Below are 144,179 nucleotides of genomic sequence, written 5' to 3' on the forward strand. Positions count from 1 at the left end.
TTATCCATCTTTTATTGGGTGTTATAGCACAATTTGAAAATAGAATTATTGAAAAAACTGTGCATTTTTTTTGGCAATTCCACTCTTAAATTGGTCCTGAAAATGCCGCCCTTACCCATGCAAAATTCACATTGTGTCAGGTCAAATTCAAGTTAAGCCCACCCAAATTGCACGGATGCATCCATAGTATCAATATAAATGCATGATAGTACAAATAAAAGGAATGTAAATTCCGATACATTTTTACCTTGGTAATGCACATAAAACAAAATAAAGCAAAAGCATAAACAATAATAAGATCAGAATTTAGTCAATTTACAATTAGATAATTTTACCAGTACAAATAATGAAACTTCACTACAAACAAACCAGGCCTAAAGACAAAAAAAGGGATCTTACCAGTCACCGGCTACCACGTGTAAAGCTTGTTAAACGTGGTTCTTGTTCTTAAAATGCCCTTATGTTTGCTCGTGACATATCAGACTAAAGTGCACATTAAAGGGATGCTGTAAGGCTGGACAAGGCCAGAATGGTCAAATTTGTAAAAAGTCTAAAAGACGAGCCCATCAGGCACCGGATTTACACAAAAAAACGGTTGAGCCGGGCTAAGCAAGTCGTACAGCGACCAGCCGACTTAGTAGTAGGTTACTGATGTTTGAATTTAATCGACTCAAACTGCTGATTGAAAGTTTGGAACAAACAAACAAGACCGGTCCTTTTCTCCGGTCGACGCTAATTAGTTCTCCTTTCCTAATCGTCGCCACTCACCACTCGATATCCGGATGTCCGTTTCAACTTTCAATTCAAACTTTAATTATACTCAAAATCTTTCCCATCCAAACAGGGCAAGTTTGGAAAGAATTTTGTAAATTTTAAATCCTATCCATGAATTTTTAAATTCAAACATTGGTATATGAAAAATGCAAAATACTCCTCAAACTGAATTTGAGAAAGTCACAAATAAAGTTTTAAATAAAGATCAAAATTTTGATAAAATGTCATACAACAAATGCAGTATCTTTTAGGTCCTGAAACACCTATTTGACCCCTCTTTTTTCAATAAAAATATTAAAAACTATCTAAAATCCAATTTTTGAAAAAAAAAACTAACAAAAAATAAAAAAAAAGTACACTATTTTTAGTTCAGATAACACAGAGTTGTATTGATACCCTGATTTTAAATATCAAATATAAGCCCATTTGCTGAATGGAATGTATTTTCCTGTATCTTTAGCTGTTTTTATTTTTTTCAGCTATTTTTCAAATCTAATTCAGAGGGATCATTATAAGGCGTATTGTCTATCCCTGGAACATGTCAAACCCCAAAATAGTTGCTATAAGGACATATTGGAGGCTCAATTAATTATGTTATAAAGTTTTGATTCTTGGAACAAGATGCCAATTAACTATTGATAAGATCTTCTGCTAGTTGTAACAAAGATTTGGGATCAAATTCCATCATTACCAAAATTAGGGGTTTGAATTTGGGTTGGTGATGGGATATCCTGCCCCGTAGAGGCAAATAATTATAATAATGATCATAAAAATAAAAATATGAACAGGATTTAACTCGATACCGTACTCTATATATACCGTTACAAATTGTAAAATCTCAAAACCTTCCCTACCCTAAAATTCATTTTCCAACCAAAAAACCAAAGGCGAGTGGGAATTGCCATCCCTGTCCAAATGTTTTTACAGCTTTTTTAATCATTCAAACTTCCCCATTAATGCACTGTATAACTTCTTGATTTCCAACTACGTACAGACATGGATATAATAATAAGATATGATGTTATCTTGATCTTGTGATATAATAATTCCTTGCACATTCTTTGCTTACGTATAAAAATACACCGAATCAAGTTCTTAGCTTAATATCCCCCCAAGCTAACACTGAGATAATGGAGCTTATTATAATGGGAAAATGAAAGAGCATATTATAGTAGCCCTAATTTATTTATTTATTTGCTTGGAGAGCCCTAATTTATTATATATTTGGATTTTGGACCGAAAGGACATTGCGCTTTTGTTTCTACTGTTCCCTAAAATCAAGACCACAGTAAGGGTTGTCGGTTCTATCGGTTGGACCTAACAAAGTAAAATTACGTAATTATCCCTAGTCTTCTTCTAATACTAGCAAACGCCGGGCAGCAGTACACAATCACAACTACTCTAAATAATATCACGTGCCTCAGGTTCGAAGTTACCCTTCACTTAGTATTGAAAATAGTAAGAGACTCAGATAGAGAAAGAGAGATGCAGAGAAAGGTCCTTTTCTTGTACGAGAGGTAACGTACACGTGTCGACTTACAGTGGTTCGAAAAGGGTCTGGCTTCAGAAAACAGATGGATCGGTGGCAAAAGATGGAGGAGTTCTTTACAACGTAGCATCATGGTGGTCGGTTCTCGTGAAAATAAAGAAGTAAAAAAAGGTTTAAATGCGAATCGATTTATTCTAATAAGCTGTAATTAAACTAGATCAACTATGATTAACAAAATAATTAATAGGAATAATTTGTACGTTTAACTGGCAGTGGGGAGTGTATTGGAATTTTTAATTTTGTTGTTATTTGGAGTTCGGGATTTGGAGCTGGAGCGGGAACCGCAGATGCTTCCTTTAGACGACGGATCTGGGTACTGGATTAGATAAAAATTACTGGCACGTCAAAATTGAATACCTGAAGTGAAAACTTTGCCACGTGTCAATTGAGGAATGATTAAATGAAATGTGGGTCAGATGGATTTAGAGTAAGAGATTCCCAACCCCGTACTCATCAGCATCAGTCATCATACATGGAGACATCCGCTGCCGAGGGGATCGCGTTATTCATGAAGTTATGAAAAGCCCTCAGGGATTCATAAATTGCACGTAACACCATCTACATCTAGTTCCATGGGACGAAAATACCCTCGAATCAATGACTGATGCCGATCCCCAACAACCTCGAGAAAAAGTAAAATAAAAAGATAAGTTCAATAACTGCAGAGGCAAGACAGAGGCAGGCGTGTCTGCAAAGCAAATTATAACGTCTAATGACGACTTTGTCCTTATGACTTTCCAATATTCGCATGCGTTTGTTGATTTGTAGAATTTGTGCAGACTGCAGAAAAGGTTTTCAATTTGCTTATAAGCTTACGAGGGTTGCTGTAGATTTGTTGGGCTTTTTATATGCCAATTGTACAGTGATGGGACCATAATTAGTGTCCAATAAAAGTCTGACACGTGGACAAATTGATGAGCAGGTATGAAAACGACCATACAAACTACGGCCTGGAGCAACGAAAGAGCGGACCATCTCGTTGGTAATGAAGGTAATTAAAAGGGTATTTTGGTCATCGCAACATTTACGACGGAACTACAAAGTGACAAAACGACGAAGTCGGCAATTGTCGGCCGATGAACCGGGAGATAAAAGCGGGGAAATTCTAATCTGCAATTCAAAAATTTTCTTACATCAATAATTAAATAAAAACAACTTCATCTCGCCATTCAAAGATAGTAGAATCTCTTAAAAAATTAAAACAAAATCTATAGTATATCACATTTGCTCGTTTATTTTGCTTAATTATCTTTATTATTTCTTCTGTCCATATTGAAAAAACGAAAATTAGTAGTATTGCATCTCCTCCCCTCGCCATTCTCTCATTTGAGTCATTTCCATTGCTGCGTCAAATCGGTCGCTCAGAAACCGCAAGCGGAAACCCTAGTCCCCAATTCCAATATCACAAGCGATGAGATGAGATGAAATCATTGTTCTTCGTATTTCTTCTATTGATCTCCATGAATTATCACCATGAAACCTCCTTGGAGAGATGTTTTTTGTCCGGTAAGGTTCCCTGTCGAAAGCTCAGATTCTCTTGCCTCTCCTCTGAAGATTTTCTTTTCGTGCTCTCTTTTCGTTGTAAACATATATATCTTCATTTTAAACTCGGATTTCATGGGGAAAATCTTGATTTTGTATTAGGAGTTTTTTCTCTCATTTGTTCTCTTTTTACTAAATATGAGCTTCTCACTTTCATTCCGTTTAAATTTCAGTATTTAATTGTATTTCCGTCTCTTTTTGCAAACGAGATCTCAGCTGGCTATAGCGTTTGCCATTCCTTTTCTTCGCTTTTTGTGATTTGGTCCAACATGTTTAGCCAGTGCTCAAATCAAAATGAATACCTTCGTTTTGAATGTGCTGTATTTCACCGTACAAATGCAAGGCAATTGTCGAAATGCTGTGTCAAGCGCGAACTCTTGTGCCTCATCTCTTTGCTAACTTTCTGCTTTACTTCTTTTTTCACTCTTGTGCCTTACGAGAGAGAGGGCGGGCGGGCGGGTTGGGATTATGTGCTACTTCTTTTGTTATTAATGCGTTATCTCTTACTCTGCTTCATCATCAGGAAAGCGGACTTTTAGTCCATTAGATTGATTAATTCGATTTATAATCCAGCAACCTTATGTTAATTATTGCCGATTTGTTCTTGATTCATCATTGAGTAATTGGTGGAAGTGTGTATTCCTTTTTCTACTCACTAACTAAAAAAATTGCTTCCTAATTTGCAGTTATAAACCTGTGCAAGTATTGTTGATTGGGAATTATGGACGTTGCTGAGGTTGAAGAAAGTCTTTTTGTGGCCAACGATGCCAAGGTATCACCACTTATGTACTCTCATAAGTGCCGAAGGGGTTGCAGCTCCTCAGCATTTCCTTTTTCCTGTTTTCTCTTCCTTTTTTCATCTGCTCGCTCATCCTGTTTTAGGAATGTTAAAGAATCCTTTGAAATCTCTGGGTTTACATTGAGGTGCTAGTCATTATACTTTGGGCATCGATGCTTAGATTTACTTATTGATCCTCGCCAGTAATTTTTTTTTTTTTTTATTTTCAATAAGTGAAGGAGGCATTCTATGGACGTTTGACCATTACCCACCATTATTACTTTATTGCTGCCCTCATTTCATTTCTTAACTAACTTCTTTTAATATTAGTACCTGATGAACTATTTAAATATTGTTATACATTACTAAATATCATATCACTTCCAAGTCAATGAGGTAAGTGCCATATAATAGTTGTAATGATTATTAATAATGGCCAGTATGTTGGGTGGTTTTGCCAAAACCAACATCTAAATGCTTACTAATACTGTAATGACTGTGCTTATAAAATTAGGGCAAACTTTATGGTGCATGAGCTGCACTTTAAAGCAAAAAACTCAAACCAGTAATAAAGCGATATTGTTACAGTTGAATCCTTAACATTGTTGAAGTCTTCAATGGTAAGTACACCTTGTGAAACATAAAGCAATGAAAAGTGAATAGACTGTGACATCTTTAACATGATTAGTTGAATTTCGTATTTAATTTACAGCAAATATTTGAAATGCACCATAGCTGGACTCTTAAAAACTAGGTTTGTCAAATTTGAATTTTGGACTCGCTACCATTCTGGCTTCCAAAATATGCCATTTTACATTTCCATGAGTTTAGGTGGCTGATAAACAAGTTTCTGTTTCCACTTGCAGTTACATGGAGAGATGTGTAAAATACTTTCTTCAGTTCTTTGTAAAGTGTTGGGAATTTTTCCACTCTTAGAAGCTGCACGACCAAGGAGCAAGTCGGGTATACAGGCATTATGTTCACTTCATATAGCACTTGAGAAGGCCAAGAATCTTCTTAGTCATTGTTCAGATAGTAGTAAACTATACTTGGTACAATTGCTTCCCCTGTTGATAATTTATTATATTGTAGTTACTTATTCCATACCATAGCATGGCCAATATTTACTAATTGTTCTCTTATAAAAGGTTATTACTTATTAGGTTTACCAATGATTGCTTTTGTCCCAAATTGTTGCCGATTGAGTTCAAAGTTTCCTAATAAAGGTTTTGATTGCTTTACTAGCATGCTTGTGTTCGTGGCAAGAAAATCTGTTTCAGTTTTGATGTCTTTTGCCGCATTTATTTGACAGTATGAACCTTAAACATTTCAATTTTTAATGGTATGCCTCCGAGGTTTCAAACAAATGCCAACCCCCCTCACTTTTATCCTAATCCTTTAACATCCCTTATCAAATCATTCAGCTGTTAACCTTGTCAGAGTGGGGGGAAATATTGAGAGTGAAAAAACGTCCCCTGGTACAAAGAGAGATTGAGATATACTCTTTGCAACAGTTGATTATGTAGTGGTTGGAGAAGACAACCCATATGTCTGCCACAGTAAACAAGAGTAGTTCTACCATTGTTGCCGGTAGTTGGGACACTCATTTTCCTTTGACTTAGGAAGAAATCAGAGCCTTTGGTGAAGAGAACATAGAGTTGGTAAAACCTTAAATTAAAGGTAAACCATAATGGGCATATGAGTCAACTTAATTTAAATTCAAATTAAATTGGGGAATCATTGTTCTTTTAACCAAAATTTAATTCATGTATGATCACATGCCAATGACAACTAGTGGTAGGCTAACCCAGATGTGGTTTAGGCTTGTCATATGCGCCAATGGGGAAGATTAGAGTTCTACCAGAAAGGTCACCATCTTCTTTCCCTTTAAGAAAACAGGTTGGATAGTTGGGATCCAAGACATGAATGGTTGTTAAATTTAGTTCTATTTCTTCCTTCTAGATTTAACATGCTAGACTTCACATGTGTTCTATGAGGTTGCATATTTATTTATCTATAGGAACAAGGTCAACTGAGGAACATATTTCTGTGGCTTTTCAACTAATTTTAGATCATTATGAAACTTTTCTAATCATTGATGTTTCTTTCTCATTGTGTAGGCTATAACTGGTGATTCTGTTCTTGTAAAATTTGAGAAAGCAAGGTGTTCCCTTGAGGATAGTCTTAGGCGTGTTGAAGACATTGTTCCACAAGCAATTGGTTGTCAGGTATATTATTCAATTTCTTTGTCTTTGTAATTTCCTTTGAATTGTGGCTGTGTTGTGTTTATTACTCTGTTTGACATTCTACTTGGTGTCAACTTTTTGATTGCCCAAGTAATATTAATCCATCTCCAATTTGAACTTTGAATTTTAGCAACTTGTAGCAAGGGTTTTATTGGGTGATTTAAGTTGACAATATTATACTGAATCCCTTTGTTGAACTACTGAACTAAAGGATCTACAAACTGCATGAATTTCTAAATGCAAATATTGAGGGAAATTTTGATGATAGCTTCCACAGATTATACTCCATTTGGTAACACTTCCCAGCATATGGATCATGAAGAGCAAAAAACATTTATTTGTATTGGCTGGTGATCTGCCACCTACTAAATTGGAATTGGCAATCGGAAATGGTGGCATAATATTAGCATGATCTGTTGATGTTTGAACTGGATCCATTTGGTTCAAGTACCTCTCTGCTGCTGCAAGCAAAAATACTGTACTTATTCTTTGCTGTACTACTGTAAATTTTCATGTAGACATAAACAATGAGTTGGTGGAAATATGCACTCTGGTTCAGGTTCTTGTCCTTTTGTTTGACATACAAATAAACTCAACCTAAGTGTCAAGTTAACCTGGTTGGTTAGTTTATTTACAAGCCCTATTGCTTAGATTATAACCCAAAAGGATAAGTGTAAAGCCTAAGACTGGAGGAGCCCAATGAGTGTCCAAGGTGAGGGCTGGTTTCAATGTTTTCATGCTGGGTTAGGGCTGGCCAAGCCTGGCCCTAATGTTCACCCTTACTTAGGTGGGTTTTAGTTTTCTTCTGGGATTACCTTATCCTCCATGATAAGAGTACAGCTTTTCAATTCTGGATATTTGAAATCCTTGTAATATATAGCAAACGACTAGCAGCTTTGATCTCCCCAATGGTTCTGGCTCAATTTCCTTTTAATTATTCTGATCTTCCAACAGGATTATGACCTTCTGTTGCAACATGTCAATTGCAGATTTCAGAGATTGTAACTGAACTTCGGGGGACGGTGTTTTCACTTGATGCATCAGAGAAGCAAGTTGGTGATGAAGTGATTGCCTTACTCCAGCAGGAAAGAAAATTTAACAGCAATTACAATGACAATAATGAGCTTGAAACCTTTCACCAAGCTGCCTCAAAGCTTGGAATTACTTCTTCAAGAGCAGCTCTGACAGAGAGAAGAGCTCTGAAGAAGCTGATTGAAAGAGCTCGTGCCGAGGAAGACAGGCGGAAGGAATCCATTGTGGCTTACCTTTTACACCTCATGAGGAAATATTCAAAGTTATTCAGAAGTGAATTCTCAGATGACAATGATTCACAAGGATCAGCACCTTGCTCTCCAACTGTCCAGGGTTCCTTTGAGGATGGTAGTGGACATGGAGGGAATAGTCATGCCTTTGATCGACAGCTCTCTAAATTGAGTTCTTTCAGTTTCAAGACAAATGGTCGGAAGTCTGGGCAAATGCCTGTACCTCCCGAGGAGTTGAGATGTCCAATTTCATTGCAGCTCATGTATGATCCAGTCATAATCGCATCTGGACAGACCTATGAGAGGATCTGCATTGAGAAATGGTTCAGTGATGGACATAGCACCTGCCCAAAGACTCAGCAGCAGCTCTCTCATCTTTGTCTAACACCAAATTACTGTGTCAAGGGTCTTGTTACTAGTTGGTGTGAACACAATGGAGTCCCTATTCCTGATGGGCCTCCAGAATCTCTTGATTTAAACTACTGGAGGCTTGCATTATCTGAGTGTGAATCAACTAATTCTAGATCCATGGAGAGTGTTGACTCCTGTAAGTTGAAGGGAATCAAGGTAGTGCCTGTTGAGGAGAATGGGATTGTTGAGGAAAGAAATGAGATTGAAAATATTCCTGGCCTGGAAGAAAACTCGGAACTGGACCTATTTCAGATGTATGAAAACTTCTTGACTGTCTTGTATGAAGGAAATAACCTAAGGAGGCAATGCAAAGTAGTGGAACAGATACGACACTTGCTGAAGGATGATGAAGAGGCCAGAATATTTATGGGGGCCAATGGGTTTGTTGAGGCCCTTGTTCGGTTTTTGGGGTTGGCTGTTCATGAGCGTAATGAGAAAGCTGTGGAAACTGGAGTTATGGCACTTTTCAACCTTGCTGTTAACAATAACAGGTTTGCACTTGTTCAATAGTTTTCTTGCTTTATTCAAATATCTACTTTGGCCCTTATCCATCTCACTACATATATACACACACAACTGAATGGCAATTGTGAACTGCACCATATCACAGTGAAATAGTTGTGTGTTTTCTTTGATGTTCTCCTTATCATTTTGCTTCCTGGTACATATACTCTGTTTTGATGGATTTTAACTGTAAAACGTATTGAAAAATTGGGATTTTTAGTTATTCCTCTCCCCTCCCCTACTCCTAGTAACTTGTTCTATCATGATAGAGATGTATCTGCTTTGGCTGTTAAGATGGACATGATTTCTTGATTAATTACAAGAAGTTGAGAACCAAAGTAATTAAAAAACTAGTCTAGGAATACTTGCTTCATTGGATGCCACATGGACATCTTTTCATGATGGTAGTACTGGAATGCTTCTGATAATTTTGGCTTGGCAGCAGTGTAAGATAAGCACTTATAATTAACATTGGATATGACTCTAAATAGAATGGATTGGTAAAACAGGATTCATGTAGCCAACCCCGTATTCTTGGGATAAGGCATGGGTGATGATGATGACATTTTTTATTCATCCTTTTCCATTTTTTGCGTCTTCAGTTTCTTTTTTATCTCTTGGAAATTCTGAACCTAGTTTAAAAGAAAAATCTGGGAATCTTGGTAACAATTTTGAAATTATTGAATGTAATTTATATTTCCATTATCATAGATTTTCTCTAATATAAGCTAGGCAAGATACTGTTTTGTGGTGATGTCATTTGGAGCTTTTCAGTCAAATTTCCAATACTATAAAAACTATACCAATTGATTATTTTCTTCCATGTCTTGCAGGAACAAGGAAATGATGTTATCTGCAGGAGTAATTCCACTGTTGGAGGAAATGATCCTTATGTCCAAATCTGATGAACCAGCAACGGCTCTCTATCTGAACCTCTCTTGCCTGGAGGAAGCCAAGACAATTATTGGTTCAAGCCAAGCTGTTCCCTTCTTAGTTGGCCTCCTACAAGCTGATTCTGAACCCCAATGCAAGCTAGATGCCCTCCATGCCCTCTACAACCTCTCCACTCACCTCTCAAATATCCCCTTTCTCCTCTCAGCTGGCATCCTCGAAGGGCTTCAGAATCTCCTCACAGATCCCACTGACCATGCATGGACTGAAAAATCCATTGCTATACTTACAAATCTAGCATCAAATAGATCAGCAAAGAAGGAAATTATATCAACGTCAGGTCTTATCAGTGGGCTTGCGGCCATTTTGGACATGGGTGAGCCCATTGAGCAGGAGCAAGCCGTTTCATGCCTTCTAATTTTATGTAATGGAAGTGAGAAATGTAGTGAACTAGTTCTTCGAGAAGGGGTGATACCTGCATTAGTGTCGATATCAACGAATGGAACTGCTAGAGGGAAAGAAAAGTCACAGAAGCTGCTAATGCTCTTCCGGGAGCAGCGACAGAGAGAAGCATCACCTGTTCAGACACAGCCGCAGCCTGATGGTAATGGTGTAACCCCGCCTGCTCCAGAGTCAAAGCCACTATATAAATCAACATCGAAGAGGATGGGGAGGGCTTTGTCGTCCATATGGAAGAACAAGAGCTTTTCGATCTACCAGTGCTAAAACTCTTGTTATGTTTCGGCCAGCCATGTATATTTCTGTTGTATCTCTTTCTCCTTTCATTCTTCCTTCTCTTTCCTTTGTCTTTTTTCTGTTATCCCACGGGCATTATTTATTTCTTTGCCTGCAAAGAAAGAAGGAAAAAAAATGTACAGGCCAATCTTTGAAGTTTTGTTTTACTTTTCATTAGGTACTTGTACGATGTCGTAACTTTTTGATCCTTGCGTCAGCTGAATACATCGTAGCTTTAGCAATGCATGTTTGTCGAGCACTCCTTGTTTCTAACATCGTTTTATAAGTCTCATCTAATAAGTTACTTGACAACTACTTAAACCTTCCCCTTATACTGTAAGAGTGCAAGTTGGGTACTAATTCAAGAAATTAACTGGGTTTGTGGGCTGGGTTCATTCAAATGTCAACCCGAGCCCGCCCAATTGCGCTTTGCCTGCATAATTCTCCCCGTCTCAACCATAGAAAGTAACCACGGCACCACGCACCTTAAGGGTGCAAATCGGGGCCCTCTTTAGCATTTTACACTAGGGGTGCAACTTAGGCGGGCCCAGCCCGAGCCCAAATCGGCTCAATTTGGAATTTTACACTGATTGGGCTTGGATTTTTGGTCCTCGGGCTGGGCTCAGGCCTAGCCCTTAGGTAGCCTGAACCCTGCCCAAATATGTATATATATATATATATGTAATTTTAGAGTGAGTTTATTGACCAACCCAAGCCTGGCTTGGGCCCGAGCCCAACCCAAGTACATCAAATTACGGGGTGGGTTGGGCTTGGGTTGGGAAAATTGGGCTTGACCTCGGGATCGGGCCTTAAGCCCAAATTTTAGGGTCAGGCCTGGGTTGACCATAAACCCAGTCCAACCCGCCCGACTTGCACCCCTTATTTTACACTACATCTGGCTCAGGTTGGGCCCATTCAAAATTTTGACAAAAGGGACACCTAAACATCGTCCAAGTTGTCTTCCATTCGTTAGTTTGATAATAGAAACTTAGAAAGTAATGACTTCTTACTCTAAGGCATTGTTTGTTTTTTAAGAAGTCAATTATTTTTCAGTTAAGTCCATGTTTGAGAGTGCTTATTCAAAATAAGTGCTTATTTGTGCCATTAAGCACCTATTGGTATTTGGGAAATAAACCTGAAACAAGTGTTTATTTTTTAAACCTAAATTTCTAGCTTTTTTTAAGTGTTTATACAATAAGCACCTATTCAACATTTTTCTTCCAAAATTATCCCTAGTTGAATTTTTAAAAGTGCTTTCAAACGGTATATTTTGAAAAATTGAAAGAAAATGAAGGACAAAATAGTCACAAATGCTTACTTAAGTGCTTATTAGAGAAAAGGACTACCAAATGCCCAATATAAAATAAGCACTTGAAAAAGTTGGGTGCCAAATGCAAATAAGTGCTTATTTGAATAAGCACTTGTTTTAAAACATTTATTCAATAAGCACTTATTTTAAACTTAAACACTCCCAAACATGACCTAAATGTATTTAAAAACACTTACCCAGATAAGTGTGTATTTACCTATGCTCTTTTGAACAAAAAAGTGTTTCGCTAAGTAAGTTAAAGTGTAAAACAATGATCCTTTTTATCCATAGAATGTCATTATTATGAGGCGCAATTTCATCCCATTACATTTTCTCAACTTTTTCCCTAAGTGGCAAAGTTACTTAACTACAACTATAAGATCTTTATTCCCAGAAAATGTAACTTACCATGGGATTCACAGGATGGAATTGTTGGTCGAGAGGAACTATAGTTCTATTGACCAATTTTCTCCATTCCATTTACCAAAAAATGAATGGAGCTTAAATGTTATAATTATTTTTCCCTCTTCCCCCAATTGCAGAGAGAAAGTGACAACAAACGACCACAGCCCTTAGTTTGGTATTAAGAATAATTAAAATTAGAGGTGCTCACGGTCTAGAAAATCATAAACAATGGGCCTTTCTTCTAAACCGAACTAGTCTTTTAGTTTTTGAAAAATCATAAACCGAAATTGAATTGAAACCAGTTGGTTAACTGGTTCGTCATATTTTTTGGATTAGTTTAATCAGTTCGGTTTGATTTTTTGGTTTTTGACAAACACCCTTAATTAAAACAATATTCATTAAAATATTCCCCAAAATTTAAGAAAAGTTAGATTTATTTAGTATGCATATACGTATATCAATTTTTGGTGTGGACTGGTTGACCAATCCAAGTTCCGAGCCCAACCCAAGTGAATCAAATTTTAGTGTGAATTAGGTTTAGGTTAAATAGTTTAGCCTTGACCTTAGCCCTATGCCAGGCTTGGGCTTTAAAGATGGATTGACCTTAAACGGTTTAGACCATTTTTCACCCCTAATTATAAACAAACAGGGTGTTTGGTTCTATTTACGTTTATTAATGGTGCCACATAGGCGCCATCGCAGCATTTTCTCTCTCTTGCTCTTTTGCATACATCGAAAATGTAAAAGGTGAACTTTGGTTTATGTGCATACCAGCCGTTTGTAAAAGTTATCTTTTGAAACTTTCACAAACGGCCAGACGTTTATTCACTGTTACGCTAAAGTAGCGCCTAATTGTCATAAATGGCTGCAATTATTGTATTTCTCAGTTTTACCAACAAATAAAATACAAACGTTTATTCAGTAAATATAAACGGAACCAAAGACATTGAAATATTAGTTGTACCCTATCAAGAATGTAAGAGGGTTCTAAGGATGATAATTTTTAGCCCAGTCCGGCTTAAAATAAGCTCTTTTGTCTGGATATTGTTTTGACTATTAACTATATATAGGTAATTAAGAAAAGACTTCACAAAGCCCGTCTAGCTCAGTCGGTAGAGCGCAAGGCTCTTAACCTTGTGGTCGTGGGTTCGAGCCCCACGGTGGGCGTAACTTTTTTGATAAATTGATAACTGAACTACTGAAGTTCAAACGTTTTTTTTCCCTTTCAGCTGCCCAAACCCGCGAACCCGATTCAACCCAGCCCGAAAAAATAGGGCTAGGGTCTCGTATTGAACTACTTAGATTTGAGAGTGACCCAACACTGAAAAAACTGGATTGGGTCATGGGTCAACCCGTTGACCTAATTGTTAGATTTAATTGGAACTATTTATGTATTATAGAAGTTTCCATTCTTTAAACTTTACTATTTAGTCTTTATTCTTTCAATTGTTAAATGTTTAATTTTTTTTTATATTTAGAATTTTAATATTAATTTCTTTAATTTTAACATTTTTCATGTATTTATTATTTATTTTTGAAATGTTAATTATTTTTAAGATGATCCAAATTGATCCATGGATCAAACCTAACCCAAACATTTAAGGTTAGGGTCTACCCAACCCAAATTTCAATCCGACCCAAAATCAACCCAAAGTGTATTGACCGAATCCGAACCCGCCCCACCAAACCCAATTGCCAGGTCTACCCGTAGCGATGTAAGTGTAATCATCGCATCAACCAACCCTGACCAACAAGCGTACCTGATTAGCAAACTAGGAATAGAGCAGAACTGAATCAACTGATTAGTGTTTAGTAGTTGGGATAGCCTCATTCCCACATAGGGCAAGGACTCGAGAGAAGATGAAGCAGGATATTATAAATAGAGATAGAGCGGAGGTTTCAAATTATACTTACCTGCACGAGGTCGACGTCGACGTCGACGGGTGATGAAGAAGGCCCATGGCCTAGGTTAGTGGCCTCTATTGCACTTGGGATGAGCGCTCGACTAAGATCTTCCCAAGCGGTGGACTCTACGTCATAATTTGTGATAGTTGGGGCACGCATTCGCGCGGCCTTCCAGTTTTCAGTTCAGAATGTCTTCATTTTGGTTGTGCAGTGGCAATTATCCTGTCTGATCTCCGAGCTTTCTTTCAGGTTTATTAATCATTTCTTCTTCCTCTTAATTCTCAATTGCCATACCAATGGTCGAATGTGGGGATCAAGAAAATTCAATCCGGCCGCAAACAACGGTAGCCCACCGATCATCTCCGGGAACTTGCCTGCCCTGATATCGAATTTCCTAAAAGCTGAAACTTTGGTTGTCCACGAAGTAGAGGTCAATATTTGGAGGGAGCCTCTGTTATCTGAGAAAGAGAGAGGAGGAGCCTGGTTCACGTCGGGGAGGAGAATCTACATTTATCAGAATTCGCCTTCTCCGGCCGAAAATTGGTGTGGTGGACCTTTGATTCAATGGTTGGGTGCGAAAAAACTGCTGCTCCTCTTAGAAGGGAGGAAATGCTCCTTTTTCATGGTAGGATCCGGCCTGTTTCTCATGAATTCGTAGAGCTTTGCCACGTGTTGACTACTCTCCACTCACTTGTCTTTTTCATGAATTTGTTTGTTGGTCTTGTTTGACTTCACACTCACTTTCGTCCCTTCTTTTCATATACTGTTGCAACGGTGAATGATGAAACCACGTCACTCATGAAGAGTTTTGAGATTTTATCCCTACCAACGAGTCACTACAAACAATGCCTCCAAGTCCAACCATCCAACGTTATCTATCTCCGGTCATCTCAAATATGATATCTTCGTACCGCATTCGTACATCCTGCGAGTGGGAATTTGGTATGACCGTGTCATGTGAGAGTAACAGAACGAGTCACATCCGAGTCGAGAATCTTTCAACTCAGCATCAAAATTGATCCTCCCGCGACAAACAGCGCCATTTCGCGCCGGAAAACAGAAGGAATCCGATTCTTCAGCTCTTAGCTTTTGCACCACTTCCACCATTACTCAGAAGGATTCCATGGGTTCTCTTATTGCGTTTCGACTGAGACACATGGACAGGTAAGCTTCAATTCGGGGTCTAGGGCTCATAAATATGATTACCTCTCGAATTTCCTCCTCTTCTTCTTATTTTTTATTTAATTTGGGCAACGAGGAGAGAAAACTTTTTAGGGCTAAGGACTGCATAGATATGGTGGTACATACTATAGTTTTCTGAACCATGTCGAGTCTGGTTGCTTCCTTTGGTAACAATCCTCCTCAACTTCGAACGATTCGTATGTTAGATTTCGTTTTTCTTCTCTTTATTTTCCGTTTTTCCCCAATCCATCGGATGTAGAAGTAGTTACTTTCTTAATGTTGTTCGAAATGAATCCTTTTCCTCCCTCCCTGGTACAGTCGGGAGACGTTGATCACAAGCAGCATATGTTGTTACTTCATTCATTGGAAGGATGTTTCTTGCTGAGTCTGTTTCCTTTCAGATACGTTTCTTGCAATTGCTGTATTTCTGTTCTGATCACGAATATGCTGGTTCTTTTTTATGTTGTTTTCATTCTCTAAAATTATAGTTCTCATTTTTGTTTTCTCCGTTCTTTGGTTTGGAGGTTTCTATTTGAGATCCAATTTATCAGTTATCTGTATGGATTCTGGCCTAGGTTCGTTAGTTCCTCTTCTCGTGAGTTTTTTTCGTTTTTTCTTTTCTTTTATCCTTTTAGCTGTTAAGGAATATATGTTCTGAATATATTTGTCGACTGGTTCCTTTGAAAATTGGATTTGAATGAAATTAGAGCTATAAATTCTCATGGCTGGTTTCTACAATATTTTGATGTACTTCAGGAAATAGTTTGTAATTCTGGCGTTTTGTTTGTTTGTAAGTTGGGTTGGGCATCTTTTTCAATATCTCCTGCCTGTGTTATATTCTAATTGTTTTTCTTTTCTATTTATTATGAAGATTGTTTGGTATTGGTTTTTCTTCTCAGAAGATTATTTCATTTTCTGATAACCAGCCAATAGAAACAAGTATTGATGGTCCTCTGAGCTTCAATGAACTAATGCCATGTTCTGTTTTCCAGTGTGAGAACTATCAATTTTGTATTCCCCTAATTGAACAGCATATGAATCAAATCAACCCCATATAAAATTGCGAAGCTACAAGGATCTAGATCTCTCATTTTCTCAACTAACAACATAGGGAAAACAGGGAAGATCATCATCATCATTCAAAACTTATCCCAATTATATGGGTCGGCCGGAAATCCGGTGTATCTATAATATTCAATGTGGAGAAGGTTTTTATACCATAGTAAATCTTATGTTCAGTTACTAAAAAGATATGCCTAGTGAACTTTCCTTGGAGACCCATGCTTCAATCAGGACCCTCCATTTGATCAGTTAGAAATTTACCCCTACTTACCTTGGCATCTGCCAGCTTCTTAATGCTTTCCCACCAGCAAATAGGCTATATTAATAAGGGATAATGCCAATTTAATACATATAATTTTGGCATATCATAATTCAGTTATACTAATAGATCTGAGTTGCTTAATTGTTGTTCTATTTGTTTCACTAAACCTTTACTTTTCTATCCTAAAGTTGAAGGTTGTTTCTGAACCTTTGCCTTGTAATTGTGGGTTGATATGCTGCCAGGTATACCGGGGGATGGAAGATGTCTGTTCCGTTCAGTGGCTCATGGAGCTTGCTTGAGAGCAGGAAAGCCATCTCCAAGTGAGAATCATCAGAAGGAATTAGCAGATGAACTCAGGGCTAAGGTTTGCAGTGAAATCTTTTTTTTTTCAATTCTCATTTGGTAGAACTATAGCCACAGCAGTGCAGTTTGTAAACTGTCTAATGTGTAGCCATCTGCTGTTTGTCAGTGTAAGAAAAAGGAAAAGAACCCATTGCATTGATGCGGAGCTTGGAGTTTTTTATTTGCAGTTGATTGGTAATAAAATGCTTATTAGGAGGGAAAATATATATAGAAAATTATGGCAGGTCAAGAATGCATCTGATTGACCAAAACAACAGATATGACACCAAAAGGATAAGACTCTTTGTATAACAGTTACATATCCATTCATTGATAGGGGAAATATTACTACTTGCAGTATTAACTAGTCAGTCAATACCTGTAATGGAATCACCTAGGACAACTAAGCATGAGCTAGGTTGACTATTGACTGATATCTTACAACTCAACCCGGAGGTAAACTTGGTTTTTTGGGTGATGGTATGGTTAGGTTGAAGAAAGAAAAGAATTTTTTTTTTTTTTTTTTTTTTGGGGGGGGGGGGAGGGGATTGGGTTGACTTACAACCACTGTCATCTCTGTTGCCATTGCTGTGGATGTTGCCATCTCCGAGCCTCTAAGTTCCAATTAAGCTACTGATTCTGTGGGGCTGGAATAAAATGATAAATTAGTGAAAACTGTTTTCCTTAAACCATTAATGTGTTGGAACTTGGAAACACAAAGAGCATAACTTGTTCCTTTTCCTATAACAAATTAAAGAAATTAGGAGATTGCATGCATTTCTAACCAACTCGCCTTCCATGAAACATGTGACCTAATTGATCAAATGGACAAGGCTTTTAAGAATTTGGCATTGTTTGAAGTCTGCCTACCATTATTTTTTATTTTTTTATTTTCTTTCCACCAGAAAAGCTTTTTTAATTTTCAATCTATGGCCTGTTCATTCAGTTAGTTCTATGTGTGAATTATAAATTGAGCCCACAATTCTATGAACATGGATATGGTCTTAGTTGTTTCTTTACGTTTTTGAGCTGTTCATTGCTCCAAATTTGATTATTGTTATTAATGTTGAATGAACTTCATTTTCTTTTGACCTTTCTTCTGGTTAAATTTCAACTGACTGACAGGTTGTAGATGAATTCATTAAAAGACGTGCAGACACTGAATGGTCAGTTTTCTTCCATGAGCCTTGATGCTAATTCTCGTGAAGCTCTATTTAGCACTTCTACAGTATCTCTGGAAGTAACTTTTATATATTTACAGGTTTCTTGAAGATGATTTTGATACATATGTTGCACAGATGAGACAGCCTCACATTTGGGGAGGAGAACCTGAGCTCCTCATGTCCTCCCACGTGCTACAGTATGCCATAATTCTTCAATCTCAACTTCTTTCTCCATTGCCAGGTTTTTATTCTTCTGAAGGGTCACACTTCGGCATCCCTGTCTAATGCAAATCATTCTTGATGTGCATCGTTGTAGTATATGTGGCTTCCTACACAAGCAATCTTGACATTCAATTGATGCACTACCTCGAGTAGTTCTTTGCTCAAATTTTTGTTGTTCATGATCATAATCATCCAGCCAATAGATAAAACATTTGAAGGTCCAAAACCATACAGCTGACAGCTGGTCAATGTACCGGGTTTAATGGAAATCAATGTTTCTAAGTTAAAGGTGCTTCTCACTGTTTAAACCATCTTGGGAGGGGTGGGGATTTTGATGGGCACATGGCAGGAAGCTTTTTATCAGGCTAGGATACATTCAACTGCCCAGTACATTTTGTAGCTTCTTTGAATTGATATTATTCATATACAAATTTTCTGGTTGGCATACAATTTTTTATTGCAGGATGCCCATTACTGTTTATTTTCGGGATAGGAATTCAGGTAACCTCAAAATTATAGCAGAATATGGTCAAGAGTATGGCAAGGAGAACCCCATCCGTGTCCTTTATCATGGTTATGGACACTACGATGTTTTGCAGGGCTCTTCTGGTGAACAAGTTAAGATGTAAGATTTCAATAAACCTTATCAGTATGCCTTCTGCAAGGTTAGAGCTGTCAATGGGTTGGTTCTACCCGATAGAACCAAACCAACCGAACTGATTACATCAGTTCTGATTCTGTGGTTTGTGTCCCAATTAATAATTGGATCAGGACTGGTTCTAACCATTCCAAGCCAATTATATAGTTAATAATATATATATATATATATATATATATATATATATATATGTGTGTGTATGTATATATTCTCCTGATTTTCTTATAATTTTTGTTATATTTTGTCTAAAAGGTAAATTTCATAGAAAATAAAATAATTTTGGTTAAAAAACTTGGTTTATTAACACAAACAGTTTATTATTTACTGCCATTCTTATTAAGATTATTTATCACCAATGAAGTTCCAAGTTGTTATTATCATAGGTAATTATAGATGTCAAGGATAATCAAGTCAGACCCGATTATCCTGATTAATAACTGGTCCAGTTCTGGGTCTATATTATAGAACCAATTAATAATTCGTTGAGGACCAGACCCTACACATTGACAGCTCTATGCAAGGTAAGTTTGAAGGCAACAGAAACATACGAATGCTGCATATATGTGTAGTATGTTTTTGCCTTGAAACGTTGGAGGGAAGTTGGGACTTCGGGTGTGAGAAAGCCAAGTTTTCTGATTATATATGCATACCTGTATTTGGGAAGTGGTGCCGTTGTATTGTATCATGATAATGAAGTAAAAGAGGGGGTTGCTTTTAAGTTGAAGCCTTATATCATATTTGTACTTGTAGCACATATTACAATAATCTTATCAGGCTATGGACATTCTTGGTAGAATGTGCAGACTGCAGAGGGTATGATCCTTCTGTCTAGCCATGCCATTAGATTTTCAGAACTTGGCATGCATCCACAGCACTTGCATTTCTTAATCCATAAGATTCAGACCTTAGATTTCCCCCATTTTGAGTGTATGACAGATTATTAAAAGCTTAGTAGAAAATGTTACTTAGGTCTTATAATGTATTTGTTCGGGTATTGGCAGGTACAAGAAAAGGTAGAACGTTGGCTTCAAGAAGAAAAGAAATGCTAGAAGGGATGGCTGCCAGCTAATCTTTTCAGACTTTAGTGTCTTCAACTATGTACTTATGGAAATCTTTATGTAATAAATGTTAATCCTGCTTGTGTTCTTAATAAAAGTTTATAACTTATTAGCAATTCCTAATTCTTTTCACAATAACTGGTTATGTTAGGTTTGACATTATTTCTTTATCTAATTGCTTTTATTGTGCAAATAAATTGGATTGAATTAGATATAATCATATAAGTAAATTCAAAATTGATTTGATTAGATTTGAATTGAATCTTATCCATTGAATTTATTATATGTGGATTGCAATCGAATGTTAATGCATTAAACTAAAAATAATGAAAATATCATAATATCATATATTATTGATTAATAAAGGGGTTCAACTATGAAACTGGAAAGACGTGATGCCAGAAAATAACCATTAACCAATCAATCGGTGGTATTTATAGAATTTCACATGGGTTTTGATTAGTCAAAGTTCGACTATAATATATTTCTGGCAGACTGGCACCATACATTTACCCTCAATAAAATGAACAAAAAATTTGATCGCAGATCATGGTCAAAGTTTTGTGATGCAAAATTTGTACTGCCAACCGGTGCAAATAAGACATTTAAGTAGAAATTGATGGCAATTCATGGTTACGAAAATCAACCAGATGCAAAACTTGTATCTGGTTCAGATTTGCACTGCAAAAGGAGGCATAGTTTCAAATATATTTTTAACCTTTGCAGTGAAGTTTTGTCCAGAAGAAAAGAGAAACCAGTTTGTGAGAGATAAAAGGAAGCTCATTCTATATCCATTGCATTTGCTTTGAAATCATTAAAAATTTTCATATATTTTTTCATTGAAATCATCCTCGAACGGAATTTTTAGGTGGATAGCTTCTCAGCTTTATGACATTACAAGGAAATAAGCTTGAAACTGAATAAACAAAGGTGAAAATTGGTACATTGGGCTAGTCTACCTAAACTTTTAAAATATGTCAATTTAGTCCCTGCCATTAGCAGTCCATCAGTTACCTCTATCATGTGATGACATGTGCGACTTCTTCCTCAAGAATCAAATATTGAATCAAAACAATAATGAACAATCCCATATGTGACACTGTTCATCATCATCTCCTAAGAGATGGACATTTGTATAGTTGATAAAGAAAATTAGATGACATTCAAAGGGCATTTGTGTCTTTTCACATGCTATTTAATGGCAATTAACGGTTCTTGTACTAAATTGGCTCATTTTGAAAGTTTAGATACTGAATTGGCACGTTTTAAGCCCAAAGTATAGGGTACTAATCTTCAATTTTCCCTAATAAACAAAAAAAAAAAAAAAAAAAAACAAAGGGAAATCTGTTGTTTAAGACTCACTGTTTTGATTCTCTTGAATTGCTATTTGCTAATAAATCAAAGCGTCACTCTTGTTTATGGGGCCACAGGACAAAGTGCGTTCTAGGCTTCTAGCTTTGGAGGCTCCCTCAATTTCAAGTTTTAACTCCAGGATCGTTCACTGTTATGATTCCTTTGAACTGCTAATAAACCAAAGCGTCGCTCTTGTTTATGGGGCCACAGGACGAAGTGCGTTCTAGCTTTGGAGGGCCCCTCCCTCAATTTCAAGTTTTAACTCCATGATCGTTCATGCACTTCCGTTTGTATTTTGCATTTCAGAAAGGTTACGGATACTTCTCTACTTTTCACATCGACAAAATACAAGATGTAGTTTTTGCTATCAAATAACACCATCCGGAGGAAAAAAAGATTAAATGCTATTCTAGTATTCTATTAGTATGATGAAGCATGAACAGAAGAGAAAGTTGAAAAAACTATCGGAGACATGTAACCGCCCAACTTGCTAAAATTTCAAAAGCCAATGAAGCACATTTTTTCAATTTCGATCAAAGGCAACATATACAAGGTACTCATTAGAAAATAATCCAGCAGATGTTCAGGAACTTTGCTCATAAATCCAATCTAGAAACTCAGAAAAATGATGAATCAGCTATAGTAGCTTCCAATAGAAAAAGTGCAAGTACCAATCAATACAGCTATGTTGACAAAAATTTCTACCTAAATTATGAAACTTTATCACAAACTCATTCTTCAGCCTCACCTTTCGACTTTTTCTTCTTCTTTTTCTTGATTTCACTTGCACTTGAGATATCTTTTGTTTCTTCATCTTTGCTCTTCTTCTTGATTGTTCCATCCTGATTTGATTCAAACCCATTTAAACCATCCAAAATTTCCGGAGCCTGAGCATTATCTTGCTCCTGTGCTAGCTTACGCTTCTTCTTCTTTTTCTTTTCTGTTTCTGGTGAAGCATCCCCATTTGCAACAGCCATTGCCTCATCCACCACCATGGCCTCACCATCCACAGTGGTCTCACTTTTAGATTTCTTCTTGCTTTTCTTTATAGAAACTTCAACAGTTCCATTTTCCTTATCCATCTTCTCACCATCTGCAAATATACTTGCAGTCAGGATAATGAAGTATCAACAAGAAATATTCAAGGAAATGAACTTATGAAAGATGATTTAGGTTCCAACAATAATTAAAATTTAAAAAAAAAAATACCAGTTGTTACCAAGAGTATAAACAACAAATACTATCCACAAAAGGGCAATGACAGAAGTGGTGAGATGCATGTCGACCACATTAAGGTTTCCACCTAATGGTGATTGCCAAACAACAGTCTAGCAAGCCAATGGTCTAATCTGTCCCCCCTTTTGGGTGATCAAACTAAAATGCAGTTGGTCAGGAAAGACCAAAGCATCATTTATCAAAAAAAAGAAAGACCAAAGCATCGGTCTATTGTCTATTGGACAGAAAAGCTATAATCAGACCATCACTCAATCTAAAACATTAAAAATTATTTTCTTGAGAAAGGTAAGTAATAAATTGTAAAAATCCCTGTATAACAAGTTACTGTACATGGTGAAGATACAAGGCTATTCACTTTACATTATGGAATCAGATGATGGCTGTTTACAAAAAGTGTCTTGAAAAGTGTTGGTATTTCTTCCCCTAAACATCTTGTGTCTCACCAACCAGGAGAACACCTTCCCCATAATTCTATTAGTTACAACTTCTGTACTTTGTTGTCAAAATCCTGGTGTTCCTTCCACAAGGACCAACACTGCTGCAGGAATTACTCCACATTCTACTTTCCTATGCTTACCCATGCCTCTCAAAGATTGTTCAAACCAATCACTATGACTAGGAGGCACCCTTCCATTACCCACTCCACCCCCAATGCAGTGCAAAGCATATCATGAATGCATAATTCTCTCAAATCATCATTCCATCTGAAGTTTGCATCCAATTCATTTTATGCATTAGCACTCCAATACATTCACCATCTTCTGACATACTCACCTTTGGTTTGAGTACTTTCAATAGCTGCTTTCATCACATCAACATTTTTGCGAGGTGCAACCCCCTTATCATAAAAGTCCAGCCTCTCTTCAACCTGTTCGCGGAGTTTCTCCCCAAAAATATTAGTGTTCATCTCTGTATGCACACGAACATAAATGGGTTATCAAAAACACCATAGATCTATCCAAAAAAGCATATCCATTAAAAAAAAAACACGGAGAACAGAAACAAAGTGGTTATTTCTCAAACAATGAGGAAAAGTTACCTGAAAAACAATCAATACGAGATGCAATAGAACACTTATTTGCAAGATAACGAGCCATGCGGCCCTTGTTCCTTGCAGATGCACGACCAATAAAAGATGAATGAAAGATCAGACCATACTTTGGGGTGTTTCCTCGGGTTTTCAGTGCTCTGAGACAAAATTGAAAATGGGAAGTAAGAACGTAAAAATTTAACAGGTGAATCATTTGCAATAAATGAGACTGGCAGACAGGAATAGTTTGTAATTTCTATTTGAGAGATGGCACAAATGATATTACCCAAACTTTTGGGGTTTAACAAGGTGGTAGGAAAGTACAAGCATGCAGTAAGAGGAGACACAGGTGGTGTTAGGTTGGCAAAAGCCAGCCTAAGCTAAGAGCTACTGGATGTCTAGCATCTTTGTACATAATCCATTCTTTTCCGTCTTAATAAAATTCTATTACAAATAAAAAATAAGGCAAAATACAGTTTTTGGATAAATCATGCGATAAACTCTAACGTTAAGCTGCCATGGAATTCTACCAAATACAGAGAAACTAAGTCCATGGTTCCAATGCAATTACTGATTGAATAACACTGTGAGATATGGAAACAAAAAAATCTGGCACTCTTTTGTTTCCAACATTGACAGCTGCTACTGTAGAGGATTGGTCATATTATTAAGGACACAGCATTCTCTATTGGGAATAAGTAAAGGCACTAATAGGATACCTGAAGAGTGCTTTCTCAGCACCTAGTATCTGAAGTGTAGAAGAAGGGCACTTGGCCAAATTTGTGAGACTGCCAGCATGGGAAATTAAACGGGCCCCAACAATTTCACCAATCAGAGAAGTCAAATTTGGTGCAATGTCATTCATTTTAGTCACCAGATACTCATAGAGCTTCTTCCTGTACTCAGACAGATCCATAACCCTCTGGGCAAATTGCTGGACATTAATCAAGTCGATTGGGGATAAATCCTGTCCTGCAAAAATTTAAAAACACATGATGAATAGAGAATGAGATGTGGCCTTACTATATAAAATAATGTCTATTTACCCATTGATGCTTTGGCTGCTTCAACAATCTCCTTTGCTTTGTCTTCATCCCCTAGTATCTCAGCTAAGCCTGGGATTTTGTCTTCAGACAATTCTGATTTGTCCTCTACAAATTTTGCAACTTTGGCATAAAGATAGTTGTCATTGACAATCTTCACTAATTCAGGAAAATGCCATGAGTACCACTCTCTGCACAACGGGGTGAATAAAAGATTTAAATAAAGAAAATAACAAATTTAACTTTTTATCCCAAGAAAAATAGAAGCAGAAAACAGGCAGACAAGGCATAAGCTTTAATATGGAAATTAATATTTTCAATATCTTCCAAGTCAGACATCACTTTTATTTGAATTTACTAGGAATGCTCACAATATATTACATAAGAGAACTACAATGTTCTGGGGAATATGCCAAAGAAAAGGACAAATAAAATCTAGTTTGTCCTAATAGCAAACCATGAACTGGTGATAATGTCATTTGAAATATTAGCCAATGATGGTGCAAAAAAAAATAAAAAAAAAACTTGATATATTAAAACAAAAGTAACTCGTTACAATTCTAAGAAAAAAATTTGCAACAAAGAAGGATAACAAACCTGACTCGCATGGAAAAGGAGTTGATATCCTTATCAAGAGTATCAAGAAGGAAGATGGCCTGAATAACCATATTGTCAACCCTGTTCACATTGAACTTGACCTTTGCCCTGCTGTAACTGTGTCCCAAACCAAGTTGGGCCTTTTCCAAGTCACCAGGCTGCACAAATAGAATGTGTCTAGAAATATCAGAAAGTGGAATAATTCAGAAAACATAACACAATTTGTAATGAAGTAAAGGGAGAAAGTCCTAGAGCACGTCAAACCTTAAGGTCCTTGATAAACCTGTCAAAGTGCAACCGGACACTACGAAGAAGTTCAAGAACAAACTCATTACTTTGGCAAGGAATTTTAGTTATTTCAGAAATATGTGACCCAATCTTCGGTTCTGCAACTCCTAGTTTGAATTTAGCCTTTTTACCCTCCTTAATTTTTGGGAGATTGAGCTCTAAGAAGTTTCTTAGCTCATCGGTCATAAGTCCTGAAAAACCCAACAAAAAACAAACCAGAAAACATCATAATTCTTTCAATAGGTAGCCAAGCTTATTGAAAGAAAGAGGGAAGGAATAACGTATGCACAAGGTACATAGAAATTAAATACACGAAATCAAACAAACAACTGTCTCATTAACAAACCATCGACATCATAATTTCATGCAATTAATACCTAATAAACATCTTAATTTCCAAAAAAAAACGATAATCATCTCTCATATAATATAGCCCAGAATGAGAACAAATTAATGAAATATAAGTCAGACCCAAATTTTTTCGGTTTATTACTTTTATGATCGAGATTGAGCTCATTGAGCTATCAGATTAGTCTCAGTGCTAAGTTATTTGAAATCAAAGATGTCAAACAGAACAGAAAGTTAGAAAGATGGGCTTCTAAGTTCCAACCAATACGTTAGTATGTTTTCAAAAATTCAAAAAGGTTGACCAAAAGAAAAACATGATGATTTGGAACCAAGCATTTCAAGGAAAATTTGGGACAATACGCGGAAATGTAATAAAAAACGAATTATGGTTGAGCATTGTATGTTATTGATGATCGTGATTGAACATTGTGCAACTCATAAACACTAACTTAAACCATATATGTGTGCGCGATGTCGAAAGCATGCAATAACCATAAACCATGTCAACCTGAACCAACAGAATTATAGTTGTATTTGACCTTCAACCCACCCATCCCCCAAAACAAAAGAAAAGGAAGAAAGAAAGAAAGATGAAAGAAAATGACAAATTTAAAGACATGAAGTCATATATAAGAAGCTGAGCAATAACAAGAGGTGGCTCAATAACCACCTTCAGAAATAGCGTTGCATTGATTCAGAGCATCGAGTGCAGACTCGAATGGATGAAATGCTACAAGCTTGACGACTTTTCCAAACCGATTTAGATCCAATACAGAGTTCCGAACTGCTTCAGTGTTCTGTCCAATTTCATCGATGCCATGAGCCAGAAAAAGAGCGTACCCAGAGGAAGACTCGTAAAGTATGTACAACGCCATTAGATAACACAGCAGCGAAACCAACGATTTCGCAAGCGTAAGGGGTGTTAAAAATTCTTGCCTTTCCCACTCTCGGGCTCTATCTTGCTAGGGTTTTGGAAGAAGGTAGCCCCAATGGCATGTTGGGGGCCTTCGGGCGTTTAAACAGGGGTTTAGGGTTTTCTGTGAAGCGGATTTCTAGTCTATGGACTATGGCGCAATGCATTGAGGTCTGAAAACAGCGCACACGGGTGACGGGTGACGGGACTCGTGTAGGGCAGGCCCCGTTTGGGAGACCTGAACTGAATATTCGTTTAAGCTGATTCAGCTGTTTTGAAGCGCTTCGTATAAGTTACTCAAATAGGCTGAAAACAGACAGCCCTTCCGGGAGTCCGGATCTTCTGCTAACAACTTACGTTTTTGAACATGATCTGATACACCAAATCCGTCATGCTGCATTGCTGCATCTCAGATCTCCCAACTGCTATGAATCGGTTCGGTTAAGCTTTCTCAGAGGCTGAAAAACAAACATTCTTTTAAACGATTACTAATAGCTGAATTGGACTCTTCGAATTTTCCACCAAACATAATGTAAAGTAGGGGTGTTCACGGAACCGTGGAGTTCTTTTGTGAATCGAACCGACCTTATCGGTTTTTTTGAGTATTTGAACTGAAATCGAACGGGGGACCGGTTAACCGTGGTTTGGTTTTTCGATTTTGTATGTACTCAAAAAAAAAGAGATGTCATTGGTCGATTTGGGATTTTTTCCCATTAGGGAAGAAGAAGAGAGATGAGAGAGAAAACTGAGAGATGAGAAACTGAACTCAGAGATCGTCGGTCGGAGCCCGAAGATCGTCGGTTGAAGACTTGGAGGCCGTCGGTCGGTCTGGGGAAGAAGAAGACTAGAGAGATGAGAGAGAGACTGAGAAGTGAGAACTCAAAAGTCGTCGATCGGAACCCAAAGGTCGTCAGTCGGAGACTCGGAGGCCGTCGGTCAGTCTGGGGAAGAAGAAAACCAAAGAGATGAGAGATGGAGAACTGAGAGTGAGAGAGAAAGGGAAAGGTTGATTCGAACTAATTTCGAAGAGAGGAAGAAATAGAATGGAAGATTATAAAAGGTTTGCAAATACTATAAGAGAATGTGAGAATGCTGAGAAGCCTATTCGATTTTCAAAAATATAATATAAAATATATATCAATATACATATACCAGCTGGTTCGGTTAACCGCCATTTTTTTTTCAGGTTAACCGAAAACCGAACCAAAATTATCAGTATTTTGAGAATATCAAACCGAAACTGAATCGGCCGGTTCGGTTAACCAAGTTTTCAGTTTGGTTTTTCGATTTATTTTACTCACCCCTAGACTGCATGTGTGGGACCCACCTCGACAAGCAATGATTGTATTTCAACCCTCGCAACCAACCATGTAATTGTAGTTTTTTTTGGGTAATAGTAGTTGTAGTTAATGTTTAAGTGGTTGAATCAAAAGACTTAGGGTTTGTTTGGTTCGTAGGTGTGGCTGGAATTGGAATTGGAATCGCTTATTCCTGGTGTCTGTTTGGGTCAGCCCATAATCTGAATTGGATTCTTATTGTTGTTGTTTAGTTCAACTAAAAGTTGGGATAATAATTAATCAAATTTGGGATAATTGGATTCAAAGTTGTATTGACTATCAGACTTTTGAAGTCCCTTGATAGTGTTAATCAAATGTATGAATTCATTTCTTTTTATTGAGGTTGTGTTTGGTTGCAATGCAATTTTATTTGAACTAGTACAGATGCATGGGAGTGCAAATTAAATAAATATATATATATATATATATAAATTTTGATTTAATTTTGTTTTGGGTTTTACTCTATTGTGCCTAGGGTCTTATTTTACTTCATTTGTACTGCAATCAAACAAAATAGGATAAATTTTAAAATAAAAATAAATCATAATTTGCACTACCATAATTTTGCTTCTATGCAAATAAATTTGCATTGCAACCAAACACAACCTAGGGCTCAATTTAAGAAGAATGCAAATACAAATATATTCATTGCAAATTTTCCAACATTAAACAGTAATGATTAAATTATTTTTTGAAGCTAATCCATTAAAAGTGCCCAATCCTTTGAATGTTTTAGACACTGGGTTCTATGTTAAGACTTTTCATCAAGATATAATAACTCATAAAAATTATAATCATGAGATTTTGACAAAAGTTTTAGTATTGTATGTCAAATTGGCCCAACCCTCCTTTTTTTTTCTGGCAATGTAATAATTATAGACTTAATTATCCAGTTGCAAGAGATAGGGCCCTATTTATTTAAGGTGCATGGTATCATGGGTGAGAGCTAAACCATTGTCTATATAGGTCAATAGGTCATTGAAATTTAAATTTTAAAATCGATTCAATTTCATCACAAAATAAAAATTAATACAAAATAATAGTTAAAATTAACATTATTATTGTATGACCTAAAAACATACAGCCTTCTTATTATAGGAAACTGAGTAGATGAGGAGAGAAGTCCACATACACCTTTCCTTAAAAATTCCATCAAACTTGGTATATTTAATAAAAACAAAATAAAATCAATTGAAATGATACAATAATAAAATTACACATAGGTCTCATATACATAACCAGAAAAAAAAAGGTTGAATAGAATTTGGACCACCTTAACTTAATTGGAAATGTCGTAAAGGTTCCTAAGTTCCTTCTTCGATTTCACTTACAATTTCTGTGCACCGGATAAGTCTCAACTAGTATTAGTATAAAGACACCTATTATACATGTGGGCAAGTAAAGATAAAGATATAATGTCAAATATAATCAAAATTCAATTTACAGGACATACACAAAAACTAAGTAAAGTGTCCATTTTATAATAGTATAAATATAATTAAATGTAATAATGGCACAATTAAACCATGTGTATATTTTTTGAAAACCGAATCAGTCATTCATTTTTTTGCAATATTACAATATTCCAAACAAAATCATTCAGTTAATAGGTAGATTGGTTTAGTTTGTTCATTTCTCTAGTTTTTAAATAAAACATTATATATTATAAATAGATAATTATGTATATATAATACTAGTGGAATGGCCCGTGCGATGCACGGGGTATTTGATATCGATGGTGATGTATGACTATACTTTTATATATCGGGCATAAACGAAAGTTTACAAACTGTTCAAGTCCTATGACAATTATTGGGCATAAAAAAGACTATCCTCACAAAATGGCAATATCTAAATTTTATAATATGCATATAATGTTGGTTGCAAATGCATTAGATTGAAACATTCGTGCACCAAATCAATGATAAAATTACATTGAAGAACAACATTATATGTAGATATAGTACGTTCATCCCAATGTAACACAAAATTTATGGAGAATAGGAGATGCCACTCTTAACCAATCTATTGTTTTGTAATAACCTAAAACCTATGAATATAATTACTATTAATGGATGGTTAGAGGTAAATAAAGCTATTATGCTAATTTATATAAGTAATCATTGAATAACATAAGTCATTATCTAAGATGACTTTTAAATGACTTACATTTAAGCCTAAAAACATTTTCTTCTTACTTTTTAACTAAGAGGAGATAAAGAAATTAGTTTGAGAAAAACTTATCAACCAACCACTAAAGTAACATGTATGCAAACACCTTTTAGGCATGTTGAGCACATCCGCACATTTGTCCAAGAATAAAATAATCGAATAATTCATAATGTGTCATAGTGTTGCATACGACTTAGGACATGAGTTGTAGGCCCTACTTAACAATCACACACATGATAACATACAATCATAGTGGCCAAATGCCCTTAGAATACTTGGGCCTAATTGACAAACATGTCCAGGGCCCATATAATGAATTTTTTATATTTTCATTTTTTGTAATTTGTGGTTTTATTTGTTTTTTGTGATTTTTGTTATTTTTCATCAAATTTTATTATTTTATACATTTTTTTGCGTATTTCTTTATTTTGTTGTAATTTATATTATTTTTCTTCACTTTCCTATGTTTTTTATAATTATTTGTATTTTGTATTTGTTTTCTTTAATTTATGTTATTTTCTACATTTTATATCTTTATTTGTATGAAATGCATTTGTTATAGTTATATTTTTCTAGAATTTATGTATTATGTGAAAAGTTAATGGGTTGGGCAGGTTGGGTTGTGTTTATGCTAGGTTTTGGTTGAACCCAAAATGGGTCATTGGTGGATTGATGGGTCAGGTGGGTTGGATTGAAGCTCATCCCAAACCTAAGTACCTAACCCACCCAACTTCTTTTTAGAAAAGATAATGTTTTTTTTTTTTTGCCAACAACTATCATGCACCTTCATATAGAATTGGGATGTCGGAATAACCAAAAAACTAAGGGGTAGAATTAGTATGAAAAAGTAGGGTATTTCAACCACACTAACTGGATCATTCTCATTTTTTATATATGGTAGTAGATATAAGTTTTTATCCTATTCTACAATTTTTTTCATTTTTCTATAATTTATGGTTTTTCTTTATTTTTTGTAATTTATTTTTTCTTTAATTTTTATGATTTTCTTTTTTTTTTATTTTCTCTTTGTTTATTTTTTTATAATTTATATTATTCTCTTCATTTTATGTGTTTTTTCATAATGATCTTGCAATGACATATATACAATGGGAAAAAATAGAAAGTTTAGGGTAAAGTTGGAAAGTAAAACCATGGTGTTTTTGATAAAACCAATTGCTACATTCTTATTTTTTAGTATGGTACCGATATAGAAATTTATATGATTTTCTTTTTTTTTGTTTTGTAATTTTTCTATGTATTTATTTGTTTTTTTGTAATTTATATTGTTTTATTCATTCTATGCTTTTCATAATAATTTTGCAATGACAATATATACAATGGGGAAAAATATAAAGTTGATGATAAAGTTGGAAAGTAAAATTAGGGTGTTTTGACCAAACCACTTGCAACATTTTCATTTTTTAGTATGGTATAGAAATTTGTATGTAAATTTATTGTGTATTTCTTTGTAATTTATATTATTTTCTTCATTTCGAGGAGAAAGGTGCATAGGATAAGAGAGTCGCCATTTCTATTTCCTCATTCATACAGTAAAAGTAGGGAGAATGGATAAAGATATACACTATGCAGGGAGGGATTTAAAGGAGAGAATTGGGTTTTTAGAATTTATGTATTCGCTTAATGTGTGAATGATGACATTTGGCCTTTTGCCTCTTGCCATTTTGCTTGTCAATGATGAGACTGTTATTTGCATATCTAACGGCTATCATCAGGATATAGTTTGATATTGATTCATTTATATTTAGATTTGAATCGAACATCCGTTTGATTTATATAGAAGAGTCTAATTTTCCTACCAATAAAATGCATTCCAAACCCCCACGACCGTACCAAGTACAACCCCTATGGTATTACATTGGTAGGGTGTTAGATTACTGGATTGGCTCGATGATCGTTGAGAAAAAACACCATAAAACGAATCAATATAATGATAAGAGCATTTCCTGATCCAAATGCAACTTATTACGTTAACAGACAATTGAAAAAAAGGAGAAAACTAAAAAAGAAGCTTCATTTAATCATCTAATTGATTGTTCATGATGAAAAGAGGGAGGTTGAAAAAATTCATTCCTCCATTCAATTTAAATTTGTGGTGTGGGCAAACCATCCGATACTTAAGATGTGTTGCCTCTAATTAATGAAGAGTTTTGTTAGGTAGGTGCTTCAGGAGAAGATCATATAAGGCGAGGAGTAGGTTCCACAACAATCTTATTATTATTTTATTTGCTTTATCCAATTACAAGTGTTAACCGTGAATTAAATAAAATTGAAAAATAAAAAACATAACAAAGGGTAAAAATGGAAAATGAAAATCAAGCTTTAAAATAAAAAAACATGATCAAGTGTAAAAATGAAAAATGAAAAATAGGCTTTTTGATGAAACATTGTCACCATCCTCATTTCTATAAATGGTATAGAGATTATCCAATTACAAGTATTAACAGTTAACTGTTAATTAAATAAAATTGGAAAAATAAAAACATAATAATGTAAAGGGTAAAAACGGAAAATGAAAATAAGCTTTAAAATACAAAACATGATAAGGGTAAAAATGAAAAGTAAAAAACCAGGCTTTTTATGAAACATTATCACCATCCTCATTTTTATAAACAATTAACCATTAATTAAATAAACTTGGAAAAATAAAAACATAATAATACATAGGGTAAAAATGGAAAGTGAAAATAAGCTTTAAAATACAAAACATTATAATTATAAGGGTAAAAATGGAAAGTAAAAAATAGGCTTTTTGACGAAATATTATCACCATCTTCATTTTTATAAATGGTACAGAGGTACTGATACTGACATAGATAATATATACTTTATATTAAAATTATATATAATGCATATATAAGCTTTATATTTTTAATATACTTTATATTAAAAATATATATAATGTATATACACCAATTGGTTTGGTTAGCCCCTAGTTCTTCTTTTAGATTAATAAAAAACTGAACCATTATTTTTGATTTTTTTGCAATATTTCAAATCAAATCAAAACCAAACCAAATAAATTGCTTTAATTATTATTTTTTTTTTGGGTTGGTTCGTTTTTTAGTTTTTGAAGAGCACCCCTAGACACAATTAGTTATGTTCACGGGCCGGGTCATGCTTTGCCTCTTTATAAAAAAGAAGATGATCAGGCTCAAATTAAACCTCGGCCCGACCATTAGGCCTAATTCTTGAGCCCGAGCTTAACCCTATATAAAAACCTGGTATGGACAGATATTTTATAATATACTATTTATATATTATTAATAAAGTATTATATATTATATGATATTTTATATATTATAATTTATAGAATGCATTTTTTCCACTAATATTATTATTACATAGTATTATATATCAAGTCGGGCTCCAAGCCCACGGGCTTAAAAGTTTGTCTTCTGACATAAAACGGGCCGGCCAATCTAGCTCGTCGGACTACTCGGCCTATAATAGGTCTACCTGACACATTACCCCGTGAATTGGAAATATCTCCCCTGCATAGTACTTATAAACGTGAAAACGTGGGCAGAGTTTGTTTGGGCAGGAGATCCGGACTCTCTTTCTTGTTGGATGCTGCATTTTTTTGGTCTCGCTATACGTGTGACCAGTGTGGTGTGACCAGTATGATTTCAAAACCTGCGATATTCAAGACTTGAAGCACGAGAGGCAGAGCCACAGAGATAACCCCGAAATGGCTTCCACGACCAAAGACGCCATGAAAGTTGACCGTACTCTCCTTCCCTCACTCTCTCTAAACTGAAGTTATAGCAATCAAAAACATGGATTATGCTGAAAAATTTGAGTATTCCTTATTAATTCAGCGCCTTGAAATGACAAATATTCAAGAAATCTAATTACAATGAGATTGCAAGAAGCTAGGGAAACTAGGTTTTAGTGTTTTATAAATAGAGAGTTAATCAGGTTGTAATTTTGGCAAATTAGATACGTATTTTTGCATATCTCCGTTTTCATCATTTTTTTTTATGAACTTTCCGTAAGGATTGGTTGCACTGATGGAACAATTACAAATATGGTCCTCAGGTTCTGTTAAATCTGTAGCTGTCGTTGGTGCCGGTGTTAGGTAAATTACTTCTCTTAATTGAATTAGCTACGACTCTGATTTCGTGTCGTTTCAGTATAATTTGCTGTTTTATGTATTGAAATGCCACATGCTGTTTATTATGCTTTTAAACGAGGAATTCTTTCATTGTTTTCGAGTGTGTTTAGTTTTTCATTTGTTCCCATTTGAATATCATTGTTTTCATTATTATTCTCCTAATCGTTGATTTTTTCTTTTTAATTACTCGAGTTTAAAATGCTATACTTGAAAATATATTATTTTAGACAGTAAGGATGTTGCTTTTTGATTTATCTCTAGGTGTTAGGCATTTCCCCCTTCTATTATTGCTACATGTTTATGCCGATTTGTTAATTTCATCACTACGGTCCATTTACCTGCAGAAGGGAATTCTAACATTCTATTAAACGTATAAGAATGTTTTATTTCTTTAGTAAAAGTTTGATTGAAAGTTCTAACCTTATGGTGTAATTTTCCAGTGGTCTTGCTGCAGCTTACAAGCTGAAATCACATGGTTTAAATGTCACATTATTTGAAGCTGAAGAAAGAGCTGGAGGGAAAATAAGGAGTGTTTCACAGGATGGTCTAATATGGGACGAAGGGGCTAATACCATGGTGAGTCTGTTAACCATCATGGTTGAATCTAGTTCTGCATTTTTTCATCATCCTATTTACAGGGTATCACTGTAGTTGTCACAGAAGAAAGTAGGTGATGTACTGATGTTGTAAGTTAGATTTCTCATTCACAGCTTTAAAGAATTCTGAAGATGTCTGTGATATCCGCGTGACTTGGTATTTTTATTTCTGACAACCTAGAGATTTTTATGTTGATAAATGCTTTTGGTCTTTCTTTCACAGACAGAGAGTGAAGTTGAAGTCAGACGACTACTTGATGGTCTAGGACTTCGAGAGAAACAACAATTTGTAAGCTTTCACTTTCCCACTTTAATCTACAATTGGGTAGCGTTTTTTCTTTTGTACTTTATTCTACAACTGGATTTTACTTGCATTCTATGAGAAATACAAGTTACAAGTGATATAATTTGTGAAACATACTCTTAGAGGCATCTTCAAGGTTCAAAATTTCAAAATGATACACCCTGTATTGGGAGGTCACCGGAACATTAAGTATTAAGTGTTTTTAAAATTTAATGAGGCCTATTATAGATCCCCTGTACAAATATGAAAAAAAAAGAAAGAGATCAGTCATCTGAAATGCACGATACACACATTTGTGCGTATACATATCGGGTGTATTGTTCACCTTGATGTAAAGAAGGATTTGATGATGCTGTGTGTTGCTTCTTTTTAGGGATAACTGGGCCAGAAAAATCTGGTCAAACCTTTGTTTATCAACAACGGATTTGAGGAGGATGTGAGGCAAAAGAAGGATCTTCCAAGACACTCATTATAATGATAGAAGAGCTGTGGCTGGCATCTGTTTATCAACGACGGGTTGGTTGATGGTTTATTTTTGAGGATGAGGATAGAGCTTTTTTAGGATTTGATCTCTGGGTTACTTTGGATATTCTAACTAATAACTTGTAGTTGTTTTTCTTTTTTACTTTGGTTTGGAGTTAAATTCTTGTAAACAGTTGCTTTTCACTTTCTTTTGAAGGTGAAATCTTTTCATCTCTTTCCTGAATTCCTTTTTACTTTTTAGTAAAATTTCTTATTATTATCAAAAATAAAAAATATAATCCAAATTGGACATGCTGAAACCTCAGCTGCGACTGGAGTTATGGATTAACCTTGGCTTAAGTCATTTTCTTCAAAGCACTTTCCATCCCCTCCTCCATCCTGCCAGTTTTTCGGTGGGCAAGGTTCAAAGTATCGATACGATACGCCCCATACTGGGCGTATTGTATCGTATCTTTTGGTCTCGATACACCTATTTACAGGTGTTTCGGGACCCCCATTTATTTCAATAAAGAAACATTTAAAAAACATCTCTAAAAATCAAAATTTGAAAAAAAAAACTAAAAAAAACATTGAGCGCTTGGTTTTTAGTACTGATACGCCCCTGCCGACACATAGGGGCGTATCGATACTTTGAATCTTGTCAGTGGGATGAAACTCAAGTCACAAACTATTTAGTCTATAGTCTCGTTTAACATAGTTGTTTGCTTTAGGGTGAATTTTGTGAATACATATCTCATCTTTCACTAAATGAAGACTATATGCATGGTGCATGTTGAAATTCAACATGAGATGAGATATGTATAATTGATTGCATAGCTTCCTAATTTCTTAGATGCAGTATTTTGAGCCTTTGCCAACTTGAGCTTTAATAACTGGATCATCATTTGTGTTATATGCTCAGTGTGCTGATCTTTTTCTTGATAAGAATTATTTGCATCTCATTTGCAGCCAATTTCACAGAACAAAAGGTACATTGTGAAAAATAGCATTCCAGAACTTGTAAGTTCTCTACACTACAACTGTTTAAGTGATTGCATGTGTCTTTTTTTTATACAAAGATACTGCCCTTTTTGCTGTTTATTCTCTCTCTCTCTCTCTCTTTTCTTCTTCTTCTTTCTTTTTCTCTTTATGCATGCTGTAATCTATATTTCTCTCTTTGACCACTGCATGTGCTTAACTTTGCATATCAGATTCCTACAAATCCCGTTTCACTTATCAAGAGCAATTTTCTCTCTGCTCAGTCTAAGGTTTGTTTTCAACAACATATTTGAGTGCCTTCTTTCTTTTGCCCTTGTATTTTTTTTTGCTATATCAGATCTTTAAAGGAAATTATTGGGAGTAACATCCTAAATTGACACATTTGTCCTTATGCTTCCATCAAATAATGAAATTAAATCAAAGTAGTGGTTTTACTTGATGTATGTGCTCTTTTGTTGCATATTGTTCTAACAAAAGTAAACAACAAGATGTGTTACCTTACCAGTAGGATGCTTTCAAAGTCTACTTTAAGCCTTGCTGTCACTAAAATATATCTAAGTCAGGGAACCATGAGCAAGAATGCCATGTTTTCAGGTGAATCATGACCATTAATCCTGTCATTCTGAATATTATGACTCACAGTTCCCAGGTGTAATTGGGATTAAGGTTAAGATTAGTTAAATTGAGTGCATGTATATGTTTATCTCTGGAGTCTGGAATGAAATGATTGGGCATCTATCTGGCTATATGGAAGAAAGCATGGGGGAGCATATAAAGACACATATATTGGCCTTTGGGGTTAGACATGCAATCTAATAATTTGTTGTTGAATTGCCACCTTAATATGTTTTCATTGCTTCGTTGTGCATCTTGAATGAACCTGTAGAGGCAACAAATTCACAAGAATTCTGAATTTAGGGGCTCTTAGCCGTGTTTTCTAATTTGTAAGCAACCTTTTATCATATATTCACCATGTCATAATTTGATAAAAATTTAATTGTTCCAATGTTGAAGGTTTTAGTTCCAAAATGGTAATTTGATCAATCTTCACATTTGCAGTTTCAAATAATTTTGGAGCCATTTTTATGGAGTTCTTCTGCAAAGAAAAACAACTCCTCAAAGGTGTCTGACAAAAATTTAGAAGAAAGGTGATTAACCAAATCTTTCTACAATCTTGAAAAATTTTCTTCACTCTTTCTATGAGCATTCTTTTTCATTTTAATTTGTCAGAAAGTTTTCTCTAAGTCAGAATACCTAATTATAATGTTGCTATGGGTTCCACCTAGGTATTCAAACATTCTATAAACATTTTGCTTCAAATTGATGTTAAGGCTTTCCATATTTTAATTAAATCTGTACATAGTTATGTGTTATCCTAGTCATATGGTGGGGAAGTTAGTAGGGGTGAGCATTCGGGTTTTGAACCGAAAAAACCAAAATTTCAAAAACCGATTTAGTTATAGAACAAACCGAACCGAAACCGAAATGTTTGAAAACCGAATAAACCGAACTGATTTTTTTTTTCGGTTATTTCAGTTAAAACCGAAATATTTTGTTTTGTTATTTAGTAAACACCTTTCGATAAATATAGTATTTGGGCAATTAAGCGTGTCCTAGAAATCAAACAAAAAACGATTAAAATATAGTATCTAGAAAGATCTGGGTTTGGAATCTTGCTTTCTATCAAGTATCAACCATTTTTTATGCTTAAAGTGGAATCCATTCTATGCAATAGGTACTGACCGGAAGGAGAGAAGGAAAATTATGCAATAGGTTGTGTCTTGGTTGTTTGTTTATTTTGGATAGTGTGGTCACTGTGGTGTAATACTGAGGAATGAAGAAGATCCGAAGATGCACTGAAATTGATGTTGTGATGTAGAACCTGGAGTGCAGACAAGGAAAAGTCAAGGGCCCATTGCAGAGTGCAGACAAGGACTGAAGGAACTCAAGAAGTGCATAACCGAGAAGTCGAGACTTGAAGGAGGTTGGGATTGGGACTCTGGTCTCTCATCTTTGGTACCTGGCGCCTGCCGGAGACCCGGTGAAAAAGAAGGACCGAACTGGTGAATGGTGATCTCTGATCTGGTCTTCTGTTCTGTGCCTGTGTAGTGTCTAGTGTCTAGTGTCTAGTGTCTACTGTGGCCTTTGCTAGACTGCTATGGAGTCTGGAGTCGAGTCTCTGTAGTCTGTACTCTGTAAGCCGACTCTAGTGTTGTGGAAGGTAGAAGACGAAGAGTCGAAGGAAGTTGAGACTCTCAAGTCTTTCCTGTTTTAGAACTTTAAAATTTACTTTAGAAAGTAGAAACTTTTAAACCTCTAGTTTTAGTCTTTAAGTCTTTTACGTTAAGCCTTAATAAGGAAATTTGGATATAGCCAATTAACCAAATACGTGATACGTCTCGGGTCTTGCTCTTGTCTTATAAGTATAAATAATATTAGTAATATAATTATAAAAGTAATTTGGTTAACCGATTTAGTAAACATGCTAACCAAAACCGAAAACCGAAAAATATAAAAACCGAACCTGATCGAACAACTGAATAAACCAAACCGATTCAACTGAAACCGAAATTTCGGTTTTAACCAAATTGTGCTCACTCCTAGAAGTTAGTGACTTGTTAGAATAATCATTTTGCAATTGCTTTCACTATTATATGTTTATTCGTTGGTACTAAGTATCACTTCATTACTCTTTTTTCCTGCTTTGGTAGATAACTATATAACAAAGGGAAAGAGGCAACAGAGAGAATATATATATTTTTGATCAGTAATAGAAGAACTACATTGAAAGAGACTAAAATGAAATCTCCATCATTAAAACAACTTTGACACACTTTGTTTGTTTGGTCAATCAATTCATCTATTGGCCTTTGACCAAAAATATAGTAGTGCACTGGATTTTCAAGACAAGTTTTCATAACTAAGGTAAAGGGGCACCTGACACCACCCAATTGACATCAGGATTTTGGAACAAACTGATCATCTTCCAGAGTCCATGACATTTTCTCTTATTTGTTTGTCTTTGATCACTGATGACATCGTATACAAACATTACAAAGAGAAAAAGGTGTCACATAGTATAATCAACTATTGCACTAGCATTGAATTCCTGTTGTGCAAAAATTCCTCATTTTGACAAGATCAGTGGCCAACCAGTTGCCCCTGGGCAAACATGGGAATGAAATATTTGTGTCATAGAATAATGACTGATCTCCCAGATGATATGGGAGTAACTTCCATGACATTTTCTCTTATTTGTTTGTCTTTGATCACTGATGACATCGTATACAAACGTTACAAAGAGAAAAATGTGTCACATAGTACAATCAACTATTGCACTGGCATTGAATTCCTGTTGTGCAAAAATTCCTCATTTTGACAAGATCAGTGACCAACCAGTTGCCCCTGGGCTAACATGGGAATGGAATATTTGTGTCATAGAATAATGACTGATCTCCCAGATGATATGGGAGTAACTTCCAAGACCCCAAAAGAAAACCTTTCCCCATCAGTTATAAAAAAAACATCTAATACTGTTACTTTGGCCACCCTCAACAATAAATTAGGGATACTTGATCTTCTTAGCAAACTCAAAACCTTGAGAAGGTCCATTGCCTCATATTTGAATATTTGTAAATTGTAGCTGTAGAGAACACTGATGTGGTCCCCACAGTGTTCGTATGGCAGCAATATTTCTGTTAGATATGACAGTGTTAGTTGGTAGTTATTTCAGCTTTATTATTAGTTATTTCTTATTCTATTTGCCATGTAAGCAATAAGGGCAGTTCAGCCCTTTTACAGTTAGCCAATAGTTATATAAATACTAAGAGTGGGTCGGCAGAAATCATAACCTTCCCTCTCTTTTTCTGAAACTCTTTTCGTGTACTTCTCTTTTTCTTCTCTTCAATTTTTCATCCTTTTTTTTTTTTTTAAATTCAAGACTGATTGTAGTCTAGATCGACTACTTGGTATCAGAGCCGACCTAGGAGTTCTTATGCTAGTCTGATTAGGCCAATTGCATGAGAACCTCCTAGGTTTGGAAGTTTTTCAACAAGGAAGGAGGATTGACTGATTCTTGGAGGTTACTAGTAGTGTGCGACTGCTACTAAAGAGATTGTAGAAGTCTGGGAGAGTTTCAGTAGTCAGGAAGAATCAGAAGAAGCTTTGGATCCTCAAGATTAGGGTTTTGCATCAACCAGAAGGTGGTGGCCAGAGATTTTTTCATAAAGTAAGCTTTTTTCTTGTGATTGACTTTAGAAAAGATCATCTTGGTTTTGTCTGAGAGGTGCGGCTGGAAAATCTGTGTTTTCTTTAGGGTTTTGAGAGAAAACCCTAAAATTCAGAACTGTTATTTGTTTCAGATTAGAATTTGAACTGGTTTCATTCAGAATTATGTTTTCTGTGTTCTTTGGAAGACCTAGGCCGGTTGTTATCAGTTGTTTGGGTGCTGTTTCTCCTATTACAGTAATTAAAAAAGGGTTTTTTATTAATTCTTGATCAAGAATGGAGTTCAAGAGTCAAGGGGAAGGTGTTTTTGGGACTAGCAATTCTGGTAACATGTATGGGAATACCTTTCAGATTACAACAGTTAAGTTTGATGGATCAAACTACTTAGAATGGGCTCAATCGGCCATGATGGCCATTGGGGGTAGGGGAAAACTAAGCTACTTGTTGGGAGATGTGAAAGAACCAACTAAGGAGGACCAAACCTATACCAAATGGGTTCAGGAGAACTATTTGGTTATGACATGGCTGTGCAACTCTATGCAGCCACATATCAGTCGGAACTATTTGTGGGTGAAAACAGTTAAGGAAATCTGGGATTTCATGAAAGAGACCTACTCCCAACCCCTTAATGTTGCTAGGGCTTATGAACTGAAATGTGAGGTTAACAACCATAAGCAAGGAGAGAAACCAGTCTCGGTTTACTTCTCTACACTGAAATCTTTGTGGCATGAAATTGACCACCTAGAAACACTTGAGTGGGAAAGCCAGAAGGATGCACGAACTCATAGAAAGCAGGTTGAGACTAATAGGGTTTTTGAGTTCCTATTTGGTTTGAATCCAGAGTATGAAATTGTGAGACAACAACTACTGACAAGAGACAGTGTGACCCTATCACAAGCCTACTCCTTAGTGCATAATGAAGAGAATAGGAGAAATGTTATGATGCAACATCAACCCTTCCCACTAGCCTTGGCAGCAGTCAAACCTAAATCTAGGAAGTGATATGGAGAGGGATATAAAGAAGGAAGACAAGCAGGATCTAGTATGTGAACATTGCAAGAAACCCAAGCATACTAAAGACACCTGTTGGAAGCTGCATCCTCATTTAGTCCCAGCAAAACTTAGGAACAAAAGGGGTAATTCTAATATGGCTGTTAATACTAATTGTACCTCCTCATCGGGCACAAAAGGCATACCTCTAGACACCCTAGTTGCTGTCTGGGTTGCTTTGACTCAGTTGGAAAAGGAAGTTGGCAATTCAGCTCAATCATCTCAGCCGCCATCAGCTCCCACATCAGCTTTTGCTCATTCAGTGACTGGCTTGCCATCACTGTTCACTACCTATCACTTATCTTCTGGCAGAGATAAAGTGTCTAGTGCTGATGGTTCCCTTGTTCCAATTTCTGGAAAGGGAGACATCAAGTTGTCTAATGCCATCTCCTTATCTTCAGTTCTGCATGTTCCTAAGCTAAATACTAACTTGCTTTCAGTCAGTAGCATTTACAAAACATTAGAATTGTTCAGTAACCTTTTTCCCTGACCGATGTGTTTTTTAGGACTTGGAGACAAGGAAGGTGATTGAGACTGACCATGAGATGAATGAGATCTATTTTCTTGGAGAGAGTTCACATTGGGAAGATAGTGAAGATAGGAAGTCTTTTGTTTCTCAGTCTGTTAGTCAGGTTATGCTTTGGCATAATCGGTTGGGTCATTTATCTTTTCGGTCTTTGAAGAGTTTGTTTCCTGATTTATTTGAGTCTGTTCAGATGTCCAGTTTGAGATGTGAGAGTTGTGAGCTTGCAAAGCATTGTAGAACATCTTATTCATTGAGTAATAAAAGAAGTAATAATCCTTTTGATATTGTGCATACCGATGTTTGGGGTCCTTACCACATCACTGCTATGGGGGGGGGGGGGTACAGATATTTCTTGTTGTTTGTTGATGACTATACCCGTTTTTCTTGGGTTTACCTTATGCGTTCTCGAGATGAGGTTCTTGCTTTGACCCAGATCTTTCATTAGATGATTTTAACCCAATTTGGGGTCAAAATTAAAATCTTCAGATCCGATAATGCGAAAGAATACTTTGCCAACCAATTAGCCTCTTATTTGCTTGACCATGGGATTATCCATCAAAGTACTTGCCCTTATACACCACAGCAGAATGGGGTTGCTGAGAGGAAGAATAGGCACATATTGGAGCTGGCCAGAATCATCATGTTTAATTCCAATGTGCCTATTCGTTTCTGGGGAGATGCTATTCTTACAACAGTGTATCTCATTAACTGAGTTCCTTCACGGGTTCTTGACATGAAGCCTCCATTTACCCTCCTATACTTTGATAAAGACTTGTTTACTGTTCCCCTTAAAACTTTTGGTTGTACTTGCTTTGTTCAGATTCTTAGACCTCATCGTTCCAAATTTGATCCTAAGGCCTCCAAATGTATTTTTCTCGGTTATGCACAAACTCAAAAGGGATATTGCTGCTATGAACCCACTTCTGGGAGAAGATTTGTCTCTATGGATGTCACTTTCTTCGAGGATGTACCTTATTATCCTAGGGTTTCTTCTCAGGGGGAGAGTAGTGAGTGTGGGGTTAACTCATCAGAAGTTCCTTTACATGTTCCATTGAGTGATGAGGGATGTAATGGGGAGGGGTGTCAGAGGTGCCGGGATTTGAGAGTCTATCACAGGCGGTGGAGGCAGGTTGATTTCGGTCATCAACAGTCCAGGCCAGTCCCAGTTCCTTCTGCGGATCCAGATCCAGGTACTACAGTTCCTTTATCAGATCCAGGTTCCACTGAGATACCTTCCACTGTTGAGCCCTTACCTCTTTTGGATGACCTTGACCTTCCCTTTGGAGTCCGTAAAGGCAAACAGCGTTGCACCACATCCACAACCCACTACATTTCCCACTTCTTGTCCTATGATCACCTGTCCCCCCTCTTACAGGTCCTTCCTCACCTCTATTGTTGATATTCCTATCCCCAGAACAGTGTAGGAGGCCTTGTCAGTTCCTGAGTGGAAAGATGCAATGAAGGTTGAAATGGATGCTCTTCTAAGGATAATACTCGGGAGCTAGTTGACCAGCCTAAAGGGAAGAAACTGGTTGGATGTAGATGGGTATTTACTGTGAAACATAATGCTGATGGTTCCATTGAAAGGTATAAGGCTCGGTCAGTTGCAAAGGGATTTACTCAGACTTATGGTATAAACTACTTGGAGCCAGTTACTATTAGGGTTTTATTGTCCCTTGCAGCCAGTTACTCTTGGCCCTTGTTCCAGATGGATGTTAAAAATGCCTTCCTCAATGGAGACTTGCAGGAGGAAGTCTACATGCAGTTGCCTCTTGGATTTTATGATGCATAAACAGGAAAGAAGGTTTGCTGGTTGAATAAAGCCTTGTATGGACTCAAACAGTCCCCCAGAGCTTGGTTTGATAGATTCAGACAATCCCTTGACAGATTCGGCTATGTACAGGCCCAATCAGACCATACATTGTTCATTAAGAGAGTGAACTCTTCCTTGACCTTGCTTGCTGTATATGTGGATGATATTGTAGTGACAGGGAATGATAACGGTGATATTGAGTCTCTCAAACAACTCCTTCATCAAGAATTTGAGGTGAAAGATCTGGGAGAGCTACGATACTTCTTCGGTATTGAGGTAGCTAGATCTAAACATGGGATTTTTGTTTCTCAAAGAAAGTATGTTATAGATTTGTTGGAAGAAACTGGAAAGTTAGGTGTTAAGCCTACATATACACCTATTGAACAAAATCACAAGATCAGTGCAGAGGGTGGAGAGCCACTTGAAGATAAAGCTATGTTCCAACGGTTAGTTGGAAAACTCCTCTATCTTTGTCTCACACGACTAGACATCAGTTATGCGGTCAGCGTTGTCAGTCAGTATATGCACTCTCCTAGGACTACTCACTTGTAGTTGAGAGGATATTAGCATATTTGAAGAGGTGCCCAGGTAGAGGTATACTATTCAAGAATAATAATCACATGAAGATAGAGGTTTATACAGATGCTTATTGGGCTGGGAGTGTTGATGATAGAAGGTCTACCTCTGGATATTGTGCTTTTGTAGGAGGTAACTTGGTCTCCTAGAGGAGTAAGAAGCAGAGTGTTGTTTCTCGTTCTAGTGCAGAAGCTGAATACAGGTCCATGGCTAATGGTGTGGCTGAAATCCTATGGTTGAAATCACTATTTGAGGAGTTGGGTATTGCTTATGAGAAGCCTTTAATGCTGTATTGTGATAATCCGGCTGCTATTAATATAGCTCATAATCCGGTACGGCATGACAGAACTAAGCATATTGAAGTAGACCGACATTTTGTCAGAGAAAGGGTTTCATCTCAAGAAGTGTGTCTTCCGTATATCACCTCCAGCATGCAGCTTGCAAATCTTCTCACCAAGGCGGTTCCAAGGAAGAAGTTAGAGGCAGATCTATGCAAGTTGGGAATGACAAATATCTATTCCCAACTTGAAGGGGAGTAGAGAACACTGATGTGGTCCCCACAGTGTTCATATGGCAGCAATATTTCTGTTAGATATGACAGTGTTAGTTGGTAGTTATTTCAGCTTTATTATTAGTTATTTCTTATTCTATTTGCCATGTAAGCAATAAGGGCAATTCAACCCTTTTACAGTTAGCCAATAGTTATATAAACACCAAGAGTGGATCGGCAGAAATCATAACCTTCCCTCTCTTTTTCTGAAACTCTCTTTGTGTACTTCTTCTCTTCCTCTCTTCTTTTCTTCTTCTCTTCAATTTTTCATCATTTTTTTTTTAAATTCAAGACTGATTGTAGTCTAGATCGACTACTGTAGCCTTGAGATGGGTGTGAGAGAACCAGCAATTCATATAGATCCAATTTCTTTTCCGATTTCCAAAATAATTTTTCCTTTTTGCTTCAGTTGAATAATGCAAAAAAAAAAAAGAGAGAGAGAGAAGGAAAAAACCTACAAATGATACATTTCTTTCTTCTATTTATTTTTCAAGTCAGAGTAGAGATATTCTTGCTTAGACGATTTGAAAACATGTTATTTTTTCTTTTTTCTTTCTAGCAGTGTGGGAGAATTCTTTCAGCGTCATTTTGGGGAAGAGGTAAACAAAAGTTCAACTTGAACTAATTTTTGTTTATTTCCAATGCTATTCTCATCATTCCTTTTTTCCTTTTAATACCCTTTAAATTTGCACCAGATGAAGGGGGTGGAGGTTCTGATCACTTTTTCTTTGTGTAAGGTTGTTGATTATCTTATTGACCCTTTTGTTGCGGGGACGAGTGCTGGTGATCCTGAATTGTTGTCTGTGAGTAAAGCCTTGTCATCTTTATATCCAGCCTTAATCTTACAAGAAAGCATACAACTTGATCATACATTCATGCTGATAAAAAAACATGATAATATGTTCATGAAAATGTCTCTTCAGAACTTCTAGCAGTGAACAATGGCATCCAACATGGTGTTTATGAGGTTAAGGATGAAATAAAATTATCGTATTTTTGGAATTTATTATGCCACATTTTTCAACCCTCTTAATATTCTTGGTCTCGTCAACTGTGATGCAGACATTTTGTACTCTCTCTTAATATCCTTCAGGTGTTTCTAGTTACCATATTGTTGTTTTTTAACAGATACGGCATGCATTCCCAGAGCTGTGGAATCTAGAGAGAAAGTAAGTTCCATGCAACTAGCATTTTCCAGTTTCTTTTTTACTTTTGCTCAAGAATACTCATGCAGTATTTGAAATTCATATGTAGATTACAATACTAAATCTTCCACTAATTACGCTAATTTTCTTTTGTATAAATTTATACCAGAAACAGAATTCTTATTGTATTAATAAAAGGAAGAATTGAACTGTCTGCCCTCCTATTAGTTTTAAGGGGGTAGAACAAAAAATCACTTACAGCTATATTGCTGACCCAAAACACAACAATAATACTAGCAGGTTACAAATTTGTCCCGGTCATGGTAGTTCTCGTTCTTGATTCATGCTCTTCAGAAATTACTTAGCATTCTTTGGCATTAAAACTATAGCTTACAATATTGCACACATTAAGATGTTGTGATTATATGGTAGTAGTACAGATGAATATGATTCAGATTCCTCTGATTACTGCTTGTTGTTGATCTGTTCTTTGGTTAGGTTTGGTTCAATTTTTATTGGTGCAATTCGATCTAAATTGTCTGGTAAAAAGGAAGCAAAACGTGAAAGTGGAACTTCTTCAGGGCAAAAGAAGCATCAACGGGGCTCATTTTCATTTCAAGGTGGGATGCAGGTAAGGAGTATGGACTACATTGCTTTTAGCACTTTCAAGTCATTGATGTTTTTATATGTTACTACCTGGATTTGAGAATATGTTGGTGTTTGATAATCATTTTAATATTCTTAATTCATGCCTATCTATTTAGGGGTGTAGATGGATCAAATTCGAATTTGATTAGAAAAATCGATATCCGAATTCAATTCGATATTTGACTGATATCAAAAATCAATGTTCGAATTTGAATTCGATTAAATATTTGAATATTCAAAATTCGAATTTGATTAGAAAAATCGATATCCGAATTCAATTCGATATTTGACTGATATCAAAAATCAATGTTCGAATTTGAATTCGATTAAATATTTGAATATTCAATTTGATTCAAATTCGATCGATTCAATATTTTAGGTAATTAATAAATATATAAAATACATATTTTATTTATATAAAGTATATAAATATATGTCATTTATATAATTTAATTATTATATATAAATTATATAAAATATTTAAATATTTTATATTTTATATATAAGAATTAAATAATCGGTTGAATTCAAATATTGTTTTGGTAATTGAAGAATTATGTTCATTAATCAAGCATAATAGAACTTTACAAGCTTCCCTTGGAGAGGCTCGAGGTGCAGTCTCTCCTAATCAATACAAAGGATCATAAAAATAGATTACATAGCTGCCCAAAATAACGCATCCCTAGAGGACCCTTGTTTAGCAAGAGAATCAGCCAAAGTATTTGCTGACTTGCCCACCCATTGAATTCTAGGAGTTATATGTCTTGTTAAGTATTTGACTTTTTTTATGAGGTCCCTATAATTTCAAACGATAGAATTTGGGTTCATCAGCCAACCCACGATCACCTTGGAGGCCCCTTCAATTAGTAGATTCTCTACTCCAAGTTGGTTGGCAATCTGAATTCCTTGTACTGCAGCCAATAACTCAACCCTTGTAGAGTCCCCTATTCCCACTGGGCCTGAAAATAAAGAGATGATGTTGCCATCCTCATTTCTCAAAACCTCTCCAATGCCTGATGGTCCTGGATTGCCTTGGCTACTACCATCAAAATTTAATTTGGTAAAACCTTCTAGAGGAGGTATCCAAACTGATACAGATCTGTTTTTCTTAATCAAGGAATGGGCTATAACATTCCAATTCCTCCGGAAGTCATCAAAGGAGAAGGAGCTGAAGGAGTCCAAAGATTTCAGCCAATGATTAGCCCTGGTTTGGACACAATCCTTCACTACTGTAAGGGATTTCTCCTTGTATTGGAAGATTCTTGCATTTCTTTCTTCCCAAATGGTCCAGAAAATGGCTGCTCTAAGACACCTTCACATATTTTTTTCCTCTTTTTGTTGGCCAAATAAAGGTAGAGGGAGAAAATAACAACTTTACGTCTGTTGGCTTGTTCCATCTACATCCAAACAAAGAAAAAATACAATCCCAAAGAGCTGCAACGAAGGAATAAGAAACCAGTAAGTGGTAGCAGTCCTCACCATGAGTTTTGCACATTATACACCAGTTTGGAGATAAACATAAAAAAGGCTTTTTCTTTGGCAAGTTTTCCAAAGTATTGATCTTCCCAAGGAACACCTCCCAACAAAAAATAACAACTTTGGGAGGAGCAGGCTTAGTCCAAACTTCTTTCACTGGGAAAGAGCCAAGACTAGTATCAATACAGAGGGATTTGAAAAAGGAGGAGCAGGCTAAGGCCAAACATAAAAAAAAGGCTTTTTCTTTTGCAAGTTTTCCAAAGTATTGATCTTCCCAAGGAACACCTTCTAGTAAAAAATAACAACTTTGGGAGGAACAGACTTAGTCCAAACTTCTTCCACTAGGAAAGAGCCAGGGCTCGTATCAGTACAGAGGGATTTTAAAAAGGAGGCACAGGTAAAGGAGCCTTTTGGAGCAAGGGCCCAAACTCTTTTGTCAGGAGTCAAAGGATCCAAACAAACATTGCTTAATAAACATAGAAGATCAGTGACACAAGCAAGTTCAATCTCCCTCAAGCCCCTATGGAAGCCAAAAACCCAATTCAAAGATAAGGGTAGGACTGGAGGGGAGAGAAAGGAAGAGATAGGTTCTTTATTATAAAAGGAAATATAATAAAGGGATGGAAACAAGTCTTTGAGAGGTAGTTCACCCACCCAAATGTCTTCCCAAAAGAGGGCTGAATTTCCAGAGCAAGCATCATACCTCTCAAAGACTTGTTTAATAAAGATAGAAGATCAGTGACACAAGCAAGTTCAATCTCCCTCAAGCCCCTACGGAAGCCAAAATCCCAATTCAAAGATAAGGGTAGGACTGAAGGGGAGAGAAAGGAAGAGATAGGTTCTTTGTTATAAAAGGAAATATAATAAAGGGATGGAAACAAGTCTTTGAGAGGTAGCTCACTCACCCAAATGTCTTCCCAAAAGAGGGCTGAATTTCCAGAGCAAGCATCATACCTTATGAATTGAAGAAAATTGGGAAGAATGCCATGTATTGCTTTCCAAGGTGTTGTTTGGGTAGCCCGGTGAGATACTCTAGCATCCCAACCAGAGCTAGAATAGCCATGAATGCTATCGACCACCCTATGCCATAAACTTTCTCTTTCCAATGGCCATCTCCAAAGCCACTTCCATAGTAAGGCTTCATTTTTAAGATCTATATTCCCTAGTCCCAAGCCCCCTGCCTCTTTATCGAATCGAATCAGGTCATATCTGAATTCAGTTTGATTACTTAAACTGTATGAATAGAATCTGAATTCGAACGGTTATGATATTTGAATTATCTGAATTTGATTCGATTATGTCGAATCTTAAATTCAAAATTGGATTTTCAAATACTGTAGACATCCCTATATCTATTGATTTGGATAATGTGGCTTACCAAGTGTGATGGTTTTCTATTGTTGTGGCCAAACTCAAACTAACTGGGTTTAAATTGATGGCAACAATGCACAATGTGATTTTTCTAAATGCTGCTATACACTATTCAATAGGAAAACAAATCATATTTTGTAGAGATAGTTGTTAGGTTATTAGTGTGTGTGTGGCTCCAGCCCCACACTTTATTTTATTATTTATTTCTTTATGTTACAGCCTTTGGTAGTTGGGCCAGTTGGGCCTTGTTTATTTTTCATTTGTTTTTAAGTAGGGGTATTAGAGTAACTCCTCCTTTTGTAAGGTCATAAATATATATATATATATAGTGGGACGACAGATTCAATCTAACCAAACCCCTCTTTTCTTCTTTCTTCTCCTCTCTCTTCTCCCTCCTTCTATTTGAATCTTAGTTGACTTCTTTTCTTTTTCTTCCTGAATTACATTAGAAAAACACATCTTTTTGATTCTTTTATTCAAGTTGGTATCAAAGCTTGGCGAGGAAAGACTAGGGTTCTCATGTGAGCTTGATCTGGTCGGCTACATAAGAATTCTTTAGAACTGGATTTTCTGCAGCAGCACCTGGTTCTTGGAGGTTGCTGGAGTATTGGAGAATGCCCAAGAAATTGAAAGATTCTTGGAGATTGCCCGGTAACCAAGAAGAATCAGAGAAATTAGGTGCGACCAAGATTAGGGTTTCAAACTGAGGTGGCGATCAGAGTTTTTTCTGAGAAAGGTAACTATCGGTTGAGACCAAGTTCTTGATGACTGTTCATTGCTGTGAATAAATTCTGGGTGTTTTTTCTCTAAATTTTTTAGTTTTTCAGCAGAAAAGAATTTCCTTTTGGTTATTTTCTTGGAGTTTTTTGATCTGTTAGTGCTCTACATAGAATGGACAATGGAGAAGGCTGGAAGTGAGTTAAAAACACAAGGGGAAGGACTTTTTGGGACTGGTAGCATGACTGAAAATCGTTTCAGATTACCACTGTTAGGTTTGGTGGAACCGATTACTTGGAATGGACCCAATCAACAATGATGGCCATTGGAGGTAGAGGTAAATTAAGTTATGTGATCGGAAACACAAAGAAGCCAGCCAAGGAAGACATATCACATCCAAAATGGGTTCAAGAGAATTATTTGGTGATGACTTGGCTATGCAACTCTATGTATCTTCACATAAGCCGAAACTACCTTTGGGCAAAAACAACCAAGGAGATTTGGGACAACATGAAGGAGACATACTCCCAACTTCTTAATGTTGCTAGAGCTTATGAGCTGAAGTGTGAAGTGAATAATCTCAAGCAAGGGGAGAAGCTAGTCTCAGTGTACTTTGCTACTCTGAAATCCCTTTGGCATGAAATTGATCACTTGGAAACTATTGACTGGGAAAGTCAGAGGGATGTAGCAACATATAGAAAACTAATTGAAACAAATAGAGTGTTTGAGTTCCTAGCTGGTCTAAACTCAGATTTTGGCATTGTAAAACAACAACTTCTCACTAGGGAGAGTGTGACATTATCTCAAGCCTACTCATTGGTTCACAGTGAAAAGAGTAGGAGGAAGGTTATGTTGTCATTTCAGCCTATAGAATCAGCCTTAGTAGCAACAAAATCTAAGGTTGGAGGGGAGAAGGAAAGGAAAATGAAGAAGGAAGATAAAAGAGACATTTTTGTGATCATTGTAAGAAGTCAATACATACCAGGGACACTTGTTGGAAGTTGCATCCCCACCTGATGCCAGTGAGACTCAGGAACAAGAAGGGGAGTACTAATGTGGCAACTATTACAGATAATGCATCCACTTCCATCACAAGGACCACATCCTTAGATGCCCTAGCTGTTGCCTGGGCTGCCTTGACACAATTGGAGAATAAAGCTGGTATTTCTGAGTCATCATCTCAGCCTTCAACTACTACATTTGCTAATCCTACTTCAGCCTTTGCTCACACAGGTACAAGAGCTACAACATATCATACTTCAGCCCCAGGTAACACTAGACCTTTCTGGGTAATAGATTCAGGTGCTTCTGACCATATGATCAGTTTATCCACCTTGTTTACCACCTATTGTTTATCCTCTGGCAGAGACAAAGCATCTATTGCCGATGGCTCCCTTGTGCCTATTTCTGGCAAGGGAGACATTAGACTGTCTGATGCCATCTCCCTATCCTCAGTTTTGCATGTTCCTAAGCTTAGTGCTAACTTGTTTTCAGTTAGTAGTATTACTAAGAATCAAAACTGTTTAATGACCTTTTTTCCTGATCGTTGTGCTTTTCAGGATCTAGAAACGAGGAAGGTGATTGGGATTGGCCGTGAGACGAATGGACCTGCTTGAGCATCCACATGGGAAGCAGAGTGAAGTTGGGAAATTGTTTGTCTCTCAGTCTTTGAGTCAAATTATGCTTTAGCATAACCGATTAGGTAATTTGTCTTTTGGGTCTTTGAAGAGTTTGTTTCCAAATTTGTTTGAGTCAGTCCAAGTGTCTAGTTTGAGGTGTGAAAGCTATGAACTTGCCAAACATTGTAGATCAACTTATCTTTTGAGCAATAAAAGAAGCAATCTTCCTTTTCAAATTGTGCATATTGATGTTTGGGGGCCATATCATACTCCTGCTATAAGGGGTACAACTACTTCTTGTTATTTGTTGATGATTATACCCGTTTCTCGTGGGTTTACCTTATGCACTTTCGAGATAAGGTCCCTTCTCTAACCCAGGTTTTCCATTAGATGGTACTGGCCCAATTTGAAGTCAGGATCAAAATTCTCAGATCCAATAATGCCAAGGAGTACTTTGCAAAACCCTTTGCATCATATCTCTTAGATCATGGGGTCATTCATCAAAGCACTTGTCTCCGTACACCTTAGCAGAATGGGGTTGCTGAGAGAAAAAATAGACATATCTTGGAGGTAGCCAGAAACATCATGCTCAACTCTAATGTTCCCATATGCTTTTGGGGGGATGCAATCCGTATAACTGTTTACCTTATTAATAGGATTCCTTCATGGGTTCTAGACATGAAAACACCATTCAACCTTTTGTATCCAGACAAGGACCTGTTCACTATTCCCCTTAAAACTTTTAGGTGTACTTGTTTTGTTCAAATTCTTGGACCTCATCGCTCCAAATTTGATTCCAAAGCTGCTAAATGTATTTTCCTTGGGTATGTACAAAATCAAAAGGGATATTGCTGTTATGAGCTTGTGTTAGGGAGGCGTTTGTGTCCATGGATGTCACTTTTTTTTTTTGAGGATATGCCCTACTATCATAGGGCTTCTCCTCAGGGGGAGAGTAGTGAGGAAGGGATTTCGGCCCCAAAAGTTCCATTACCTATCCCAGTTACTGAGGGGGAGTGTCGTGAAGAGGGTTGTCAGAAGTGTAGGGAGTTGAGAGTGTATCACAGACAGTGGTGGAGGCAGGTTGATTTTCGTCCTCAACAGTCCGGGCCAATCCCAACACCTTCTACAGCTCCAGATCTAGGCACTACCACTACTCCCACTTTTGAGCCCACTGCTGCAGATACTTTGCCTAACACTATTGAGCCTTAGCCTCATTCTTCAGATGACCTTGATCTCCCAATTGCAATTCGTAAAGGGAAGTGCTGTTGTACTTCATCCACTGCTCATTGTATCTCCAAATTCCTTTTTTATGATTGTCTCTCAGAATCCTATAGATCTTACCTGAAATCTATTGCTACTATTCCTATACCCAGAACAATGCAAGAAACTCTATTGATAACTTGAGTGGAAAGAAGCAATGAAAGTAGAGATGGATGCTCTTGTTAAGAACAACACATGGGAACTAGTTGACTAGCCTAAGAGGAAGAAACCTATTGGATGTAGATGGGTGTTTACTGTGAAATATAATGTTGATGGTTCTGTAGAGAAGTATAAGGCCAGATTGGTTGCAAAGCGATTCACACAAACTTATAGCATTGATTATATGGAAACTTTTGCACCAATTGCCAAGATGAATACTATCAGAGTCCTACTATCTATTGCTGCAAATTTTTCATGGCCACTATTTCAGATGGATGCCAAGAATGCATTCCTCAATGGAGATTTACAAGAAGAGAACATGGAGTTACCCCATGGTTTTTACAGTATAGAAGCGGGAAAGAAAGTTCGTTGACTAAAAATGGCTTTATATGGGCTGAAACAATCTCCAAGAGCCTGGTTTGATAGGTTTAGACTGGCTTTGGAAAAATTTGGTTACATATAGGCTCAGTCAGATCACACTCTCTTCTTTAAGAAGACAGACTCTTCCTTGACCCTACTTGTTGTCTATGTGGATGATATTGTGGTAACATGAAGTGATATTAGTGAGATTGAATCTCTTAAGTAGCATCTTCACAAGGAATTTGAAGTGAAGGACTTGGGGGAATTGCGCTATTTCCTGGGAATTGAGGTAGCTCGACCTAAGCATGGCATTTTTATCTCTCAAAGAAAGTATGCTCTTGACTTATTGGAAGAAATTGGAAAGTTAGGAGTAAAGCTTGCTGACACACCCATTGAGTTGAACTATAAAATAAGTGCAGAAAGTGGAGAACTTCTTGAGGACAGGGCTATATATCAAAGGTTGGTTGGGAAACTTCTTTATCTTTGCCTAACTCGACTAGATATTTCATATGCTATCAATGTTGTTAGTTAGTACATGCATTCTCCTAGGACCACTCACCTTCTTGCGGTGGAAAGGATACTTTCTTACTTGAAGAGATGCCCAGGGAGAGGCATACTCTTTAGGAATAGTGGTCACATGAAAATAGAAGTATATACAGATGCTGATTGGGCTGGATGTATTGATGACAGAAGGTCTACATCTGGGTATTGTGCACTTGTGGGGGGTAATCATTTTCCCGGAGAAGCAAGAAACAAAATGTTGTTGCTTGCTCCAGTGCTGAAGCTGAATATAGGTCCATGGCCAATGGTGTTGTAGAAGTGTTATGGCTGAGATCTTTGCTTGATGAGCTGGAAATTGATTATGAGAAACCTCTGATGCTGTATTGCAATAATCAAGCTGCAATTAATATTGCCCACATCCCAAAAGCATGATAGGACTAAGTATATCGAGGTGGACAAACATTTTATCCAAGAGCGAGTTGCATCTCAAGAAGTGTGTCTTTCTTATATTGCCTCAGACATGCGGTTAGCTGATCTCTTTACTAAAGCAGTCACAAAAATCAAGTTGGAGACAGATTTGCTCAAGTTGGGAATGACAAATATCTACTCCCAACTTGAGGGGGAGTGTAGAGATAGTTATTAGGTTATTAGTGTGTGTGGTTCCAGCCCCTCACTTTATTTTATTATTTATTTCTCTATGTTACAGTCTTTGGTAGTTGGGCCGCTTGGGCCTTGTTTATTTTTCTTTTGTTTTTTAAGTAGGGGTATTAGAGTAACTCCTCCTTTTGTAAGGTCATGAATATATATATATATATATATATATAATATTTAGTGGGGCAGCAGATTCAATCTAACCAAACCCCTTTTTTCTTCTTTCTTCTCCTCTCTCTTCTCTCTCCTTCTTCTCTTCGAATCTTAGTTGACTTCTTTTCTTTTTCTTCCTGAATTACATCAGAAGAACACATATTTTTGATTCTTTTATTCAAGTTATTTCTACCTAATTTTCTTAGTGTTTTGCTTAACTCGGAAAATGTAACCTCTCCTGCTCCCAACACCCCTCTTCCAAAAAATAAAATAAAAGAAAATAAGACAAAACAAAACAAAACAAAATAAGGCTTCAGAATTCATTGCTCCTGAAGGTTTCCCTTGATATACTAGTAGACTTTGTATAGATGTAGGGTTCTTGGTGCTCCAATCTATGAACGTTCCATTTAGGAAGTCTTCCATGCCAACTTGTTCATTTTTCTTTTTCATGATTCTCATCTCATAGTTACAGAAATGAGAGCAAGCATGACAAAAGTGACTGCCATGGTGCTCTTAAATGACAAGATGTAAACAGGGGTTTTTGTTCAAATAAATAGGGTTATGAAGATCTTACATTACTGATTTGTGGTTTAAGACCTCTGTAGCTCACACCTGTGTAATTAAATAATTATCTACAAATTAAGCCTTTTGTCAGAAAAAAAACCTCTAGGAAAGCTGGAATTTCAGAATCAGAATTATCTCATATTGTGTTGTGTGTAAGAATATTGATAAGGTGACAATCTTTTCTTATTATATTGGTCACTGTTTGATCAAAACAGAAAATAAATCAATAAAATATCTGTCATTTATTGTTTAATAATATATCTATGTTATGTCTTAACATTTTTTGTTTCAGTAATGATTCCACCTGCAATAAGGAGCTTTTTTCTCTTTTAAAAAATAATAGTTTAATGGGGGAAAAATTATGCCTTCTATTGCGTTGTTTCTATACTAAATATCCACTCCAGTTCCTCACCTCTTTATCTGTGGCAGAGACTCACTGACACACTATGTGAAGAGCTTGGCAAAGATAATCTGAAACTGAAGTCAAAAGTACTATCTTTGTCTTATAGCCATGATGAAAACTCTGACAATTGGTCAGTTTCATTTGCTGCAAAACATGATGACCCCTCACAAAAGCAATATTTTGATGCAGTCATTATGACGGTGAGTATGCCAGTTCCACATGGAACTACAAATTTAGTTCTTCATATATAAATGAAAATAATAGTGACATTGGCTATAGAGATACACCAAATTTAAGGAATTTAGTAAAATTGACCTGAGTGCAGCATTGCACATTTTGTTTTATTTCTCCTCTTCTTCCATTCTATCGTCCTGATTTCTTTTTTCAACTTTAATGTTGGGAAATATATTGTTATGGAGAACGCATTTGTTTTTCCTCAGGCTCCACTATGTAACGTTAAAGAAATGAAGATAACAAAAAGAGGAAAACCATTTGTGCTTGACTTTCTTCCAGAGGTAGGAAATCCTTCTTCTGAATTTGCAGTAGTTTTTACTTTTTACACATTTGCATGCTTACTAATGTTGTGTGGAATCATATTTATCTTATGTTTAAGTTGTCAAGTATAAATGAAGATATAATAAGCATTCTAATAGAATACATTCATCCTCGCATGAACTTTTGGAAGGCAAGCATGTGCATCTTTGCCCTGCATTGAGGAATTGTAAGCTTGTGATGGTTTGTTTACATCTTCTTGTTCATTCTAATTTCTATTTGACATTTCCTGGGTAATATACATGTGGTTCTATTGCTTATTCCTTATTAAAAAGGAAGGTAGATGTTAATTGAGTTGGTACCTTGTGATGGGAATAGTTTGTTTACAAGGGCACCTATTGGATGAGGTAAAGCTCAAATTGCATTTCTTTCACTGTTATCTTAACCACCCAAATAATTTTCAATAAAAGGATATCTTTAATGTTCCAAAAAATTATAGTTGGGGCTTAGGCAGCTATTTGATGCCAATTGGTTTTGTTGATGTAAGAGGGAGAGTGATGCCTAGCACAATATCTCTCGAATCAGAAATTATTCTTCAAGATCTTCCATCTCTTCAAGAGTGGATATCACTTCCAAGGGTTGATTCTTGTAGTTCATGTGGTCACTGACAATCGTAGAGTCAACAGCAACTATAGTCTTCTCTTCCATGACTTTCTGTTGTGAGCCTCTTCCAATTCTCTTAAGATTATTTGTAGTTCATACATAACAATAAAGGAGAACAACCAGACACAATGTCCACCATATCTTCCAATCTAACAATAGTACCTAAATGAACCCATTTGTATCAGGCAGCAAAACCTGGTATTTGGGCTTCCAAGAACTTCAAAGGAAACTTCAATGTTAAGGAACTTAAGAACTTCCAGATTATGATAGTGTCCAAAAACTATGTATAATCTGAAAACCTCGTTTTGGATCAGAATAGCTCCGCTCAACAGTCTATTCATTTTGATTGTAATTGTTTTCAGTATACCATGATTGTTGTACTTTCACCGAGATCTAGTAATAGTGCCCCTTCTGGATTCATATGACTTCAGAGACCAAACATGGGGCCAGGGGCATCCAAGACACCATTTGTGATGTGATGCTTAATGTAACTAATCCCAAGAACTAAATATCTTTCTAGTGTCAGCAGTGTCTGGGATCCGCCCTATGATTTGAAAAATATTTTAGGGTAAAGTCTAAATCTGGACAATTATCTCTTTCATACTGCTACTGGTTCTCTGGAATGGTATGATTCCTTTCCTGCAGAGATGTTAAATGATATATAAGGGATTCTTTTTCATTCTCTCAATTACTATTCAACTCTTATAAGTGCAGAACAATCAGAGCTTTTTCTCCTGAGAGCCAGAGTATTGCAATGACATTCTGTGTATGCTCATTTAGAGAAAAAATTAAAGATGACTTTGGTTTCTGGAATTTTGGATTGCCAGGAACAAAGTTGCAAAACTCTAGAAACAATACCTCACCTAACTTACCATGTTTTTTTTTTTATTATTGGTGACTATAACTTTCTTTGTTAATTTATAAAAAAATGTCTGCTATTTACATGAAGTATTTCAGTCATTGCACTTTTTAGGCTTGTATTTGTGCCTAACCCATGGATCTTCCCATCTAATTAAATTACTAATCATTCTCCATAGGAATGGTCCCTCTAAACAATTGTGTTCTGGTGACACCTTGTTTAGATTAGCCAATGCATCTACAATGCAGTTGGTGCTATTATGTGATCTTTGAAACTAGGTGAAACTAGATCCTATCTCTTTAGTTAGATTTCTTGATATATATTTTTCCAGGGCCCCACTGTTGTTCTTAAGCCAGCCCGTAATGGTTACCTTTGGATCCCCCTCTACAAACAATTGGTTATAGTTGAGATCCTCTGCAACTCTTAGATCTTGGGGTACTAGTAACATTTCTTCTCTAATTGAGTTACCATGCTCTACAGGGCCTGAATATGGTGCTGCTATTTTGCCAACATGATGTCTAAATACTCCTCCAATGCCTGATTTCCCTGGGTTTCCCATATCATACCCATCAAAATTCAACTTGGTATTGTTTGCCGGGAGATGGGGGTGGGGGGATATGTGACGTGTTGCCAGCCTCTAATAATGTCATTCATTGATGAGTAAAAAGTGGTCAATGTTTTTTCTTCTTTCTTTTCTTTTCTTTTTGTTTTTTTAATCAGCAGCAAGCATAGATTTTATTAATACTGAGAATGAGTACAAGCATTTAGGTAGGTGGATAGCCTCAGCTAGCAACCTCGAGATTTAAAGATACAAGAGATCCTCAATTAACCAACCCCAGAACATATTATCTCTTGTTACCCCCTGTTTTGGCAACCCATCAGCTAAACCATTTGAAGCCCAGGGTACCCAACTGATGCTAGTTTTTATCTGCCTCATCATGTTTCTTATCTCCCTGACTATATGGCTATAAAACCAAGTTTCCTCCTGATTATTCTTCAGCCAGCTTGTGACTACCTTGGGATCCCCTTCAATCACAACATTTGTGCATAGGGGTGCAAATGGATTGGATCATGATCCGGTCCAAGATCCGATCCTATTTGGTCGAATCTGGATCACCCCTGTTCAGATCGGATCGGGTTCAGATCACCCCTATCCGATCCAATGTATATTATATATTTATAAATATAAATATATATAATACATATGTATATTTATTTATTTAGAAATATATTTTATACATTATATTTTTATAAATTTGGTATATTATTTATTTTTTTATAAAATATGTATATATATGACGAAAATAATTATAAAAATAATTGTATTTTTTGTTTTTACTTTATTTAAATTAGTATATTTTATTTTTCTTTTAATAATTTATTAATTTTTAAAGAAAACAAGTAGGATCGGGTCAGATCTGAAGATCTGACTTACCGATAGGATTCGAATTCAAATCGAACCCTACCAGATCCGATCAGATCTTTGGATCGGATTGGATCCAACGTGAACAATGTCGGATCGGATTCAAATATACCCTGATTCGAATCCGATCCGATCCGTTTGCATCCCTATTTGTGCAGTTCAATGATCTGGTCTTTCTCAAGCCAATTAGGACTTCCATGAGTTCTGCTCTTGTGGAGTCTCCACACCAATTAGTCCTGAAAATAATTCCTTTACTATTCCTATCACACCCCCAACTCGTGACACTCCTGGATTGTCTAAGCTGCATTCATTGAAATTCAACCTGGAGAAAAACATGGTGGAGGTCTCCAAACAGCAGTAGTTTGCTTCTTTCTGGTAGAGGAGTCGGTTACTATTTTCCACCTTCTACAAATATCATCAATGGAGAATGGAGCAAACAAATCTAATGTTTTAACACAGTGAGCCACCTTGATAATGATATTGTCAATGACCTCAACACCCCTCTCGTTCTCATTGAATAGCCTTGAGTTTCTTTCCTCCAAAATGCACTGCAAAACTGCTGCCCTTATACACCTCCCTAGAAATTTTAAATTTACCCATCTTTCTAGCAGGAGAGAAAGAGTTAAACAAATTCTTCAACTCCCCTGGAGGTTGCCACCTACAAGAAATGCATGCAAAGAAGTAATGCAAGATAGAAGTCACATAATTACCAGAGATTAACAGGTGGAAAGTGTATATTTTTACCCAGTGGACCACCTTTACTGTGATGTTCTCAATTAATGCCTCTCTAGAATAAGTTACTTATTCATTGGATTCCTTCCAAAGAGACCATCTACATAGCCATTCAGTTGACCTTTTGGAGGAGCACCAAGCATCCTATCCTAGATGTAACACAGAAACACTGTATATCTTTGGGCTTGGTTGCCCAAGGATTCAATCCTAGCACTGACTCTTGTTTAGATTTCCAAGCCATGCTCAATCCAAAGTCTAAACTAGCCAATCCAACCTGAACAAAGGTTTGGGTGAGGTAATTTAGGTGCATACTTCTTTAAGCTGCACCCGTAATAAATTTCTTATGTAAGGTTTTATTTTATTATTATTTTTTAAATCTTTTGGCTAGTATTTTACATCAATGGCTGACTTCTTTGTGCATTGAGTGCAGGTGAATTATTTACCACTATCAGTGATAATTACCACCTTTAAGAAGGAGAACATTAAGAGACCACTTGAGGGTTTTGGAGTTCTTGTTCCTTCCAAAGAACAACAAAATGGCTTAAGAACCCTTGGTAAGCAGTCATCCCTAGGAAGTTTTAAAGTAATATGTAAAGAAAAATGTAATCAAAGGCAAGGAACACTAAGAGGTTAGGTAGCAGGGCTCGTCTAAACTCTTGGCTTTGCACAATTAGTTGATTTACTGAAAAAAAAGAACCCTTTGTGAGCATTTTATATGGTTTTATTGGTTGAATAGCTATTTTCCTTTTGAGCAGTGACATTGTAGCTCTTCTATGAATCAGGTACACTTTTTTCCTCCATGATGTTTCCTGACCGTGCTCCTGGTGACCTCTATCTCTACACTACCTTTATTGGAGGAAGCCGGAATAGGGATTTAGCAAAAGCTTCATTGTATGGGAAGCTTAATGGCTTGTGATTTTGGAACCTTCATTAACTGTAGGTCTCAAGTGTTTATTCTTGTCATTTATGTCTGTAGGGATGAGTTGAAGCATACAGTCACTTCTGACCTTAGAAAGCTTTTAGGTGCAGAGGGGGAGCCAACATTTGTAAAGTATATAAAACCTTCTTAAGCCTTTTATTGTCTTTTTGGTCTTTGATGGTTAAGGTTGAACCCTTTAATGGTTCAGGTATTGTGGTTCTTTGATGTTTATTTACGTTTATTTTATATTAATGGCAGTCACTTCTACTGGAGTAAAGCCTTTCCCATGTATGGGCGAGATTACAGTTCAGTTCTGGAAGCGATAGAAAAGATGGAAGAAAATCTTCCAGGCTTCTTCTATGCAGGTAATTGTTCATCATCCCTAAATTGGACTTCTAATTGCATGGAGCACTGCAATTTTTCAAGCTTTATGGAGTCAAAAAGGCTGGCTAACTCTTGACAGACTTAATGGTTAATCAGCTGAGTTTTCTAAGCTTTACTGAGCCTCACTTGATTCAATATCAAATAGATTGATTGATTTTATTTTATAATTTTATAATTTAGTATGTCAAAGTTGCAATTATATGTATTGCAATGCAATTCATATGGCTGTCTATTATTTCAGAAAACAGAAATGATTTCCCATGTCACATCCATGAAATCGAATTTTCATAGCATAACAAATCGTGTCAAAGCTATAAGTCATTGAACTGTGAATTTCTATATTGAAGAAAAAGAAAGAATTTAGCTAAGTGGAACCTTGCCCTATGCCCACATTGACCTATCATGCATATGTATGAACTTGACACTGCCTTTTCCAAGTGACCCAAATAGGCATATGTTGCTGCGATTGCAAGTGCATATTTGAAATGTCCACAGATTGAGGGTATTATTTTCTTATGATCACGTATCAAATATGCATAATTATTCAAAAAAAAAAGTATCAAATATGCATATTGCACCATTTATGGGATAGACATGGAATTTCATAGGCAATCAGTGGAATTTGGAGTAAACAGCAGGAATATGTTATTTGGTCTCAGATTTGCTTTTAATTTTCACCCTTAATGTGGTATGAACTTGTCAGGTAACCATAGGGATGGATTGTCTGTTGGCAAAGCAATAGCTTCTGGATGCAAAGCTGCTGACCTGGTAATCTCATATCTCAACTCAAATGAAAAGATGCTTGTAGAAGAATCCTCACTTAGAAAATAGGAACCATATTTCACTTGGTACTAAAATATCTGTAGTTTCATATTCTCTCTTTATTTTGGTGATTTAAGATGCTATAAACAGTGTGTGGATACTAGCTCCCTGTTTAAAAGGACAACTTAAACCCCTTGAGCGATTAAATTTAAAACACTTGCAACCTCTGTCAATATATTTTTTGGATTGGTCACTTAAAATTTTTTAATCCATAAAGATGTGTATTGGTACCAAATAAAAAAATGTGTATATATTTAAAACTGCTGGATAGTTCCAAAGGGTGACCACAGTCACCAAACCTCATTCCAACCCGTTTTTAAATAACCAAACTATATATGCCCTTTCTATAAGAAAAGGGGCTAGTTTCTGTTTTCTGTTGATTCTGTCCTTCGCAAAAGAATCAGCAAAGCAGTTTGCTATCTGTGAATCCATGAATGAGTGATTCTCATCTTCCTTGTCATTGCTCTGATCTCCCTCATTATGTTCCTGTAATGCCAAGTTTCCATGTTGTCACTTTCCATCCTTCCCAATACAGCCTCTGTCAATATGATTTATGGAAGATAAGTATCATGAGGAGGGAGGGAGGGAGGGAACATCTTAGGTGACACCATTTGTGGGAGTCCCCATGACTTTGGTCTTTGGCTATTCCAGAATGAAACACTAGATGATTTTCTTTAACCGCCAGATCTTTGCTTTATTTATAGAGCTTCTCTTTGATATTGCCAACATTTTTCTACCATCCAATTAAATATATTACAATCAAATGCTAAAGTCTTCTGTGCATGATAATTCTGGACCTAGCTATCTACCTAGAACCCCTTTTACCACTTAACATACGTTACTCATTTTGAAAAAAAACAGTTGCTATTTCAACAGTGGCTGGGAAGGTATATAGATCCTAGCTATCAGGTTGATGGATTGCTTAGAAATTAAAATTAGATCACAACTTTGGTGTAAGCTTCTGAGAAAAAAAGTTTTTACAGCTGGGATCATCTGAAGACGTCAGCTGACTCTTCATTTGTGTAACATTATATGGTCGCAATTCAAAGCCAGTTTAGTAAGATCAATAACTTTAGGTTTAAGTGGTACATTGTATGATCCTGTGGCTACAAAGGAAGCTCTTGGTTAAGATGGATATGGCTGTGTTCTGTTCTGAAAATTCTGATGTAAAAATTGATTAAGCATTTTTGAAAGCAGAAACTACTCAAACCTTTCCAATGCTTTATGAAACCAGCTAAAACTCCCCCTGCTTTTGAAAAATAATCTTGGACATCTCTTATCACATATATTTTGCTTGGCATAGACCTTCCATTAGATATCCATGACATGGTTTAACAGAACACTATCACATTACCTTCGGAATTTTTTGTAAATCCCAAATTATCTTGTTATTGCAAATTCAGATTTTAGTGACCAAAATAACACTATATGGAAAAATCTAAGTCCATGCAAACTAAAAAGGGAGTGGAGATTGATTATGACAAAAAAAAAGAAACTTCATAGGACTAGTCAGATATAGAGAAAAGACTCGTTTTCCTAAGAAGAAAAATCGATCTTCAGAGTTTTGATTTTATTTATTTTTGAGGAGGCCATAGTTAGATACTTGGATCTTGGATGTGATAAGCGGTGCTTTTAGAATCTTACACAAGGGTGTGTTTGATATTTTATTTGTATGGAAGTTGCTATTATTATTTAGTCTGTGTTTAGTTTGAAGTAAAAGGTAGGGAAACGGGAAACCTATACAAAGTTTTCTTTCAAACCAAACACAGCCTTAGTTGAAAGTTCTTGTTATTGTACATATTTGTTTGCATCTTTAACAGAGATTTTAAGATAATATGGGGTGTTTTTTTTTTTTTTTTTTTAAGCAAAGGGAGGTTTAGTATCTTGAACAATTATGGGCATGTTTGGTAAGGTGGGCATTTTTTCAAGAAATATTTATGCCTTAAATTGTTAAAATAATATTTATTTATATAACATTATTTATTTATTTATACAAGCTGGTTAGGCGACATTAGGCGCCCTAAGCACCACAAAGCTTAACATTAGGCACCACTTGCAATGTTAACTTTCACATAAACCGAGGTATTTAGGAGGTGTTCTTTTTTTTTTGGATTTTGAGAGGGGGGAATGGTTCCCATTGACCAAGAATCCTACGTTCATTTTTCAGATTAATGTGGAGGGAAAGTTTATTTTCCTGGGTAAGTGATACCCATCTCCTAGGTGGGTAAATAACTTTCTCACCTAGGAGGAAAGTTGCTAACACTTGAACGGGACAAAAATGCCCCTTTTAATAATGGATTTTTATGACAAATGATCATTACCTCATTTACCTGAGAAATAAAAGAATATGGGTAAATGCTTTCCAGGAAAAAACTTACCCAGGTAATTGCATTTACCTGGGTAAGTAACTTACCGAAAAACAAACGGGGCCTTAAAGTAGGCATATAAGTTGGTACGCCCAAGGTATCAAACACATGCTATAAGTTGGTGAAAGGGTTTGAAGAGGCATGAATTATTACCACTAAACCATATCATGACAAACTTAAAAAAAAAATCATGAAATTTAAGTTTTACTTCAAGCCACTCTCAAATTTTAAGTATCCTGATACCGATAACACATTTCACATGATCTGTTAAAATATATATTTCTCGTGTGTTTATTACCTTTTATGCCTTGTGATAAATATCCATGTGTTTTCAAAGCACATTATGCCTTGCTTTGAATCTTGTTTGGATCCACAATTGAAGGCCCTACTGAGATATAAACTCAATACCAACGTAATCGGAAGATCATGATTCATGATTAGTTTTATCTATACTTTAAACTAAAAACTACTTTTCCAAATCAATTTGAGTTTGTTAACTAGGAGTCTAGGATAGGACTTACCACAACAAAGAGTCTAGGATAGGACTTACCACTACCAATGCCCTGGGGGCATTTAATAGATACATTCGAAGTAGACCTGTTCATGGTTCGGGTAGCCCAATGTCCTGGCCCATTCTTTATCGAGCTTTGGATATGATTTTTAGGCCTGTGCACTCAGGCTCAGGCCCAAAACACTAGGCTCAATTTTTTTTGTGATACATTTTATATAATAAGAAAATGTATTAATGATATATTTTATATATTTTTGTTCATCCTCTTTTCTCTAGCAATAGTGGGATCATTCAGTATTTTTTGGGTTCTGAGGTCATTTAATATAAAAAAAAAATCAGTTCTACTGTTAAGTACAAAAAGTTTGCTCAACTTTCAGGTTGGGCTTCAGGCTCAGGTCTAAACGTATTCTGTTACTAAATAGGCAAAGCCCGGCCTAAACCTGGCCTGGGGCAGCCTGTGAACTGGTCTAGATGTCATCTACAATAATTTTCCTTCTTTTTTTTTTCTTTTCTGATTTTAGTTTTTGGCACAAAATGTAGCGAAATAAACAAAATATATTTTTTTTGATAAGTAATAAAAGTATTTGTAGTAGTTATCAAATATTGGGGAAGGAGAGCTTTTTTCCGCTTTACAAGGATCGGTAAACCGTGTAAAAATTTAGCTGCTTAAATTTGGGTTAAACAAAATGTAACATCTTATATGTTATATCTCAAAAAAATATAAAAGTAAAGAAAAGAAAAAGTTCTATAAGTAAGTTGATATTTAAAAGAATTTTTGAAATTATATGTGCGTATATGTTTTAATTTTCAGTTCATTTCAGAAGATAATAAAGCATTGGGGGTAGTGACTTGAATGTGGATATTGACCTTTCAAAATCAAAACCATGCTGTTTAGCACTACGGTGTACTTGAGTGCACTCCAGTACTGCTCATTCTAGCTATCTGGGTATTGGTGTTGGTCAGTGAATTCAAGGCCCCATTCCTTTATACATACCCATGTTTTTTTTTATTCTCAGGTAAGTAATGTAATGATTTTGTTTTACACATAAAGGCCTTGTTTGCTTTTCGGATAGTTACTTATCCGGGTAAATGCACTTGCCCGGGTAAGTGTTTCCCAGGAAAAATTTACCCAGGTAACTGCATTTACCCATATTCTTTGATTTTTCATGTAAATAAGGTAATGATTATTTTAGTCATAAAAATCTATTATTAAAAGGGATATTTTTGTCCTATTTAAGTGTTGACAATTTCTCCCTGGGTGGAAAAGTTATTTATCCACCTAGGAGATGGATACATAAATCTGAAAAAAGAACATGGGGAATTATATAACTTTTTCTTTTACGTGGGAAAGTTAATAAGTTTTACTTAGGTAAGTGAAATTCTCTTTACCATGGGGCTCATTACTTATTGTTAAAAAAAACACTGTAAAATTGGTAAATGGTAAAAAGATACCTATCTACCAACTTTCCCCCTTATTTACAGATAAACGAATGGGGGCCAAATGAAAATTGAAAATGGAGGCTTACAAGAGCTTCGGGTGGTCCAAGGACTGATCGCATTCAATTGTAAACCGTGTGCATGCTAACTTGAGAGAAAAAGATCAGGAAATTGATGGGTTTAAGGACTTGGAACCTTCAACCTTCTATTATTTCCAGTTAGTTTGGAGGAGCTGATTATTCCAAGGTGTTCGGCGCTGCAAGTTTTGATGTTGAGGATTTAGAAACTAAGCTTAAGTCAGTGCAAGGCCTTTTCGAAACAACTTTTATCGCCTTTTGGGAATATCTTCTATGAAATAAAGTACATAGGTACGGAGATATTTTAGGTGTAAGGCTGTAAAAGCTATTCGAATGATGTTCAAACGGGCCTGACTGAAGCCGTGCTTTAGAGGGATTTTAGATGTTGCTTACATGCTTAAATTGACCCAGTAGTTGCTAGAGTACTTTGTACCCAAGTCAGGTCAAGGTTCCTTTAGTGGTGAAGTCCTTTTAAGGTGAAAGGGAATGCCAAGGGTTTCAACCCGGACCCACACGTAGTGGTAGAGGTAGTTTGGATCGGTAGTTCAGAATGAGCCTGGATCAAGTCCCAACAGAGCATCCGAACATGCCATTACAGCTGTAGTGGCTTGTTGGGATCGGATATGAACTCGTTCAGATATTCTAGTCGAACATTAACTCGACTAGAATCATTGTAGTGGCGATGGTTAAAGGGAAAATAATCCTTAGCTGTTGGAGGCCAACATCATGGGTTTGTAAAACGGGTCGTGTTGGTTGAATCGGGCTAGATTAGTTTTTCTTTTTTTTATATATTTTTTATTTTTTTGTTAAGTAAAATTAAAATATTTATCTTTCTTTTGGGAATTATTTAAAAAAATAAAAAATCTAATAAAGAAAAAAAACTTACCAAATAAAAAGTCAAAGAAATAAAGGCTCAAAGTGAATAACAAATTGGAAGAAAAATAGGAATTTTATTTCATTTAAATTTGAATGATGCAAAGCATACAATGGTTGGATGAATAAATATGAAAATTAAAAAATGGAATAAATTAATAAAATATAAAAAATATAATATAGTTATAAACTGAAAATAAAAAATTATGTTATTAAAAAATCAAGTAAATTAAATAAAATTAAAACAAAATTTACAATAATTTGAAAAAATGTTATACAACTGTTGAGTATACAAAAAGTATTGACTTCATCATTTTCTCCTATTGTTCTTGACTTTGATTATCTACTTCAAGTGAAACATCATGTGTAGTGTCATGCCCTCCTTTGGGGACCCCCTGAAGTATATAGATACCCCCTACATAGCTGTTGGAGGGTATTTCTATAAAATCCACCCAAAAGCTAGTTCATCGGGTGGGCCAAGCGTGGCCCATTACGGGCCCACGGGCTGTGTTGTGCTGGACCGTGGACCTAGAACCCCAGGCCCAGCACAGCCCGGACTATCGTGTCAGGCCTGGCACGACCCGTGTGTTGTTGTGCCGGGCCGCGGGCAGCACAACCCAATTTACAACTCTAGGGTTATTGGGGAGCTTCTTCCACATGACATGTTAACCCATTCAATCCTCTGTTTGTCTTTTTGATCAAAAGAATATTGTGGGCAATTACCCATACCCATTGTATTGTTTCATGCTCAGGAATGTTCCTAACAACCTTGTTGTTGATCCCTATCAATCATTTTTTTTCCCGATGGAAGGGATGTGATATGTAGGGATGTGACAAAAGCCTTAGTTTGCTAATTTTGAATCCTATATTAAAAATTAAAATGTACTATTAAAAATACAAATGAGCCAATAAGAATATAGAAATTTTGTTTTACGGTCAGAATCGGAATCGGAATCGTAATGGTCTATTCCTATAGTTTGTTTGATTCAGATAAGAATTGCAATCAGCTATAATGAGATTTCATTCCCAAGGGAGGGGAGGGAAAGACCATTCCCTCAAATTGGAGAATGTCATTCCACCAGAAATGGGAATGAGATTTCGAATTCACCCAACCAATCAACTAGAATCATGGCTCATTCTGATTCCAATTTCAATCCTTGAAAAAGAAATAGAGGTGAATATTTTAGTCAAGAATATGATTCAATGAAATGTAATGGGAGTTAATACTTTAAATACAATACTTAATGGGATAGAGTTAAATGAGGTGAAGAGTATTAATTTAAAATACATTTTCTACCCTCACAATTAGAGAGTGACCAAATTTAAAAATAGGAGTATTTTAATAAAACAGAATAGGGGTTTGGAATCAGAATCAGAATGCACCATTATGATTTCAATTATTTGAGGGAATGACATTCCCTCCCCCTCCCCCTCCCTTGGGAATGAAAGCCCATTCCAGTTGATTCCAATTCTTATTCCGGTTCCTGTCTGAACCAAACAGACAATGGGAATAGATGATTCTGATTCCGATTCTTGATTCTAAATCTGATTCCATTTGTGAACCATATAGACCCTTAGATCTATATTGAATACGATTAATATAACTAGCCCTAAAAACATAATTATTTTTCCATCTTGGTGGCAGGTAAATAGTTGAACTAAATCTAAATCTAAGCCATCAATATGTGGGCATTTGCTAGTCTCCACCATTGATAATGAATCTAAATCTAAGTTTCATTCCTTTTGCTGTCATCTCAATCAGCAATAGCAAGATTTTTTCCGATTACATCCTATAGGTTCCCATTTCATTTGGTTCCGGGATGTGTTACAAACTTACAATAGACATGCATTCTTTTAAGTTGCGACATCTTTGGGAATTGGTCGAATTTGATTTTGGAATACAAAATATTCCAAATTTTGGAACACACCAAACTACAAAATATTTCAAAACAGACACTCAATAAACATTAATTTGATATATTTTAACAAAATATTTTTATTTTAAGTCCCAATGATTTATAATATACTACAAAACATTGCTATAGTTGTAGTAACTAATAACTTTTTGTGGCCATAGTACAAAACATCTAAGCAAATCGGATTGTCATTGCTTGAGTGATAGAGAGAGCTGTGTAAAATGTTGGATGGAAAAGTGACATACGACATCAAACTCCAATGAGAAGGGACTCCTCCCACCTCAATCGGTTATTGACTTCTTAGGATTTGCATTTAGATCCATGTCTTATCCGAATTTCAATAAGACCGAGTCCCCTTATACATCAAGAACTCAAGAATCTCGTAATGGCCTTTAATTGAATTGCCATCTCTATGTATGGCTTAATCCATAACCTCCAGGATCAATAAAAAAGTTTACTTAAATTTTATATATTTATTAAAGACAAATAGATTTGGTCTCATAGAAATTATTTTTAACTTATTTTAGTTTTGATACACAATATCAAATTCATTTTATTAATATATAGGGTAAAAGAATTAAACCTCCTCTAATGTGTGTATATATATGTACGTATGTATGTATAATGTATAACATATTAAATAAATAAATTTTAAATATTTAATATTTAATATATATATATATATATATATATATTAAACTTCAACATTTGTTTTTTATTTATTATCCTGAAAACTGATCAATTTGATTCTAGGTCCAAAAATTACAAACCCTATCAGGTTCAAGTCGGTTCCAGTTCCAGCTAGTTTCAACCCAGACCCGACTCATTAACAGTCCTACGCTTGTGATTTGTCATAGGACTTTATCCTACCATGTGAAATAATGTCATTAGACAAATAATATCCCTCTCTTAATTATCTTCAATATCTCATTTGACTTGACGTTATATTTGTCTTATATTTCTCAAAAATCCACTAAGAAACTAAAAAAAAAATCAAATATATAAAAACCTGAAAAATAAAACTTCCCATTGCCATGAAGCACATCTATGTTGAGTAACATCGCTATTAGGTTTGAGGCGGTCAGTGGCGGAAAAATGAAAGGGACCAGCCTTTAGGGACAATGAAACCTGAGCTCAAAGCTTGGCCTTATATATATGAGATCTTTTATATTCGAAATCCTATCTTAAAGCTTGACCTTAGAAATGCTTCTGTCAAATATAACAGCATTTTATACGGTTTAGGGATGTTTATTGTTTAAGTCCTATTAGAAATAATAGGGGAGGTATAAGTATTTATAGAAAAACTTAGGGGAGGTCTAAGTCTTTTACTCTAATATATAATGTTTTGACCATTCCAGTTTAATTTAATATGGATACAATCTCAAATCCCAATATTAAAGGATCAAATTTGAATGTTGATATATAATTTGGTTACTTTGCAACCTACTTCTAGTTCTAGCATGGCTTCTAGTCCAACTATTATACGTGTTTTATGATTGGTTAAAGTTTTTGGTGTACTATGACGTTTCTTGTATCATGCAAATTGACATTGTAATATCATATTATCATGGTTGGAGGTTGAAGGGAAGAAGGGTTAAGGGTAAACAAAAAACAACACTGGTTAAAATAACAAGAAATGATTTAGGGAAAATTTTTTAAACTATTCTTATGGTTTAGCTAATTGATTAATTCTGTCCTTATTGTTTACCAATTGTATTAAAACATTTCATATTATTTCTGACAATTGACATTGTTGCAAAATAATAATGGAAAAAAAATAAAATGTCAAAAATTTGCCCTCAATTATTTTTCAAAATTTCAAAGGATAAATTTCTTAAACTACCTTTATGCTTTAACTAATTGACTAAGTATACCCTTATTGTTTGACTATTGTCTAATGGTAGTCCTATTTCTGACAATTGACTAACTCTATCCTTATCGTTAACATCTATTAGTATTCCGTCAAAACTTGTTTACATGTGACAAATGATTTTTTTAAATCCAATTTTACCCTTATTGTCTTCTTCCTTTCAGCAGCGGCAAAACCGAGCTGGTCCTTAACCAGCAGCGACGATTGCCCCCTCCACCTCCGGCCCCTTTGTTCTCTCTCCCCTTTGGTGCTGCCTGTCTCACCACACTGAAATGACCCTAGCCCATTGCAATAACCATCGCTTGTCTCACCGCCATCTGCACATACTTCACTGGCATGTTGGTATACGACATGGTGCGGAAGAATAGCAATGGTGGCATCTTCTGATCGGATACGAAGACAGTGGTGGAAGTTCAGGGGGTGAGCGCATCCATGGAAAGCCACGTCTCAATGTTGATCACAATGCCTCTTGACCCCATCAAGACGAGACACGAGACTACAGGTTTTGGAAGCAGGAGAGAACAACGATCTGCAACAACGAAACCCACGGGGATTTCTAGTAAGGGAGGTTCCAAGCGGAGGAAGAGAGGAAACCAGTGTACCCAGCTCAATTGAGGCTAATCTCAATGACTCGGCTAATGCTGGCGACTATGCGATCACATCTGAACCCACAAGTAAAACTTAAACCGCTCACAATTTCTCTATGGTGGGAGTTGTTTCTTCGTTGATTTTGGTATGGGGAAAATCCGATGCCTTCACCGTGCACCGTAAGCCTACTCTTGGCAACTCACATCTCCTCTACTCCCTCGGCAAGCCCAGATCCTAGAAGGAACCCAAATTTCAGTATCTCTCAGATCTGCAAGGAACCTAGATCTGAGATATGATAAATACTCAGATTTGAGATCCGGTCATCATTTGCCGTAATACTTGAGATAGTTTGTTTATCTACTTAACAAACAAATTAATAATTAACTAAATGAATATAAAATACTTAATAAATAGTAAAATTAATAAAAATTATAAATTATCGAATATTTTAATGAATTGAACATTTAGTAATTAATTCATATATATATATTTCAAATAAATAATTACATAATCATTAAATAAGTAATTAATTAATCATCAATAATAATTATTTATTTAAAAATAAATAATAAAGTAATTAAATAATACATGGATAACTAAAGGTATTAAGAGATAAGAGATAAAATGCATTAAGAGTAGAGGTGTAAAGTAGGCCGCGTTGGGCTGGCCGTAAGCGGCCTGCGCAAAGTGCAGGCCTCGGACCGTCACGAGCCGTGCTGCCCTCCTCGGTGAAAATTTTGGGGTTTGGCCCATGTGGGCCCATGCCGTGCCATGGGCCAAGCTGGCTCATGGGTCAAGCTTTGGCCCAAGCCGGGCCATGGATCGGGCCAAAGCTATTTTTGCCTATTTATTTAAAAAAAGTTGAAAAAAACCTAAAATTTTAATTTTATATATATCGAGGTTTTCAAAACTGACCTGGAAATGAAACCATTCTAGCTATTGGTTTCCGGGTCGAACGGTTTGGACAGTTTACATATTAGGGAAACTATTTTATATGAGTTTTGAGATTTGAGAAAGGAGATGAGATGTTGTCGGTTGAGAAATAAAAAAAGAAAGAAAAGAAAGAAAAGAAAGAAAGAAAGGAGAAAGGAAAAAAGAAAATAAGAGGAAGGAAAGAAAGGAGGAGGGAAGGAGGGAAGAAGAAGGAAGAGGAGGGTGGTTCGATGCTCACCGGCAATGATAATGGCGACGGCGACGGCGAGGTGGTAGCAACTTACACAGATCTGAGTTCTCAGATCATCATCTTCGTCTTCTTCTTCTTCCTCAGGTCTGAGACCCGAACTCAGATCTGAGACAACTGAGACACGAACTCAGATCTGAGTTCGTATGTTTTCTGATGAAGAAGAGAGTTCATGGGTCAGAACCGCTATCTGGGTCAAACGAGTCGACGGTTTGACCGTCCAGGTCAACGACGATTCAAAAACATTGATATGTATAATAATTAAATAAATTAGTATAATAAAATTGAAAAAAATGTTTATTTTATTAATATATTATATACTATGTATTATTATATAAATATATAATATTATATATATAATTAGGTCGTGCTGGCATGCGGACCGCGGGTGGCATGGCCCGTGGACTTCAAACCCCAGGCCCAGCACGGCACAGACCATCGTGCCAGGCCTAGCATTGCCCGTGGGCTATCGTGCCAGGCCGTGCTATGCCAGTCCAAAATCGTGCTAGGCCGCGAGTAGGCTGACCCAATTTACACCTCTAATTAAGAGCAAATGAACATGAATATCACTTACTTGATTTACTTAGAGATTCATAAGAAACTGAAATAAAAGAAAAAAAAACATGGGATTATTGATCAATAAGAACCACAATTTCATTAACCGACAAAAGAACATGGCTTAAACCTAATCACTTCCCTCTAGAACATAAGCATCAATAATTAACACCAGTTTGCACATTGCACAAGTCCCCTATCAAAATTTGATAATAAGATCGTATATAGGAATGGCAATGGAGTCGGTTGGGGGCAGGGCACCCCTCCCTGTCCCTTGTAGAAAAAATCCTACCCCATCCCCAATGGTGAGGTGGGTTCGAGGCAAGGCACCTCTCTCTCAAATGGAGAATACCCATTTTTTTTCCACCCAACGTAACTACCATTAAATTTATAGATATTTTAGAAATAAAATTATGAGAATTTAGAATATTTTAGGAATTTAGGATATCTTAAAAAATGAAAAAACTCAAAAAATATTTTAAAAATTAATATTAAACCTAAAAATATTTTAATAATTTTCTATAAATTTAGGGCAAATTTGGGAATTACATACAAACCCTTTTTCTCATCCTTCTAGTTCCCTTTAAATGGGGAAAACCCACTTAATCACTAGGTATGGCAATTTTTTTCATCCCCGAATACCAGACTTCCTTGACTAGATGGGGTAGGGATGGGGAATGAGATCCTCACCCTGTCGAGACCCCGATTACCCTGATTATATATATTAAATATTATTCATATTAAGTATATATTATTATATTATTTATATATATATATATATATCAAAATATATTTAAAAATTATTTATATTTTAAATTTTTATTTATTTTAGATAAATTTATTTTCAAAATTACTATTAATTAAAAAAAATTCGAAATATAAGACAACTTTTATCCCGCACAATGACCTGAATTCGGACAAGAATTTATTCCAAAATCAGGGTCGAGGATGGGAATATGATACCCGCCCTGAACCCGCTGCCAATATATATATATTGCCATGCCTAAATCTTTGTATAAAACTTCCTCTCAATTTCTAGGGTTCTTTCTCCAGCAATCAAATTCGGAGTTTCATCGACGTTTCGAATCAGTTCGAGTATTTCCACTTTCCAGTGCTTCTCCCGGATAAGCTTCGTCAGTCCGTTCTCTGTTCCTTTTCTCATTCAATGTTCGGTTTTTTCTGCAAAAGACTTCTGCAAGTAAAACCCACTGAATCAACGAGCAGAAGCCATGTTTATTTTCTTTGTACAATATCATCTCCGAAATCGGTCTCAAACATCTCAAGCTCCTCCGGGGACCAACCTTCTTCTTTCACAGTCTCCTACCTCATGGAATCATGCGGCATGTCGTTAGAATCCGCTATTTCCACAGCAAACAAACTCCGCATTCAGAACAAAGAGAAAGCAGATTCGGTGATTGAGCTCTTAGGAACGCATGGCTTCACCCAAGCGGACATTGCGCACATTATCGCCAGGAACCCTAGACTGCTTCTATCAAATGCAGGCAGCACTCTTAAGCCCAAATTGGAGTTCCTTGAAACCTTTGGCATTTCGAGGTCTGATCTTCCCAGGATCGTCTCTTTGGATACGTGTTTTCTACAAGGTAGCTTAGAAAACCAAATCATCCCGGCTCTTTCTTTCCTTAAAGGCTTGATTCGCAACCACGAGGACTTAATCTATTCCTTAAAGCAATCAACCCGCCTTGTTAAATGCAACCTACAGAATGTGACACAGCCTAACATAAATGCCCTGCGAGCTCACGGTGTGCCCGAGTCCAATATTGCGAGATTGATCGTAATGCGGCCTGATTCAGTCTCCCTGAAGGCTGAAGACTTTAAAGAAGCTGTGGAGAGGGTTAAAGAAATGGGCTTTGATCCCACAAGCCGCTCATTCGTCCTCGCTGTTCGCTCGGTGACGGGGATGAGTAAATTGAATTGGGAAAGGAAGGTCAACACTTTGAAGAGGTCAGGTTGGTCCGAGGATGACGTTCTCATGGCTTTCAGAGTACAGCCAATTTTTATGCTCAGTTCAGAGAAGAAAATGGGTATCTTGATGGAGTTCTTTGTGAGCAAGCTAGGTTTGAAACCTTCCGATATTGCAAAATGTCCGAACTTGTTCTTGAGTAGTTTGGAGAAGAGAATCATTCCAAGGTGTTCAGTCCTGCAGGTTCTAATGTCCAAAGGACTTATTGAGAAAGATGTGAACGTGGTGTGGGTTTTAAATAGAACGAAACAGATATTTGAGAACAGATTTGTGATCCCATATCAAGATGTAGCTGTGGAGGTAAAGAAAGCATATCAAGGTGTGATACCATTTCTAGGATTAGATACCGGGTCTGGAGATATTAATGTCGACAAGTAATTGCAGGAATCCTACATGTCAACAATCTCGGAGGACACAGGCAAGTTTTGGGTGGAGGTGTCTTGGTGGAGGTTAATTGCCACAGTTGGCTGGCAGAAATTTTGGTGTGTGTTTGGATTGGCGGGAAGATGGTGGTGGTGGTGGAGAGCTGGCGCCTGAGGGCTTGAAGACGGTTCAGTTACCATTACTGGCTCTATGCATGCTTTAATTACAATGGTGGTGGTGTCATGGGGTGTATGCTGTTGGGGCTATGGAATACAATCTTCGCCTAGTGGATTTTGCAAGAGATGGGTGTAGGCAAGTTTGGTGAAGGTTGCACATGTTTCATCCAAAAAGAAAGAAAAGAAAAGGAGTTGCCATTTCTGACTCGGAACCATAAACATTCTGGATGTAAAGGCTTGTTTTGCAGCATGTATAACTGCCTTTTCAATGCATCGGTTCACAGTTTGTATGGATTTAGGGATGTTAAAGTATGGCCCCTGCAAAAAAAAAAAGGTTTGAGTTACGAACAGATTGAGTTTTATATGTTTCATACCCAGTTTATCTCATTTTTTCAATTGATGTGATGTTCCTCCGGCCCTAGGAATTCAACAAGCTTATATATTCGGCTCCCCCACTTTTTTTACTAATTCACAGGTTTGATGCTTGGACATTTTTACAACGCCATAGCATCGACTAATAACGTAACTGTTTTTCCATCTTATTGGCAATTAAACAATTGAACTGAATGTAAATCCAAGTCGTTAATATGTGGACATTTGCTAGTCTCATGCATTGATACGAATCAAAATCTAAGTTCCATTCCTTTTGCTGTCATTTCGATTTGTTATCGGCAATAACAAGATTTTTTCCAATTACATGCAATAAGTGGTGTTCGTTACTATGGCCACTTCTCATTTCATTTGGTTTGGGAATGTGCCACGACAAACATGCATTCTTTTAAGCCATTGTATGCTTTGAAATTGGTTGAATTTGGTTATAGAATACAAAATGTTGGATTTTGATTTCATAAGAGATTAAATCCAATGGGTTTGATTGGTCAATTACATGAGAAATTGCACCTACACATTTGATTTAAAAATCAGTTTTTCTTTTACAAAAAACCCAATTTTGAATTTGTTCTACATTGGAAAATTATAAGTTTTGTTTTCAGTATTTTAATAGGAGTTGATTTACGCTCCTTAGAATTAAAAGAGGAGAGTATGGGGATTCGATATTGCGCAACGCGCGCGCACACACGTGCGCGTGTGTGCGGCGCAATGATGTGCACTTTGCTCGCACCCGCGTGGCTCGTAATGGGCTGCTCTGGTTTTGGTGCGTTGATGACTGTTGATCACCGTTGATGAGATCAACGGTCACGATTCGATCGGGTGTGATCAAGAGGCACAATTCAAAGTTAACAGTCACCAACTGTTAACCAATTTTTAAATAGTCACAATGTTTGAAATTGTGACTGTTCGAGGTGTCTTCTCTAAACCAACACCTACTTTTTCTTCATACCTCTTCACAAATTATTTAAGGAGCATGAATCAGACTCCAAAACACACAATTTCGAAATTCACTCACTCTCTCTCTCTCAGTCCGGTTTGCTACAGTCTCACAGAAGATTTCTTTGGAGACTCTTCAACTTTGCTGGTTGCAGATTCTCGCCCAAGGTTCTGTTGTATCATGGGAACGAATTTGCCTGTAACCCAACAGCAAACTCAGTAAAACTGAGTGGGGGCAAATAACGTTCTAAAGACAATGTCTTTAGACACGCCTCAGAGCTTCTCCTCCAAAGTTACAGTAACCCCATCTTCTCCAACACAAAATATTGCAAATTTTGAAACACACCAAAATATTGTGTTGATACTGGTATATTTTTAAAAAAATATTTTTATTTTAAACCCCAGTGCTTTATAATACACTACAGAACATTACCATAGGTGTAGTAAGTTCTGAAACCCACTATTTTTAACACACGGTGGGGTCCAGTAGCTTGGAATACACCACACTTTTTGTGGCCAACTATTTTACATTTTTATTAAAGTCATTTTTAATTTGTTTTATTAATAATTTATAATATTTTGATCATTCCAGTTCAAGATGGATACTATCACAGAATCCCAATATTAAAGGATCAAATTTGAATGTTGGTATATAATTTGGTCCCTTTGCAACCTACTTCTAGTTCCAGACTTCCAGCAAGGCTTCTAGTCCATCTATTGTACATGGTTTTATGATTGGTTAAAGTTTTTGATGTACCATGAAGTGTCTTGTATTATAGAGATTGTCATTGTAATATCATATTATCATTGTAATACTATAAAGGTGACCGATTCTGTTTTTCTTCAAAACCGGATTTTTTTCAAAAAATGTTGATTTGGTCAGTAAGCTGCTGATTCGGGCGATTGAACCGTTCAAACCATTCAACGGTTTTAACTGTTTTTAATTTTTTAATTTTTTGTTAGAACGGGCTGGTTGTTCGGTTTGAACAGTCAGACTGTTCGACCTGGGAACTGGACCCCTGACTGATTTGTTGTCCGAATCGATTTTAAAAACCTTACTTTAAACCATCTTATTACTCGGCCAAATCTACTCAGATCTGCTATTGATCAAACCTCCTCCATAACTACCCACCTAATCTCAGATAAAGAACCTGAGATGAGATTGTATACAGGGGAGGTGGAGGGGGAAAACGAAGAGGGGAAGGGAGTGGAGGAAGAATTGGAGGGGTGGCGGTGATTTTGATTGATGAAGACCATACTAGACTTGGGGCGGCGAAGACCACACTGAGGAAATAATTGGAGTTTTCAAAGGTAAAACAGACATTTCAACCTTTTTGTTAATATTTTACGTCAGGTGGTAATTTTTCAAAAACAGTAGAGGGGTAACATTAAACAATATTCAAACAGTTGTGATATACTTAATCAATTATCTAAATCATTAAAGTAGATTAAGAAATTTAAACAAAACCAAATCAGAAGATTGTTAACAGACAAGAATTCTAAGATTTGGTCAAGCCTAAGTCCTAACCACTCTCTAATAGAAACATATACGAGTGATCGACAAGGCTAGTGAAAGAGCACATGAGAGCACGAAATTTAAAGATTTGGAATGAAAATCAGCAGCCCATTTCTTCAAAGTTCAAAGCAGGTGCATTTATCGATCTTGCAACCAAAGAACAATCTCTTGTTTGAAGGAGGGACAAAGGAAAGGGGATAAACACCATCTCATCAACTTTCAATTCCAATACCACAACATTCAATGGAGAATAGGAAATATGGATTTATGCCTATGTATAATGTATAATGAAATTTTCGATTTTCTATGACTTCTTCGTATTGCATAGAAAGATTTGAGACTTCGGATCAGAATATTATATCTAACACCCATTGCTCTAGTTATGCCGCCAATTGCAGAGGTTGCTAGCTAGCGATCTTAGAGTCATAGATTGTTGATTCTCTCTTATTTAAATTGAAATTTGCAGACTTAAGCGGTATTGGGCATCGTGTTTATTTTTTCGGTCTCCTTATACACGTTCAACTAGCTGTAGACGGGACCGGTTCATGTTATATCATGGACCGATTCCGTCACCCCAATTTCTTATTCATGGCAAAAACTCGTGGTTAGGGCCCATTCACACTTTATTTTTGATCCCTTGCTTCACACTTTTCCTTAAAAGCTGAAATCCTATTGTCTTTTTTATATTTTAATATTTTTGTCAATAAAATATTAATTATTTTACTTAATTTTTTATAAAAAAAAATAATATTTATTGGATAATATTAATTCATTGATGCATTTTTTAATATATTTGTCAAATAAAATGTAAAAATTAGATATTTATGATTAACTGTGTAGATCAAAGTTTTCGAACCGCCGTTAACTCGAATGGTCGAACCGTTCTGACTGGGAACCGTCTAGGCAAGCGGTTCCATTTTACCCCAAACCTAGTTTTTGGTAAAAAATCGTTGAAAAAGTCAACAATCCATTGGCCCGGGCAGTTGAACCGTTGACCTGTTCAATGGTTTTTGACTATTTTTTAATTTGTTTGTTAGAACGGGTTATCCGTTGACCCGAAAACCGGTGGCCAGAACGGTTCTATTTCCGGGTCATTTTTTAAAACGTTGGTGTAGATCATTCATAAATGTATATGAGATACATGGAATTACAAAACGCTACTGTGGGTGTGGACTGGTCCAATCCACACAATTTGTCCGTAGTTCAAAATAGTTGTGGATTGTGGTGTGATGTAGATTGGTCCCTGTCACAGGGTGTGGTGTGGACCAGTCCACACCCACCAATTTCTCATCCACACTACAGAACACCCCCTTAGTTGGTTCAAATCTTAAAACCCAAATTGCTTACTCACTTTTCCTACCTACTTTTCTACCCGCAGTGAATTGAAGATACACATCTCTCAATTCATAATAGAGATGTGTGGCTGCAATTCATGGCAGGTAGAGAGTGGATAGAAAAAGTGAATAAGAAATCCCCTTTCCAAATCTTGACCCATGAATGGTTTGAATGATTTTGTTGCATTTCAACAACAATTATCGTTTACCATTGTTAGGTCCCAAACGGGAGATTAGTTGGAGACAAAAATATACACACATGGCTGAACTACTTATTACGACTGAACACACGAGTGTTCAGTATAGCTGGGTAGCACTGGTGTATTCAACCATGATAAATAATAGTTCAGTCGGGTGTGTATGATTTTGTCTCCGGCTCATCCCGACTTGTTCCAAACAGCCAAAGTTTACCCACCATTGGTTGTAGCGAGGAGAGGTGGGGGAGGATAAAAAAAGAAGAATTGTTATTGGGTTTAATTTGAAAATTTGAAAAGTAAAAGGGTAAAATTAAGGGATATTAGCATATAAGGGCAACTTTTGGGCCTTAATATCAATAAAAGTAATATATTTAAAAAAATTTCAAAATTAGGTTAACTTTTTAAAAATAATATCAACTAAGGGTAAAATCACTATTCATATTCTTCTTCTTGCAATTTGTTCAATAGCGTCGCCGCTGGCCGTCGGTCACCACTACTTGCCGCCGCCTCGACCGTCGGCTGCCATCACTTGTTGCCGCTCTAGCAATGCCTCCAACTATCTCCGCCCACCTCTGCCTCCACCTCCGGCAATGGGTGGAGGCAGAGGCGGTGATGGCGGTGCTGGTGGTCATTCCTCTGCCCAACGCCGCCACTTCCGCTGCCCGTCGCCGCCTCTGTCTCCACCCACCGCCACCCGGAGGTGGCGGCGTTGAGTAGAGGAATAACCACCAACGCCGCCACTGCAGCCTCTGCCTCCACCCACCTTCGGCAACATTTCCGGAGGCGGAGGCGAGTGGTGGCGGCCGACGGGCGGGGGCAGCACTGTTGAACATATTGCAAGAAAAAAAGATGAATAGTGATTTTACCCTTAATTGATATTATTTTTAAAAAGTTAACCTAATTTTGAATTTTTTTAAATATATTATTTTTATTGATATTAGGTTCCAAAAGTTGCCCTTATGTGCTATTATTCCTAAAATTAACTATAAAAGGGAAATTTTAAAATTAAGAAAATTATATAAGTTACATCACTATGTTTGCATGATCACATGTGAACAAATTATAAAGGTGCGATAATGATAAGGAGGATTTTGTCAATTTTTTTAAACTAAAGGGCACTTTAATATTTTTATTAAAACATTTGTGTTTTTCTTTTTTTTTCTTGATAAATAAACTTACTTAAAATTCCAAAAATATCAACAAAGTTGAAATTTAAGTATAGGGTTGTTCATGGGTCGGTTTACTGAGATTTTTCCAACCAACCTGACCTGGTCGGGTTACCTAAAATTGAAACCGAAACCAACCCTGTGTTAAGCAAAAATCGACCTGGTCGGTTTGAGTCAGGTTGGGTCGGTTTGAGTCGGTTTTGGCTCTAAGTTCAACCATGGTAATAAATTGGTAGATTGGAGAAAGAAGACTGAAGTTTGATGTAAAAAAGGACACATAATTCTATTAGAGAAAGAAGACTGAAATTTGTATATTTCAAGAAACCTTCTAATCTAAGTAAAAAAGGACACCTAATTCTAATTGTAATTGGTTGCCTATTTGGTGCAAAAGACCATAAAAACTAGGATCCTTTGATTCTTTTCTTTAAACTTTTCCAAAAAAATTCCTTGTCTAGTTGTCTTACAATACTTGCCATTAATGTCAATCCTAACTAGAAGACTAGAAATTAAGTTAGGTTGTAACTAGAATAGAGACAACTTAGTTAAGTAGGAACTAAGTAGGTTGTAACTACTAACTAGGAACTAACTACTAAGTTGGTTCGGATTGGATATGAAAACCGAAACCGACCCAAACCATCAGTTTATAATTTTTTACAACCCGAAACCGACCGGTGCTGAAGAAAACTCGGCCGACTCGGGTTGGGTTGGTCCAGGTTGGTCGGTTTGGTCGGGTTGGGTCTTCTTATGAACAGCCCTATTTAAGTATTTTACTCAAAAAATACTTCCGTAGTTTTAAGTATTTTACTCAAAAAAATGTAAATTTCTTAAAATACCCCTATAGTTTAGGAAATTTACTAATTCCACCGTTACTGTTTGTATACTATCTTAAAATATTCTTAAGTTTTTGAAAATTGACTAATCCTTCTCTATCATTAATATCTATTAACAAAAATATAAAAAAACTATTTTACCCTCTACATCTCTTTAAATTTTCAAAAATAATTAAGTCTTCAGACAACTATTTGAGAGACCGGCATGTTATCAGAGGAGAAGTGGAATAAAATACAATCAAGGAAGTCTTGATTGTACGAAGTTCCAGCGGAAAGATTAGTTCAGAGTGCATTCTGAGAATGCTGAAAACTCTTCTAGAAGAAACCCCACCTTCAGAGTCCAAAACCCCGTAGAGAGCGGTAAGGTTTGGGTGCAGAATCCAAAACCCGAGTTCAGAGTGGATTCTCTCGTAGATTCTTTCTCTGTAGAATCTTGGAAACATTGCAGATTTGCCATTGTATAAATTTCCAATTTCGTTGTTCTACAATGCAGACTTTAGTAAAAGCCCTCTATATCAACATCATAAGGATCAATGAAGCAATTAGTTTACTGCATCTGATGCTTGTACAGGTAACAGGAAATCAACTGACAAAGGCAACACCTAAATGGTGTTATTCCTTATAACTTTTTCTTTCAGTGACCCAGCAGAGTTCATGTTCAGAATATCTGATGGGATCTCCTAGCTCCCACTCCTCCTACCCCAACTAGAGTGATGTGTTTTTGGTCGAGCAATTGGCACTTGTGGATCTGAACCTAGAACAAAGTCAGCCCCTGAGCGCTCATGGTGACCATTGCTACCTCTGCTGCGTACGTATTCAGCAACTTCTTCAAAGTTATGACGCTGGGAGATTTTTAACAGATCTCCACCAATTTCAAGATCATCTTCTACGAGTTTTAGTTCCAGCTCCTCTGCCGCCTACTCGACGGGAATAAATGGCATCAACAGCATTGTCATGGGTTCTCCTCTGCCCTCATCGTCTTTCTAGTGGTAGCGATCTCATTGATGAGTTTCAGCTCCAAGACCAGTTATCATTCCTCAACGATGCCTCTCCCCACACACAGGATTTTGCTTCTCCTTTCTATGGTGGTGGTAGCAATCTGATTGATGATCTTCAGCTCCTAGACCAGCTGTCATTCCTCAAAATTACAGCTGATAAAACTTTGATGCAATTGCACTCTTTATAAATATTGCTCTCTCAGTGATTGCAGAGGTTGCGGATTATGGTTCTTGTTTCATAGACGAGCATGAGTATTCTTATTGAAGTAGCTCTGTAGCTACTTCTGGATTCAGTAAGTTTGTAGGAGTTAGTCCAATTTGAAAAAATTGAAAGTCCATAGGAAGTAGTCCAATTCGAAAGAAAGGAAAGTCCGTAGGAGTTACTCCAGATTTAGCGAGTACAAGAAGAAAGCCAGCTGCAGGTGGCTTTCCCGGTCAAAATTGCTGACTCTCATTGTTCATATTCTGTCTCTGTTAACCAGTTCTGTTGCATTTTGATCCTTTTGGTCATACGACTTTCTTGAAATTATTGATCATTTGACCCAAGGTATTTCACTTCTTCTTTTTCTTCTTCTCCGAGTATAAGAATACAGGCTTGCTTCAAATTATCCGAGGCAGAGAATCTGAGAAATTTCTCCCTTTCGTAGTTTGAAGCTTGAAACAATCTACAGATTCTATTGAACTGGGGTTTTGGATTTTGCAGAGAAAGAATCTACGAGAGATTCGAGCCAAATCTGCAATGTCAGTTGTATTCTCTGTAGCAGGAGAGAGTTCCCTGGAAGTCAAAACACGATGAAAGATAGAAGGAAGAGGAAGAGCAAGTCGGGTTTGAGTTTGAATGATTGAATTAAACCTGCGAAGAAAAATTATAACAGAGGTGGTGTTCTCATGTGGATTTCTCCCGTTTGTTCTTTCTCTGCATGATAGAGGAGACCGGAACCAAAGGAGGAGAATAAGAAGAACAACCAGAGAGAGAGAGAGAATTTGCCAGAGAAGTGATCGGCGATGGAAGATTGCCGCTCTTCTGCTGGTTTGTCGAAATTGTGGCGAATGGATAGTCAAAAAAGAGTATTTTAAGAATTTTAAAAAATATATTAATCACGTGATATCATATGAAAAAAAAAGAAGTTTTTAAATAATTGTCAGAAAATTTAAAAGGTAATTTAAGATAATATATAAATAGTAAAGATGGAATTAATCAATTTTTTAAATCATAGGGCTATTTTAAGAAATTTGCCAAAAAAATACTAATCCGATCCGTTTACCGATACCATTTGCCTCTTCGTATAAAACCGCCTCTCAATTTCTAGGGTTCTTTGACTTCTTACCCCAGTAATCAAATTCGGAATTTCATCGACGTTTCGAATCAGTTCGAGTATCTTCAGTTCTTCTCCCGGGTAAGCTTTCGTGTTCCATTCCTTTTCTCATTCAATGTTCCGTTTTTTGTGCAAAAGATTTCTCCAAGTAAAACCCTCTGAATCAACGAGCAGAAGCCATGTTTATTTTCTTTGTACAATATCATCTCCGAAATCGGTCTCAAACATCTCAAGCTCCTCCGTGGACCAACCTTCTTTTTTCACAGTCACCTACCTCATGGAATCATGTGGCATGTCGTTAGAATCCGCTACTTCCACAGCAAACAAACTCCGCATTAAGAACAAAGAGAAAGCAGATTCGGTGATTGAGCTCTTAGGAACGCATGGCTTCACCCAAGCGGACATTGCGTACCTTATCTCCAGGAACCCTAAACTGCTTCTATCAAATGCAGACAGGACTCTTAAGCCCAAATTGGAGTTCCTTGAAGCCTTTGGCATTTCGAGATCTGATCTTCCCAGGATCGTCTCTTTGGATACGTGTTTGCTACAAGGTAGCTTAGAAAACCAAATCATCCCCGCTCTTTCTTTCCTTAAAGGCTTGATTCGCAACCATGAGGACTTAATCTATTCCCTAAAGCAATCAACCCGCCTTGTTAAATGCAACCTACAGAATGTGACACAGCCTAACATAAATACCCTGCGAGCTCACGGTGTGCCCGAGTCCAATATTGCGAGATTGATCGTAATGCAGCCTAATTCAGTCTCCCTGAAGGCTGAAGACTTTAAAGAAGCTGTGGAGAGGGTTAAAGAAATGGGCTTTGATCCCACAAGCCGCTCATTCGTCCTCGCTGTTCGCTCGGTGACGGGGATGAGTAAATTGAATTGGGAAAGGAAGGTCAACACTTTGAAGAGGTCAGGTTGGTTTGAGGATGACGTTCTCATGGCTTTCAGAGTACAACCAATTTTTATGCTCAGTTCAGAGAAGAAAATGGGTATCTTGATGGAATTCTTTGTGAGCAAGCTAGGTTTGAAACCTTCCGATATTGCAAAATGCCCGAATTTGTTCTTGGTTAGTTTGGAGAAGAGAATTATTCCAAGGTGTTCAGTCCTGCAGGTTCTAATGTCCAAAGGACTTATTGAGAAAGATGTGAACGTGGTGTGGGTTTTAAATTCAAAGAAGCTGATATTTGAGAACAAATTTTTTATCCCATATCAAGATAAAGCTCCGGAGATAAAGAAAGCATATCAAGGTGAGATACCATTTCTAGGATTAGATATTGGGTCCGGAGATATTAATGTCGACAAGTAATTGCAGGAATCCTACATATGAACAACCAGAGGACCCAGGCAGGTTTTGGGTGAAGGTGTAGAGCCTTTGTTTCTTGATGGGATTTTTAGGTGGAGTTAGTGAAGAAAGACAAGGATAGACTGGATGGAGGTTAATTGCCACAGTTTTCTGGCAGAATTTTTGGTATGTGTTTGGGAGTGGCGGGAAGATGGTGGTGGTGGAGAGCTGGTGGCTGAGGCCGAGGGTTTGAAGACAGTTCAGTTATCATTACTTTGGCTCTATGTATGCTTTAATTACAATGGTGGTGGTTTCATTGGGTGTGTGCTGTTGGGGCCAGGGAATACAGTCAGCTCTTAGTGGATTTAGCAAGAGTTGGGTGTAGGCAAGTTTGTTGAAGGTTATACATGTTTCAGCTAAAAGAAAAAAGAAAGTAAAAGGAATTGCCCTTTCTGAACCATGACCATAAGCATTCTGGATGTGAAGGCTTGTTTTGCAGCATGTATAACTGCCTTTTCAATGCATGGGTGTCGCATCATTGTGGTTTTATTGATTGATTTCACAGTTTGTATGGATTTAGGGATGATAAAGTATGCTCCCATGCAAGAAAAAGTTTCATGGGTTCTATATGTTTCATACCCACTTTATGCCATCTTTCCAATTGATGTGTTCCTCTTCCTCCGGCCCCTAAGAATTCAGCATTGGCAACTCTTTGGGGTCGTTATTGTTTAAGCTTATATAGTGGGCTACCTCACTGTTTACTGTTTCACAGGTAAAAAATCATCTATTATGAAATTAAACATTATTTTTGATGTTTGCATTTTGAGTTTGCTTTTGAGCATATTATCGTGAGACCTGATGTAGGCTACCCTTATCTCTTCACTGTTCCTTGTCTTAGCTTGTCCAAGTAACCTAAGGCCAACACTATGATGCTTGGCGAAGTGATAAGGGCAGTCTCTATTAGCTTGCTCATTGTTGGCCACCTGAAGTAACAGCAAACTATCATTTTTTCTCTTCGAATTCATTTAATTTTATAGAAGATTTGTCATACTCTTCCTTCACCAGCCCAAAGCATACCTGGTAACTAGTCAGTTTATTTAATCATCAAATGGCTTGATTTTTCCATATTTTTATCATCTAAATGAATTTCTTTTTTCTTTTTTCTTTTTTTTTTGGTAGAAGTGTCGTGCATGCATTACCGGAAGTAAGGCTCAGTTTGGAAAGCGTACAAATACAAATATCTACAGTGCAAATAAATACATAGAAAATAATATAAAATACAATGATTTGCACTCTACATATTTGTATTTATGCTCCTTCCAAACTGAGCCTAGGGCTGCATTTGGTTGCGAATCAAACACAAATAACACAAATATGTACTTTGCATAATTACTTGTTTTTTGGTTCATGAATGCAAACACGGTTCACATTTTTAAACCATTTTATACTCATCTTGTTTGTTTGAAATCGGTGCAAAGTGTAGGCCCCATCATTAATGCTCCAACTATCTATGCTCAATTCCTTAAACTTTGGTAAAAAAAGTAATATTATGACTAGCACAAAATTGTATCAAAAAATAGGTACAATAATGCTCTTCTCATAGAATAAAAATGTCAAAAAATACATTTTTGAGTTCTTAATCATTACTTTTTTACATGTCAAACAAATGCTTGCAAACGCAAATTGGAATACATAAATACCCCAGTTCCGCATTTGTATTGCAACTAAAGAAAACCTAAAAAAATAAGAAATTGGGTACATAAGGTAAGAGTGTAAGACGGAAGATCCTGGAAGGCCTGGCAAACCTTTTTATGGCCTTCCATATTGTCCTTTGTCAAAACATAAGAGAAGATGATGCTGTTTAAGTCTGAGCCAAGGTTCAAAGTATTGACATAGGTCGATATGCCAGTAGGGCGTATTCGTGTTTTTTTATATATATATATATATATTTTCAAAGCTGATTCAAAGGGATTGGTTTAAGTCTCGGTTACCTTCTGAATCATGGTCTGACCCGATATAACCCCTGGAAGGGCATATTGAGAAGTCATCGACATGATATCGGCTGATACATAGTTTGAACCTTGGTCTGAATAATTGCCCCAAGGATCATTGGTCCTTAGAGAGGAACTGGAAATCAGAAATTGGTCCTTAATTCAGCGGGAGTGTGAAGTGTGCTTGAAGCAAGTTATGTTTTGTGATGTCATGAGTCTGACGGTCTGACCCCTATATAATGAAAAAGAATCCTAAAATTCCCCCATCTAAGGAAAAAGAATCCTAAAATTTTAGTCCCCTTTTCTAGCGAACAAACCCCAGGATCTTAATCGGCTCATTATCTTCTCTTTAATCTTCCAAAGTTCAAAGTATGAAACACAGAGTGTTTATATTAGTATTGGAAAGGTGATTTAAGAGACGTATTAGGATATGATGGTTCTTCAGTTTTCTTTGTAGGTGGTTCTAGAGATCGGATGAATTATAATAGAAATAAAACTAAAACTATTGGATTAATTTGAGAGTTTCCGACGGATCCTTTATCCAAATCAATCCTACTTGGGTGTTTGGGTTTTTTTTTTTTTTTTAATCAAGGCAGCGTTGTTTTTATTACATACTACACATTATAGGACACATAGGAATCGGGGGTGGGGCTGAGTATGGGGCCTGTCAGATGCCAATCTTTAAATTATCTTGTTTTTAGCATGCATAACCAAGGCACAGCACACTATATGACGATATGGTCAGGCTTTTGATCCAGGAAACAGATTCAAAGTTTCAAACCAGATTTCTTCTGCCCAGTAGAAAAGAAAGTTGCTGAATTTGTGATCATTAGGGACACTTTTTTAAGCGCAAGAGAGGATTAGGCTGCATTTGGCATTCATTATTTTAAGGACTTATCTCTCTTTAGTTAAAAATTCAATATTCATAAAAGTATTTTAACTGCATAAAAGAGATAAATCCTTAAAATAAGAAATGCCAAATGTAGCCTTATTTTACTGAGATAACTCTTTTAATGGGATGACACAACCGGGTAGCCCATCCCCTACAATCCAGATCAGGTAGGTATTTAGAAATTTTTTTGACACCTGTCCCTTAAAAAGCCCCTAATCTATTATTGAGAAAAATTAAAATACACTTTTGAAATATTTATCAAATGCTTATTGAACATACTTACTATATTGTGCCTAGATTCGGTCCCTCCTATTTAATCCTCCAACCCAACCCTGATGTCAATGGGATTTTATTCCGGGTCTGTACATTTCATGCCAGCTATTACCAAAAGACAAAGGCCAAGAGGACCAAAGAGGCTCCAGATATAGGAATGTGGATTTTTTGCATTTTTTATTTTTTACTTTTTAATAAAGAAGAGCTGCTGGTGGGACAAAGCAAGATGTACGGGAGGTCCACCTATCCAATTGGGATCTGCTCCTCACATAGAGCGCCTCACACCGACATCACATGCATATCTCACCATGCATTGGAAACATCTCTTGTGAATAATAATGTATAAATACGGGAGATGTTTCCAATGCATGGTGGGATATACCTGTGAGGTCAGTGTGAGGTGCCTTTTGTGAGGAGCAGATCCGGTCTCCCACCTATCATGCCTAAGAGAGCTTATGTATTGGTTTGATCCTTGCACCTCCCAAATTTTGGAGTTTCATGCAATTATTGGCATGAGTTCAGATTGGCCAGAGACAAAATCATTAGAAATGAACACAACACACTGAAAATGTGTGTCTAATGTGGGCCTATGCATATAGAACACTGGTGTGTTCATTGACTTCATTCGTGATGGATGGGTTGCTTAGTCCATTATGTATGATTTTTTCTCTACAAAGTTCACTTTCTTACAGGGTATCATAATGCAAGGCTAAATTTGAGAATCAAGGCTTTTGATTTATTATAAGGGAAAATTTTCGATTAGTACCCTGTACTTTGGGTACAGGGTACTAATCGTTGGTTATGTGTATCATGTGATGTCATGTGCAACTTAAGACTTGAAAATATCAAAATTACCCTTAAAAAATAAAACACTTTTCATCATCTTCTTGCTCAAGAAGATGAAACAGAGGTGTAAAACACTGGTATGGTGGTGGTCTCACCTACTGGAATAGCATAACTCTCCCCGACTTCCTCTTGAAGTTGGTAAAATGGTATTCAACGTTCAAGAGAAGATTATCATCCATCGCCAGATTTTGGCATTTGGATGGTTGTTAAAGAAAATTAGATGACACTTAAAAGGTATTTGTATCTTTCCGCATGCCACTTAACGGCTGATTAAGGGCAGATATTGGATTAACACATTTTGAAAGTTCAAATACTGAATTTTCACGTTTTAATGTTCGAAGACCAAAGTGGCACTAGGCCCAAAGTACAAGGTACTAATCGGGCAATATATCAAAGCGTTCGTTGTTTTGACTCATTTCAAAAGGAATACAAATACAAATATATACAATGAGAAGGCTCTTGATCCTAAATTTTATTTGAAAAACAATAAATACAATACCACAAAGACCATGAAAAAAGATCAAATTATTCTTATTTTTGCTACAAAATACTATTTTTCTGTTGATTTAATTTGTTGGAAAGTGCACAAAACTCCTGAAGATGGATCCGTCTGATTTTAAGGAGACACAGTCACACACTCCACGCACAGTAATTAGCTTATTCATGACATTGGTCTATTAATTATATACAAGAAAGTGCATCTTCCACCCTTGTTCGTAGGAAGAAGTGTTTACATCTCTTGAGACAAACAGGCCAAGCCCACTTGCAGCATCTGTCTGTCTCTCTTGTCAATGTTTCTGTTTGTTTTATTTGAAGAAAATGTTGGAAAACCCAATATCTACTTCCTTGGGACCAAAGTCTTAGTAAATTATAGTTGTGGGCCATTAATGATGGTGATTGGTAGGGTAGGGGCTAGCTTTGCTCTTTGATGCATGACACAGAACATAGGACAAGTTGGGCATCAATGCTTTCTATCCACTAGGTTCCAATTTTCTCACTTTTAATTTCATTAATAATCATTTGATAATCCATGCAGGATTTGAATTCCTAGAAAGAAAAGAAAAGACTAACCAAATTCAAGTGGGCGCATTCTGATTGATCATAATGTTACTTTTTTTTTGTCATTTCATCTTTTGTGAAGCTATCTATCTAGTACTCAGTACCCTAAAGGTCTAAACACTATCTCATTTTCACAAGGGAGTTCTCTTCTTATATAGGCGGAGTGTTCATTTTTCAACAAACAGGAGGCTAATTTTGTTTGTAATGTAAACTTGAATCAGATACAAAATTCACTTTCGCATCTATTTGTAATTAGATTTGTTCAGGCTTGGGTTTAATTTTTGTTAAAATTTGAATGGATTTGGCCAAAACCCAAGCCTAAAATAGTGTAAAGCCGACCTGAAACACGAGTGGTGAATAAATCTATTTGTGACTGATTTGCAACTGATGCAAAAATTGGACCACTTTCTGCCCACCATAGTACTATCTCATATAAAATGGAGACCACACCATTCTGTTTCCTATCATACTCCAAAATAAATAACCTTACTCCTTTTTTTTCGTTGTCTTTCATATAGAGTGGGAATCACATCATTTAGCTTCCTATTTTACTTCTCAAAATCAAACATGACAATGTCAAATCTGAAGCAAAAATGATCCAGAATTTACACTCAGCCTGTCTACAAGTGGGAATATTTCAGTTATTATTTTTTGCTTTTTATAGAAAAAACTTTCTAATTCATTTTAATGAAAACAGTGCTAAGTTCCTTGAAAATTTAATATTCCATTGGTTTTATGTTGAAACAAACACAACCATGATATTTTTGGTGTAAAATACTCTGCTCAGGAAGTAAAATCTTAGTATTCATCTTGAGTTTAAATATTTGCCTCAATGTCTGAAATAAATGTAAAACAATGCACCAAATCAACAATGTATGTATTTAGTATAACTTCCATTTATTAAATAATTTTTTGTATTTGATTTGTCTTCAAAATCGAAAAAAAATATTTGATAAATCATTTATTGACAATTAGATATCGTTAGCCGCCACATCAATAAAACAGTGAATAAACGCTTTTCGTTAAGAGAAACATTAAAATAAAGCTTGATGCACATATAAATCAAACCCAAATACTGATTTGGCAATGATACTACTGCGTTTTAATAAACCCCTTACCCCTATGACGAAAAGTTTACAGAGCAAAGCAAAGCACACGCCTTATCACCCAATGCTCTAATGATGTGGGCTCAACCATAAATTTGAGCTGGTTTCTGCGCACGGTACGAAGCCGTGTATTCTGAGTGTCACGACTTTAGGGTTTGAGTCATCTTCTGCTCTTCTTGCAAAGAAGATTCATCTCCCCAGTCTCAGACTCACGTCCATCCATCCGTAACCGTAAGCTTGGCTCCTGGGGTAATCACTGGGTTCTGTCTGTCAACTGTGGTTGAGGGCTTGGCTTTTGTGTAGACTTACTACAGTTTCTGAACAGTGACGGCCCATAGGATGTAGGGCCCAGTCCAGTCGTATATTTCCAAAACCGTTTTAATCATGTTCTTGGAAGACCACTTAAGTCAATCACAATGGGGCTGATGAATGTCTGATGGGAGTGAACGAGATGCTCAAGGCCAAATGAAAGATTCCAAACTGCTAAAAATCGCCACACTGCAACGTTTTCACTCTCCACGAGAGAAGAGGGGTAATCCCCCAAAATGGTTTCAAATTCCAAAACTGTCCTATGGACCACCTACTCCAACAACGTTGCACTGAAATTCCAAAGAAGCCCTTCCTCCATGATTTTTTATGCCACAGCCCACAGGTGGCTGAACGTGTCATTCAACGGTCAAGAAAACGATAACTTAAATTTCATGGTTATCAGGCCCCATCGTGTGGTTGATGTTGTCACCGAAAAATAGAAGGCTTATATGTACGTGTTTTGACCATCTTTAGAACAAATAAACAATCCGTAGCGGGTTTGGGTCGTAGTCCGTGGGCCTTGGGATAGGAATGGCAACAACTAGGATATCCGTATAAATTGTCCTATCCATTCTCGAATACGTTAGGGATTTTTGCACTGCAATCTCCTTCGGAAATCTGATTTACAATCCTCATCTTAATTTATTAGTAGCCCCCTATAAATCACTTCTTGTCCCTAAAATTGACATTAATTCATGGGCAGATTCAGTCCACCCCTAATCGTTAATGTATGTTTGATATTACATTTGTCTAATTTTTCTTTTTAATTTTTCAAACTCGTTACACCTGTCTCGATTGGTTAAGCCCATGGCACCAAAATTTTTAGTATTATTTTAAGCCACTAAGTCATCTCGACTTTTTATGTTATTTAATGAAATAAAATAGATTTCATTAACTTTCGTGTTTATCAAAACAATCAATATGATTAATAATTCCAACTAAAAATTTAAAGAAATAATATTTAAAATTAGCATTTTATAACTAAACGAAATAAACAATCTATCAAATCCAAATTTATATAAAATGATAATTTTAATCCCAATAAATTTATATAAATAAAATATTAATAATAGAATAATTATCTTAGTACTTAAAATTTATAAATTTATACATGATATATAATAGATTCATATTTATACATCCCAGGTATCTAAACCCTAAAATCAAAATCCAAACAGTCTTAAACCCTATAAGATTTTAATCTAAAATCCCAAACCATCCGTACTTGGGGGAGTTTTACATTATCATAATCAAATTATCATTTTTCAGCAATCTAACCAAGCCCATGTCCAACTGAGATTCCCCCATCCTTTTAAGCTGTCCAATTGCGACAGGGAAACCCAACTGGCCACAGGCAAGATTTCATTTATTTCCAGTCTCAGAACTGTCGGTTCAAGCCTTCAAGGCTTCTAGTGGATGTTGGTCATCCCGGATTTTTTCTCGGGTCGGTTAATAAAATATACAGATCAAGAGTAACAGGGGAAGACTGAAGAGAAACCGGTCAAGGCATTTTGGTAATTAAGACTCATCACCGAGGACATTCAAAACATTTCCTAGTCGAGAAAGAAAAAAGGAACCAACTGAACTAGTGAACTGGCTCTTCTTTTCGTCTTCCCGTTGCAGCGCTACCGGTGTTTTCTGTTCTGGTCTGTTTGTTCTTCTGTCAGAAAAAGAATGAAAAAAGAGAGAGAAAGAGCTGTGCTGTTTTTCTGCGATAAGTCGATAACCTGCTTGGTTCATTAATGTCGGGAGAGCTCACTTTCTTCGATGAATGAAGGAGACCATGTGCTAGCAGTAAATGACTCGACGACGTCTACCAACTGCCTTTCCTCCTCCCTTGAAAATTTTACTGCATTTCATCCAAAGCTTCCTGGAGCTTAGATCTCCGCGTATGGTTGGTTCTTTCCGTTGATATCTGCATTACTTCTTCACGGGTTGGTCTGTAAATTGCTTGAGAAGCCAAATCTTCCTCTAAATAGGGATCTACTCCTGGTCATATCTTTCGTGGGGTTATTTTATTTTGGCTCAACTAGCTTCATCAAGCAGCATTTCCCGTGAACACGCTCCCTTGGCCGTCGGAGGCGGGTTTTTACTTTTAAGCCATCCCTTCTATATTTGCCGCGCAGGCCTTTTCCTTTCACCCCATTTCTTGAAAACTCGGTGCTTTCTTGAGAAGACATAGCTCTTTTGAAGTTATTACTCGATTCTGCGCTGCCATTCCTCTGTTTCTGCTTCATAGATTTTGCCCCAACTTGATTAAAGATCCAGCTTCAGCGAAAAACCAGTTCACAAATCATCCTTATCAGTTATTTTTCTCAAATAATTCTTGATAATCTTTCATGGACCCCTAAGCTGTTAAGCATGCTTCCACCTTTTCTTGTTTATATTTCTAACAAATTTTCTTTAGTTCATTTTCCCTGAAGTCGCTAAAAAGAAAACCCAAACTTGGTTTTTGTTTGCTTGGCTTTTTCTTATCCAATGACATCTTATGCCTTGTTTCTGCTGCTATGTTTTCCTCTGCTTTTCTCCATTCCTGCTACCCATCAGTTGCAAACCTACCAAACCCAAGTTCTCCTACAGCTAAGGAAACACTTGGAATACCCACAGGCAATTGAAGTTTGGGACAATTACAGTGGAGACTTATGCTTCTTACCTTCTTCTCCACAGATGACCATTGTATGCCAAGGCAACTCTATAACGGAGCTCAAAATCATGGGTGACAAAACCGATAAGGTCAGTACGTTCGAAGGATTTGCAATTCCTAACCTGACTCTGTCAGAGGCTTTCTCCATGGATTCTTTTGTCACAACCCTGTCCAGGTTAACCACGCTCAGAGTTCTTAGCTTGGTATCTCTAGGGATTTGGGGCCCACTTTCAGACAAAATCCACCGGTTATATTCACTTGAGCTTCTTGATTTGAGTTCAAACTTTCTAGTGGGTTCGATTCCTCCGAAGATTTCTGCATTGGTACAGCTTCGCTCTTTGACATTGGATGGAAATTTCTTCAGTGATAGTGTCCCGAACTGGTTCGATTCCTTATCAAATCTGTCGATTTTGAGCTTGAACGGCAACCAATTGAAGGGACCATTTCCTTCTTCAATATGCAGAATTAAGACTCTTACTAGTCTTGCTTTGTCTCACAATCACGTATCTGGTAAATTACCTGATATGGGTAGCTTAACTGATCTGCGCATGTTGGATTTGCGGGAGAACCGGTTGACTTCTGAAATACCTCGGTTGCCGAAAGGTTTGGTCACGGTCCTCCTGAGCAGTAATTCCTTCTCCGGTGAAATTCCTCAACAATTTGGTGAGCTTGATCAGCTTCAACATCTCAACCTATCATTTAATTATCTGACTGGAACACCACCTGCAGCAATTTTCTCTCTGCCAAATATCAGTTATCTGAATTTGTCGTTCAATAAGCTGACCGGATCACTTCCCTCCCATCTAAGTTGCAGTGCCGAACTTGGGGTTATTGATATTTCTAATAATAGATTAACGGGTGGATTACCTACTTGCTTGAGCTCTCAATCAGATAAAAGAGTTGTCATGTTTGGCGGGAATTGCTTATCTGTTGATCCACAACACCAGCATCCAGAGTCATATTGCAAGGAAATCCACATGATGGATAAAGAGTCCGGGGGCATGAGTATAGGAGTATTAATTGGTGTTATTGGAGGAGCTGTTACTGTTGTGATACTTTTGGCATTTGGGTTTCTCATTTTGAGTAGAAGATATTGCCCAAGAGGGACTTCTGAGCGGCACTTAACACGGAAGGCAGTCCCTGATAGAGCGCCAACAGGATACTCCTCCGAGCTCCTTGCAAATGCAAGTAAGTTATTTGCTTGTACATCTCCCTAATCTTACCATTCTTCATCCAAACCTTAGACATTCACCCATGACCTAAGTTCCAACTTCCACCCTTTGAAAGTAGACTTCATTATGAGTTGTAAAATTGTTTCCTTGGATCTAGTGGAGTTTTATCATTGATTTGTTTTCTTTCTTTCTTGTCTTTCTCTTCAGGGCTTGTTTCTGAAGCAGCAAAGCTAGGGACACAGGGTGTACCAACATATCGGGTTTTCTCTCTAGAAGAGTTAAATGAAGCCACAAACAATTTTGATCAGTCAACATTTATGGGCGAAGGTTCAATGGGAAAGGTGTCCCACTAACTAATGCATCCCCTTCCTCTATTGTGTTTATTCTGCCTTATTTCTCCACAGTTATACCAACAATTTACTTGGTAGAGTAGCAATGACTAATTCCTTACCACAAAAAATGAAGAAAAAAAAAGGAAACGGACATTCTGGTGAAGTTTATTTAAGAAATAACCACATGGGAAAAATGAATCATCTTGAATGTATCACATGATACTGAACCATGAATCTTACCGCTTGAGAGGTTCTCTTCTATCAGTCATAATTGATAAATATGGTCTCTTCTTGGTTCAACCGCATAAGGATTTCATATCTGTCTAAAGAGACCTTTCTTGACTTGTCTCTCCTTTTCTTTTTCCAGCTCTTCAAGGGATGGCTAGAGAATGGCACCTTCGTTGCTATAAGATGCTTGACATTGTCTAAGAGATTCCCAATTCGAAACCTTAAACTCCGGTTGGATTTAATTGGTAAGCTGCGGCACCCACATTTGGTTTGCCTCTTGGGGCATTGCATTGATGGTGTTGGACAAGATGATTGCTCTGTCAACAAGGTCTTTCTTATTTATGAGTATGTGGCTAATGGAAATCTCCGTACTCATCTCTCAGGTCAGTTTACCTTACCATACAAGCAGGCATTGAGTATAGAATCTTTTGATCAAATAAGGTTCAGTCTTAATATGGTAACCTGTATCGCCATAAGCATCTTTAATTAGATGTATAGTATTCATACATGAAGCAAAGGCAAGGAAGCCTCATCTCTTCCCACCTTTTTTTTTATCAGTTCATCTCTTCCCACCTTAGAGATATTCTTTTGTTAAATATCCAACCAACTAAATTATTTTAAGTTCACTCATCCTATGCCCAATTCTGGATGGTGAGAAGTAAGAAAATGGCCATAAAGAAGTTTAATGACGAGGCAATTATGCAATCAGGTTAACATTGACCTCATTTATATTGTAGCTGGGACTTGTCTTACAGTTGGCCTACATAAACCATGTGCATGGATATTCCGCTTGTAGACTAAATGATTCAGACTATGGTTCTATCCATTCTTTACTCCTAAGTCTTCTATGCAGTGTGTCTATATCCCTCTAATCTAACTATATCTACATTTTCAGAGGATAGCCCAGGCAAAGTTCTTAAATGGTCAGAGAGATTGGCAGTTCTTATTGGTGTTGCAAAGGCTGTGCATTTCCTACACACTGGGATAATTCCTGGTTTGTTCAACAACCGATTGAAAACAAATAATGTTTTGCTTGACGAGCATCAAATTGCAAAACTAAGTGACTATGGGTTGTCCATTATCACAGATGAAATCATCAAGCTTGAGGTGAGGGTACTTGATGTGTGAATGGTATGCCTTGCACACAATTTCAGTGTCCTAATACTTTACCCATGTTCTACTTGTTTTGCAGGTGAAGGGAGAAGGCCAAAAATTGTAAGGATTGAGAGCTCCTCACAATACCTCTTTTATTATTGGTTTGAAGTCAAGATTGTGTTGCATATAAAAATAATTGTATATGATCGTCTGAGATTTACACTAAGAGATGTCTCTTCATGTTATTAGGAGTTTCAGTTATCTTAGACTGTATGGTAAAAATTATCTTTCTGAGAATTGAAGTAGTTGGATCACCAACCAAGCCATACGGACAATAATTTCTATTGAAAAAAGAAATTGAACAAATTAACATTGAAGCCTGGGAAATACAAATATAATAGTTACTAAAATAAAAATTTAGTTGTTGTATGGTGTAAGTGTATGAATATATTTGAGTAACTCTAACCAGCAACACCTAAGAATCGTGGGGGAGAAAAAGAAGAAATGAAGAAATATTTGGAACAAGTATATTGTGTATCTAATTCTGGGCCTCAATTTCTTTTTGTGCTATTGTTTATTGGATTTTTTTTCTTGGATTGGTGTATTTATGGATTAAAAGTTCAATTACATTTTGCTGATAAAAAAAGAAGTTCAATTACATTTTTAATGTGCTTTATTGCAAAAAAGCACATGTTTCAAAAAATAAACAATATTTACATAAGAGTATGCAACTTTGGCCCTACATAGAATATGTGACATGCGCTAGAAAAGGGGCTCCTCATTTACATTCAATTTGAAGGAGTCTAAATAAATCTGAAGACCCTTAAAGTAATCATGAAGTATGGAATCCCAGTCTTACATGAATGCTCTAGATTGTGATGGGCCTCACATATGGAATCTTTGAACATCAGAAACTTGATGGGATTATCATAGTACCCTATCCATTTGTCATAATTTTTAACTACTGTAAGAGATAGTATTCTATGACAAATTTTCCATTTTGTGGGTTCTAAGAACCCATGCAGTTAAGCATATGAATATTTTGCAAGATCTGACTTTGGGACTGTCCATTTCTGCAGGCAGAGAAAAAAGTTAGAGGATGATGTGTATAGTTTTGGATTTATATTACTTGAAGCACTTGTGGGACCTTCAGTATCTGGAAGAGGAGAGGCGTTTTTATTAAATGAAATGGTATGCAGAAACTTAATTTGGAGTCTTTTTCTTTATTACTTTTTGTTATTGATACAAGGAGATCGCTTTCATGGAATACGGCTAGATTGTGGCCATAACTGTTGTGGGATGAGCTATGAGGGGAGCCCCTCATACACATGAACCTTATAGACACCCATATTTTTGATTTATTACACCCATCTGAGATGTAATCAGAAGTAGAAAGAAAAAGAAGGGGTGGGGAAGGTGCATCGACTCGTAGTTGATGAAATATTGGAGAATTTATGTGCTGAGATGATGTTTTACAGCAAGATCTAGAGAATTTTCAGAATTTCTGATGCTTGTGATGATTATATCTTCAGAATTAATGAAATCAAACTTCATTTATCAAAAAAAAAAAAAAGATCTAGAGAATTTTCAGAATGGAGATAGTTTATAATTTATGACACTGCAGATAGAAGGTCCTTTGCTTTTCTCCTGAAAAACGGTGCTGCGGATGTCGTCGGTACTTCGTTGCTTGAAATATAAATGAATCTGAGACTAGTATTCTCATTTTGCAGGCATCATTTGGTAGCCAGGATGGTCGAAAAAGAATTGTGGATCCAGTTGTCCTCACCACTTGTTCTGAAGAATCATTATCAATTGTTATCTCCATAACAAAAAAATGCATATCCCCAGAATCATCCAGCCGACCTTCTTTTGAAGATGTCCTCTGGAACTTGCAGTATGCATCTCAGGTCCAAGCAACAGCAGATGGGGATCAGAGATCAGATGCGACTTCACAGACATCCATATCCCAGCAGAACTAGACTCAGCAACATCACATTCATTTTAGGAACCTCCCTCTTGAAGGACTCAAATGGTTCTGCCAACACATAAATGTTGCCTATTTTTGGCTGCTTTTAGTCCATTTTCTCCATCTTCTTCCATTCTTTTCCCCTTCTCTTTTCTGGAATTGTAACATAAATGTCTTTATTTACATCGATTATAGTGCAAGGAAAGATTGAATGGCTTTCAGCAATTTCTGGTGTTGTTTCTGGAATCAAAATTTTTCGGTGATGTCATATTTTTGTCGACTATGATACACCCTAAAAGATGGACCATGTGCAGACACACTCTTGGAGAATTGCTCCACTGCACCAGTGAAGGGCTGAAAGGATGGTAAGAATCATCCTTTTTAACAAACTAGTAAACAAGTACGTGCATTTGCACATGACAATATCTCTAAGACAAAATTATTTATAATTCATGGGCAGTTTTTGAACAGTTATAAGTGGTTAGTTTCTAAATTATTACAAGTGGACAATTTTTGAACAATTACAAGTGGGTAGTTTTTGGAGTGAGAGTAAAAGACATATGTCTTTTTTTATGTTCCGTGTATGTTGCTTAGATAATGGGTAAAAATGTCTAATGAAAAGTAAAAAAAATTGGACTATTCGTTCTTTTATTAATAGTATAGATAAGTGTGTAGAACTGTAAAACGTGGCATGCTGGACCGACACGGCATGACGTGCAGACCATTCCAGGCCTTGCCTTCCTCCCCTAGGATATTTTGGGGATCGGCCTGGAATGACCCATGGCCTGAGCTTGCGTGGTTCTATGATGTATATAAATATATATAGGGTTTATTTTATTAATATATATATATATATATATATATATATATATAAATATATATAGGGTTGGGCACATGCTAGGCCACAGGTGACATGGCACGCAGTCATACCGTGTTACATCAACCCACGGATCTAAAACCCTCGGTCTAGCATTGGCATGGCCCGATTTACACCTCTAGATGAATGGAATTAAACTTAATTATCACATTATTTTCAATCCGTCATTGACCCACCCAGCTAACTGAACTAAGTCCCAATTCGAATTCTTGAATTGATTTGTTAACATCAACTGAGGGTACTCACTGTGGTGGTGCGATTTCGATTTTCGCTATTATTATCAAATTGTGTGGTTACTTGAAGCTGTTGATGTAACATTGTCCTCTTCACTTAAAAAAAAAAAGTTGTCAACCTGCAATAGTTTTTGGGCTGATTTTTATTTTATTTATTTTTAAAAATCACGAATTGATACGTTATGGTCGAACCACTGGTTAGAAACCGATGTCCAAAATGGTTCCTCTTCCGAATCGATTTTTAAAACATTATTCAAAGATCCCTCGAGAAATTTTTAGGCTGTGTTTGATTTAAAGGAAAAAATAAGGGAAGGAAGGGAATTATATGTTGTAGGTTTCCCTACATTTCCCTTTCTTTCCCTATTTTTTCCTTCAAATTAAACATAACCTTATAGCGTTGTGTGAGGACAGTTTTGGTGCAAAGGACCGGCCACAATAGATGGTCCTCCAGAGTCCAGATCGCCTTATCATGACCATTCAAATCCAAATATTTGCAAAAAAAAGTTTATGTAGATCAGATGGTCATGATTGGTGGACATGCACAACTGGCGCAGAACAGAAGGCTAGAAGAATATTACGTGGTGAACCCTGAACCAGCCCATTGTTCAACAACCTCTCTCCCTTCCCCCCCTGTCTGGTTTATCTGCAGATCGCCACTTTCTGGTTCCTTTATCATTCTAGATTGGTAAAACGACCATTAGAGCTCCTCCAAACGCTTGATTTTCACGGAATTTGCGAAGCTCGTCACTCTTCTGCGACATTTCATGGTACGCAATCTCCTATTGTCCCATCATCTCATTTTCTCTACACTAGCCATACGCTTCCATTGTTACTATGTCTTGATTTCCGTCTAAAAAATATTTGAGTACTCGGAGAAATGTCGAGTTTGTCGTCGATCTGCTTTAGGGCTAACAATGGACTTGATATGACATAGGATTTTTTTTTTTTTTTCTGATGGAAAATTCCTTTGGGAGATGTCGCGTTGATTTTTCTCTTGTGCGGTTTTAAGTATCCAATAGCTGTAGCCTGTAGCGAACCAAAGTGTTGTATGGATGGGTTGAAAACCATTAAGAAGGGAATCAGAAAGGCCTAAAACATATCAAGAACAAAACTTTTATATGGAATTGTATCTAAGGGCCAATGCCTGACACCATCACACCTCTACCAAAAGACACAAAAGATACAACTTCTCTTTGAGATTCTTGCAGTTCTCTTTTCCTCACTAAACCATAGGACTTTCAGTTTTGAAGGGCCAAGCAGTTCAGTGCCCATTTGGGTGTGGATTTCGAGGGTTGTAAATTACCAAGTCACCATTCTATTACACAATATTTCTATTGCTTTTGACAGTACTGCTGCCTCGGTTCATGGGTTTTTTTATCGGTAACAGATCAAGAAGAGTTTATTAATATAGGGCTTGATAGGAAGCATCTAGCTCAATCGAACTTACCTTATGCCCTAGAACCAAAATAGAGAGGACTTATTGAATTTATAATTGTCTGCCCCCAGGGCAAGATCATCAGTACAATTTTTTCCTCTTTAGCCCTCTTGCCAAGTCATCTGCTATAGAATCTGTAGATCTAATCAACAATCTAAATGTGTTGTTCATGTCCGGTGCCAAAGCTCTAGTCTCTCTTATTATATGCAAGTGTCTTCTGTGCTTATAAATGAAGGCGATGGAATGTTTTATATAGAAAATCAGCATATTTATGAGAAGAAAAAGATGAAAGAAAATAAAATTCATAAAATATAGGGGCCAAGCCCCTATTTTTGTCCAAGAAAAGGGAAAAAGGGGTGATGATAATGATGCTAAAGAGAAAGAATGTGTTGAGTGGACAGAATTTTTTCTGTTCTTTTTTTTTTCCTTTAAAACTGAATTCAATTGTGAATAACTAATTTAATTGATCTAAACTTCTTTTCTGATTGTCAACCTTGCATTTTTGTAGGGTCCCATCAAGAGCGTTCTTTCTCTTCCAAGGGCAGCTATAGTCCATCACTCCAGTAAGAAGTGGGACTTGGTCTGCAGATCATTCAGTACTCAAGCTGCAACTACCTCAAGCACGCCACAGCCTCCACCACCACCCCCGCCTCCCGAAAAAATCCATTTTGGTGGTCTGAAAGACGAGGATCGTATCTTTACAAACCTCTATGGGTTGCACGACCCTTTCCTGAAAGGTGCCATGAAGCGGGGTGACTGGTATAGAACTAAAGACTTGGTACTTAAGGGCTCTGATTGGATTGTCAATGAAATGAAGAAATCTGGTCTTCGAGGCCGTGGTGGAGCTGGTTTTCCATCTGGCCTGAAGTGGTCTTTCATGCCAAAAGTATCTGATGGCCGTCCTTCTTATCTTGTTGTCAATGCTGATGAGAGTGAGCCAGGAACATGTAAGGACAGAGAAATTATGCGCCATGACCCACATAAACTACTAGAGGGTTGCCTGATTGCAGGGGTTGGTATGCGGGCCACTGCTGCTTATATCTACATAAGGGGAGAGTATGTAAATGAGCGGAAAAACCTTGAGAAGGCAAGGAGGGAAGCTTATCAAGCTGGACTTTTGGGAAAAAATGCATGTGGATCTGGATATGATTTTGATGTTCATATCCACTATGGAGCTGGTGCCTACATTTGTGGAGAAGAGACGGCATTGTTGGAAAGCCTTGAAGGAAAACAAGGAAAACCAAGGTTGAAGCCTCCTTTTCCAGCTAATGCAGGGCTATATGGATGTCCAACAACTGTTACAAATGTTGAAACTGTGGCTGTTTCCCCCACCATTTTAAGGCGTGGTCCTGAATGGTTTGCTAGTTTTGGCAGGAAGAACAATTCTGGGACAAAGCTATTTTGTGTCTCAGGCCACGTGAATAAGCCTTGTACAGTTGAAGAGGAGATGAGTATTCCATTGAAAGAGCTGATAGAGAGGCACTGTGGAGGAGTTAGAGGTGGATGGGATAATTTGCTTGCAGTGATACCAGGGGGTTCTTCTGTTCCACTGATTCCAAGGCACATATGTGATGATGTATTGATGGATTATGATGCACTCAAGGCTGTCCAAACGGGTTTAGGGACAGCTGCTGTAATTGTGATGGACAAGTCAACTGATATTGTGGATGCAATTGCTAGGCTCTCTTACTTCTACAAGCATGAAAGTTGTGGGCAGTGCACACCATGCAGGGAGGGGACAGGATGGCTGTGGATGATCATGGAGAGGCTGAAGGTTGGAAACGCGAAGCTGGAGGAAATAGACATGCTTCAAGAGGTGACAAAGCAGATTGAGGGACACACCATCTGTGCATTGGGCGATGCTGCTGCTTGGCCTGTGCAGGGACTCATCAGGCATTTCAGACCTGAGCTGGAAAGGAGGATCAGGGAGCGTGCCGAAAAGGAGTTGCTTGAAGTTGCTGCTGCTTGAATCATCCACCCAGGTGTGTTCTTGACATCTTGTGTCCATTGCATTCACAGACAACTCTCTTTTCCTGTCTGAATCAAGGTTCAAAGTATTGGAAACACAAGGTGTATCAGAAAGACAATTTTAAGAAACGTATTGGGATATGTTTTAGATACACATGGATACAAACGAAAAAATCAAGATACACATAAATATGATAGGAAATTCAAATAAGTCATAAAAATGTATTAGTAACAATACTTAGAAGTTTTATATGATTGTAAAACAAGGTTCAAGTCTTGCTATTGTTAACATTTGTAGTTTTTATACAAACAAAACGAAATTAATGAGAGAGGATCATTAATTAATTGAATTAATGAGAGAATTGGAATTAGGCGCTAAAATTCAAATTTGAATTTAAATTTGCCTTAAATATAGGACTAATTAATGAAGGAGAAGTTAGACATAAATATAGGATTAACAAATGACATTAATGAGAGAGATTTGGTATTAAATATAAATTAAACCAAAATAATGGAAGAAGGGGAACTGAAACAATTCGGTTTGTATCGGCCTGTTTCGGGCTCGTATCGATCGAAACAGCCCGATACGGGCCCATATCGGCTGATACATACGAAAAGAAACGGAACAAATGATTTATATGCGTCCGTGTATCGGGTTCTTACCAGAACAGTACGTATCGGCCGATACGTTGCAATATTTTAAACCTTGGTCTGAATGTGTTTACTAAGTTAGATACTAGCTTACATTTCCTCCCATCTATTGAGACTTAAAACCAGGTGATGGTTGACCATGGACTGTCCAATCCAGCAGGCCTGGCCCAGGGTAGGGTTGATCCTGTGCCAAGTTTGTTTATGTAATTTCCCATCCCAATCCTACCTAGTTGTAAGCCCAGTCAAGGACAGGCCAGACTTGGACTAGGTACATCAAAGCCCAGTCAGGAACCTGGTCCCATATATGTAATCAATATATATGATATGGAAATATATGCATGTTCTATGCAATTGTAAGATGGTACATACTGTTGTTGTCCATGCTGTTGACTTTGGTTTGAACCTTTCCATCCGCATTATTTATTTTTTATTTCTTAAGAATATCATACAAGCATGCTTAAAACTGTGGATATGTATATTAACACAAGAACAAATTATAAACTACATTTATAAAAATACATCCATATACTAAACTCAGCCTTAACCCAAAGGTTGGCCACATGAATCATGTTCTGCCATTGTGCTCTATCAAGAGCAAAGTTTGCCATCAAAAATAAATTCTTAGTTTCTTACTACTTTGGACCATATTTTCTTTAGTCTTCCTGTTGCTCTTTTAGAGCCTTCTACATGCACAAGTTCACTCATTCATGCGGTTGTTTGTTGTCTATATGCATGAACAAACCATCTCAGTCAACTATATCCCTCATTTGTCACTAATTGGAACTACTTTTAAGTCCTATATAAATTGTAATGCACTCACTGAATCACTTCTGATTATCTTTCATAGTCTTGCCACTCATCCATCTCAACATCCTTATCTCAGCTATACTTATTTATTGAATAAGTTGTTTCTTGATTGCTCAACGCTCAGTCATGCTCGATTTATAGAATTTCCCTTTTAGTTTCATTGGTATATGCCATATCTCACAGAAAATCAGATGCATAGTGTCTCCTTAATTATGAATGATTAATCTAAGGTACTGAAAGTGGTTGGTTTGGGGTATGTCCTGATTATCAATCTTAATTGCACCAACACTATTTTGTTTACTAAAATTGCAATACATGCGTTTTGTTCATCCTGGTCCAACTTGTCATCTCTCAATTTTTCTATATATGATATAAAAATAAGTAGATTAGATATCTTACAGAAATGGGCAATTGGTTGTTTATATACATTAAAAATATGAGTACATAAACTCCTTGTCTAGGCAATGGGTTAACAGAAACTTGATATTTTTTAGGGGGTTATTACCCCGGGGGATAGACACTTTCATTTGTATATTATCTCATTCTTTCTATTCATTTTGAGTAAAAGTTAACAGTTACCAATAAAAAAAGGCTTGCAGAAAAACATTGATAGTACCTATATGCACCATAATCTATATTTAGGACCCAAAGACCCGTTTGCCCGAACTGGTCCATGATCATATCAACCCTATTATGAAGGTGGTATTTGTGCATCTATCATCAGCATAGAGTGCAAATCTAGTGATTTATTGAGTATTAATGGCATATATAGGAATTCATTTTTTAACTTGTCCCTCTTGGATACAAGCCAGAAATTAATTTGTTTAGGAATAAAAACCAATTTGCTCCCATTGACAAATAAAAATAAAGTTTCTCTATTCTATCAGAAAAAAAAAAAAATCAATTTGCTCCATCCTATTATCTTGGACTGCAAATGCTAAGATGGATGAGTGGAAAAACTAGAAAGGATAGGATCAGGAATGAAGTCATCCGTAGAAACCTAGGAGTAGCCCCAATAGGTGATAAAATGAGAGAAAGTAGACTAAGATGGTTTGGTCACGTGCAGAGAAGACCATCAACAGCACCAATTAGAAGAAGTGATTTGTTACTAGTTGAAGGGGCTAGTAGGGCCATGGTTTCAAATGTCGCGACGTTTCGCTAATGTCGCCCGACATATGTCGATGTCGAGGCTCACCGACATGAAAATGGATGCTAATACCAAATCGGTCCAAATCATCGAAAAAAAAAAAGAAAACAGTTTTTCCTATTATGTCGACAAGATGTCAACTAATGTACATTAATAATATAATATATTAGTATATTATATTAATATAATACAATATATTAATATAAATTATTCCATCAATAATGTTCATTTAATATTTCAAATAAAATATTTATAAAAAAGAATTAACAAAAAATAAAAACAAAAGAATAAATTAATTACTTAATAATATAAAACATAAAATATTTTTCAAGTAATAAAATATTAACTAGTTAGTATTTTTAAAATATTTATTAAAATCAGAAAATGTTTATTAAATTTTATAATAAATCATATTCTAAATTTAATATAAAAAATCAGAATAAATTTATTAAATTTTATACTAAATCATAATTTATTATAAATTTAGTATTAAAAATCATAATAAATTCATTAAGTTTTATAAGAAATCAGAATTTGTCATAATCTTAATACTACAAAAAGGAGAGTCGGTTTATTAAATTTATAATAAAACACAATGTATTATAACTTTAATACTTAAAAAATCAGAATAAATGTATTTCTCTTTACTAGTGTGAAATAAATATATTAGAGTTTATAATAAATCAGAATTAAAAGTAAGAAAAGAAAATATCGGATAACCTTGTAAAAACATCAAAATGCATAATAAATCAGTAAATTGTCATTTACTAATTTGTTATTGATCTTAGTTTCTTAGCTTTATATAATGGTTGGGAATAAGATAATAGTCTAGAAATATGTATTAATGCTTCTTTTATCATTTTACAAAATATCATTGCATATTTCCACATATTTCATAATATTTCCACAATGTCTCTAATTTTTACAATATTTCCCCTTGACATTTCCGACATATGTCCTATATTTTGGTAAGCGACATTTCCATCGACCTCAACATTTTAAACCTTGAGTAGGGCTAGGGGTAGACCAAAAAGGACATGGTTAGAAGTGGTAAGAAATTATTTAAGCACTAATAATTTAACAGTGGATATGGCTTTCAATAGAATAGATTTGGCGGAACAGGATTCATGTAGTGGACCCCATATAGTCGGGATAAGGCATGGATGATGATGATATTATCTTGGACTGCCAGGGAAGGAGAACATGGTCGAAGGCATGCCTTAGTGATGGGAGATAATTTGTCCTATATTTGCAGCTTTTGATGCTGCTTATTTAAGGCTTAGATTGGTAGTCTCAATCACATGTAAGCCATTTGGAGGATCTATAATGGCCTTCTTGGCCTGTTGGCCATAGTTACTCTCCCAGGAAAATGCCATTGAAACAGTGTGCATGTCGAGCAGTTTTTTAATTTTCATTTGCTTTGGTTTTCTTTCCTTTTTTTGATCAGTGTTGGCAAGTGTTTCAAGCAATGTTACCTTGGTAGGTGTTGACAAATACTAAGGTTTCTGGCATGCCAAACTTCCAAAATTTATGGCATGAGCAATGAGGATATGTTGATAAATAACTATTAAGTTACAAATAATTTTAAAATATAATTAAACAAGAAAACTAAAGAAAATCTTCAAAAGGTCATAGTGTTGACTCCATATTGGATGCCCTTGTGAACATGAGTTGCAAGTGCTGAGGTTATTTGCTGACTTCAGCTTGAATAATTACTAAGATTACAGGGTCATGTCAAGTGCCAAGTGTCAGCACAGCTAGACCTGTTAGTTTTGAAGCATCCTGGTAATTCTGGTTTCAGGTTTCATTTGTACTACTGGCATCACTTCTTACTTGTGATATAATTCAAATTCCCTAACAACTACACTAGCATGCTTCTTGGGCTTATGAAGCGTCTGTGCCATGTGTATCCATACCAAATATCTGGGCTGCATCTGGTTTTCCTGAGCTCTGGATATTTATGCAACGCCGTGCACAGCTGGTGCAGGGGAGCCTTTGTGTGCTTACACCCAAGTAAGCTTCAGTCAAGGCATACGCTTCACCTATTCCCTAATTTTGTTTCTGTCTTTCAAAGTAAAGAAACAAAGATATTTCTTATGTGGAAATACATCCGTAAGGTTTGATCTTTATGGCTGTTGTTTTATGGGTGAAAACATGTAACACTGCATATTGGGGAGTGGGGATGACGCAGCGTGGAAGCAATGAGAACCGGAGCTGGCTATGCAAGCACCGGGCGTTCGCTAGCACCTAGCGAATAACACGATTTCTCTAGGAGAGAGAAAAGGTGGCGAAAATAGGAAGAAGAGAACTTGAAGAAATTCTGAAATCTGAAGTATGAAATTGATGAATAACTTTGGGAAAATAGCAGTATTTATAATACATTTGGGAATTGTAAAAGAACTAGGAAAGAACATGAATCTTGATCTTGATCTTGATCTTCTTGGGCTGTATTGATAAGGTCGAACCCTCTTGGAATTCTTGGGCTTGATCTTCCACCGTTCGATCTCCCTTGATCTTCTCCATGCATGAATCTTGGATTATCTAGAATTCTTGAATTCTTGATGGATCTTGAATTCTTGAATTTTGATAATTCTTGAATTCTTGAATTATCTTGGGGTAATCTTGAATTCTTGAATTATCTTGGAAGAGTCTTGATAAGCTTGGATTCTTGATAAGTCTTGGAGTCTTGGAAGAGTCTTGATGGATTTTGAATTATCCTTCCTTGGCTTATCTTGGACTCTTGGCCTTATCCTAGGAGCTGCCGCCCCTAGGAGTGAGATGGACCTTGGGATGGGCCTCCATCATTCTCCCCCACTTGGAGAGGACTCGACCCCGAGTCGTGACGAGGATAGGCAAGTGTTATCTCTGGCAGGTACCGGTGAAGGTCAGCAACGTTAAAGGTCTTGGATATACCCATATGATCTGGTAGGTCCACTATATAGGCATTATCATTAATCTTCTTCACAATCTTGTATGGACCATACTTCCGAGGCTTCAACTTGTTGTAGGTACCTACGGGAATTCTTTCTTTCCTTAAGAAGACCATAACTTCATTACCTACATCAAATACTTGAGGTCGGCGGTGCTTGTCTGCGGCCATCTTGTACTTGGCGTTGGATTGCTCTAGCTTCTGCTTCACGGCGTCTTGGATGGACCGGATTTGTTCTGCCATCTGCTCTGCTGAGATATTGGCGCTGGGTACCTTGGGTAGTTTCACTAAATCCAGTGCATGGTTAGGGACCTTCATGTGCACGATGGAGAATGGGGATCTGCCTGTAGAACTATGCACTGCATTGTTATAGGCAAACTCAGCCTGGGCTATGGCGAAGTCCCACTGTTTCGGCCGTTCCCGGCATATGCTGCGAATTAAATTCCCTAAGGTTCGATTTACCACTTTTGTTTGTCCATCTGTCTGCGGATGGGCTGTATTGCTGAAATTAAGTGATGAATCGAACAACCTCCACAGGGTCATCCAAAAGTGACTGAGGAACCGTGTGTCACGATCTGAAGTGATGGTCTTGGGTACCCCATGTAAGCGAACAATCTCCCTGAAAAATAACTTGGCTGTTGCGGATGCATCTGCTGTTTTCTTGCATGGGAGGAAGTGAGCCATTTTTGAGAACCTATCAACCACCACGAAGACGGAGTCCATGTTCCTTTGGGTCTTTGGCAAGCCTAGCACAAAGTCCATGGACAAGTCTTCCCATATAGCGGTAGGAACGGGCAGGGGCATGTAGAGACCTGTGTTCTGGGTTTGTCCCTTAGCTGTCTGACAAACATAGCACCTGCTTACGATGGTAGAGACGTCCCTTCTCAATTTCGGCCAGTAATATCGCCCCTTAACAGCTTCTATTATTTTGTCCATTCCCAAGTGTCCTGCTAGTCCACCCCCATGCAAATCCCTGATGATCTTTTCGCGGAGGGAGGTGCAAGGGATACACAACTGTTCCCCTTTCATAAGGAACCCGTTATAAATAAAGAAGTCTTCTGCTGACTGCTTATTCACACATTTCTCCCATACCTATTGGAAGTCTTCATCTTGGGCATATAAGTCTCTTAGGCACTCAAAACCCACAATCTCAACGCTGAGGGTCTTGATGAGAGCTACACGCCTACTAAGTGCATCAGCCACTTTATTTTGCTGTCCTATCTTATACACAATTTTATATGGGAACCTGTCTAAAAAAGCAGACCATCTGGCATGTAAATCACTCCTTAATTGCTTTTGCCCACTAAGATATTTTAGGGCCTGGTGGTCAGTATAGAGAACAAATTCTTTTGCAATTAAATAGTGTTCCCATGTTTTCAAGGCTTTTATCACAGCATAAAATTCCTTGTCATAGGTAGACCACTTTCTCCTGGCTTCACATAATTTTTCACTAAAGAAAGCAATGGGCCTTTTCTCTTGGGACAATACAGCCCCTATGCCAACTCCACTGGCGTCACATTCAACTTCAAATAATTTGTTGAAGTCTAGTAAGGCAAGAACAGGAGTAGTACATAACCTTTCTTTTATGAGAGCAAAACTTTGCTCTTGTTCTTCCCTCCATTGAAATTTCCCCTTTTTCAAGCATTCAGTAATGGGAGCCATGATACTACTAAAATTCTTAATAAAACGCCTATAGAAGGTTGCCAACCCATGAAATCACCTGACATCTGTGACAGTGGATGGGGTCGGCCACTCCCTAATGGCTTTCACCTTTTCCTCATCTACTTTCACACCATCCTTGCTTATAATAAATCCCAGGAATAATAAATTATCATTCATAAAGATGCATTTATTCAAATTAGCATATAATTTATTTTCCCTCAATGTTTTCAAGACCTCCCTTATATGTCCTATATGCTCAGTGATAGATTTACTGTATATCAAAATATCATCAAAATAGACTACCACAAATTTACCAATGAAGGGGCGCAATACCTGGTTCATCAGCCTCGTGAAAGTGCTGGGTGCGTTGGTTAGTCCAAAGGGCATGACCAACCACTCGAACAAGCCATCTCTAGTCTTGAAGGCTATCTTCCATTCATCTCCGGGATGGATCCTGATTTGATGATATCCACTCCTGAGATCTATTTTTGAGAAAACTACAGCTCCGCTTAGTTGGTCCAGCATGTCGTCCAGCCTAGGAATGGGAAATTTGTACCCAATGGTGATCTTGTTAATGGCCCTGCTGTCGACACACATTCTCCAACTGCCATCCTTCTTAGGTGTTTATAAGGCAGGTACTGCACAAGGACTCATGCTGATTTGAATGTGTCCCTTTTTCAATAATTCTTCTACCTTTTCTCGTAAAATTTCGTTCTCCTTGGGACTCATCCTGTAATGTGGGAGGTTAGGTAGACTAGCACCTAGAACAAAATCAATATGGTGCTGTATATCTCTCATGGGAGGGAGTTCATTTGGTAACTCCTCTGGAACTACATCATTAAATTCATCCAGTAGTCCCAGTATTTCAACTGGAATTGTATTTTTATCATTAACATCTTCTCCTTTTACGACTAACAAATGTATCTCATGAGTATCCTTACATTCTTTAACAAATTCAGCATGATGATGGGTGATGGTAAGGAAATTTTTCTCATGTGCCTTTGGAGTATTTGTAATATTTTTTTCTGCTATGGGTAACAAAGTATAACGCGTACCTTCTTTTTCAAGTTGGTAGGTATTCTTCCTACCCATGTGCCTTGCATCTGTATCAAATTGCCAAGGCCTCCCTAACAAAATATGGCAAGCATCTATATCTACAATATCACAATATGCTTCATCATGGTACTTACCAATTGAAAAAGGTACCTTGCAGCGTTCTTCCACTCGTACGCCACCTCCTTCCTTGATCCACCCAATTGTGTATGGGTTGGGATGTTTTTCAGGAATCAGCTGTAACTGTTGGATGACATCCTTGCCAATAATATTTTCCTGACTACCACTGTCAATAATTAAATTAAATAATTTTCCCTTGACAGTACATCTGGTACGAAATAATCTGTGCCTTTGAGAAGTATCCTTATTTTTCTGGGACAACATTAATTTTCTTACCACACAAGTATACTCATGTTCATATGGGCCCTCTTCATCCTCCCCATCAGGTCCACAATATACTTCTTCCTCAATATCTTCTTCCTCCTCCCTTTCTACCATATTAACTGCCTTCCTCCTGGGACAGTCACTGGATCTATGTCCAACCTCATTACATTTAAAACATTTAATAGGAGCAGGCCTTGCATAAGGGTTACTGGGTTTAGGAGGGTTGGAAGGATTACCTCAAGTATGTCCTCATGTAGTAGCCTTACCGGCGTTACTTGTACTTGCCGGGTGAGAAGGTTGTACTGCCGGGACTGATTTGTTCTTGTCGACAGTTGCTGGTCTGTTGTCGCTCCCGCTGTACCGGCGATAATTATCACTGCGTGCCTTGTCCTGGAACATTAATTCTGCTTTCAAGGCTAGGTTCCTTGCTTCCTGCACACTAAGAACCATCTGTACACCAATTTTATCTCTGATAGACGGTCTTAAACCGCTTAGATAACGGGCTGTCTGCTGGTTATCACTTTCAGATAATTGATTTCTTTCAGCTAATCTCAAAAATTCAGATGTATATTCATTAACACTACGAGAACCCTGCGCGCACCTCTGATAAGATTCAAACATATATTGTTCATAGTCAGGAGGTAAAAATCTACCTCTGATTAATTGTTTCATGCGCCTCCAGGTTCGAACAGGACCCCTTCCTTCTCTCATCCGGGTCTCTCTCATCCGTTCCCACCAAACAGATGCGCCTCCCTTTAATCGGAAAGCTACTAATTTTACCCTTTGTTCCTCTGGTATTTCCATGTAATCAAAGAACCTATCGACTTCTGTGATCCAATCCAAAAGTCCCTCTATACCAAGATCTCCACTAAAAGTAGGAATATCTACCTTGAGTTTAAATTCATCATTATTCCTACGAGGGTTGAAGTTACCTTGATTGTGCCAATTTCTACCGTTTCTGTCGTTGCCGGGAAAAACTGGAGCACCACCAAATTCGAAATCGTCATCACTGTCGTCGTCAAGAACTGGGCGTCGGGACGCAATAGCGACGGGTGGTCTGTCGTGGTCGTCTCCTGCGATCTGCTGTGGATCTTCCCGGATTCGTGGGACAACCTCCCGTAACAAGGTTTGCAGTTGTCCAGTCACCTCTGCCAACTGCCGTTTGATGTTACGTGTGGCTGTACGCTGCTCTTCGATTGCTCTCCAAACAGCTGGGAACCCCTGATCTCCGTCACGGGGTGGGTTGCGACTGCTACCGTCTGGGTTGGACATGACTGGGCGAATTCCCTGCTCTGATACCACCTGACGCAGCGTGGAAGCAATGAGAACCAGAGCTGGCTATGCAAGCACCGGGCGTTCGCTAGCACCTAGCGAATAACACGATTTCTCTAGGAGAGAGAAAAGGTAGCGAAAATAGGAAGAAGAGAACTTGAAGAAATTCTGAAATCTGAAGTATGAAATTGATGAATAACTTTGGGAAAATAGCAGTATTTATAATACATTTGGGAATTGTAAAAGAACTAGGAAAGAACATGAATCTTGATCTTGATCTTCTTGGGCTGTCTTGATAAGGTCGAACCCTCTTGGAATTCTTGGGCTTGATCTTCCACCGTCCGATCTCCCTTGATCTTCTCCATGCATGAATCTTGGATTATCTAGAATTCTTGAATTCTTGATGGATCTTGAATTCTTGAATTTTGATAATTCTTGAATTCTTAAATTATCTTGGGGTAATCTTGAATTCTTGAATTATCTTGGAAGAGTCTTGATAAGCTTGGATTTTTGATAAGTCTTGGAGTCTTGGAAGAGTCTTGATGGATCTTGAATTATCCTTCCTTGGCTTATCTTGGACTCTTGGCCTTATCCTAGGAGCTGCCTCCCCTAGGAGTGAGATGGGCCTTGGGATGGGCCTCCATCAGGGGATGCGTTAAATTAGTGTATGTATGAGTTTTGTTGGTCATGGCTCTCGATCTGCTACAAACAGAACATGTGAGCCCAATATAAGTAAAACACATCAGTTGCTGGTACATCTGCTAACTGTACAGATTGCAAATGTGCTTATTGTTTTCTCATTACAGGGTTATGTAACCTGCTGTACATACCTTATTTTTAGTAGATCTGGAGCCATTGGTCATAGTGAGAACATGGTTCTTGTTAGTTGCAGTTATGCAACACCATTAGGCTAGGGTCTGACACCATTGGATGAGCTCATTATTTTCTAAGCCTTATCCCATCTATTTAGATGAGCTACTTTTCATAAAGCATAGAGCTTTTGGCTTGACTGTCATTCAACCGAAATTGTCATAGATCATAAGTAGTGTTGCCCTTTGCTTGCTTCTGCTTATGTTTATTGGATCGACACTGGCCTGAACATAAAAAGAAAAAGAATGATGATAAAATTTCTAAAATGAGCCACTAAAAGTGATTACTCTGTTGGTCCCATTGATCTGGGATATTCCCTTCTTTTATGTGGCATGAAGTGGCAATCCATAGACTCAAATCGCCATTGTCACGCTTGTCAGCCTGAAGGGAAAATTACTAAAAAGGCATGATGAAATAACAAAACTTTTAAAGATTAGCCTACTAATTATTTGCACAAATTTACCCTTAATTATATTTACGTATTCACTTTGCTGAGCCATGCATTGTATTTAATGTAATCATTTTTTCCCTGGTTTAAGTCCTCTTAATCAAACAAATCTGAAGCCAGAACCAATAAAATATTTTGATATTGAAGTGGTTAAGCGATTTAAACTTAAAAGTATGATTAATAAATAAGTCTAAAAATGATTGAATTGTTTACGGTTACGGGACAAATTTGTCCACTTAGGCTATGTTTGGTTTGAAGGAAAAAGTAGGGAAAAGAAAGGAAAGGTAGGGAAACCTATACAAGATTTGTGAAGGTTTCCCTAACTTTCCTTTCCCTACTTTTTACTTCAAACCAAACATAGCTTTAAGAAAAATGATATGATTATGATCTTGTCTACTCTCATCTTGCTTCTTGAAAGCAAACATTTGAACAAAGATTAAACCTTGAAAGCAAAGACATAGAAGGCCTACCGGGCAATATTTTATAATAATGCCCTTTTCAGTATTCTGGTTTTCTCAAGAATTTATGGGTTTTGTCGAGTTTATTGCTGATCCATCAACAACATAAGAGGGTTATCATACATCTTTCGTAGATGCTAGGTTCCAACTGTCTTTTCTAACATGTGATATCCTTTGTGTAGGGAAATAGCGGATGTGTTGGTCCTTGTGGAATAAAATTGAAAGAAATCTATGTTTGGAGGAGAGGTAACTCCAGATTTCTGGATGTTTTACATATACTGGTATGTCCATTATGCTGAATGGTTCATCTAATGTTTCAGCTGTTAAAGTATTTATTTACATCTTAAACCTGGAACTTAAACTTGTTCTGCACTAGTCAGGAATGAGTCACCAATCTTTCTTTTCGGGAACATTGACCACTTTCACCTTTTAACTTGGGGGATTTGAGAGTGGCTGTCTTCAACAACATTTTGGAAATCCTTGTCATCTTTCACATTTTATTTATTGTTTCTATAAATGGAATTATCTTATCTCACAACATTTCTAATTCAGTGAAATGAATGGGCTGAACCATGAGGTTGGTGGTTTCTTCCCATGTTGGGGAAAGAGAAAGGAAAAATATGTGGGCCAAAATAAATTACATGAAATGGAATCAGGAAAAAAATGGAAGGTAGGTTCTCCAGTACAGTTTTGCTAAATTCCAACCCAACTCAAATGGAAGTATGGAATAGAATTATTGAACCCAAATGACCCTATAGGGTCAGGGTCACAGTCGATTCTAACTTCACCCATGAACAATACCCCCATTCTTAGTGAGGGCTACATATATAATTTTTTCAATGCTACTATGTTGTCCTAGAAGTTTTGTGAAATTTTGTTGTAAATATCACCTGATGTATATCATCAAGGCTTATGATGAACATATTTTTAGGTGACATTTAAAGAACATGATTTTCCAGTCTTCTGACAAATGCGAGAGATTTGCATAAAACAATATCACCAAAGTATGTAAACCAGCAGTTTTACAACACCTATAATAATATGGAAAATGATGAAAACTGTTTTGTGATGTGAACAGGTTGAGTTTGTTGCAGGTACGCCTCAACCCAGATCTGCTGTAGGTTGGGCTCATTTGACCTAAAGCCAACCCTATAGGGTTGGGTCACCACGGGTTTACCACTTAACCCAACCCGATCCATTGACATCCCAAGGGCTGCCGATGGTATCCAAGGTGATATGGATGTAATCCTCTTGCTTTATTATTTTCATTGAAAAGCAACAACCACTTACGCTAGTTTCATTCATCAAGAATCAACCATACAATCAGTTTGGATAACCCTCTCAATTTCATTGGGAGGAGAATTAATCCATATAGAATACAAGACTCACTAGATTTGACCGCCAGCTTAGCTAATTTGTGGGTTGCCCGGTTACAAAATATGGGAGCAAAAACAAGTGAAAGAGTATCAGATTTTAACAAATGCTTGCAATCCTCCAGGATGCCTACACATTCCATTAATAATTGATCCATTTATTATTCGGTCAATTATGGATCCATTCCAATCCAATCTGATAATATTTAAATATATATTATAAATAATATATGCTTATATTTATATAAAATTAATATTTATCTATTAAAATTTAACCAAGTTTGTTTAGATCCCAACTCGGGTTCAACTGTTCAAGACTCGGTGGTTATTTTCCAGTCATTTTGTTCCAGATGTGTAATAATTGAAGCTATTTCTAGTTGATTTTATTAACAATGCAAAATGTTTAAATTATTTTCAGTTTAGTTTGTATCTGTTTGGCATCTATGCTGCAGATACAGCACCGTTCTCAGAAAACGGTGCTGCTGATTTGTGGGTTGGAAGCACCGTTTTCAGAAAATGGTGTCTTTTTTTGGAGTAATAGCAACGTTTTCTGTTTGGTACCAAAGCTCCAGGAAACGCTTTCATCACTGATACTTATTATCCAGTGTTACATCGTGTCCCTGTTGGCAGCAACGACCTGCAGTTCCAGAAAATGCCAAATTCGGTGTTTCTTCAAGCCATGCGGCCCACGCCTTCCTGGTTTCCAAGGTGTGGCTTGGAGCACCGTTTTTTATGGAAAAACGGTTTCAAACAAACAGGTGTTTCATGGAGCACCGTTTTTTTTAATATAGTGCTGATGTGTTGCCATTTTTTGGAGCAACGGCATTGATGCCAAACAGACGCTTTATTAATGCCATATAATCTCACAGACTGATCTGAATCCAATGGATAAGATTCGATTCTAAGTCTAATATTAACAGAATAGCATCCCTGTTCAACAACCCACTCACTCCAGAATGTGTTGTTTTAGTCGGGTTGAAATGTCGTTATCACTGAATGGTAACCCGTAAATTGCTTAAGCATTTGGTTTGCACAGTGCATCTTCAACCCAAGGGAACCAAACAGCACTAGCATAAACGTTTTCTCAGAAATCGCAATACCGTTTTTTATAAAACACAATGAAGCCAAACACCTCCTACAAGGTTCATTGGGCAAGCCTGGTTTGACGTGGAGCCATAGCTTCTAGCCTTCTACTATCCATGAAATTGATTGGCGGAACTGGTTAAGGTCGGTTTGTTTACTTGGTTCTGCGAGTGACCTATTTGTAATATGGTGCCACTGCTGAACCTTAGATTCCGTTTTCTTCAACTGAGAAAGTTAAGGGCATCGTTTCCGGTTTCACTGTGTCAAATGGTTCTTTTTTTTTCCAAATTCTTACTTGGTATATTTACAAAAAATGTGTCAAAAATTCGCCTTTGTTACTAAATAATTTATATAAAAAATATTATTCATCTTTTACAATTTACATTGGTTGATCGATATTATGCAGATCGAAGACCAGAAGGGTCCTTAAAAATCGTTGTAGTGTCTGAATCCGATGTGTTGTCGATATCCTCTATTTAGAAGACTCCATGCAACAGTATTTCAAACAAAATTTTCATTGCAAATTCTAAAGTGTATTTGCTTTTATTGATTTATGGGGAGGACTATGTACTAGCTATTAAATTGAGCTTATGATTTTTATGGATCATATTCTGAAAGACCTTAGAGCTTGGCAACATGGTTCAAAATAACGATATCCTTGTTGATGAATGATGGCGAATTTTCCTGTATTGAGCGTGTCAAAGCATCAATTCCCCTTGATTTATGCTTTTTTAGGTGTTAGCTCATTTAAAAATATATATATATATATATATATATATATATATATATATATATAATAGGATATCATATTAGACTCTGGAAATTTCATTACTAATTAATTCCTTATATTTGGTGTATCAGCAACCTCAAAAGCCTATACGTATCATACTTTGAACCATGTCGCCAAGAATGAGTGAGGAATCAGTAATCTTTTATTTGTTGGATCTGTACTCACTTTTCTCTCTTTATTCCTTTAGAATTCAGAACTACTCACAGATTTGAGTTGAAATCAAATATTCATCATTTTGTTGGAAAAACCTCAGACTATGCCTTGGAAATCGAAAAAGGTGTGGTATACTGATGCTAGTAACAATATGTTTCCATAACTTGTAGGGTCTGGGTCATTTGAGTACAATACTGATCTAAAGAAGTAGGTTTCCATAACTTTTAGGGCTAGTTCTCTTTATGGATTTTGAGAAGGGGGAGTTGGTCAATTCGATTTTGTTATTTTTTTCAGATTTATGTGGGGTTTGAAAAAATTGTTTTCCCTGGGTATCACTTAGCCAGGAAAGTGATACTCATCTCCTAAGTGGATAAATAACTTTTCCATCCGAGTAAAAATTGCCAATACTTGGATGGAACAAAATCACCCATTTTAATAATATTTTTTTATGGCTAAAACAGACATTATCTTATTTACTTGAAAAATAAAAGACCATAGATAAATGCATTTACTTAGATAAGTGTTCCTTGAGAAAAATACTTACTCAGGTAAGTGTATTTACCTGGTAAATAAGTTACCGAAAAACAAATGAGTTCTTAGTCACTTTACCCATGTTTTTGGCAACAAGATTCATCATCTAATAGGTCCTACTGTCCTAGCGTTCTAATTCTCTATCGGCTAGTGAGGAGAGGATTCTTTACTTATCCAATAATATCATCCCAATTCATTCAGTTAGTAGGGAAAGAAATAACTGTTAATGTCAAGAAATCAACCCCTCCCCCTGAATTTTGATGAATACCTATTTATCTTAAATGACTTGGCTTAGGCCAGTAGAGGATACCTTGGAGCTGGTCCTACGCAGGTAAAAGAGGTAGGGCTCCAAAAAGGTATCACCTGCTCATTTGGTAAGGTCAGTCTGGTTGTGATTAAACGTATTCATGGGTAGTCTATAACATTAGATCTGATTTTTTTTCATACCGGTCATCGGTCATCCAATTTGATAGCTTTTTTTTTTTTTTTTTTTTGTTCTTCTTCTATTTTCTCAAGTTATAGTGAGATCTTATTTTAAAGTCATTTAATATAAAATAAATCAATTTTATTTTATTTTTGAGTAAAAAAAAGAGTAATCAAAATTTAAAAAGTTGAGGGGTATCATTGGAAAAATTAAAGAACTATCAAAATCTCCCATGAAAGAAACCACTGTAATGAGGTATGAAATCAAAGAGGAAAATGTGTCTCTTTGGGAAACATTTGAGAAAGAGGAAAATGTCCACAAAGAAGAAAGAAAAGGAAAGAAACCGCCGAAAATAAAGTATAGAATTCATAAAGACGTCATGACCAGCAAAACCAAGAGCAGCGCCACCGACCAGAGGAGGCTTATATATGCTTTGGTCATGGACGTCGACACCTCAACCTTCCTTTTACCCTCTAGCGAAGGAAATGTGTTGTTAAGCATTACTGTTTTTATTAATTTATATATTATTATCATGGTTAGGTGTTATTCCCTTTTCCTTGTACTTTCTCCATCCGGTCAAATCTTGCTTTGTCTTTGTCTTTTGTTTTGGTCCTGCGACGCAATTGTCACCGCAAAAGTTCTTTTTCTTGATATTGAAGCATGCATCAACCCTTGGGATTCATTTGGTAAGGAAGACAAAGAGTGCGAAAACATGGGGATGGAGTCCAATCAAGGATCAGGGCCCGCTTGGTTTGAGGTTGGAATTGGAATTGGAATCAGAATCAAAATTTTCTAGAATTGGAATCGGATGGTTTATTCTTATAGTCTGTTTGGTTCAGACAAGAATGAGAATGAAAATTAGAATCAACAGAAATGAGATTTAATTCCTAAGGGAGAACAGAAAATGACCATTCCTTCAAATGAAAGAATGCCATTTTAGCAAAAGTGAAAATGAGATTCTAATTCTACCCAACCAAACAGTTGAATTCCAATTCTGATTTCTAACCCTATTCCCATAAATCAAACGGGGCCTCATTTTTCTTATTGGTGCCTTGATTCCATCATCTTACAAAAAGGAAAATCATCACTCTTAAGATATGATCCCTCAGGCTGAATAAACTTGGAAACATGCTATATTTAGTTGTATTTGTGTGATATTGTGATGGGTACGTATATTATTGTTTTGGTTTCGTACTAATACAAGGAAACGAGAAAGACTGAAAGAGGGTAGTTTCTGCTTTCTAGGCCAAAGCTTTAGTTTGGGTACTCACTCACGTGATGGTCAAGGCCCACCACTAAATGGGCCCCACGTTGAAATTAATTGATCCAACCCCTCTTTAATAATGGCCTTTGTTTAGGAGATTCATTACCAATGCAGTGATTAAGTTAGATTAATAATTATTCTTTGCCTATATAATTATAATCCAAATAACTAGTGAGGGTGAAACTTGTTTGCTCATTTAGTGGGCGGTTTCGGGTGTGATTTTGTCAAACTTTAGATGGATCCGACCCAGAAGCCTGAGGCTAAAACAGTATGCATTTTGGACCAGCCTGAATTGCACCCATGATCATTAGTCAGGTAAAATAGAGTTTTTCTTACACGAACCTACTTACTTCCGCCAGGTCAGGGGGGCTTCTGATCAATTCGGGTTATTTATTACATAGGAGACCTTATTCAAAAGATTTTTTTTTTTTTAAATGTGAAACATATTTAAGGATCAAAGATAAATTGGATATGGATACACATTAAAAACATATAGATACGAACGAAAGATATAGAAACACTTTGATACTTGAAAAATGCATACAAATCACATAAATACATTAATAATACTAAACCAAAAGTTGAATTATCAATGAATAAGGTCTAAACACATGAGAAGTGCACATTTCAATAGGTTATATGAAGATAAACATTACAATAAACAATACCAGGACTCTAGAACATCCAAACATCATACAATAATGATTGTTCTTTAAATTTCTATAACTACAATTTTTAATGCTTGCCATTTTGGGGGAATATTTATTAATTTAATATTTTTATATAAATAACAACTCTTTTTTAAATAATAAACATGTTTTCATTTTTAACATATAATGCTTTTATTCTACATATAATTGTAAAATAAAACATATAAATCATTTAAGGTAGATAAAATAAATTATTTATATTTTTCAGTTTTTATTAAGTTTTTTTTGGAGAAATAAAATCTTAAATTATTCACTTCAGTTTTTATAATTATACTTCTGTTTTCCATTAATATTGTTGGGAAAATTTATTTATTTAGTATTTTTATATAGTAACTCTATTTTTCAAAAAATAACTGTTTTCATTTTTAACATATAATTATGTGTAAAATAAATTATATAAATCATCTAAGGTAGATGAAATCTATTATTTTTATAATTTTTAGTTTCTATTATTTTGTTAGAAAAGTTAAATCTTAAATTATTTATTTCAATTTATATAATTATATATTTTTTTAATTTTTATTAAAGATGAAAAACAATCCAAATGTAGTCAATATACAATTCTGTCAAACTAGGCATGGATATACCTCTGTATAGGTGTGTATCGAATCGTATCCACCGATACAGTGCGACACGACCCGATACGGAGGTGTATCGTGCTGATACACACAACTCATGGGATACGTATCCAGTCGTGACATATCCCATATCCATGACCATGGATATGGATATGATACGTCCCGTATCAGGAATATCGTATCGATAACTTAATCCTTGAGCATACCTAATGTTTCAAAACCCAACCGAAAGGTTGAACCATTTCTCCCTCTTAGCCAATGGACCAACCAACCGTGATGTTATCATTATAAAATTAAAAAAAAAAAAACAAAAAAGAAAAGTTGATAATCCATTGAAGGGTAACATAGATAAATGGTGCAATTATCCAAATTATCGGGTCATAGATCAAATCAACATTCACTACAATTATGACCCCATTGAAGGGTATTAACATAGATAAATGGTTCAATTATCCAAATTATCAGGACATTGATCAAATCAACATTCACTAGAATTATAACCCCTGCACAGCATGCCTCACAATATATCCAACAATGGATTGGAAGCATCACCTAATGACAAGTACATGTACATGGAGATGTTTCCAATGCATACTAAGACATGCATGTAGAGTGGACTCTATGAGGCGCAAATTCTTAAAATACCTTTAAGTTTAGGCGTTGTTTGGATAGATTTTTACTTTTATAGTATCAAAGTACAAAATACATAAAATGCTTTTATTTGGACACTTTTATTTTGAAAACCATTTAGGTAAAAAATTTTGTAAAGTATATTTTTCAGAATAAAATAACTATTTCCTATTTGGTAAAAGCACATCCGTTCATGCTTTTGGTGACGGTTTTTGATGATTTGGTGGCTGAGACCGCGATGGTGGTCTAACTCTTGTAGCGGCAAGCAGAGATAGGGCTGAGAGTTGTATTAGAGGGTGGTCAGATGTGACTACCCATTCGCACGAATATGAATGTATTATTTCATAAAAAATCAATTTCGTGCTTTTAGAGGTTTTTATAGTTTTAAAAAGTATGAAAACAAATGCATAAGGTATATAATATAAACACTATATCGTATTTTTCATGCTTTTATACTTTTAAAAGTAAGAAGGTATTTTATAAAAATCTATTCAAATAGGGCCTTAATTGTCTCATTAATGCTTGTTTGGGAGAATTTTCTCGTGGTGCAGCATTTAGAAGTAGGCCCCACCTGAATAGATAGTCTAAAAGCAATACTTGGTGAATACCCCGGAAAGCTCAGATTAACCATACTTCAGCCAGACTATGGCTTTAAGGCTTTTCCGTGATGCTTTTTTTACTTCTCGCAGTTCAACAAAAGCAACTCAAGTACTCAACAACCAAAGCACCGGTCCTCCCAAACGGACCCTTAACAAATTAATAATGGGGTTTTATGCATTTCCCAAGTGCTTTAATTACAATTTACAAGCCAAAGAAGGTTCAGTTCAGTCCTTTAACGTAAATTGTTGGCAAAAGTTCAAAACACCTCTGCTGAGTTGGTCTGGTTGTTACCTGTTGGGACGCCATCATTATTGTTGGTGCAATTAATCAACTGAATACCACACACTACCAACTGCATCACATCGTGCGGTCGGGCTGTATCTGACTCTAAGGGTTCGTTTGGTTCACGGAAATAGGGTCTGGATTATTTGCTTGGGTGGAATGGGAATGTCATCCCCCCCAACCCCCAATGTCTCATTCCAGCTTAATTTTGATTTCTGTCTGAACCGAACAAACTACGAGAATATATCATCCCAATTCCAATTTTAATAGGTTTTAGTTCTAATTCTAGCTATAAACCAAACGGGCCCTAAAATCGCTAAGAGTCAAAAAGGAATGCGTCGGAATACGCGACGAATACTTTCTATCCAGTGTATGTGCATAGAGAATTACAAATTCAGATTCTCTCTCTATTTAATATAAATAATATATAATTAATTAAAATTAATTTTGTAAAACCACAGTGTTAAGACTTAAGTTATTACCAAAAAAAAGTGTTAAGACTTTAGAATTGCTGCAGTTAAAATAATTAAATCATGTTAAATAATAAATAATTAAACAGTGAGCTTAGAGATGAGAGCCTATAAAACGCAGCTTAGCGAAAACCAACTGTAGTCAACACTTTTTTAGAAAAAGGGCTGAAAGCATGTGGGGGGCCATGTGCTTGACCAAACCAAACTGACGAGTGCAATACAAGTGTACACGTGGGATGGGACCCCACATATTTATCAAGCAGATGCTGATCCCATGGCTATCAAACGTGAGCACTTGTCTGAATCTTCTTTTCATGAAGAGGAATATCGACTCTGCTTACTGCTTAGCATTAAAAGATTAAAAAAAAAAAATCGGAGAACACATCCAACCTCTAGCGTACAAAGTGATGCTGTTTACGTTACTCACTGTCACTGCCTCTCAATTCTAATTTCTAAAATATATTTATTAGTTAATTTTATTATTTATTATATTTAAAAAAAAAATCTTCTCCGTCTAATTTCCACGACTCTACTATTCAGCTTTATTTTTGTTTTTTTATGGCTTTTCGGACATTCTCATGTTCACTTGGGAGGCTGAGGCAAATAGATATCACAGTGAGCAGTCACTAATGGCGAGTATCGGATACGAAGCGATTCTTCCTAGTTCCTGCTTCTCCACCGCATTTCTCTGCCTCCATTTTCTACAGTGAGTCATTGTTTTCCCTTTACTTTTATTTTCTTTTCCTTTTTGTCTTTTAAAGGTGGAGACTTTATTTGGACAGACTAATCTGTGGTTCTCGCTCTTTGATTGCTGTAAATCTAAGTTCATTATTTATGGTTCCTTTTCAGTCGTTTCAGCATTCGATTACGGTAGTGTAGATTCCCTTCCTTCTTCTGGTTTCTATAGGACTCCCTCCCCCAAGAAAAGAAAACATTTTCCTTAAAAAATTTTAAGTACTCGGGGTGATCCGGAGAATCTGGTGCATTACCCTCTTTTGAAATCTTTGTGCTGTTTACGTTGATGATCGGGTCTTTCTCCAGTAGTTTCTGTCTGCAAATGTGCTCTTCATTTGGTAAAGTTTCATGTTTTGAGCGTTCTTTTTGTTGATATCGGTTTTTTTTTTCCCTCATAATTACGACTCTTCCCTTTCCTTGTCATTTTCTCTCTGTTTATTTTTATTTCTGTTATGTTTTTGTACTGTTTATATGATTTGAGTATTTGCTTCCCCTGTTAACTGGGCCGAAATGCCACTTTTTTTCGGAGATTTCTTTTTTGCTTCCTTGCTCTTTTATGGAAGGCATACGAGGCACTACATCTGGGCTCCTGGATTTATGCTTCTGTTGGTAAAAAAAGAGAGGAAAAGGAAAAAGAGAGAGAGAGAGAGAGAGAAGAAAATGAGCTGAAATTAGACAAACCATCTCTCTTTAAGATTTCCAAATTTATAATCCTTTTTATATCTTTTTCTTTCTTCCTCTTGGGAGTGGGAGGGCTTTATTTATTTTAATTCTTATGCCAAGTGAATGGTACTCCACCCTATCCTTTCCTTAGATTAGGTGCATGTCCACACTGCCAGAATTTTCATTCCAAGCCATCTGAATGAGGATAGTTGTTTTTTTTTCCCTAGTAGTTATCTCTGCTCTTAAATCATCTTAAACGTTGTGCGTTGAATTCTCCAATTGAAAATAAATTCATGTTTCCTCACTGAATTTAGTTCTGTTTTCCTTGTACAAAATTTCAAATACGGATTTATCCCATTATCATTTTCCTACATTTTTTGTACAAGGTTCTGTTGAATTGTGCTTCATGGACTTTTAGAGGCTTCATGATGGAGAGTATCTAGACAAATTAGCGCTGCATAGACACTTGGACAAATACCATTACATCTTCAATAATGGTTCTAGGATTGAGGACAAAGAACAAAAGAGGCACTTCTGTTCAAGTTGATTACCTTGTCCATTTACAGGAAATTAAACCTTGGCCTCCATCGCAGTCTCTCAGATCCCTTCGGTCTGTACTGCTTCAATGGGAAAATGGTGATAGGAACTCTGGGTGTACTAACCATGTAATCCCCTCCCTTGGGTCTGGTGTTGGGGATGGGAAAATTGAATTTAATGAATCTTTCAGGCTTCCCGTTACTCTTACTAGGGAAGTCTCTGTAAAAGGTGGGGATGCTGAGACATTTCAGAAGAACTGCTTGGAATTCAACTTGTACGAGCCTCGAAGGGATAAGACAGTGAAAGGTCAACTCTTAGGAACTGTCATAATAGACCTGGCAGAATATGGAATTGTTAAAGAAACCGTATGCATAAGTGTTCCAATGAACTGCAAGAGAAGTTTTAGGAACACAGCTCAACCGGTTCTGTTTGTTAAAATTCAGCCATTTGAAAGAAGCAACTCCAGCTCCTTACAAAGGGAGCGGTTGTCAAAGGAAGTGCCATCAGACAAGGATGGGAAGGAATCAGTTTCTGTCCTAATGACTGAAGAATATGCTGAGGAAGCTGAGATCGCCTCCTTTACTGACGATGATGTTTCATCACATTCTTCCTTGACTACTTCCTCATCCACCTTTGATGCTGCTGGAAGTTCACCACTTCAAAATGAAGAGGTATTCTTATTTCTTATGATCATTAGTCTTGTATTTGATTTATCAAATACCTTTGATATTTTTTTTTTTAAGTTGATCTATCCCATTTGGTAGAATATGTATGGACAGTGTTGCAGGAAAGTGGATGAATTGCAAATTTCCTTGCTCCTATTTGCTAATGTTGTTCATTTGTTCATCCTAATAAAAGATATTTTTAAAAGATAATTAAAATTATAAAATCAGTTTTTAAGGATTTAGGGATTAAGAATTTTAAGACCCTAACATGGATTTTTTTGGGCTTGCTTCAAGGGGCTTGGCACAAAGACAGCTTGTAGAATTAAGAATGAAAGATGTAACATCACATTAATCATTTGAAATAATGCAATTGAGAAAGAAATATAAAAATTATAAGTCTGACATGCTTGAATATGTTTTGCATGCTATTTTTATTTTATTTTTGCAGTTTTCACTTTGAATATGTTTATTTATTTCAATTTGAGCTAATAGGCTTTTTTAAAGCATTTAATTTAAAATTAAAATTTGATTTTTTAATTAATATATTTTTTAATATTTTCTTAATTATTTTGAATTTTCTACATCATTTTGCAATTTCTTTATTTCCTTTTAAAATTTTGCACCTTGATTAAAAAAGGTGCATGCCTCACCTTGTGCCTTGCACCTCAGGTGCATAATGGCCTTTGTGCTTTTTTGGCACCTTGCGCATTTGAAACACTGTTTCGCATGGTTAGGCTTAGGCCAGGAAAATATTGTTAAAAGCCCTAAAAAATGTTATTATATTGGATAATTATGAACCTTTAAATTGTCCTTGCATGTGGCTTTGGAGATTTCCTAGGTGGAAAATATCAGGTTGTGTTACTGAACCTCTGAAACCCTGCTAGTGTACTGCTATGTTTGTTTAGGTTCTACCATTTAACATGATGAAATATATCAAACTTTATCTTTGTTACTGTACTCAAGGGTGTTAGATAATTCCTAATAAGTTAGGTTCAATTGCAGAATGCATCAGAGTCGGTGAAGAATGGTGTAGTAAGTCATAATGAGGTAGCTGCTGTACCTCTAGAAAAGATACCTGCAAAACCGGAGGTGAAAACACCTACTACACCATACACACATCTGAAGGGGAGTTTGCCCCGTTCATCATCAGTAAACTTGTCATCTGATCTGGGAAGTCCAGAGAATGGCCATGCTTCTTTGTCCAACTTCCAGCAGAGTTTGGCATCAACCTTGAAAACATCTATTATGGATAGTGATCAATCTTCATCCAGTGCTTATGAGAGTGTGCAGGAAGAGGTAACATCCAGCAATAGCACAAAAAACCTTGACCAGGATGAAAAAGTTATTCAAGAAATTACCAATGTTATTGCAGACAAGGCTTCATCCTCAAATCCAGATTTGCATAAGGATGAAAAAGCTGGGCTTGTAACCATTGTCAAGAATGAAGTCAATGAGAAGGATGATGGAGAAGCTAGGGAAAATATCAAAGATAGACCACAGGGTGGTACAACAATTAATGATCAATCTGCAAATTGTATGGGGGAGAAAGATGGAGAGCAATCAGGAGAAAATGGAGAGGACAAACAAATAGAAAAGGAAAAAAACCATTCTACAGAGGATGAGGCTTTTAACAGATCTTCACTAGAGGCTACAAGGAAGCAAGTGGCATCTGGGAGTAATACAATTACTTTTAGCGGGAGATCACTTGGAATGAAGGGTAACATCCAGAATATTGATAGGCTAAAGCATGTGAAGTCTGTTCGGTCACCCTTAGAGTCTTCTAGGAGCAATGGATTTTCAAATGGTAATCAATTAATGGAAGAAGTAAAAGAAGTTGATAGTTTGGAAGACACTCTTAGTGGTTCTAGGAATTCAATTACAGCTGAAAGAAACAATGCTGAGGCTGCTTTTAGAGAGATCCTAAACTGCCAGTCTAAGGTCCAACAACTGGAGCATAGAGTTGAAAGCCTTGAAGCAGAGTTGAGAGAAGCTGCTGCAGTTGAGATTGGACTTTACTCCGTGGTGGCGGAGCATGGGAGTTCTGTGAATAAGGTCCATGCTCCAGCTCGACGCCTTTCTAGGCTGTATCTTCATGCTTGTAGAAAGTGGTCCAAAGAACATAGGGCAAGTGCAGCTAGAAGTGCCATTTCAGGATTAGTTATGGTAGCAAAAGCATGTGGAAATGATGTTCCCAGGTTTGTACTAATTACACAAGTGAATTATTCTGGTTCAGTGGTTTAAACAATGCAATCTTTTTTTTTTTGAAGAGTAACAGCACAGAATTTTATTAGTGGTGGCAATGCACATCCTTACATCAACTCCTTTAGATGAGCTTATGCACTTCCATATTGGGCACTCAGAAAATGCTACTGCAATCCAAGCACTTAACATACTTAACTGTCCTGTAACCAGAACTTGATCCTCTGGAAAGTTATATGGGTTCTATTTCTTACGTACCTAGATGGATAAGTGGAGAACTAGAAAGGATAGGGTGATAAAATGAAGCCATTTAAAGGAACCTCAAAGTAACTCCAATGGGTGGCTTCCAATGCAGTATCCAGTATTGTATCAGATATTTATTGTTCCAACACTGGTACACTAGACATACAAAGTTCTCCAGGTATCATAGCTAATATCTCCAGACCAGATCATTAAATATTATAATAAATGACAAACGATCCTGACAATGTTTCGACTGATTGGATGGTTAGATCATCTAATGGATGTGATGCTTTGGGAATCTGGTCTGCCCAGATTTCCTGAAAGACAAATCTTCCACTTTATAAATGTGGAACTGTCAGGGTTTGATAGTTTCTAAGGGTGCACCATTGAATTTATTTCGTCTGATGCTCTAACTGATTAAGCTTTCTTCTGAATGCAGGTTGACATTTTGGTTGTCAAATTCAGTTGTCCTAAGAGCAGTTGTTAGCCAAGCTGTAGGGGAACTTCAGCTACCAGTTTCTTCTGGTCCCCACATTGAATCTAATGACAGTAAAAAGGAAAATGATAAGAGATCTTCGTTGAAATGGAAAGACTCCTCTCTCAACAAGAAAGAGAAAATTTTTGGTTTATCTGAATGCTTTGATGACTGGGAAGACCCAAAGACATTTACAACTGCATTGGAAAAGATTGAAGCCTGGATCTTCTCCCGAATAATTGAATCTGTGTGGTGGCAGGTCAGTTCCTAATAATTTTGCACCCCTCTCTACTAATATATGATATCTGTTTTTTTAGATTAAGCATCCTTATTACTAGTATCTATCTGACCTTGTTGACTGCTTGTTTCTCCAGACTCTGACTCCACATATGCAACCAGCTGGGAGAGCAAGTGAAATAAGTAGGGGGTCAAGCTCAGGGAAAAGCTATGGATGGAGGTCTAGTTTGTGTGATGAAGATCAAGGAAACTTTTCTTTAGATCTTTGGAAAAGGGCTTTCAAGGATGCCTGTGAAAGACTTTGTCCTGTTCGAGCTGGAGGCCATGAGTGTGGCTGCTTGCCTGTATTGGCCAGACTGGTAATTATCTATATGTTTCATTTAGAGGTCCATGTCAAGTGCCTATCATGTTATTTGTGATCACGACATGAAAAGAAAAATGGGCACATAATTTCAAGTAAACTATGTGGTGGAAGTCTAAAGGACTAGATGGTATGCACCTTGTGCTTGTCTTTGATGATAGCTCCCTGCCTGCATAAAGCATCGATTGTTCTCCATCTTGTTCCCAGTTTTCTCTACCAATTAAATTCATGTCACAGGAATTATCTGATGGTACAATGAAGCTACCCTTCCCATACTATGGACCAACTAGGCACATGCCATATTTTCAGGGTGCTTGCTTGCCAACCAAATGGGCCAAACCAAGGAAATCTTCCATCTTGAAAAATGACTTAACAAGACAATCCTAGCTGGATCACAAATTGAAATTTGCCTCAGTTGCTTTTTGACAAAAAAAAAGTAGTGCATCTAATTTTATAGTCATGTGGGGAAGCTATAGTTAGCCTTTATTGTGTCCCAAGCAAGTAATTCAGATAATGCAGATTCACAAGCAATGTGCAAAATGACCATGAGATAGGTGCTATCAAGCTATGCTACTATCTCATCATTACCCTTTTACTGGTAGATGAAAATATATTATGGTAGAAGCACATTGTGCATTTATATGTACAATTGTAGGGTTCATTTCTTATATTGTACTGAACTGTTGCTGGCCTTTCTGAAACAATACTCATGTACTGATTATCTTTCTTCCTAGGAATAACTAAATCTCTCTCTCTCTTTCTCGGTTCTAAATATAGCCCTGAGATGTTTTTCTTTCCATGCATCCAGGTGATGGAGCAATGTGTGGGTAGATTTGATGTGGCCATGTTTAATGCCATTCTTCGTGAATCTGCTGATGAGATTCCAACAGATCCAATCTCTGATCCCATTAGTGATTCCAAGGTTCTCCCTATTCCAGCTGGAAAATCAAGCTTTGGTGCTGGTGCACAACTGAAAAATGCTGTAAGTGGTTCGTGTCTTGGGCAGTTCATTTTGCATCCAAATTATATTTCACCAAGGTAGTTCATAAGTTCATTCTTGTAGAAATCACCTTTCTCTTAGGGTCTGTTTGGTTCACAGTTGGAATTGGAATTGGAATGGTCTATAGTCTGTTTGGTTCAGACAGGAATCGGAATGGGAATTGAAATCAGCTGGATGGAATTTCTTTCCCAAGGGAGGGGGAGGGAATAGCCATTCCCTCAAATGGGGGAATGCCATTCCACCAGGAATGGGAATGGGATTCTGATTCCACCAACCAAACAGTTGGAATTGGAATTGCCCATTCCGATTCCAATTCCGGACCCCTATTCCTGCAAGCCAAACTGGCCCTTATTTCTTTAGAATCACAAGACATCTTTTTATGCTCTCATGGCCCCACTCTTAGAGACTGCTGGGTATAAACCAAGCATACATGAGAACCTCAACAAATGCCCCAATACAAGCCCTGGTATAAACCATCAGTTATGCAGGTTAGATATTAGAATAAGATCCAGAGCATGCTAAATTTGATAAGAAATATCCTTTGTGCCTTTGGGGCAAAATTGACCAAGTTTGATACAAAACATTTTTCTTATGAACTGTTTGCCATAACTCAGTGTTGCAATAAGGTAATAGATCAGATGGTTATGATCATTGGCTTGAATTCCCACTATAAGAAATCTACAATGTCTGATTTCTTCAAGTATGGGCCCAGCCCAATCATATTCCATGTATCCTTCATTGTGCATAGCACAGAATATGTTCCCTTTAGCTTTTTAAGGCACTTCAGCTACTTGAAGCCATAAAATAAACTTGGCAGTGTAAAAGAACCAAATATGCTCTTAATTGATGGATTGTGGTTTTACTTATTTGTTGGATAACAGATTGGGAACTGGTCAAGATGGCTAACTGATCTATTTGGTATGGATGATGATGACTCACCTGAAGATGAGAATGGATTCCATGATGAAGACAGACAGGAATATGATACATCATTCAAGTCTTTCCATCTCCTTAATGCATTGAGTGATCTCATGATGCTCCCAAAGGACATGCTTTTGAACAGGGACATAAGGAAAGAGGTTCACCTGCTAACTCTTACCCTTAATTAAGTCTTTTCCTTCAACTATTTTTCTTTTCCACTAAACTACATTTTTTGTTTTGAAAGGTATGCCCTACATTTGGTGCACCTTTGATCAGGGGGATTCTAAGTAATTTTGTCCCAGATGAATTTTGTCCTGATCCAATTCCAGAAATTGTGCTTGAGGCCCTGGATTCTGAGGTTAGTTTGCCAGAAGCTCTCCCCTTATTTCTCTGTCTAATGTTTCCTACTAGTATACATGGAGACTATGTTCAGTTGCTTTCCAATTACTTCCTGTTCTTCTATGTATGATGATTATTCGCTAGAATATCTATAGATGATGTTGGCAAGACCTTATCGTTGACCGACATACTAGTTGTTAATAACAAGTTTTAATTCTGTGTAGGCATATTTAATGCAGAGTTGCATGTACGCATTATTAGATCTATAAAGTACCATGGTACCAAAGAACAGACTGACGTCTATAGCATGTACTGAGGTGTTCATACATGTATTTCCTAAGATGATGTTTATTTTGGTCCTACCATAAGAAATTGACAGTATCTCAACCCCATAAAGCCTATAAGGACAAAAGGTTTAACAATGTGTTAACACACCTAAACCCTATATGTAAGACACCCATTTAGTTCTGTCCTAGTGTTATTTTGTCGCCGAGGTTGTTATGATAGTGAGCTAGCATTTATTCCAGAAAAAATGATCTCAAAGATTTTAGACGTGATGTCAGTTGAAGGCCATTATGTTTTCCCTGAATTTACAGGATAAGATTTGATTCTCTCACTACCATTCTTCACAGTTTTTCTTAATGTACAAGTATTTTTCTACAGGATCCTCTAGAAGCCGAGGAAGAGTCTCTGAAGAACTTCCCATGCAATGCAGCACCCATTGTGTATGCACCACCTTCGGCAGCTTCTCTTTCAGGTTTCATAGGAGAGGTAGGAAGCCATTCCCAATTGCGAAGGAGTGGGTCTTCAGTGCTCCGGAAATCCTACACCAGTGAGGATGAACTTGATGAATTGGATTCACCCCTGGCTTCAATCATCGCAGACATCTCACGAGTTTCTCCTACATCGACAGTCCCGAGTTGGAAAATGAAGGAAAATGGTGGTCGGAATACGGTCAGATATCAACTCCTCCGGGAGGTATGGAGGGATGGTGATTAGCTACAACCTATACGTAAGTATGTTTTATCAATCACAGGTATATATAAATAAATACGTGTTTGTACTATATTTTATTCTGATTTTTTTTGTAAATCTTGATGCTGTTCGAGTTATAAGAGATGTAGACAACATCGCTCTCCATGAGCAGTCTCAGACCGGACCGGATGGTCTGTCTTTTAGTTAGAATTTTCAAGCGCAAGTTCAGTTTCAGACTTTCAGACATTAAGCAGCCCACAACGTCCTTAGAAACTTTTCTTTTTTGGTAACTAAGCAATAAAATTTTTAGTTCAGCATTTTCAACTGTTATCAAACGGGCTACCAAGGGATTACTTAAATATACCCCTGTGATTTCAGGAAACAACCTTTAACTTTAATAGATAAAACATTAAAGGACAAAGCTACCCTTAATCGTTCTTTAAAATGTCAAAAGATGTCCTGTTCCTGTGTGGTAGTACAGCAATCTTTCGATGTTGTGAAATGCATATTATACAGGATACTCAAAACATCTTTGGCAACTGGCAAGCTTAACATGATGCATTTGTCTGCAAATCCAATTAATTAATTTTTTAGGTAAAATATTAAGTCATTCATTACTAAAGGATAACAAAGGTTCAAAACTACAACCAGACCTCAATGAAGACAAGGAATCAAGCCAAATTGGCGGGGACCAATGGACCATAACTAAACCACATCAGGACATCTACTTCCAGCTGACACATGAGTCATGAGCTACAGAGTTCAGATTTTTACTCACAAACATCCATTTAGCACCACAAAAACTATTAAACTCTTATTCATCAAAAAAAAAAAAAAAAACTATCTAACTCTTCTACAATACTATTTTATATATATATATATATATATACAAGGTATACACACACCGCAGAAACTGAACACCTAAAACGTCAGGCAGAAGATGTCTGAGCTCCCGATTATCAGATGGCGATCCTTGCAACTCTCCCTCATGTCCTTTATTTGCTAACCAATCAGCGACTTGATTGCGGATGTGGTTGTATGAAACTAAAGCTCATGGTGATCCTTTATTTGCATCCTCCACTTCCAAATAAGAATTCTCATTATCTTGGTAGTCCAAGTTCCACACTCCTTCAACGCTTCTATGGTAGTTTTGGAATCGCCTTCAATAAGAATTCTCTCTGCCTCTAAATCTCTTAGGAATAGGGGTGTCAATGTACCGGTTTTGGATTGGACCCCGTCCAAACCAAAATCAATTTGGATGGATTGGATGGACCAACAAGACATTGAATTAATGGTCCAAAGTATTTATTGGATTGGGTTGGACCTGGTCCATCCGTAATGAATTTATATTGGATTGAATTAGATTGAGCCAATATTTGGTCCATTGATAGAAGATAAGAATATAGGTATCAATGGATCAGGTTTGAGTCAAAATTAATCTAAATTAAAACAAATTTGTAACTGTCTGGATGGTCCTGAATTGGACCGATCCAAATGATCCAAAAGATTCATTGGATTGAATTGGACCTGGTCCTTTTGTAATGGACTCACATTGGACTGGATCGGATTCGACCAAATCCAGTCCAATTGACACATCTATTTAGGAATTTATGGGCTTCAAAGGCAGCCCTCATCTTTGCTGTGGCTATTGTGGATGATCCACATCTGCTTGCACCCATTTTAATCACTTCTCTATTGTGATTATAGATTATAAAACCAAAGTCACACATGTTATTAGCAATGTTTTCAACCTGTCATTGACCTGACACACCAGTCAAATCATTCGAACTGTTACCCAACCAAGATTTCAAGTCTGGATTAGTTAAGACCCACCAAACAGTCAATACCGTTGACTTGGTCAAGAACCGTTTCACGCAGTTGGCTCAACCATTGATTCGTTCGACCAAGTGATTGATCGCGGGGCATACTCAATGCATACAAACTTTCGGAGATCTATGAAAATCCATTGATTCGTTCGGAGCCAACTTTCGGAGCTGTGATTGATCGTTCGACCAGTTGGCTCAACCATTGGCTCAACCATTGATTCGTTCGACCAAGTGATTGATCGCGGGGCATACTCAATGCATACAAACTTTCGGAGATCTATGAAAATCCATTGATTCGTTCGGAGCCAACTTTCGGAGCTGTGATTGATCGTTCGACCAGTTGGCTCAACCATTGGCTCAACCATTGATTCGTTCGACCAAGTGATTGATCGCGGGGCATACTCAATGCACTCCGATGTTTGACTGGGGAGATTTTTTTTTTAATTTTGGGTAACTTTTCGAGATCTATGAAAATCCACTTTTTTACCTCAAATTGCAATTTTTAATATTTTTATAAACAAAAAATAAAAAATGTAAATAAATATAAAATAATACATATAACATACCTAAAACATATTTATACATTATTTATTGCTAAAATATATATTTACACACACACATCGATGATGTGGCATGGTCCGAACTGTTTGAATTGGTGATTTGCGACCCGGAGGCAAAAACGGTTCGGCCTTCGGGTTGGTTTTTAAAACATTGATTATTAGTAGACGTGTAAATCGGGCTGTGTTGCTTGTGGCTCGGCACAATGGTTGAACTAGCCATTGGGGACCCCCCCCCCCCTAACGGCTAGTTTCAACTTTTTGGAGGGGTTTTTTTTATAAAAATACCCCAACAACTATAAACAGCTATAGGGGGTATTTATGTATTTTGGTTTGGGGGGAGAAAGAATGACACAAATCCCTCTCAAGAGATATATAATGGCTAGTTGGGGGGGGCATTTTGGGTAAAGTGATAAATAACTTTACAATGACCAAAATACTCCTTCCAAAGGAGGGTATGACACTACACTTGATGTTTAACCTAAAGCAGATGATCAAAGTCAAGAACAATAGGAGAAAATGATGAAGTCAATATTTTTTTATATACTCAATAGTTGTATAACATTTTTTTTCAAATTATTGTAAATTTTGTTTTAATTTTATTTAATTTATTTGATATTTTTAACAGCATTATTTTTTATTTTCAATTTGTAACTATATTGTATTTTTTATATTTTATTAATTTATTCATTTTCCAATTTTCAGGTTCATTCATCCAACCATTATATGTTTTGTATCATTCAAATTTAAATGAAATAAAATTCCTATTTTTCTTCCAATTTGTTATTCACTTTGAGTCATTGTCTCTTTTGACTTCTTATTTGGTTAAGTGTTTTTTTTTCATTTCTTTGTTAGATTTCTTATTTTTTTTCAAATAGTTTCCGAATGAAAGTTAAATATTTTAGTTTTACTTAGCAAAGAAATGAAAAAAAATCAAAAATGTCAAAAAAAAATAACTAGTTTGGCCCAATTTGGCCCACGCCCAAGGCCTGACCTGTAGCCCGCCTGGCCCAAGCTCGTGGCACGACGCAACACAGCACGGGCTTAGGCTGTGGGCCGGGTTGGGCCGACCCCCCAAATTATCCCTAGGGAGGGTAGCACGGCCCGTAGTTTGCACGGGCCACAGGTGGGGCCTGGCACGGCCTGTTTTACACCTCTACTTATTACACAGTTTTGAAGCATCGAAGTTTATCTTCAACTCTCCCGATTTTGGAAGGAGTACAAATGCAAATTTATAGAGTGCAAAACCTTGTATTTTGCGTTATTTTGTATATATTTGTATTGTACATATTTGGTTCAGCTCCAAACTGAGCCTAAGAATACAGACTCTTTGTAGCAAAACATTGTTGGTAGCTCCCAGCAACACCGCTCGATCTTTATATCTGATTGCTCTCGGGTCCTATAGGTTGGATTTGGACTCACCATCTCCGCCATCTCTTGAATTAACCTGTTAGTATAGTTGAGAGGTACAAATGGATTAGTCAGCATTCCAAATATATATATATATATATATATATATATATATATATATTACAGGTATTCAAACAATTAGACCGTCTACGTTAACAGTGCCATAGTGGGTTGAAAACATTGGTTCAAACCGGCAATGCATATTTGAGCCCTTGAAAAACTCCGAGCATGTCTAAGTTAATTTATGAAACCTTAGTGTATGTTTTAAGTCCTTTACCCTTATAATTTTTTTCATTTTAAACTTATTTTTTGTATGTAAAAAAAGCTCTAAAAGAAAATTTAATTAAAATTATTTGTTAATTTTAATTTTATTGATTTTTTTAATGATTAAGTTGAAACCTGATGTTGGACTGTTCGACCTGTGACCCGCACGAAAACGGTTCCATCTGGTCTGAGTTTGACAACACTGGTAAAGGGTGCCCTAACGAGCCTTAGAAATATGAAGTATCTCTGATATAGAGTTCTTCAGCAAATGAAGATTTCAAGAGGGAATAAATAGGTAGGTCAGAGTTCTTCTTCAAATTTCCTTTGAGGCTGTGTTTAGTTTGAAATAAAAGATAGGAAACCCCTTCCTTTCCTTACTTTTTCTTTCAAACTAAACACAGCTTTACTTCTTCTAACAACAAGGAAATGAATTTCCGTTTTAGCCAAGGCCTCGTCATTATAAGTTTTCAGCCAATACCTGTGATATTGTTTTTGAAAAATAAAATCTTTCATACTTTCCAAAATCCTCTAAAGTCCTATTTGTTTTCCATAAAGTTATTTACCCGGATAAATGCACTTATTTGGGCAAGTACATTTACCTATATTTTTTTATTTCTCAGATAAATAAGAAAATGATCGTTTAAGCTATAAAAAAACATTATTAAAAGGGGCAACTTTCCTCCGGATGAGAAAGGTTATTTATTCACTTGAAAGATCGGTATCACTTACCTGGTCAAGTGATACCTAGAGAAAATAAATTTTTCATAGACCCCACATAAATATGAAAAAAAAACATAGGTATCTTGTTTTGAACCAAAATCCCATTGGCCAACTTTCCGTCTTCAATCCAACAAATGCTACATTTTGATTTAATGGTGAACTTCAATTAATTCTAAAAGGACAAGCTGGTTCCCCGTAGGCCTGTGGGCTGGATTTAGCTGGAGCCTAAACTTAATTTCAATTCCCCTCTATAATCTATAATGATCCTCATATGCTAAAAAAGGGCCAGACAAATCCAACTTTGCCCCCTTAATACTAAGGCCCCTTTCGCTTTTAGGTAAGTTACTTACCCTGGTAAATATATTTACCTAGGTAAGTGTTTCCCAGTAAAGACTTAACCGGGTAAGTGCCTTTATCTATGTTCTTTTATTTCTCATGTAAATAAGGTAATGATCATTTTAGCCATAAAAATCTATTATTAAAAGGGACATTTTTGTCTAATTAAAGTATTGACAATTTTTCCCACAAGATGGAAAGTTATTTACCCACCTAGGAGATAGATATTGGTCCTCACATAAATCTGAAAAAAGAACATGAGATTATTTGATTCCCATTGACTAACTTTCCCTCTCTCAAGATCCAGAAAAAAAATGTCCCTTAAATAGGGATTCGACAATGCGCTTATAAGCCTTAAGTCTCATGTTTAATAGCCCTAGCCCAACAAGAGAGAGAATATTCTGAATTGATAACCTTCTTAAAACTAGGGTTTCAAATTTGCTTGAATTACCAATCTTAGAGTTCCATGCTTCAACTAATACCACGAACCAGGGAATAAAATCGGTGGGTACGTTGTTGCGGCTGATGAGTTGAACGGTTAAAGGGTACTACTTTGGTTAAATTTCAGAAACTATGCATCCGAGCTTTGTGCTTCCCTGAATGATTTTGCCTCTGACCCAATGGGTGATAGAGGCATAGTTACTTAAACTATGCATCCAAGCTTTGTTTCCACAACCCTTGTAGAAAAGCATAGAGTAATCAATGGGAGATAGAGTGAATTTATATACTTATAAGGATAACTCAGAATGAGATAAAACCATAGTTGCTTAAAGTTGGGAGCTTTGAAATATAAGCAACATGAGTGGTGGTCGGTGGGGTTGGGTGATTCTATTGGAATGAGCCCTACTTTTGCCGGCAAACTGCTGTTTCTCCTCAACCCCGCACAGTGCAGTGCAATCCTCAATCTGCAGCGGGGATGGCGCATGAGACTTGCCTTTGCCCTTTTGAAGAATGCGAGTGCTGCGTGCGTTTGTCATTGAACCGAACCTCGCCCCAATGAAGATTCCTTATCCGATTTGATGGGACGGGCACTACCGCACCTACACCGGTGTCCATGGTTTTTAAAACCGATCCGGTGATTGAACCGGTCAGGGGTCCGGTTACTGACCCAAATGGTTGGACTGTTTTGACAAAAAATAAAAAAATTAAAAAATTGAAAAACGGTCAAAACTGTTCAAATGGTTAACTGGCCGGTTCAACGATTTGTTGATCAAAATCAACGATTTTGGGGAAAAAAGGAATTGATTCTTGGTTTTTCTGGTCCGACCATCTGGTCTGATCCAATTTTGAAAACCATGCCGGTAACAATTGAGATATGTGTGTCTGCAATTTAAAGCGGATAGGAAATATAGATTCATTTTCAAATGAGATTTTCTATTCACTTTTCCTACCCACTCTCTACCCGTCTTAGGTTGCAGCCATACATCTCTATTTTGAGTTGAGAGATCTGTAGATGCAATTCACAGCGGATAAGAGTGAATAAGAAAAGTGAGTGGGAAATCTGAGTTCAATACATTCTACAAACCAAATCAGTGGTATCGGTTTTTCCATTTCTCCAAGCCAAATTCGAACTAATACCACCGGTTAACTGGTCTGTCGGTTTCAGTTTCTGACCAGTTGGGTTTTTATATTTATAATATATTATATAAATATAAATATATATAATATTATATTAAAAATAATAAATGATATATAATATATTATAAATATTTTAAAAATATATAATATATTTATGAATAGATTATTATAAATATAATATAAGTATATATATATATACCGGTTAATTAGATTAATTGCTAATTTTTTTATAGAATAACCAAAATCCGAATCAATCCTTCGATTTTTCAAAAATTTCAAATCGAACCAGTTCTTTGCGACTTGGTCTTCTCGGTTCTATTCGGTTTTTAGGTTTTTCATGGACACCCATATTCCACACCACACATATGACACGTGCCACGTGCTTCATGGATCTTGGTGATGTGATCAAAATAATTTCTTCAAATTCTGGAACGATTGCATGAGTCCAGTAGTAGCTCACTCTCTCACTCCTTTTGGGCTTTGGGCTGGGGAGCATGCGTATGTCAGCCTTCCCTTGCTAACTCCGGATCCACTCCATTTGAACTACAAGGGATAAATTGGCTTTTTTTATAACCAAAAAACTGTAAAAGAAAAGAAAAGAACAAATCCATTTGTACCTAACTTGTGAGTGAATCAGTGAATGGCCCCCCCATAAGCACCAATGAAAGACAAGGCAACTGATCCCATTTTTTTTCAAGAAGATATTTATTAGAATCCAAACGCAGTGGATTCGGAGTGAACCTTGCTGCTCAACTATTATAAGAAAGAAAAACATGGTGGTGACAGGCAGTCAGAGAGTGTAAACATATCAAGAAACCATGATTGATTCTCTCGTTCATCATATTTCTCTCTCTCTCTTCCACCTGACTCTGCTATTCTTGTCCGAGCGTCTTGAAGAAATAAATTAAAACAGAAAATGGTCGGAAATGACGATTAGTTCTAGATCTACCACTGATGTTATTTACTTATTTTCCCTTTTCTTTCTTTCGAATTCCGGCTTCATCAACATCAACTGCCTGGTGCCTACTTTCCTTTTGTCGGGATAATGTGGTTCTGCTGTCACTACTCACTAGGAACATTGATCGAGATATAGAATTGCATAAAAAGGAGGATCCTGATCATCCAATAAAAGACAAGATGAGTCAGCCAGCTGCAGATTGAATTTGATCCAACGATCAAACCCAAAGCAGAAGGAATTCGACTCATTTGTGACAACTGACAATGAGATGGTGATCAGTTGATCACCAATCACCATTGCTCGTTGAATTATAAATAGGTAGTTTATTTGAGGTGCTCGACGTTTTACACTTTTTTAATATATTGGGCAGTTATCACCGTTGGAAAAGTTAAGATATTTGAGTCAAAGATTTCGATCTCTTCTTTGACCGGACCCACTCTGAAGTTATCTTCAAAATCACTCACTCACACACGGATTTTAGAGTTTTTTTTTTTTTCAGGTTTTAATAATCATTTATTTATATGACGATGACATGATATACCATGATAGTAGTAATGGTGGAAGTGCTATTATGGCTTCTTTGCTTATAAGTGGCTAAGTGCCCTTTTGAAAAGGCTGAAGCACAGCGAGTCCGGATCTGCTCGTCATACACCACGCTTCACACCGATTTCACAATATGTCCTAACTCCTAACCCATAACATTTTTCTTATATGTATTCATTATTCATAATCTTAACTCCTAACTCATAACATTTTTCTTACATGTATTTATTATTCATAAGAAGATATTCTTAATACAGGGCAGGGTAGGATATAACTGTAAGATCGGTGTAAGACGTGTTGTGTGATGAGAATATCTCAAATTCAAGTGCAGCGGCTTCTTAGCTTTCTGAGTCTGCCTTTTTTAAAGCAACTTAAGCTGAATCATCAATCTACCCTTCCTAAGGGAGTCTGGCTTCTCTTAGGGTAGATGTATGCACCGTTTGCACCCGAGATCAGCTTCAGTCAGTGCAACATCCGTTCCAATAGCCTTTATAGCGTGCAGGAAGCTAATCGAAGGATATTAGCATGGACTTGCACTGACCGAAGCCAAACTCGCTCGCCCCTGATTCTTTTGTTGAAGCGTATTCACCAGCGTGAGCACCCAGTCCACGGTAATCCCCCAAGCCGGCCGACCACTTATTTATA

General features: G+C 36.8%; 9 protein-coding genes, 1 non-coding gene and 1 pseudogene across 21 annotated transcripts; 10 read left to right on the plus strand and 1 right to left on the minus strand.

Moving 5' to 3' along the window:
- The first annotated feature begins 3,594 nt into the window (after positions 1 to 3,594).
- On the plus strand, positions 3,595 to 10,938 carry LOC104592926 (U-box domain-containing protein 45-like). The gene is made up of 6 exons (XM_010252473.3): positions 3,595 to 3,829; positions 4,552 to 4,637; positions 5,510 to 5,695; positions 6,764 to 6,871; positions 7,879 to 9,053; positions 9,900 to 10,938. Exons 2-6 carry the CDS (start codon positions 4,587 to 4,589, stop codon positions 10,681 to 10,683), a joined length of 2,304 nt encoding a protein of 767 aa, XP_010250775.1. The 5' UTR covers positions 3,595 to 3,829; positions 4,552 to 4,586; the 3' UTR covers positions 10,684 to 10,938.
- Positions 10,939 to 13,500: 2,562 nt separating this feature from the next.
- On the plus strand, positions 13,501 to 13,573 carry TRNAK-CUU (transfer RNA lysine (anticodon CUU)). The gene has a single exon. It is a non-coding gene; the product is annotated as a tRNA-Lys (tRNA).
- A 739-nt stretch (positions 13,574 to 14,312) lies between these two features.
- On the plus strand, positions 14,313 to 14,485 carry LOC148800919 (U1 spliceosomal RNA; annotated as a pseudogene).
- A 1,008-nt stretch (positions 14,486 to 15,493) lies between these two features.
- Positions 15,494 to 20,376, plus strand: LOC104592927 (OVARIAN TUMOR DOMAIN-containing deubiquitinating enzyme 4-like). 5 transcript variants are annotated; one of them, XM_010252474.3, is made up of 6 exons: positions 15,494 to 15,690; positions 17,060 to 17,181; positions 18,285 to 18,325; positions 18,421 to 18,519; positions 19,008 to 19,169; positions 20,204 to 20,376. In XM_010252474.3, the coding sequence occupies exons 1-6, from the start codon at positions 15,636 to 15,638 to the stop codon at positions 20,217 to 20,219; spliced, it is 495 nt and encodes a 164-aa protein (XP_010250776.1). In that variant the 5' UTR covers positions 15,494 to 15,635; the 3' UTR covers positions 20,220 to 20,376. The 5 variants fall into 5 exon arrangements, 4 of the variants coding, with proteins under 4 accessions (XP_010250776.1, XP_010250777.1, XP_019052555.2 ...); XM_010252475.3 differs by having other exon boundaries at positions 15,498 to 15,660; XM_019197010.2 differs by lacking the exon at positions 15,494 to 15,690 and adding an exon at positions 15,735 to 16,068 and having other exon boundaries at positions 19,038 to 19,169.
- A 1,724-nt stretch (positions 20,377 to 22,100) lies between these two features.
- On the minus strand, positions 22,101 to 27,314 carry LOC104592928 (nucleolar protein 56-like). The gene is made up of 8 exons (XM_010252478.3): positions 26,826 to 27,314; positions 25,784 to 25,998; positions 25,520 to 25,677; positions 24,926 to 25,113; positions 24,599 to 24,851; positions 23,889 to 24,037; positions 23,624 to 23,758; positions 22,101 to 22,706 (listed from the first exon to the last, which is right to left on the minus strand). The coding sequence occupies exons 1-8, from the start codon at positions 27,028 to 27,030 to the stop codon at positions 22,345 to 22,347; spliced, it is 1,665 nt and encodes a 554-aa protein (XP_010250780.1). The 5' UTR covers positions 27,031 to 27,314; the 3' UTR covers positions 22,101 to 22,344.
- A 6,757-nt stretch (positions 27,315 to 34,071) lies between these two features.
- HEMG2 (Flavin containing amine oxidoreductase family) lies at positions 34,072 to 73,107 on the plus strand. 6 transcript variants are annotated; one of them, XM_019196963.2, is made up of 19 exons: positions 34,133 to 34,323; positions 34,637 to 34,676; positions 35,153 to 35,288; positions 35,532 to 35,597; positions 37,044 to 37,094; positions 37,286 to 37,342; positions 38,133 to 38,221; positions 46,375 to 46,414; positions 46,553 to 46,618; positions 46,944 to 46,984; positions 47,459 to 47,591; positions 56,869 to 57,042; positions 57,283 to 57,357; positions 61,442 to 61,565; positions 61,794 to 61,902; positions 61,988 to 62,062; positions 62,189 to 62,295; positions 63,018 to 63,082; positions 72,351 to 73,107. In XM_019196963.2, exons 1-19 carry the CDS (start codon positions 34,287 to 34,289, stop codon positions 72,375 to 72,377), a joined length of 1,512 nt encoding a protein of 503 aa, XP_019052508.1. In that variant the 5' UTR covers positions 34,133 to 34,286; the 3' UTR covers positions 72,378 to 73,107. The 6 variants fall into 6 exon arrangements, with proteins under 6 accessions (XP_010250782.1, XP_019052508.1, XP_019052509.1 ...); XM_019196964.2 differs by having other exon boundaries at positions 72,354 to 72,503; XM_088900861.1 differs by lacking the exon at positions 72,351 to 73,107 and adding an exon at positions 66,825 to 66,881.
- A 2,422-nt stretch (positions 73,108 to 75,529) lies between these two features.
- On the plus strand, positions 75,530 to 77,479 carry LOC104592930 (uncharacterized). Its single transcript, XM_010252482.3, has one exon. The coding sequence runs from the start codon at positions 75,675 to 75,677 to the stop codon at positions 76,866 to 76,868; it is 1,194 nt and encodes a 397-aa protein (XP_010250784.2). The 5' UTR covers positions 75,530 to 75,674; the 3' UTR covers positions 76,869 to 77,479.
- Positions 77,480 to 85,643: 8,164 nt separating this feature from the next.
- Positions 85,644 to 87,658, plus strand: LOC104592931 (uncharacterized). The gene is made up of 2 exons (XM_010252483.3): positions 85,644 to 85,793; positions 85,979 to 87,658. The coding sequence occupies exon 2, from the start codon at positions 85,990 to 85,992 to the stop codon at positions 87,019 to 87,021; it is 1,032 nt and encodes a 343-aa protein (XP_010250785.3). The 5' UTR covers positions 85,644 to 85,793; positions 85,979 to 85,989; the 3' UTR covers positions 87,022 to 87,658.
- Positions 87,659 to 95,092: 7,434 nt separating this feature from the next.
- LOC104592932 (Leucine-rich repeat protein kinase family protein) lies at positions 95,093 to 101,135 on the plus strand. Its single transcript, XM_010252484.3, has 7 exons — positions 95,093 to 97,305; positions 97,497 to 97,630; positions 97,989 to 98,232; positions 98,745 to 98,956; positions 99,042 to 99,064; positions 100,024 to 100,135; positions 100,675 to 101,135. Exons 1-7 carry the CDS (start codon positions 95,952 to 95,954, stop codon positions 100,921 to 100,923), a joined length of 2,328 nt encoding a protein of 775 aa, XP_010250786.1. The 5' UTR covers positions 95,093 to 95,951; the 3' UTR covers positions 100,924 to 101,135.
- Positions 101,136 to 102,534: 1,399 nt separating this feature from the next.
- LOC104593279 (NADH dehydrogenase [ubiquinone] flavoprotein 1, mitochondrial-like) lies at positions 102,535 to 118,508 on the plus strand. Of its 2 annotated transcripts, XR_016083788.1 has the most exons (4): positions 102,535 to 102,787; positions 103,964 to 105,437; positions 117,287 to 117,385; positions 118,183 to 118,508. XR_016083788.1 is itself a non-coding variant. In XM_010253037.3 (3 exons), exons 1-2 carry the CDS (start codon positions 102,785 to 102,787, stop codon positions 105,422 to 105,424), a joined length of 1,464 nt encoding a protein of 487 aa, XP_010251339.2. In that variant the 5' UTR covers positions 102,535 to 102,784; the 3' UTR covers positions 105,425 to 105,437; positions 117,287 to 117,639. The 2 variants fall into 2 exon arrangements, 1 of the variants encoding a protein (XP_010251339.2); XM_010253037.3 differs by lacking the exon at positions 118,183 to 118,508 and having other exon boundaries at positions 117,287 to 117,639.
- An 8,007-nt stretch (positions 118,509 to 126,515) lies between these two features.
- On the plus strand, positions 126,516 to 135,588 carry LOC104592935 (uncharacterized). Of its 2 annotated transcripts, none has more exons than XM_010252485.2 (9): positions 126,516 to 126,698; positions 127,777 to 128,598; positions 129,595 to 130,787; positions 131,474 to 131,768; positions 131,884 to 132,105; positions 132,916 to 133,089; positions 133,989 to 134,186; positions 134,273 to 134,386; positions 135,031 to 135,588. In XM_010252485.2, the coding sequence occupies exons 2-9, from the start codon at positions 127,885 to 127,887 to the stop codon at positions 135,364 to 135,366; spliced, it is 3,246 nt and encodes a 1,081-aa protein (XP_010250787.1). In that variant the 5' UTR covers positions 126,516 to 126,698; positions 127,777 to 127,884; the 3' UTR covers positions 135,367 to 135,588. The 2 variants fall into 2 exon arrangements, with proteins under 2 accessions (XP_010250787.1, XP_010250788.1); XM_010252486.3 differs by lacking the exon at positions 126,516 to 126,698 and adding an exon at positions 126,852 to 127,065.
- The last annotated feature ends 8,591 nt before the right edge of the window (positions 135,589 to 144,179 follow it).

Source organism: Nelumbo nucifera, chromosome 3 (assembly GCF_055504915.1).
Source record: "Nelumbo nucifera cultivar China Antique chromosome 3, China Antique-T2T, whole genome shotgun sequence".
Classification (NCBI taxonomy): Eukaryota; Viridiplantae; Streptophyta; class Magnoliopsida; order Proteales; family Nelumbonaceae; genus Nelumbo; species Nelumbo nucifera.

Bases quoted from the DNA above. Each gene is read 5' to 3' on its own strand.
- LOC104592931 (XM_010252483.3), top strand. From the start codon at position 85,990: ATGGAATCATGTGGCATGTCGTTAGAATCCGCTACTTCCACAGCAAAC.
- LOC104592935 (XM_010252485.2), top strand. From the start codon at position 127,885: ATGGTTCTAGGATTGAGGACAAAGAACAAAAGAGGCACTTCTGTTCAA. The intron at 131,769-131,883 runs GTCAGTTCCTAA...TTGTTTCTCCAG, and splicing joins TTGAATCTGTGTGGTGGCAG to ACTCTGACTCCACATATGCA. The intron at 134,387-135,030 runs GTTAGTTTGCCA...ATTTTTCTACAG, and splicing joins TTGAGGCCCTGGATTCTGAG to GATCCTCTAGAAGCCGAGGA.
- LOC104592930 (XM_010252482.3), top strand. From the start codon at position 75,675: ATGTTCGGTTTTTTCTGCAAAAGACTTCTGCAAGTAAAACCCACTGAA.
- LOC104592926 (XM_010252473.3), top strand. From the start codon at position 4,587: ATGGACGTTGCTGAGGTTGAAGAAAGTCTTTTTGTGGCCAACGATGCC. The intron at 5,696-6,763 runs GTACAATTGCTT...CTCATTGTGTAG, and splicing joins ATAGTAGTAAACTATACTTG to GCTATAACTGGTGATTCTGT. The intron at 9,054-9,899 runs GTTTGCACTTGT...CATGTCTTGCAG, and splicing joins CTTGCTGTTAACAATAACAG to GAACAAGGAAATGATGTTAT.
- LOC104592928 (XM_010252478.3), bottom strand. From the start codon at position 27,030: ATGGCGTTGTACATACTTTACGAGTCTTCCTCTGGGTACGCTCTTTTT. The intron at 25,999-26,825 runs GTGGTTATTGAG...TGGGTTTTTCAG, and splicing joins ATGCAACGCTATTTCTGAAG to GACTTATGACCGATGAGCTA. The intron at 24,038-24,598 runs GTATCCTATTAG...ATTTTGTCTCAG, and splicing joins GCTGAGAAAGCACTCTTCAG to AGCACTGAAAACCCGAGGAA.
- LOC104592932 (XM_010252484.3), top strand. From the start codon at position 95,952: ATGACATCTTATGCCTTGTTTCTGCTGCTATGTTTTCCTCTGCTTTTC. The intron at 98,957-99,041 runs GTGAGGGTACTT...CTTGTTTTGCAG, and splicing joins ATGAAATCATCAAGCTTGAG to GTGAAGGGAGAAGGCCAAAA. The intron at 99,065-100,023 runs GTAAGGATTGAG...CCATTTCTGCAG, and splicing joins AAGGGAGAAGGCCAAAAATT to GCAGAGAAAAAAGTTAGAGG.
- LOC104592927 (XM_019197009.2), top strand. From the start codon at position 15,954: ATGTTGTTTTCATTCTCTAAAATTATAGTTCTCATTTTTGTTTTCTCC. The intron at 17,182-18,284 runs GTTTGCAGTGAA...ACTGACTGACAG, and splicing joins CAGATGAACTCAGGGCTAAG to GTTGTAGATGAATTCATTAA. The intron at 18,326-18,420 runs GTCAGTTTTCTT...ATATATTTACAG, and splicing joins AGACGTGCAGACACTGAATG to GTTTCTTGAAGATGATTTTG.
- HEMG2 (XM_010252479.3), top strand. From the start codon at position 34,287: ATGGCTTCCACGACCAAAGACGCCATGAAAGTTGACC. The intron at 34,677-35,152 runs GTAAATTACTTC...GTAATTTTCCAG, and splicing joins GTCGTTGGTGCCGGTGTTAG to TGGTCTTGCTGCAGCTTACA. The intron at 62,296-63,017 runs GTAATTGTTCAT...TGAACTTGTCAG, and splicing joins TCCAGGCTTCTTCTATGCAG to GTAACCATAGGGATGGATTG.